Source organism: Physella acuta, unplaced genomic scaffold (assembly GCF_028476545.2).
Source record: "Physella acuta isolate Inbredline_101_S28 unplaced genomic scaffold, ASM2847654v3 ptg000699l, whole genome shotgun sequence".
NCBI classification, from domain to species: Eukaryota; Metazoa; Mollusca; class Gastropoda; family Physidae; genus Physella; species Physella acuta.
The window spans coordinates 679,043-802,058 of record NW_026732218.1 but is presented as its reverse complement, the minus strand read 5'-3'; the positions used below and the strand labels follow the sequence as shown (position 1 = coordinate 802,058).

The 123,016-nt window shown below is 38.2% G+C and overlaps 3 protein-coding genes across 3 annotated transcripts; 2 read left to right on the top strand and 1 right to left on the bottom strand.

The window, feature by feature from the left end:
• Window positions 1-19,358: 19,358 nt before the first annotated feature.
• Window positions 19,359-23,197, bottom strand: LOC131949506 (adhesive plaque matrix protein-like; the record flags this gene model as incomplete). Its single annotated transcript, XM_059311399.1, has 3 exons — window positions 22,861-23,197; window positions 21,971-22,576; window positions 19,359-19,546 (listed from the first exon to the last, which is right to left on the bottom strand). Coding segments are annotated over exons 1-3 (1,131 nt in total), but the record flags the coding sequence as incomplete, so codon positions are not given.
• A 16,345-nt stretch (window positions 23,198-39,542) lies between these two features.
• Window positions 39,543-98,940, top strand: LOC131949505 (nidogen-1). The gene is made up of 27 exons (XM_059311397.1): window positions 39,543-39,727; window positions 40,332-40,715; window positions 63,344-63,483; window positions 64,981-65,122; window positions 67,856-68,064; window positions 68,367-68,461; window positions 73,170-73,319; window positions 73,754-73,993; window positions 75,289-75,510; window positions 77,572-77,790; window positions 78,310-78,432; window positions 80,488-80,604; window positions 81,064-81,192; window positions 82,526-82,657; window positions 83,399-83,518; window positions 84,383-84,601; window positions 87,509-87,652; window positions 88,048-88,176; window positions 89,541-89,669; window positions 90,728-90,853; window positions 91,476-91,586; window positions 92,132-92,254; window positions 94,526-94,697; window positions 95,115-95,272; window positions 96,445-96,568; window positions 96,963-97,081; window positions 97,875-98,940. The coding sequence occupies exons 2-27, from the start codon at window positions 40,524-40,526 to the stop codon at window positions 98,003-98,005; spliced, it is 3,915 nt and encodes a 1,304-aa protein (XP_059167380.1). The 5' UTR covers window positions 39,543-39,727; window positions 40,332-40,523; the 3' UTR covers window positions 98,006-98,940.
• A 1,915-nt stretch (window positions 98,941-100,855) lies between these two features.
• On the top strand, window positions 100,856-107,763 carry LOC131949514 (trypsin alpha-3). The gene is made up of 9 exons (XM_059311406.1): window positions 100,856-101,028; window positions 102,396-102,444; window positions 102,995-103,121; window positions 103,878-103,984; window positions 104,597-104,704; window positions 104,855-105,012; window positions 105,977-106,127; window positions 106,926-106,972; window positions 107,515-107,763. Exons 1-9 carry the CDS (start codon window positions 100,989-100,991, stop codon window positions 107,616-107,618), a joined length of 891 nt encoding a protein of 296 aa, XP_059167389.1. The 5' UTR covers window positions 100,856-100,988; the 3' UTR covers window positions 107,619-107,763.
• The last annotated feature ends 15,253 nt before the right edge of the window (window positions 107,764-123,016 follow it).

Here is a 123,016-nt window from a genome sequence, read left to right as displayed (position 1 = left end):
CGTGCACATCGATTCCTTTAACGTCAGGCAGGTGGTTCAATGATAAAAAAAATAATTTAATAAGAAATATTACGAAATCGCATAGGCTTCATTTTAAAAACCGTGTCTTCACATTTTATAAATGTATTGACGGGTTTTGTATTTTTATCTCTGTAATTGTATTTGTTAAAAACGAAATGCAAGATGCCTTGTTTGTTTGTGTGAGTTTGGTTGCTATTTGCGCTCAAGTGTGAAATCAATTCAACGTGGGTTTTTTTTTTCTCCACAGTAATTTTTCTGAGCAAGGTTTGGTCTAGAAAAATGGTGATCATCAGCATTGGTTTAGATAAACACTAAAACCAAGGCTTGGAGCCAGCCATGAATGCCATTACACATGTATATGAGGGCAGTGTTTCTTTCAGACATTTTTTATCCTGCACCTGAAACTTTCGAAGGAGGGGAGGTGGACTTAAATATTAAGGTTGGGTGGGGTGTGAAGGGGGACAATAGTAAAAGTATATAATTTTTGTATTAATTATACTTTTTCTTTCTATTTCGTAGAAGGGGGGGGGGGGAATGGAGGTGTAGATTTGCTTTGGGGTTGGGGGCTGCGTCGTCCCCCCCCCCCCGAAGAGATGTCTGAAAGAAACGCTGGTTGAGGGTGTGTAGTTGGAGTCGCTCTTGCAATACATGGGTGGGGGTTGTTTCCAGAAATATGACATAAGCTGGTATTTTATTTTTTAAATTAAAAAAAAACAACAACTTTAAAATATTTAAAATATGATTATTTTAGATGAGGGTAAAATTAATGACAATACGATACGGTCTGGGTGGTAGGGGGGGAGAGAGGGGGAGGGGGAGTAAAAAAGGTCTAATGTTGTGTTAAGTTATTTAAGGACGTTCCCAAAGTGACACAAGGGATCGGAAAATTGGCCTTTAGTGGGATCAAAAGTCCAAAAAGTATAGAGCTTAAGAGGTTATTGACAAACGGGGATTTTTTTAAATAATACAATTTATATAGATAATGGAATTTTAAATAAAACAATGTATATAAATAAAACAATTTATATTAAAAAAAAAACAATGTTGCGTGATTTGGGTCCCTCGCTATCTTCGCCAGTCATTATAAAATGACGTAACCTTCTTAAACATGACATCATAAACCTGTCTATGACACCACCCAGACACCCCCTTCCCCCCACCCACCCACTGGTCATATTGTTTATATACGGCCACCTACTCAGAGGAAGTTAAAGGAAAAATATGGTGGTATGCTATGCAAAAAAAAATTCATTAATTGGTTATAAGAACTTTTGTAAAAAAAAAACACCATAAGATTCTTAAATACATTTTTTTATTTTTATTTTTGTTTTGTTTTTGTAAGTATGATATTAACTTAAAAAATTTGGTTCGCTTTAATTAACAAACAAGGTATATAATTTTCGAAATTTTAATTACTTATATTCCACTTAATTAACCTTCCATTTGAGTAGATCGATAACTGTTCTGATTGATTAAATTGACCCGGTGACTGGGTGCTAATTAGAGCCGTGTGGTCACGCTCTGCCGACCGTGTCAAGTGTATAGACTCTAATTCCGCTTTTATTTTTTTTATTTTTTTTTTTTAAAATATAAAACACCAGTCCATTGCTTAACATTAACAGCAATATGACACTTACAATGGCAGTGTTTCCTCCAGACTTTTTTCTCCGGAGGGGGGGGGGGCACTGGATATTTTCGGGGGGGGGGGGGTGGACAACATTTTCCGGGGGGGAGGGGAGTATATGTATGGTAAAAGTATGTTTTCTATTTAAATTCCATTTCGTTCGTTCGAGGGGGGGGGGAGGGCTAAGCTCCCCCCGAAGAGACGCCTGGAAGAAACTCTGTTATTGTAATACCTAGAGAAAAATGTACAAATAGAAAGAGTTACAGGGGAGACAGTATTTCCGAGGGGACACATGCGATTTTCGGTGGGGGGGGGGGGCTAAATTTTAGGTGGGTGGGGGGGGGGACTAAATTTTAGGTGGGTGGGGAGGCGGGGGACGGACACTGGTTAAAGTTTATTTTTTCTACTTGAATTATATTTCGTTGAGGGTATTCCGGGGGGGGGGGTGGGGGGGGGGGGGGGTAGACGTTCTTTGGGGGTGTGGGTGTGGCTTCGCCTGAAAGAAACTCTGGACAATATAACGAAACAGGGGATCGGAGACCATCACAAGACACGTCGTATGGACGTCAAGCTGTAAGCGTAAACGATCTGACCCCATAACCCGTGATGCACACTGACGATGTGTGCAGTAACCTTTGCCCTTTTGTACCGTTCCTGCCCACGACACATGGGATAGATACGACACATGGGATAGATACGACACATGGGATAGATACGACACATGGGATAGATACGACACATGGGATAGATACGACACATGGGATAGATACGACACATGGGATAGATACGACACATGGGATAGATACGACACATGGGATAGATACGACACATGGGATAGATACGACACATGGGATAGATACGACACATGGGATAGATACGACACATGGGATAGATACGACACATGGGATAGATACGACACATGGGATAGATACGACACATGGGATAGATACGACACATGGGATAGATACGACACATGGGATAGATACGACACATGGGATAGATGAAGTGGAGTTTGTCAGTTTTAGCGACCGCGGCATATTAGGGATAGTGTGGTCAGCGCTATGCCCAGCCGCCTTGGTTTCCCAAACGTGAGTCAGGTACCCATCACAGCTGGGTGGGCTCAGTAGCGTCCTTCAGAATCGCGCCTCGGGATCCGATCTCGAGACTTTCGGGTTGGCAGTGGTTCCACTGTTTTCTTTTTATTATAGCTGGTTATCTTTAAAATAACAGAGATGATTTTAATTATCATATTGCAGTTACACGAGTTTTGCGTATCGAACTGTTTAAACTGTCAATGTTTGCACTAAAATAAAGTGGGTTACCACCCCTTAACTACGCGCTATCGATGCAGTACTACATCACTGCTCTTTTTTTTTTAATTCATCAAAGCATTTCAAAAATCACGAAAAACAAAATCGTCTCGAACAACTACACCTCTTCGTCAAAGGAATTTTCCACAGGCTTTTCCAGGTGTATGATTTTGTTTTTAATAAAAGAAAACATTCAAACAAAAAAACATTTTAAAAAAAAATTAAAAATCATCAGCAATAACAGATATCTCTTCTCCATTAAGCAGGCAGTCACCCCTTGCGAAATATTGTTTACAATTTTATCAGTTTCCCTTCCCCCGCCCATAAATCACCCGCTTGAAACCTTATCAATAAAAGTCGAAGGTAATGGAATACATTAGCTCCCGCGGGATCAATGCCCCACCCCACCCCCTTGAGACCCCCGAGCTGGAGTAGGTAAGGAAAACCTGGACAGGAAGTCGGTGAGGGGAGGCACCGGAAGTCGATGAGGGGAGGCAGCGGAAACCATTAATATTTTGAAGTCGTCCATAGCATTAGCCAGGGGTGTAAAGCGGAATGTAAATATGTAAAGGGGAATAACAATTTTGGTGTCTGACAAATATGTAGAAGATTATGGTTTTGTAAAAAGGAATAATTTAAAATCTAACTGCGCCTAGAGTGTTATTAAATAAGCAATTATTAGTATAGAGATAATTTATATAAAAGTATATGTGTATCTTCGTATGAATATATATATATATATATATATATATATATATATATATATATATATATATATATATATATATACATATACATATATATATATATATATATATATATATATATATATTACTGTTTGTGTCAATTTTGTATGTTTCCAAAATCCATTGTTGCACATCATTTTACACTGGCATCTGTATGTGAATATTGAAGACGAATTAGGAAGAAAAACAAAAGAGAAAAACATCCCGCGGTCTAAAAATAATATACTAGTACTCACGTTGTCCGTTGGAGCGCCGGATAATGTTTTCCAGGAACGTGTTCTGTGGGGCGACTAGCCCCCGTCTTGCTCCGGGCATGGCGACGGGCGAGGGCGATCCTTATGTTGGGCGATTACAATCCTTATATGTACAAGTACTATCCTTACATTGGGCGCTGGCGATTCTCACAATCACGAATGGTTAGAACGATTCTTACACGGGCAAGAAATCTTCAGGATGGAAAATGAAATTCTTAGATGGTGCAAGTGAAATCCTCAAATGGACAAGAACGATCCTTTCGGTGTACACGTCCGATTCTTACGGCCCGAGTACACCAGTTAACAAAAACAAAAGGCTGTTATTATCAGCGATACTAGAAATCGATTCCTTCTGTGCGGCTGTCAAGGAGCTCTATCCCTCCCTCCTAAGTACCGGGCACTTTGGTAGAAAAATAAAACAAAATTACCACTGTTCGGACGTAATAGACAACTCTGGAATTCTTGCACGCAATGGTCGATGCCCCATTAGGCCTAGCACTCAAGGCGATCTCTGAAACACAGTACTCGTTTCCTGTGTACTTTAATTAATTAACAAAAATAACCTTGAAACTATCCACATTCAAGGTCATTAAATTGAATAGAAAACGATCCGTTTGGAAAAAAATGATTAACTCGATCGAAAAGATATTTTCTGTGCTTGTTTTTTTTAAGAAAAGGGAAGTTATTCAGTTATCCATTGTCTTCTTTTGCCGGAGGGATTATCAGCAGCGTCAGGAGCCGGTAGGATTTAAAGTTATCCATGTTTTGTGAAGTCGGACTGCTGGATAATATCCACACTTCATGAGAAATGTAATCCAGTAAACAGAAACACGTCCCAGCACTGTAGCGTTATTCGGAAATTTCCCCACCGCACGTGAAAAGTAATCCGGGAATTCCCAGTATTTGAAAGCTGAAAATAGAATTTTTAAAAATATTATTGTAAACATCATGATGTTATTTTAAAAGCGTTTTCTAATTTTATAAAGTCACAGGAAAATCAAAATCAAACGGTGGATACATAAATGAAGATTAAATATAGATATAGATCAGTAGCTGTGAATTAATAAATACAAATTAATCTTGAATCATATGTTTTGGATAATATCAATATCCTTATTCAAGGATAATAATTAAAACAGTTTTGTCTTATCTTGTATAGTAAAGGCTAAGGGTCATGCATACAACTATCGAGTATGAATTATGCAAGTTTCTTCTTCTTCTTCTTCTTCGTTCTTAAATTATTAGTGTTGAAGGGGATTGAGATTTATCTGCCAGTGGGTTTGAACTCGAGACTTTGTTCAAATTTATCAACCATGAGCTTTTTTGCCGACTCGACCACGCCTCCAACACAATTAAGCGTTACATGTCAACTGGTTATGCGCCATATATGGCCGTTGACTCCGATTTCAGCCTGCTTTTCTTTTTGGATTTGCTTCCATAGCCTTTGTCCAACCAAGAACAAACTACAACGCAGCAGTTGTTTAATTTTGGAGTTGTCTCACCTAGAAGAGTGGCTGTCCCCAGCTAACGAGCCTCATCTGCCCGAAGGTTTGAACTCGAGACTTTTCGGTTAGCAACCATGAGCTTTACCGACTCGACCACGCCGAACCCATGCAAGTTTCAAAAGATAGATTATAAAAGTAATTCAATGTTTCAAGCAATATGGTTATTCATAAGATATCCAATGCTTCTTCAAAAGTTCTAAGTTAGAATAAAAATATCTAGCAATATAGGTTACAAAAAAAAGTTCTCTTTTCCATGGGGCAAGTGAAGTAGAATTCACTTGTTTATCTGATCTCATAGTGTGGTCATCATTATGCCCGGCCGCCTTTACTTTCCCTAAGAGCTGGGTACCTATAAAAGCTAGGTGGACTCAGGGAAGTAGGCCTACTACTGATTGAAACCGGATTCGAACTCGAAACTTTCGGGTTTGCATCATAAAAGTCAAAGTAGAAGAATGCAGGACCACATTGTCATTGCATGTTGTATTGAACAGAAATATACAAAATGTTCTCACCAAACGGTAGCATACTAAAATATATCACACTAGAAAATTTCAAAGTTATAAATATCACAACAAAAGATATCACAAGAAAAAAATATCACAACAAAAATTATCACAACAAAAATTATCACAACAAAAGATATCACAATAAAAGATATCTCACAGAAACATTCCACACCTAATGCATCAAAGTTAAAGATATTACACCAAAAGGTATAAAAAAGATTTCGCACCAAAAGATACCTTTGCTAAAGATATCTCTGCTAAAGATATCAGAGTTAAAGATATTATACCAACACATCACGTTAAAAGATATTACCCTACAGCATCAGACTAAAAGATATCACAGAAAATCATCACATTAAAAGATACCACAGCAAAAGATATCTATCACATCTAACCAAGTTCAGCATTTGTTTCTATACCAGACACGGCAAGTTGCCGTGTGAACTCTTCGCCACAACAAACACAACTAACACTGTTCACTCACTAAACTGATGTAGCTATTTATATCAGTATGACGCAATTCTACCAGAGAATAATAAACAAACATGAACTCTCCAACCAATGTACACACTAAATAGGTTACTGCTTGCAAAAACAATATGATACCTTACAAAAACAATATACCTTACAACAACATATACCTTTCAACAACATCATAATTTACAAAAACAAGATCGTACCTTACAAAAACAACATCATACCCTACAAAAACAATATCAATTTTTACAAAATAATATCATACCTTACAAAAACCATATATTTTACTAAAACAATATCATCTTTTACAAAATAGTATCATACTTTACAAAAACAATATTATATTTTACAAAATAATATCATACTTTGCAAAAACAATATCATACCTTACAAAAACAATATACCTTACGAAAAAATATCATCTTTTGCAAAAGAATATCATACTTTACAAAAACAATATCATCTTTTACAAAAGAATATCATACTTTACAAAAACAATATCATATAACCATCCTTCAGGCCATAATTCATTTAGGTATCGCATCACCTAATAGCGGGGTGTGTTTTGTTCAAAGCAATTTCCAAAGCTGTCATTAAGCGCGAGGGTCGTGATTTCTGCGGAGTTTCAGTTTTCTAATTAAAAAACAGGAAGTTATGTGAGGTGGGGCTGTCACTTAAACGAATGCTTAAAGCTGTTGCTGTTGTTTTTTGTTTGTTTTTTTGGACAGCAAGGGGGTGATAAGGGGAGGGGTGGTAATTTGGGGATGGGGGAGGAATGAATAAATGAATTGTGTGTTGGATTACTAAGAGATGGAAGCAATGTTTTTTTTCAGACGTTTCTCAAGGGGTGGGGGAGCACTTAAAACTTTTGGTGGTGGAGGTGGGGATAGGGGGGGGGGGGCAAAACGGACTAAATTTTCTGGGGGCGGGGGGGGGGCGGATATATTTTTTAAAATAAATATATTTTGTTAAGAGAGGGGGGGAGGTAGACATGTCTGAAAGAAACACTGGATGGAAGTGATGATACTTGATGAATGGTGGATGTGGATGCAATAGATGAAGAAATGCTGAACACATGATAGCGAAGATGAAAGGCTGAGAGATGTAAGGGATATCTGGAAAATGGTAGTGGATGGTGTCTGATATGTGGTTGTGGTGTGTGACTGAGTGTAACGACAGAGAAATAAAATCACCGTTTGTGAAATCGGTCGATTTGTGAAACCCTGTTTATCATATACGACGACAGAAAACAAAAGGTTTACAGCAAGATGAAATTTGACTCCACTCTCGACGCTTAATTAGCTCATTAATCAGTTGAAAACCGATACAATTTAGAATATTGTCATTGAGTTAAGGTCAGGATCATAGCTTATGGTTAGTCCCAATATTAGATGTAATATAAACAAACCCGTTGACAATTAACTGTAACGATAATCTATGGCTTACTGTAACATCATAAAGTTAACATTTTATTCAGTGTTTAGGTAACCGATACCGTTTTCAACTTAGCCACATACATTGTTAAATTACAGCCATAATGTAATATTGTAATTGTAACAAAATGAACCTGAAACGCAAAACATGATGATACTGTAATGATATTCAGAACTGTGGCTACAGAGTAAAGCATTGTAAACTATCATCAGGTAAGTGTAATAGAGATGTCTTCAATCACCAACACCCTCAAGAGATAAGTATCTTACCACCTACTTGTACCTACATCACCACATACTGGTAATTATATCATTACATAAGGTAATTACATCATCTCCTACAGGTAACTACATCACCACCTACATCTAACTACATAACCACCTACAGGTAACAACATCACCACCTACATCTAACTTCATCACTACCCACAGGTAACAACATCACCACCTACAGGTAACTACATCACCACATACATCTAACTACATCACCACCTACATCTAACTACATCACCACCTACAGGTAACTACATCACCACCTACATTTAACTACATCACCACCTACATCTTACTACATCACCCCCTACATCTTACTACATCACCACCTACATCTACCTACATCACCACCTACAGGTAACAACATCAACCACCTACATCTAGCTTCATCACCACCTACAGGTAACAACATCACCACCTACAGGTAACTACATCACCACATACATCTAACTACATCACCACCTACATGTAACTACATCACCACCTACATTTAACTACATCACCACCTACATCTTACTACATCACCACCTACATCTTACTACATCACCACCTACATCTACCTACATCACCACCTACAGGGAACTAAATCACCACCTACAGGTAACTCAATCACCACCTACAGGGAACTAAATCACCACCTACAGGTAACTACATCACCACCTATATCTAACTACATCACCACCTACAGGTAACAACATCACCACCTACATCTAACTACATCACCACCTACAGGTAACAACATCACCACCTACAGGTAACCACATCACCACCTACAGGTAACTACATCACCCCCTACAGGTAACTACATCACCACCTAGAGGTAACTACATCACTACTAACAAGTAACTAAATCACCACCTACAGATAAATCACCACCTACATCTACCTACATCACCACCTACATCTAACTTCATCACCACCTACAGATAAATCATCACCTACATCTAACTTCATCACCACACCTACAGGTAACAACAACACCAACTAGAGGTAACTGCATCACCACCTACAGGTAACTACATCACCACCTACATCTAACTTCATCACCACCTACAGATAAATCACCACCTACATCTAACTTCATCACCACCTACAGGTAACAACATCAACCACCTACATCTAGCTTCATCACCACCTACAGGTACCAACACCACCACCTACAGGTAACTACATCACCACCTACATCTAACTACATCACCACCTACAGGTAACAACATCACCACCTACAGGTAACTACATCACCACCTACAGGTAACTACATCACCACATACATCTAACTACATCACCACCTAGAGGTAACTACATCCCCACCTACAGGTAACTACAACAAACACAGACGGCAATCACCGCAGATATCGATCACCTGGCACTGGGGGTATTGATTGACATGGCGACAAACCCGACCTTCTTTATCTTTGTCTTCAAAAACCGCTCCCGACCAGATTTCTTTAGGGAAATCCCCATTGTTTTCCCCACTGTCTGATTTTTAAACATTTGTTTTGATGGGCTTAGTTTACATTGACTCAAGTTGTCCAATTAATTAACGCATAAGAAAGGGCTGAATTTAGCGTTAAAATGGCTGGTGTAGTCCAAATTAATCCTAGGCAATATTATTTGGTACAGGCTTATTTACTGAAGCTTGCGAAAGTAGATCAGAGTAAGTTGTCCTTTCGCCAAGGAGCAGGGCAAGGCGTATAGATTTTTTTTTTTTGCTTGTTAAAAAGGGTAAACAGTTAAATTCAATTGAGTACATATTGTAAAATTACAGACGTAATATGATTATGAAAGTGTAGGCTGGGGTCAGTGTTTCTTCCAGACTTTTTTCTCCGGGGGGGCACTTGAAATCTTCGGGGGGGCGGTAAACTTTCTTCGGGGGGGCGGACACTGTTAAAAGTATATATTTTCTATATAAATTATATAAATTTCATTTCGTTCGGGGGGGCGGTAAAAATTTTTCGGGGGGGCTTCGCCCCCCCGAAGAGATGCCTGGAAGAAACTCTGGCTGGGGTAATTCCACACACGGGGTAATTCCACACACTATATACTAAATACTCTCTATTTTTAATGGGAGTAAAGTTTAATTAAAAGTTACTATTCCCTGTTTCTAAGAGGTCATTTCTTGTACTTTCTGATACTGTTAGAGAAGCGTTCATCTACAATCAGAGCAAGAATTTTAATTTTATCTGCATCTATCTTCAAACATCCTTATGTAAGTACAACCCATGCACTTTTTTAAAAATAGTTTATTTTGTCTTATTTTTAATTGTTGTCAATTATTTATTGATTTTATGAAAGCTTAATCATTTTTGTTAATAGTAACAGTTGATGATGCTAGATTCAGCCTTTAATTTAGAACATGAAAGCATATTTTTTTCAATAGTAGGTGTGGGGCAATTCCACACACATGGTGTGAGGCAATTCCATACACTATAGTTTGGAATGTCCCATGTTGCTTTTTATACTCTTTAGAGGGTTTAGCTATTATTTTAAACCATGTAAACTAGTTGTGGCTAATTCTGTAATTCACAACTCATGATTTAATCTTAAAAAATACTTCAATAGTACTAGATCTAGTACCATTTATTTTTAAAAAGACTCTGCTATTAAAGTTAAGTAAAATTGCCACATACTTCTTTTATTTCTTTATCTATTATTATTTTTACAGTACCTATTTTACTTATTATAATGTATGCAATATTTAGAGCTAAACATCCCCATACACACATTAGTAATTAGACTTTCTAACATTCAATTTTGTTTTTATTTCAGAATGGTACAAAATTATAAACGAATAACTTCGGCCTATGACAGATGAGAGTAGAATTCAGGAGGAAGAAATTGAGGCTTTCTCCTCACCCATTGATGAAGACTGGTTGCCCCCATGAAAAATTGTTTCCAAGGGGAAAAATGTTTTTTACAAATTTTTAAATTCATGAATTTTAAAATTTTCATAATGTGTGTGGAATTGCCCCACTTGTCATGTTTTTTAAATAAAAGTGAAATATTTAAAAATTGTATTTTATTTTGTGAATTATCTCTATATTTGTTTGCCATCATATAAGTAATGCATGTCTAGTTATACCCTCAATATTATATTGCGATAGTGTTAATTTTAGATTTTTTACAAATTTTTTAGAAAAGTAGTGTATGGAATTACCCCGGGTTACCCTACCACCGTGCACCTGAAGCTTGAGCCATGACAATACTTCATTGTCATTAGAAGTATTGTCCCCAGAGTGTTTCGGTGTTAAGTATCATCAGTAGGCTTAAAAAACAACTCTATCTGCAACGATATATATATATATATATATATATATATATATATATATATATATATATATATACTGTGTATCGGATACGTTACATTCTAAAATTCTATGATACAATTTGAGAATCACTGAACTATATTTGAATGCCCTTTATACACTTCTCTACACGAAGAAAAATACTCTGAAATATGCACACGTCACACGCCACGCTCAGACTCTCTAAACAAAATCTTATCATTATTTACAACACTTTCCATTCATTAAAATGACGTCAGAATAACACGGAGCCCGAGTGTATAAAAAAAACCTCCTAATATCACGAGCCGCATTCATTAGCTCGGTCTATAATGAATTATGCTATTAAACTTGAAGCCGTTAATTACTTTCAATATTTGACCCACGGTTCTGCTGTTGAACAGATCGACAAGGGAAATGCCCCAACAATCACGATTATTTTCAGCGTCAATATCAGGTTCTCCGGCTAATTGATTGCCCAGAGAGGGATATGTTTTTTTTTCTTCAGGAAAACTCAAATTTCGCAAAGGTTTTTTTTCGGGTAAATACTTTTACACTTGTTAGTTAAATTCTTCATTATTGAAAGAATATCATCATCAACTGTTTCTTTCGGTACTCAGAAAACGTCAGCGCCACAGGAAATCCCTTTCCACTTTTGAAGTGCTCTGTCAACCGTCTTGTCATTCCCCCAAGATAGTCCGGCTCTTGTCAGCTGTTTTTCTGCTGTGCAACTTCACATACCCTTGGCCCTCCTTGTATCCTTGTTCATCTTGTTTAGGTGGGACGGCGTGACCTAGCGGTAGAGAGCTAGACTGCTAACCCGAAAGTTTTGAGTTCGAGTCCGGGTCCAAGTAAGTAGAATGTCTCTGAGTGGACCCAACTCAGATGGGCACTGGACTCACGTTAGAGGAACGAGGCGGCTGGGTATAGTGCTGACGACACTATCGTTTCATATGCCGAGGACTCTGAAACAGGTGAACTATATTGTATCTGCTCTATGTGTCTTGGGCACGAACGGGAAAAGATGATGATGATCTAGTTCAAGGCACTTAAGTCACAAAATAAAACATTTCAGTGACTAGATTTTTTATAAGTTAACATTGTATGGTATGTGAAGTTGTTATTTAAATAAAGGACTGAAGATGTTTACAGTCCAACTAAGTAGGTACAGTAGAGTCTATTCAAGTCGTAGGTCTAGACAACAAAATAGTCGGTGGTATTTAAAGCGACTCGCGTCTTCAATTCAAATAACAGTTTGATTTAATAATACAATAACTACATAACTCGCCATGTAAAGGGTACAATGTGGGTTGTGTTGGCATTTAATTTTCTAGTACACGGTGTGGGGGGGGGGGAATGGTGAAAAATATGGAAATCGAGATATTGATAAATCTCGACGTTTTTACACTTTCCTGAGTTCGAAAATAAACACCAGTTTTGCAATCTTGTCTGTATGACTTTCTGAGTGTCTGTGCCTATGTGTGTGAGTGCGTGTGTGCCTGCGTGTGTGTGCATGCGTGCACGTGTGTATGTGTGTGTTAACATGATAACATGAGGACCGTTTCAATTGGGAGAATAAAAATTGGGAAAGATTGAGTGGGTATTATTTTTAAAAAGTTGCTGGGACGAGTTCTAATAATACCTTGCATTACAAAACGCGGTTTCAAATATGTTTGAATTGCTCTGAATGGATCAAATTTGCGAAAGGCGTGGCATGTCGACCTGAAGGGAACTCGGTGAGTTGTTTATAAAGTGATTAGTGTGAGTAGATTTCATTTTGTTTCGACGGAATGGGGTAGTGATTTTCTTTTGCGTGTGAGAGTTGTTGAGTTTAAAAGCCAGAAATTAAAAACAATTCAGCGATTCAATACACATACTGGTGTAACAAATGTAGGAATTCAATTAAAAAACAAGAATTTGCCTTGACATTTAAAGAAACGAAAGTAATCTGTTTATTTGATCGCCTGGCTAAACTTGTAATTCCAGCTATTCTTAATCAATACGGAGACAAAATGGGAAATAACTCGCTTTTTCCAAAACAAAAAAGACAACGTTTAACAGAAGATTTAATAGAATGATATTAACTTTCTAAAGAAAAACAACTAACAAGATATTTTAGATATCTAAGGGTTATTTAGAGTTAGTGATTTCGATAAATTTCACGTAAAGGAAATGTTGATGAAGACAAATAACTAAACAAAGCAAAACAGTCCACGCTCTGGTCAATGCCCTAGTGACATATAAAGTCTCTGGATATTGTTGCCTGTCGGGTTAACCCCTGACCCTGGAACTGTCTAACGCTAACCCCGGCCAAAAGGACCAGTCGACACGAGTTAGCCACTCAATGAATCTAATTAGAGTCACACGTCATAATTGGCCTCACACCCTCACGTCCCCGCACATGCATATTTAAACGTCTGTGAGGGACTGGGCTTTTTCAGATGTGAGGGTTCTCAAAGTGAAGCTTTGACACCCCCACACATTCAGAACACTTTGTTTTGTTAGGGGTTGGTTTAGGAAACATTTATAAAATAAAATATCCATTTTATTAAACATTTATACTCAAATCACTGCTGCCTTGTAGTTTGTTCTTGGTTGGACAAAGGCTATGGAACCAAATCCAAAAAGAAAAGCAGGCTGAAATCGGAGACAATGGCCTCAATGGCACATAACCAGTTGGCCCTACACACAAAAAGTAAATAAAAACTAGGGATTCTTAAAACTTGGAAAAAAATTCTTACACCAAAATGAGTTAGTTACATTAATTGAATGATAAGATGTAATATTTTTTTGTGAAAAATATATTTGAATATATATAAATTAAATATTGAAAAAAAACCCCACAAAAGTATTGTTTTTAAATGGACTAAAACAGGTTAGCCATTACAAAACTCAACTAACAGAAGAAAGATTTGAGAACCTTTCAAGTACCGCAGTGAGTACAAACAGACGTTGTGAAATTTGTTCAGTGTCTCATTCTTTCCTTAACACCTAACTGTAAAAGCTAGCAGAAGGAAGACAATGTTTTTTTTTCTAAACATACGTAGAGTTATTGACAAACCTTGCCGTTGCTGAAATAAAATAGGTCTTAGTTTTTTTTTATATTTTCAAGCACGGTTATAAAAAAAATTAGATTCGGATATTGATTTTTAAGTAAAATGGTAGTGCAAGAGATCGAATTGTTTGGGGGCGAATGGTGTGTTTTAAAATAGATGAGTGAGGGGAGATAATTTAAAATTGAATATTCGTTGTGAAAAAAAGGGAAATAATATTAAACAATCAATTTTGGCAGAAACGAAAATTTTTAATATTGACACGATAATGTTTCAAACATTCAAATATTGTCTGTATTTTTTTTTAAATTGCAGATAAGATCTCAGCGTTACGTGTCTTCCAGTTGGGGGGGGGGGGGGGGTAATTCTCGAATTTCCTACTTTTTATCGCATCTATATTTAGAAAACATGATTTGGTGAAACTCTTGAACCAAAATGATTTTAAAAATGGACTCAAAGACGTCGTACGGACTCGAGTCCGGTATCTGAACTCGAGACTTTCAGGTTGGCAGTCGAACGCTCTACTATTCGACCACTAGTATACCACGGTGATCATTCATTCTTTGCAATTCCAATAAAGCACCATTTGGTCACCTTTCTCTCGCTCAACACTGAGCTTACCCAAAGGTGTTCCAGTCCGCTGGGCTATTTTTTTTATTTTGAACCCCCCCCCTCTCCCCACCCCCAACACACACACACACATACAATCTACCAATTATCCCTTCCGACACGACCTCAATTAGACCCCAGGTAGATTGTACTCTATTTTGTGTGGTAAAACTGTCAAGTAATTTTTTAAAAATGTAACTAATTACTTACATTGTAGGAACGTCGTTGAATTCTGAATTTTAAAACAATAATAATATTCGTATTTTTACTTGAAATAAAATTCGCTCATAATATCGTGTGTACAAAAGTGTACGTTGTGTCGGAAGGGTTTGTATTTCAGACAAACTCTGAAACACAACAAACTTTCAATTTAGCGCCCCCCCCCCCCCCCCGGGACAAACTTTCAATTTGGCGCCCTACCCCCCCCCCCCCCCATATTTTGTATATTTATAATTTTATAGAGCAAAACTGCAGCTAAAATGAGCTTTTATTTTTTTCCCACCCATTTTGGCGCCACCTTTATTCGGCGCCTGGGGACATATGTACCCCCCCCCCCTAGCTATGACTCTGTTGTATTTTTAAATTTCCTCCCTTCAATGACATTTACATTCCCAGTATAAGAACGCCGTACTTTCCAGTTTAACTCCTTAAGCTCCCTCTAAACTCAGACAGTATTTTACTTCGCAATTTTCCAAATCTGCGCTAAGACCCAGCGGAGACGTATCGATTTTCCCGAGCGATGAAAAGGTCGCTAACTAGTGCGCATGCTCCGTAGCACCGGATGTTGTCAAACATTTCATTTTTTATTGCCCGGCAATCTTCTGCCATTGCTAGAGCGTTTCTCTGAAATTAGCCTTTTGTTTTGTTAGTTTTGGACTACTTTTAAACATTGAGTTTTAACACTTTATATTTGTTTTTGGACATTTTACTTTAATTTGTATTTTATGTCTGAGTTTTCCAAAAAAAAAAAAATTAAAAAAATTACGTCAATTTTTATATCACAGCGGGACAGGAAAAAGTAAAAACAAAGTAAAAAAAATAAGGAATTATATTTATTAAGCGTGACGGTTCAAGGGACAGATAAAATATAGGGCATTTGTTTCTATAATCTCGTCATATGAACGGAGAACAAGTCGCCCATACTTTCAGTGTTTCTTTTTCCTTTTTTCCTTTTTTCTCCGGAGGGGGGGGGGGGGGGGGGGGGGTACGCTTAAAATTTTTGGGAGGAGGTGGGGACCGACTTAATTTTCCGGAGAGGGGGGGGGGGGGGGGGGGAAGTGTGGACACTTGTAAAAGTATATATGTTCTATTTTAATTCTATGTTTTTCGGGAGGGGGGGGGGGGCGGTAGGCTTTCTTCCACCCCTCCTTCCCCTCCCTCCCCCCTCCCCCCGAAGAGATGCCTGAAAGAAACTCTGCATACTTTCCACTTCTGGAGAAGAGAGGTTCAAAGCTACAGTACCGAGTAGTACCCGAGAATTGAGAGTCGACTTACTTAGCGATCTACTACCTAACCACGCCGCTCCATAAAGGATGTTGACAGTATCAGAACTGGGCAGATAGAAAGTTTCTAAAAATTGATTCGATAAACAGCGAATCAATTAAATCTCCAATTCTCATTTCGATAATGATCAAATTAGTTTCGTATCTAATATCAACGAATTTTATCACCAATCAATATTATGAATAAACATATCGAAAGCTTTTTACGTCAATCATACTTATGGGTAAAAAAAAAAACAAATTTTCTGTCAATTTGATCTATTCTGCCAAAAACTCCAAGTTGAGAATCTGATATCTGTACAAGAATGTCATTCACATGAATCAGAGAAAAGCAAATATTTTCCCATATCCAATTTAACATCGGGGATTCCCAATGGGCAAGTTTTAAACTCAAGAAAAAAAATAAAAGGTTTTGTTTTAGGTCGTGTTTCTATTCTTTGTAAACACAAATTGTAAGAGTTTTGTTACACAATAAAGACGACCATTGAAATTTTTTATTTACTTACATTTTGTGAATTGAGAATCTGTACTTACATCATCAGTGGGGAGGGGGGTGGGGGGACTGGTTGTGGTATCTCAAAAGAGAAATTAATTTTTTTAAAGGAAAATCTCCAAGAACTAACTCATTGTATTTTTTAAATGTTATATCTTCTTCCCAACTGATCAAATAAATTTACCTTCGAACCTGATGGCCCATAGGCCAAGTAGAGTTCACCTGTTGCTGTGACCTAGGCGTATGAAGGGAAAGCGTGGCCAGCACGATGCCCAGCCGCCTTTACTTTCCCAAATGTGAATCAAGATACCTATCAGAGCTGGACTAATGAACGTTGTACGAACTTGAACCCGTTTTCACACTCGAGACTTTCGGGTTAGCAGTCGTATGCTCTACCATTCGACCACACCGTTCAGCAACGAACTTATTATAGAAGTGTAAACAAGCCATTCTACATCAACAAACACACATAAATCGACCAGCGTTACTAAGTGACAAAAGACAGTATTGCTTCTTCTTGCATACCCACAGGGGGGGGGGGGGGGGGGGCAGGAGTTGGGACTACCATCCCATTTAAATTTTGTATGGGGGTTTGGAAGGTCCCATCTTACAGGATATGGTGCTATTTCACCTTGCAAATAAAATTATTTTAAAAACGTGTTAACGTATGTGTGTGTGGGAAAAGGGGGGGGGGGGGCACATCTTAGAGAAGATTGTACAATGTCACCATGTATACAACGTATAAAATTGGTGCGCGTATATGTATGTGTGTGTGTGTGTGTGTGTGTGTGGAGAGAGGGGTCCCATCTTAGAGAATTCGGTATGTCACCATGCATACCAATATATGAAATTAGGTGTTGGTATTATTTGAGTGTGTTGGGAGGGAGGTCACATCTATGAGTAAAAGGTGCTATTTCATCATGTGTACCAACATATTTACATAATGTATGTATGTGTATGTGTGTGTGTGGCGGAGGACGCCCCATCTTAGAGAAGATGGTATGTTGCCATCTTGCATAACAACGCATAAGAAGGCAATATCTCGGAAGCGGAATATGTAGTGGAAAGGGGGTGGAAAGGTGGTTGAACGGGGGGGGGGGGGGGTGGCTGGACAGAGGCAACAGAAGAAAAAAAACGGAATTGACGAGGCTGAGTTGTATTTGTGTTACGTGCTACGGAACCTGGCCAACTCTTGCACAAGGAGTTATAGAACGTCGTCCAAAGGGGGAGAAAAACCATGTCTTGTTGTAAGGGAGACAACTTGATTTTTTTCTTTAAAGAGTTAACACCCTTGGCCAGTGCAGTGGCCAGTGAAGAAAAAAACAACGTGTAAAAAAAAAAATAACGAACTATTTGTAATACCCGCTTTCTATTTTTATCCCGAGATTTCCGAATGCTCTTCCTGACATTCATGATTGTATGAAAATTCCATCAATTCAAATAACACGATGGAGACATTTTTTTTAAAATCATTTTTTAAACAAATATTCATTTAACACGTTTCGATGCCAGATATAGGAAGGAACATCTCAATTACAGACACCCCCTCCACTCCACTAGCTCTTAATAAACTAAAATAGAACCTAGAATTGCTGCCCCTGGAAAATATCGACCGCTGTTAAAAGTCTCTATTTTTTTTTCAATTGTTTTTATAAGAAGATTGTAACAAAATATTCCATTTCTTGTGATTGGACGCGGAAAATGAAACTATTGAAATACAAGCTGAAGATAAATGTCTCGGTGAATAAAATTTAAAAAAATATACGAAATAGGACGCGATCGAATCAACAGAAACTGCAATATTAAAATACAACCACAGAATATTTTATATCTTTAAACTTCATTGTAATATACATTTTCATTTTTATGTATCGATAACTGGTAGTTATTAAATTGCTTGAAAAAAATTTAAAAATCTTTACAGAAGTTCTGATATCGATTATAAAGTAATGACAACACCCTCACGCTTTTCGTTAGATTGTCGGTCCACCAAACTGAACTATCAAACCTGTTTTTGTACACTCTGTCTATCTTCCAGCAACCTCACGATCACTATTCTCCCTCCCCCTCTACTCGTCACCAAGAGTTTTGTCCCTTTCACCAATCTTCCACTCCATTAATCATTTACTACTTCCCCTTCTTTTCAGTCCTCCTCTACTCTCTCTTCTCACCAATCCTCCAATCTCCCCTACTCCCCACTCACCCAATCTTCTCACCAATCCTCCAATCTCCCCTACTCCCCACTCCCCACTCACCCAATCTTCTCACCAATCCTCCGATCTCCCCTACTCCCCACTCCCCATTCACCCAATCTTCCATCAATCCTCCAATTTCCCCTACTCCCCACGCCCCATTCACCCAATCTTCCATCAATCCTCCAATCTCCCCTACTCCACACTCAACACTCACCCAATCTTCCATCAATCCTCCAATCACATTCTTAACCCACCACACCCCTGGGAAAAAAAAATACCGTGATTACACCTTGTGCGCATGCGTGACTGATCTCTGTTTAGACGCGTTGCCATGGAGTTCCTCCATGTTGTTGGTTTTAGTTTTACGACAATGCCGCCTTTAATTCAACGCCGCGGTTAAAAATAGCGCCACTTTATTTTTTTTATTATCTTACTGCTAATTAGGTTTTTTTATAATCTGAAATTATGAGGAAACCATAGTTACAACTTAAACAAAACGTCATGTTTCACTTTGGATAATTAAAAAAAAAACGCCCCCTTTTAGTAAAGCACCCATCATGGTATAGTTTAAAACAAAAAGAAAAAAAAAAAATAACTTGCGTTAAGTGTCAGTGGTAAAATTAATCTGGCAACATACAGCGATTTTTATGTCCCGTAAAGTAATCCCAAAAACCAGTTGCCAAATTGCAATTTTTTTAATTGCAAATTTTATTATTTAGATAAAAACAGTCAATAAATAAGTTGTCTTTCGCGGTCAAATCAGGTTCTAAAATATAAACAAGTTCAATTTTACAAAAACACCGTGTTTTGATAGAGTAGTGTTGACTGTATAATTGTTAATTATGGTGGTTCTGTAGTAATCATTCACGTGGAACTCATTACCACGCTTTTCTGATTTTCTAATTACGAGTGGACTTTAGGCGCTGCCTGCGAAAATAGAGTTTCTTTCAGGTATCTCTTCACCGTGGCACCGTCCCCCCCCCCCCCCACCTCTCAGCACATCTTCTGCCCCCCTCTTCCCTCCATCACTAGATATATAAGTCCGCTCCCAAAAATTTTAAGCGCCCCCCCCCCTTTTCCGGAGGAAAATGTCTGAAAGAAAACACTGTGTTAACACGACCGTGAGATTTTTATACGCTATTTTTTTTGTTTTAAAATACATCAGCTGACTTAATATTACGGTGTAATTATTTTCTATCGCTAATTGGTCCCAAGCTAGATGTTTAAAGTGCGTTGAGGAGTTATTATACTTATCATTATTGATAACTAATACTATTTATATTTTGGAGCAAGAGGTTGCAGAGTTTCTTCCAGGCGAAGCGCCCCCGAACAAATTTTACCCCCCCCCCCCCCCCGAGCGAAATGAAATTTATGTAATTTATATAGAAAATATATACTTTTAACAGTGTCCGCCCCCCCCCGAAGAAAGTCTACCGCCCGCCCCCCCCCCCCCCCCCAAAAAAAAATTTCAAGTGCCCCCCCCCCCCCCCCCCCCCCCCCCCCACCCCGGAGAAAAAAGTCTGGAAGAAACACTGAGAGGTTGTGACTTTTTTGGAGAAACGTAGGTTTGTGAAGTGATAGACGAACTTAAAAAAAAAATCATTATACTTAGATATTGTTTACTTCTATCAACCAATGATATTTTTACCATCACAACATTTAGGCACGACTTTAAATTCTTCCCGGGGTAAAAGCAAAGGAAAAAGAAAAAAAACGTTATTTTGATTACACGACAAAATATTTTTTCTATATATTTACAGATTAAATAAACCGGGAGTGATCTCCGCTAAACTTTCTCGAATATTCTTATATAACACTACGGGGGATGGCTACTCGAAATATAGAGCTGATTTTTAATCAATTTTTAATTACTTAAACATTTTAAAATAGAATAGAATCTCGTAGAAAATATAATCACGCACCAAGTGGACATCAAAATTTTTTTGTGTATAATAGTGCGGAATATTATTAGTGCTTTATAAATTTACATGCCTTTTTTGAGAAATCGGAAATAGCATAAATTACTATTTCCGGTCAACGGAAATTACTCAAATTTCGATCGAAGGCAGAGAATTAGATCTTTTACTAACATGTGAAATTTCATTTATCTATCTGAAACAGTACTCAAGTTATAAGCTTTTGAAAACTTGAAAGTAGAATAAGTGCCACTTACGGTTATCGGAAATCGCTGAAAAGTTGTTACAGAACTACAAATTTAATATAATACTACTATATGAAATTTCATCAACCTAGCCGTAACGGTACTCAAGTTATCGTGTTCGCAGACACACATACACACACATACACACATACACACACAGACATACGGACAAGATTGCAAAATTATGTTTTTTCCGACTCAGGGAGGTGTAAAACGTCTCGATTTTTTTTGCACGATTACAATTCTTTCTCTATACTTCGTATACGAGAAAGTAAAATTAGTTCGCTTCATTTAAGTCATGCCCAGATTTTAAAAGCTGTCTTAGAGAATAAAGTTTGCGATTTGCAAGGAATTGTATAGTTAAAAATAGAACAAATAGGCAGTTTGTCGTTACGCAATCAACGCAAAGACACCAGACGAGGGGTGATCGATAACATCCGTGATATCGGACACAAGGGGAGTACACGGTGAGGTAGATGACATCAGGTGGGTACACGGTGAGGTAGATGACATGAGGGGAGTACAAGGTGAGGTAGATGACAGGAGGGGAATATACGGCGAGGTAGATGACATGAGTACACGGTGAGGTAGATGACATGACAGGAGTACACGGTGAGGTAGATGCCATGAGTACACGAAGAGGTAGATGACATGAGGTGGGTACACGGTGAGGTACATGACATGATGGGGGTACACTGTGAGGTAGATGACATGGGTACACAGTGAGGTAGATGACATGACAGGAGTACACTGTGAGGTAGATGACAGGAGTACACGGTGAGGTAGATGACATGACAGGAGTACACGGTGAGGTAGATGCCATGAGTACACGAAGAGGTAGATGACATGAGGTGGGTACACGGTGAGGTAGATAACAGGAGGGGAGTATACGGTGAGGTAGATTATATAAGGTGGGTACACGGTGAGGTAGATGACATGAGGGGAGTACACAGTGAGGTAGATGACATCAGGTGGGTACACGCTGTGGTATATAAAATGAGGTGGGTACACGGTGAGGTAGATGACAGGAGGTGGGTACAAGGTGAGGTAGATGACAGGAGGTGGGTACAAGGTGAGGTAGATGACAGGAGGTGGGTACAAGGTGAGGTACATGACATGATGGGGGTACACTGTGAGGTAGATGACATGGGTACACAGTGAGGTAGATGACATGACAGGAGTACACTGTGAGGTAGATGACAGGAGTACACGGTGAGGTAGATGACATGACAGGAGTACACGGTGAGGTAGATGCCATGAGTACACGAAGAGGTAGATGACATGAGGTGGGTACACGGTGAGGTAGATGACATGAGGTGGGTACACGGTGAGGAAGATGACAGGAGGTGAGTACACGGTGAAGTAGATGACATCAGGTGGGTACACGGTGAGGTAGATGACATGAGGTGGGTACACGGTGAGGTAGATGAATGAGGTGGGTACACGGTGAGGTAGATGACATGAGGTGGGTACACGGTGAGGTAGATGAATGAGGTGGGTACACGGTGAGGTAGATGACAGGAGTACACTGTGAGGTAGATGACAGGAGGTGGGTACACGGTGAGGTAGATGACATCAGGTGGGTACACGGCGAGGTAGATGACAGGAGGTGGGTACACGGTGAGGAAGATGACAGGAGGTGAGTACACGGTGAGGTAGATGACATGAGGTGGGTACACGGTGAGGTAGATGACATGATGGGAGTACACTGTGAGATAGATGACATGAGTACACTGTGAGGTAGATGACATGAGTACACGGTGAGGTAGATGACATGAGTACACTGTGAGTTAGATGACAGGAGTACACGGTGAGGTAGTTGACATGAGGTGGGTACACGGTGAGGTAGATGGCAGAACACGGTGAGGTAGATGGCAGGAGGAGAGGTAAATGACAGGAGGTGTATATAGGCTGGAGAAGATGACATCAGGTGGGTACACGGTGAGGTAGATGACCGAGATGAGAACACGGTGAGGTAGATGAGAGACGGTGATTATTTAGAACCGCATAGTCTAACCATGGTCAACAACGCTGCACTATAAATTATATCACTACACGGCCAACCACACTACCTTATCCGTGATAAACACAGAGCTTTATATTTTCACTCCACGCCCCATATTGAACTCAACACAAAATACGAGAAACAACACACGTCCCCTATTTATCCTATCACAAAACACGAGAAACAACACACACCCCCTATTGACCTCTACACGAAACACGAGAAACAACACACGCTCATATTGACCTCAACACAAAACACGAGAAACAACACACACCCCTAGTGACCTCTACACGAAACACGAGAAACAACACACGCTGTTAAACTTACCCGAAACAAAAGAACTGAATTATCAAATCCCACTCATAACATTTCTCGCACCAATAGCAATTCTCACACCAATAACATTGCTCACCCGAATAACATTTCTCACTCAAATAACATTTCTACACATCTGAACTGAACGCAACCCTACACGCAATGTTAAACGTTATCTACTATTTTACAAAGGCGTAATATGGATACAAATCTTTCTTTTTTAAACTGAATACTAAGCTAATAAACTACACTTGAATAATCTAGATCTAAACTTAAATATCTAATCTAGAGTTGTAAATGTAGCTAACATACCCAAATTAAGCTTCCAAATATGAAATTAAAAACCAATATTCACATTAAAAGAATAGAAAACAATATATTATATTACCTGGAATACGCGTAATTATCTTTTAATTATAGAAAAAAAAAACCGCACACACATCACTCGTATTGTGTCGATGTAGAGGATGCCATTAGAATCGATGGACGAACTATTATTTTTTTTTTACTCACACACGCACGCACGCACGCGACCAGCGCCACTCTGCTCTCGACGATATCCTTTTAGTGTGTCACTTCTGCTGGTGCCACTGGTCCTGGCACCGAGCGTGTGGTAACACCCCCCCCCCCCCCCGCTTTTCCACCCACCCCCTCCCCTTCACCATGTGACATCCGTTCTGATTATGAGCATTTTATGCAGTAGCGACAAGGGTCATTTTTTTTTTAAACAATTTTACGACCACGAGTCAGTGATTATGGAATTGTCTGTTTAGAATAAAAATCTTTATCTGTGTGTTAAACCTACCTCTCCGTCATCTCAGTAACCCCCCCCCCCCCCACCCCTCCGTACCCCCTCTTTCAATAGCCACTCCAACTCTGTCCCGTTGGCAATCTGGTCTGAGCCAGGTGACACTCGCTCACTGGCCGCGCATCAAACATCTGGAGCAGAATCTATGGTATACCGTTTTGTTATCTTTCAAAAATCTGGAGCAGAATCTATGGCAAACTGTTGCGGATATACTTGTTCATATTTTTTTTTTCAAAAGAAATTCGAGCAGAATCTGATACTTTGTTTTGGCCATTTTTGTTCATTTTTATTGATTTTACAGCATTACTTTTTAGAATACGTGTGTTTGTCCTACGATTTATTCTTTGCAGAGGCGTAGCTACCCATTCCGGCGCCCGGGGCGAACTATCATTCTTAGTTCTATATTTCTAGTTATTCATGTTGATAAAAAAGCGCCCCCCCCTCCCAGTTAGCTAGGTTGGTGACGTTTTTTACCAGTCACCATCACGTAAAGGTTTTCATTGTGGTACAACACAATTGATGAATTAAACATTTAAATATGTGTGTAAAGTCGTGCAGCCGTTTACTTTCTTTGACTTTGACTGTGTATCATTCACTATCTAAGCTTAAAATTTGCTTTTTAATTGTTTTTCTTCAACTTTTTGCGTCCCTTAATGGTTAGCGCCCGGGGGTGGCCGCCCCACCCGCCCTCCACTGGCTACGCCACTGATTTTTTTTGTGTTCATATATAGTTAGAGATACTAAAAGAAATACAAAAATTAGAAAACAGCAGATTTTATTATGGATGGTGGCAAAAATTAGGTGTATGTTTTTTTTTAATCTGTTAGATTTATAGATTGTTATATGAGTTTATGTATAGATTTATATACATATTGATGTATATAATAATGTATAAATTATAGATAATGTATGGATAACTTTTATATAAAGCTTTATGTATGTATGTTATTATGTATTGGTGTTTTTGTAGATTTATATATTACATTAATTTAACTATGTAACTATAATGTAACTATATTACTTGTGGCATTTGTAAAGATTTAAGTTGATAGCAAATGAAAAAATTATTGAAGATAAGCCCCCGCCAAAAAAGATAACCTCCGCCACACCATTAGTGATTATGTACTAGGCTCAACGTACTTTGAGATTTTATAAAAGTGGGTGAAATTAATAATTCCCGCATGAAATGGTCTGTATTTCAGAAACTTAAACCCTAACCCTCTAGGTTGCATGCGTGCATTAGATCGGAGATGGCAAACAATGGCAAGGTTAACTCTTCGAGCGTGCATTTTGTATTAGTGGCGGGGCTTATCTGGTCAAGACCCAAAAATAAATACGTATTTGGACAGGTCGATATACGACGTACATTGTTTCAGACGAAAGACCCGGCAATTTTAAAAATGTATGGTATACAGATTTATTTCTTATAACTATTAATATTACAGGCCTCCTTTGATACAAATATGCGCCTCCCCGGGGGATGCGCGCCTCCCAGTTTTGGGGAACCTCTGCTTGGTATGGTATATTTATTCGCTTTTCAAAGTGCAAAGGTCAGGCAATTACGTGATCTGTTTACATGCGGTCTCCCCCGGCAGGTCCCTGTTTGCGTCGCATTACCAATCTCACTCGCATCTGGTAATACGACGTATCCGCCCTCTTTCATCACCCCCCATCCACACATACACACACACACACCACACCCCCCCACACACATCCCCACACACACCATCCCATCTAATCGCCCACTGTGCCATTAGCAGAGTTACTTCCCTTCCTGGGTTGACACCCCCCCCCCCCCACCAATGAGTTCGTCAACAAACCGACCGTGGCTGTGTTTACTATCATGCACCCTGCACACCCCTCTCGTCCTCAGATGGTGGTACGACCCTCCACGCGACTCGAGCGTACTCTCAAACATTAGCTAATTAAATACGTTGACATTCATTTGTCTATTTTTAGCTCGCTCGATCGATAAAGGATTAAAAAAAAACGGAAAATAAGACATGAAATTACTTAGAGTAGTCCAGAAAATATTTAAAACTAAAAACTTAGAAGTAGCGTTAATTTGGTGAAAGAAGCAAAAAAGTATTAAGTAAAATTTTAAAACGTACTGAAAGGAAAAATCAAATACTTTAAGAATTTAAAAAAAATGTATTTTTAAAAAAATCTAAAAAAAGAAAAAAAAATGTTTAATTATTAAACACTTTTAATGATACCCCCTAGTGATTTTACATGTATGCCGAGATCACCAAAACAAATGAACTCTACTTCACTTGCCCCATGAACCCGCAGGTTCGAAAAGGGAACTTTACTATTTTTTTTTTTCAAAAATTATTTTAAACATCTTTTACTAGCCAATTACTCATTTACAGTTTCATGAAGAATGTGCCTCGCACTTCCACAGCTTAGCTCATCTTTTAAGGATTATCATATCATAATTATCTCACGTAAAAAACAAACAGTATTATCACACCCGCTAAAATTAATAAATTACTTGTTCAAGCTTTCGCTCACATTTTCGTAAAATCAGTCAATCAGTGGGATTGAGCTTGTTTATAAATCATACCAAAGCAAAGTTTTGTTCTTAACTCCAATCACATTTCGTAAATCGAGCCACCATGATTTACCAATAAGGGAGGCTATAATGTGTATGTACTTTTTATCGTAATTCATGAGTTATTTCCCTTTGTAGTTATATTTCCATTTTAACCATTTAGTGGGCGAGTTATGCAGGGTATAGGCCTACGTCACACGTTTCTTAATAAGCGAATGCTGTACCTACTCACATTTTGTGAAATTATCTTTTTAACATCATGCATAAAAACCTTTCAACCTGAATGATCATGGCAAGCTACTGTTACCCCGATCGTTAAAGTATCAAATCAATCAATCAATCAATCATTCAGTCAATCATTCAGTCAATCATTCAATCATTCAATCATTCATTCAATCAATAAATCAGTCAATCATTCAAACATTCAATCAATCCATCTATCAATCCATCATTCATGCAATCAATCCATCAATCAATCAATCATCATTCAACCCTTATTTGGGTCGCTGAGGCTGACTCGGTCCTCTCCTGATCTGAGTAGTTCTGCAACAGGCAGCCCAGTCAAATGGTTGATGTCCTCCATCCATTGACGTCTGTCCTTCCCTTTCTCCCCCCCCCCCCCCCCATGGCACATTGTCCTGTATTAAAATGTCAAATATACCAACTTTATATGTGTATGTACAAAATATATTTTATCAATGTGTTTTTAGATATTCCAAATTAAAAATTGTGTCATCTTCCCTTTGCTGATAACAAGCACATTTTCACCAGAATACATAGCTTGTTAGCAGAGGAATCATTTTTTTAAAGAATTAAAATACCAGGTTGCAGTATGACAGGCGATACTGTAGTTAGATTTACGGTCTGGCTTACTCTAGGAGTAGTCAGGTTTAACCTGCACCCCCCCCCCCCTCCAAATTCACTCTATTTCCAAGGAGGGGTCATTAGTAACGACACGTTTAGCAACTCTGCCCATGATAATGTGTGGGATAAATCGTCGTCTATTAGCTTCAGTCAGACTCACATCTTGCATTTTAAACAAACGATCCCCAATAAGACAAAAGACTTATCGGGGAGTATCACTGATCATTTCGTGTTAACGATAACTGTTCCGGGGACCTTTTAATAGGGCTATTTGCCTGGGTCGTTTTGTCGGGGGTCGATTTGACGGGGTCATATTGACGGGGCTGTTTGGTCCCAGGGCGTTTTGTCGGTGCACCGTTAAAAAGTAAATTAGAACTCTTTTGCTATTGGACAATATGGTTAACCATTCTCTATTATTAGCTATCTAGTCCTGGGTTTTTCATTTTCGTTGTTTTTTTTTTGTGTGAGATTAGGGGGGGGGGGGGGGGTTCGTTTCGTTGCCAAGATGGTGATTTGCTGATGTCGATTGTATTGGGAGCAGATCGATCAAGTCCGGCTGATGTTGTCTGTACGTGTCCGGTCGGATGTTGCCAAATCACGTGTGGGAGCCGGATGGCCGGTTGGTGCTTAGAGTGCAGGTGCCCTGGCTAGACGCCGGCAGTGTGGGTTTGTGTTTGTGTGTGTGTGGGTGGTAGTTATGTAGGTGTGTTATGGGATGGTATGAATGACGCTTGTGTGATGGTATGTGCGTGTGTAGGTGTAATGTGTGTGTATGTGTGTGCGTGTGTACGTGTGTAAGTTAATGGCGTGTACTTATGAATATCTTTTTTGTAAGTGTGCTAGTGTGTAGGTGTGTATGTGTGAATGTGTATTTTTGTAAGTGTATAAGTGTATTGTCTACATGTGTGTGTGTGTACATAAGGTGGTGTAAGTACGTGTGCGTGTAAGAGTGAACATGTGTACGTGTGTTGAATATAGATACTGAGTGTATATGTATTTAAGTGAGAGTGTGTTTTTATGTCGTTGTCTACTATGTGTGCATGTGTGTGACATTGGATGTGCATATGTGTTGGGCATAGGATGTGTATATGTGTGTGATATTAGATGTGCATGTGTGTGACATTGGGTATATGTGTGTGGCATAAGATGTGTATATGTGTGTGTAACATTGAATGTGTATGTATGTATATGTGTGTGATATTGGATGTGTATGTGTGTGTGAGTTCCTACATGTGTGTACAAGGTTGTGATCAGCCTGCCTCTACACATCATCACAACACAGCTATATCTCCCATAGCGATGTCGTCCAACTAAATTACACGTCCCCCCACACGTCCCAAACACGTCCCACTAACGTCCCAATCGCTAATCTGATTTCAGCGGATCACATTACACTATTGTCTAACTCTTGAAACATCTGCACACTAACCACATATCTAACTGCAAGTTAAACTAGAAGAAAAAAAAAACTAATTTTCTTTGTCTTTTGTCAGAGGCGTCGCGAGGCGGCGGCGGGGGGGTACAGTCCCGTACCGGGTGACGCCATTTATTTTGTTTCCTATTTAAAAAAAAACGTTTGCTTGTGTTTAATTTAAGACACAGTCCCTAGAATTACAGCTTTAGAATCCCAATAAGTTAATTACAGAATAGAGCAGTAGATGTGTATCTTTTTTAAAAAAAAAAACGATTTTGTCTGGGTCTGGGGTGGAGGCCCGCCGGTCTACCAGGAAATGTGCCGGTGCCCCCCCCCCCCCCCCCAGGAAAAAATCCCGGTGGGCCCCTGTTGTGAACTTACGGACACACCTTTCGTGTGATCCGATGCGTAGCGCAACTCATAAGACAAACAACCAGAAACGCGTTACAAAACAAGACTGAATGAAACAAAGGCTAGTTGAAACTAAAAGAATTTAATACTATCTGCGCCTAACAGTCTATTGTAAACACAAAATACACAAGCTAGTAAAACTATGATACAGTGGCTAAAAAATAGTATAAACCTAACCTCTACTAACTTTGGAGATCTGGACGAATCTGAGGCCTTCACACACGTTTTCATACACGTTATATATACCCTTTCATAAAATGGTACAAACCGGACTATTACAACTCACAGCACGAGAACTGAACAAGGACGAACGGGACAGGGTACCAAGTACAAACAACAACCACCCCCATTCATCCCCCTTCACTCGTTCACTTCAGCCCCCAGTAACGGTGCTGTAATATGTATTTCGACGGGGAGTTGTAGACTGAGACATGAATCTATTTTAGGGGGAGTCACCTTTATGTAATGGCGTGTGACTTGTAAAAATTGTCAAACCATTATTACATTTACTAACAACTCTATTGACAATATCATATAGTACAAGGATATTGATTGGGGTTTATTTGTAAGGGAGGTAACAAGTATAAATACCCCAGAAGTTATACATCGCTAGTTATCTCCGCTAGGATAAATTGTTGATTTACTCCCTTTTTCCGCTCACAAAGAGTTTCTTCTCTAACTTCGATCTTTTAAAACAAAACCCTAAGCAGAGATTAAATGGCAATTAATTAGCACGTGAGTCAATGAATCTAGCACTCTCCTACGAGTGTGATGTCATTTATGGACCACCCCTTAAACATGCAAGAAATATAATCTGTCCAACAATTAGTAGATCGTTGGAGAAGTTCGATAAGATGTGTAATGAGTTAATTGGTAATTACAAACCAACTCAAAGACTGCCTGCTTCATTCTACACCGTTCTGATAAATAAGTATAAACTGAGTTGAGGTTGCATGAGTCATCGTATTTGTTTTATTTACCTTATGCATGAACAGACATGCCTGTATTAGTGTGTATGTATACACACTGATGTTTGTGCATGGCTGTGTGTGTGTGAGAAAGAGTGTGTGTTTGTGTATGTATGTGTGTGTGTGTTATTTATACACACCTTTCACAAACGTATTAATATTTTTTTTTCAACAAAAAAAACACACAATTAGGATGTTAATTAATTATTCTAGATTATGAAATCTCACGCGCCCTCAAGTCCAGACCGCCTGGATACACTCTAATTTAACTAATTTAATTAACGGCCCCTCCCCCCTTTTTCCTTAGTTGACACATGCCACACATCTTTTCTTGGGCGTCCGCTTATGTGTCCGTTTGTCACGGTCATCGACACGCGTGGGTGGACATTTAACAGTAGAGTCGGCTGGGCATGAAATTGAATTTTATCAGGGATGTCGTGAAACAGAGCCTGGCCACTTCCTGTTTCGTTATTGTCTAGTGTAAGGTACAACATCCTGTCAGTATTTTTTTTTTTTTACCTAATGACTGAATTGATCACCAATAAATCATTTATACATTGAGTGACCCCATTGCTGTGCCCCCCCCCCCTCATTGTATATGCAAGCTACTTGTCTGATATATCATATGCAACCTACTGCAGAGGCGTAATGACCCCACCCGGCGCCAGGGGACAAACTTTCAATTTGCCCCCCCCCCCCCCCCATATATTTTTTAAAATTTATAATTCAAAATAGCAGCTAAAATGAGCTTATTTTGGCGCCCATAGGGTCGGCGCCCAGGGACATATGTAACCCCCGCCCACCCGTCGCTACGCCTCTGACCTACTGTATAGCATACGTGCCTATGTAATATGCATCCTTCATTTGTTTGCAACAGACGAAGAAATCCTCTACAAGCCCATGACGTAATTAAACACCTGACAAAAAAAAGTTTTTCCCCTCATTTTACGTTCGGTTTACCTGAAGCATTTCTTCTTTATAAACAATTAATTATCATTAAAGTCATCCTCTAATGATGTTTAGATCGTTCCCGAAATGTCAAACTGTTTTACCCTATATTCTGTCACTGTGACATTTGTGTGGAGTAAACAGAATTGTAATGAAATAAGTTAGGAAGTGGTGGATTGATTTTATTTCTTTTTAGATGTGTGAGATTGTGGGTTTTTTTTTGGGGTTGGTGGGGGTAGAGAGGGGTATGGGATGGGTTGAAGCCGTTAATGTTACTTTTAATGTAACTCGCTACATTCAATAAATATTGTAAGGGGAATTAGTGCTAGTTTAATTTCTGGTGAGTAGGTTTTGTATAAAGTTCATTTTCAAACCTGAAGGTCCATCGAAGTAGTTTGCCTGTTTTTGTGACCTTTTCATATGAAGGGACAGTGTGGTCAGCACTACGCCCAGCCGTCCTTACCTTCCCTTAAGTGAGTTAGGTACCCATCAGAGCTAGGTGGACTCAGGGACGTTCTACGTACTTGAAACCTGATTCGAACTCGTGACTTTCATGTTAGCAGTAGTATGCTTTATCATTCGATCACGCCGTTATCCTTTTTTTTTTTGCGTAGATGCTATTTTAATTTGCAGGGAGCAGTTGTTTAGGTGCTAGTTTAATTTGTGGGGGAGGGGTGGTGAGAAAGTGTTTGTTTATTTATCTGGAAGAATGAAGGAAATATACACAGAGAGAGAATTGGGGAAATTGCGATATAGAGGTTCGGAAGGTAGGTGTCATTCTATTTTTTATCTTGCTGTGTAAAGGGGAGGGGTGGATGAAATATGTTAATCTAATTTGTTTGATGGGTGACAGAGACGCTGGTCTGGTTTTGCTTTTTGAAAGACTAAAGGGGGGGGGGGGGGAGGGTGCTAGATTAATGAGGATGGGGGAGGAGAGGAGAGTCTGAACGTGTCATGGCTGACTACAGACGTAAACAGTTATGCCCCCTTGTGAGTGTTTATCTCCGCTAGAATGCAAGCATCGAATTTTGTTTTTAATTACTTAAGATTGTTGTTTTTTTTTGTCACAAGATTTGTGAACAGGTTTGTTTGTGAATTTTTGTAAAAACGTATTTTAATTTGTTTTCATTTTTAACCAGGCAATATATTTCTAATTTTACCAATGTATGCATCTCCGATGACAATGCACGAATATGTGTTTATTTTTTTACAAAAGTAATTTAATGTTTACTTATTCTTTATTTGGTTAAAAATAGTAAGATAAATACGTGGTCGAGAAAACTCGATCTGGCAGCCAGACTTAGCTGGTGATCACAACTTTTAATGTTGAGACGGCCGTTAAACCGGGACGGCTAATTGAAATATCTGCGTCGTTTACAAGGAAACGTTCGCGTGTAGTTTTTTTTTTAATTTTAGGATATGTCGAATTAACAACGGTTGCACATGAAAGAATAAAAATTGTACAAAAAAGTAGTTTCATTTCAAACCTGACGGTCCATGGTGCAAGTGAAGTAGAGCTCACCTGTTTCTGTGACCTCGGCATATGAAAGGATAGTGTGGTCAGCATTATGCCCAGCCGCCTTTACTTTCCCTAACGTGAGTTAAGAACCCAGCAGAGTTGGGTTGAGTTAGGAATGTTATAGGCCTACGGCCTCAAGCACGACCTTTGAACTATAGACTTACAGGTTAGCAGTCCTACCGTCCGACCCTCTGTCCCTCAATTCTTTCACAACCCAACATTAGAAAATTTGGATTACTTGATTTTGTACTAATTTGCTAAAGCGGCTGACTGGTCCAACATGTGTTTGCTAACCAACTTTCTTGTATGTATATATATATATATATATATATATATATATATATATATATATATATATATATATATATATATATATATATATATATATATATATATATATATATATATATATATATATATATATATATATATATATATATATATATATATATGTGTGTGTGTGTGTGTGTGTGTGTGTGTGTTTGTGTGTGTGTGTTTGTGTGTGTTTGTGTGTGTGTGTGTGTGTGTGTGTGTGTGTGTGTGTGTGTGTGTGTGTGTGTGTGTGTGTGTGTGTGTGTGTGTGTGTAAACAAATTGTGTTTAGACTCATCGAAACGTAAAATTCTAGCGTATGAACGTGCAGGCAAAAGCCAATATTTTGGGATAAGGGAAACAAGAATGTGTGAAGGACGAGTGTGGTTTTTGTTATCTCTTCATCCAGCGTGGCTCCCACGATCTAAGGAGGGGAGTGAAGTGGAGGTGGGGGGAAAGAGAGAAAATAAAGAAATAGACTTATCACAAAAGTTCGCGCCTATTTTTTTTTAAGACGTAAGGGAGGGGGTGTGGGGTTGGTGGGAGTGAGATAATAAGATTGTGGGTGTGTCGCAATAAAATGCAGATGGAGACGAGCGCCCCCCCCCCCCCCCCCCAAGCTCGCTCATCCCCACCCCTAACATACTGCCTGCAGCGCATCCAACGTATTCTATTAGAAAACTGCAGGGGTGTCGCCATGTGACATCCTGTGTTAGTGGTGTACGTGTCGTCTGGTACGGGGGGGGGGAGCAGACGTCGCGGCATTTTGGTTCAAATAACTTCTAAGTCCATGACAGCTTTGATGGGATGAGGGGGGGGGGAAGAGAGAGGAGGGGGGATTGGGAATGGCGTCATCGTTTTTTATTGTATGCACTCACATGATAAATAAGAACACCTCTTCCTCTCATATTCTTATCTTCCCTTCAAGGCCAGTAACTGCTGTTTTGTTGTTGTTATGTAATACAATAAAATCACAGTTTAAACATATTTTGTTAACTTTACTCTTTTGAAAAAAAAAAGAAAAAATTCGAGGGGATGGGTGGGGGAAGCTTATGTTTGAGAAAAAGATTATGTCTAAGGGGGGATTTGAAAAACATGATCTGTTTTGATAATTGATTGATCCTGCCAGCGGTGTGCTTTGGACAAGGCTGGATGATGTGTTTGTTAATTAACATAATCATTTACTTTCAAGCTGATCAAAGATTATATTTATAAACCCACATGATTAGATTGAATGCTAGCCCGAAACTCTCGAGTTCGAATCCAGGTTCAAGTTAGTGGAAAGTCCCTGAGTCCACCCAACTCTGATGGGTACCTAACTCATGTTTCGGAAAGTAAAGGCGGCTGGGCATAATGCTGACCACATTATCCCTTTCTATGCCGAGGTCAAGAAACATATGAACTCCACTTCATCTGCACAATGGATCGTTAGGTCTAAATAGGAATCTATATGATGAGATTATGAACCATGTTCAGTGGTCTGCATTTTCATCGACATCAGGAAGGCACCTACAGTGTTTTTTTTTCAGGCCTCTTACCGGGGGGGGGGGGTGGCGGAAGAGGCACTTATCACCGCTCCACCCCCCCCCCACCCCTAAACGAAATAGTGAATATGTAATTGAAGTAGAAAGTATCATACATTAACCAGACTCCACCCCTGGTAGTTTTAGATACCCACCACATGGAAAATAAATATCTGAAAGAAACCCTAGTCACCCATCAAAGAAACCGTGAAAGACTCAATGAAAAAAACTGAACTCGAGGCTTGCAGTACATTCGTGGGTCGTCTTACTACTGCGCCGCGCCATAACCATTTTTTATGGCAGGTGGGGTTGGGGAGGGGGTGGGCTGAATAATAATTGAATCTGTCCACAAAATATGCTTCTCCCGTGCATGTAGGGCGAGGAATCTGGATCGTGTCAGGGGATGCTTTGGTTGTTGGTTCGTCTTTTTGCAGATGTAAAAAACTGTAGCCCTTTTTTTGGTGCATTGATAGAAATGTAATCAAAATTTATATTTAATCAAGCAGGCCTGGTAATTTAAATAAACCGGGAGTGATCTCCCCTAAACTTTCTCGAATATTCTTATATAAAACAACAGGGGATGGGAACTCGGGATATAGATCTAGTTATGATTTTTAATCCATTTTAAATACTTAAACTTTTTAAAATAGAATAGAATCTCATAGAAAAAAAGTATTGCGCACCAAGCGAACGCCGAATAAAGATGTTCATCAATGGTGCGCAATATTATTAGTAGTTTATAAATTTAGATGCGTTTTTGAGAAATCGGAAATAGCGTAAATTAGTACTTCCCGTCAATGGAAATTACTCAAAATTTAACAGAAGGTAGAGAATTAGATCTTTTACTTACAGGTGAAATTTCATTAGCTATCTGAAATAGTAATCAAGTAATAGGCTTTTGAAAAATTCAAAGTAGAAAAAGTACCACTTCCGGTTATCGGAAATCGCTCAAAAGTTGATACGAATCTACGATTTTGATAAAATACTTATATATGAAATTTCATCAACCTAGCTGTAACGGTACTCAAGTTATCGTGTTTACACACACACAGACACACACACACACACACAGACACACAGACATACGGACAAGATTGCAAAATTATGTTTTTCCGTATCAGTGAGGTGTAAAACGTCGAGATTTGTAAAAATCTAGATTTTTTTTTTGCACGATTACAATACTTTCTCTATACTACGTATATACGAGAAAGTAAAAACAGGTATTGAAAAGTTTTTTGTTTTCTATTTTTAGAAGATGGAATTTCCGCTAAGGATTAAGTCTAAATTTAGCTGAAATTTGATACGTTGTCTGCTTGTAGTTATATTGCTGCGCGGCTTCTATATTTAGACGCTTTTATTTTGCTATGAGGGGAAATTTATTTGTTTAAAACTCACAATTTCTTTGTTGTGAGTGAAACGTAAACGGTCGCATCTCACGTGGCGAGGAAGATTTCGTCTGCTGAATTTATGACGTCACCTAAGCGCCACGGAGCGACAGCCAATCGGCGATCTTCCCCACTTCTGCTGCGGGGGTTTGGGCGGGAGTTCAGCTTAGAAACTCTCTCTCTCTCTTTTTCTTTTTTTTTTCAAGAATATTTTCTTTTCAAGTGTAAATGTGCATAGAAAGGAAAGAGGTGCAGGAGGAGGGGGTGAAGGATGAAAGGAATGTTTATTAGATTTGAGGACCTAGAATTTCAAATTTTGAAGAATTTCCAAAGACTCCGGCAGTAACGATGCATTGGCCTACCCATTTAGCTAAGGTGGTAATTTATTTTTAGTAGCTGCGCTGAGTGTCTGTAGCGCATTGGTGAGCAGTGTCGGCTAGGAAACTCTTTAAATTTTTAAAATTAAATAAAAAAGTTAATTGTTTATTACGGCTGCGCGTAATTGCGTTTTAAAAGAGGGGAATGTTAATCTAATTATACGTGTAATTTGTATGGGTTTTCCGATATTTAGATTTTCTTTTTTTTTAAAGATTTTTTTTTATTGAAGACTGTGATCAGTTTGTTTTTTTAAATTTTGTTATATTTGTTACATCAGCAAAAGTGAATATTATGTTGTTACTTTTAGGTTTAGATAGAATATTTTGATATATTATATCTATATACCTATGCAACTCTCTCTCTAGTTCTATCTCTCTCGCACTCCTTATATATATAAATATATAGGCCTAATATATATATATATATATATATATATATATATATATATATATATATATATATTTTCGCGTAGGTATAAATACTTCTAGTACAAAAAACAAATATAAATCCTGAATGGCACAGCCTATATTTATCTTTCCACGCGCTGTAGAGAGATACAGCTAATTACCATGTAGTTAATTAGTCCTTTAATCAAAGAAAGAAATGCCTGTTTTATCTATTGCCGGGACAATAAACCGACCCCTCCCCTTACCTTACCGACACATGTCGTCAGGGAGACCCTACATGACATGGTGGGTGTGTTGTGTACTGTACATTAGTGGCTCATTGATGGCCTGAGGAGGGACCCGGCATATTTAGGTTTTGAATCTATTAACACCATACACGGGGACGGCGGTAGAGCACTAGACTGTTAAGCCGAAATTCTCGAGTTTGATTCCTGGTTCAAGTCAGTTAAGCGTCTAGAGTTTGCCCAGCTCTGGTGGGTGCCTAACTCACGTTAGGGAAAAGGTGGCTGGGAATAGTGATTACCACATATATATATTCCGAGGTAACTGATACAGATAAACTCTACTTCATCTGCACCATGTGTCTTTGGGCCATGAACGGGGAAAAAATTATGAACACCAATATGAGAGTCTATAGGAGTGTACACTTCGTACACCCACCTACACAAAGTATGTTAGACAACATATATATATATATATATATATATATATATATATATATATATATATATATATATATATATATATATATCAAACAAACATTATTTTAAAAATCAGAAATTTTTTGTCTTTAAAATATGTCTACAAGACGTAAAGACAGGTTTTTAGAGTTAAGACATCTGCTATAATCAGTTTATTTGCATTATTACAAAATTACAAAATTCGTTAAATCGTAAATATATAGGCCATTTATTTTTAAATGTGCAGTTTTTTATTAGGGGGTGGGGGGGGGGGGCATTTTATGAGTTATAGGTAACAAAATATTTGTTAATGAAAACATGTAAAAAAATTAGCTCTTAACTATATCGTGACTGGAGTTCGGCGTGGTCGGGTCGATAGAGAGCTTGCTTGCTGACCAGAAATGTCCCGAGTTCGAACCCCCCTGGCTGATGAGTCTCGATGTACTTTACCGAAATCTCAATCGAGAATATCACGGTCAACAAACACAATCAATCACTTTCTAGTATGGATTGTCCTTCTTATCAGGCTTATTTTATTTTTGTATTTTTTTTTCTTTCTAGAATAACATACCGATAAAAAGGAGGACTGTGTGGTCTGATGTTTGAGCCCGCGACTGCTAACCCGAAAGTCTCGAGTTCGGATCCTGTGCTTAAGTCATGTATGACGTGTCTAGGTCTACCCAGCTCTGGAGTGTACCTCACTACCGTTAGGGAAACTTAGTTACCCTCGCATAGTGCTGAATACATAATTCCCCTGTATGCAGAAGTTATTGAAACTGGTAAACTCTACTTCACCCGCCCCGTGTGTCTTGGACTATAACGGGAAAAGATGATGATGTTTATATTAAAAAAATATCAACGAGTCTTTCCAAGAAAACAAAATACTAACAGAAATGTATCATACTCTTAAGTTTTAAGCAATGTTTATTTAAGGAGTTCCAAGATAAATTCTTTAATAAGAATAAAAACTGCTCTCTTTATTAAGAAAAAAAAAATTCTTGAATGCTTCTTCACAAAATCACACTTTAAAGCTACTTAAGTTGCCAGCTATTAAAGGCTACTTTAAAATATATTTTTTAAGTTAATTTAAATCACCAAAATTTTCAAGGCTTTTTCAAATTATGACATTTTTATGACGACTTTAAAGTTAGTTCAAATTATTTTATTTATTATCAAAATTTGAAAAAAAAAAACCACCAGTAGGCCGTAATTAACACCATGTCTGCGTAATGTTGAACCAAATTCCTTCCCCCCCCCCCCCCCATTCTATTGCCGCTAGCCCATACCTGTTCTCGTGAAAGAGCCCAGGTTTCTGAGCCAGACTTCCATAGGTCAAACCCATTCAATCACGGAATTTTAACTTCCCCCCCCCCCCCCCCCACTTCTTCTTCAATCACACGTGCGGCATAGCCAAGTGCCGGTTGGGCTTAGAATCAACATAATTTTAAAACTCATCTTCACCGTCTACCCTCCCCCTCCCCCAGGTCCCCTCCAACGCTCCCCGGCAGGCCCTTCCCCTCCCTGCCCCCCCCCCCCCCCCCCCCCCCCCACTTCCACTCGGCACTTCCTAGACCAGAGTTAAGAGTAAGCGCGCGGTGAGAGATTCTCGCACGGACAATTAAACCTCTCTCTCTCTCTCTCTCAAAGAACTTCATACGTCCGTTAGTGGAATATAGAAAAAAAGAATTCTGGATTTTCTGTCTTTCTTTAAGTATTTCAAACTTGGATGTAATGAAATGTGATATTTGTTTTCTTGTGTAGGAAAATAGGAGTGCATAGGTCATTTTAGTAGGTCATTATTTTATCGCTTTAGGTCAGTGAAAGTAGGTCTTACATCTGGAAGTGTCAAATTTGCGTTTTAAGCATGTAACAACGATATCTGATTTTCTTAATTAATTACTTAAAATGAACATGTTGTTTCCGTGTAATTTTCTATTTAATGTTCTCAATATAAAAAAAAATAATATGGAATAAAATAAACATTGTTTTCTTTCTTGAAAGGTTTTTTAAAACGATAATCCTCTTTCTAAATTGTGATAAAATATATCTAAATATCTTAATAAAAGTGATTATACTGAATGAACTTTAAATTAAATTAGCTTTGCTTAAATCAGCCGCCTTGCTTACTCAGCATATTTAAAAACTGAACTTTGTTAATTTTCACAGACTTAAGAGAGTGTTAACGAATGTGGGTTCGGGCGTAGTTTTTTTTTCTAAAGTCATAAGTCATGAATGAAGTCAGTGATTTAGTCATGGTCGTAGAGAGAATACGTTTTTTTTTCTTAGCGTAAAAACGTGCAGGCCTGATTAAAATCAGCGTTGGCTTGTTTAGTTTAGGTATTCAGGTTAAACGACTTAAAGATACAGTTAATTATTTCTATTTCGTCTTTAGGTATTTAACATATAAGCCACTATAGGCCTTCTTTCTAAGTATTAAAAAACTTTCACTACTAAATTAAAGAACATTTATTTAGGGTATAAATCCATAATGTTCTAAGATTAAGTTGCTTATTTTTCTGACTGGAATTTAATAAATTTCTGGATTTTGTAAACGTTGAGTGAGTACAAAAAAAAAAATTACACCATGTCTTGGCTGGTTTCGATCCTGGCATGTTGTTTCCTGGCGCGCCTTGAAGCCGTGAGCGAAGAAAATTTTTACCCCTACGGTATAAATCGTGAGGATCCCTATTTGGAAGCTGGAGATGACATCAGTTCGGGCGAGATTCGTCTGGACGAGCCCATTATCTTTTACAATAGGTCATTCAAGTCGATTTACGTAAGTAGAAAAAATATTACTTCATAATCGAAAAAAGGTTATCTCACATTATTCAAGAGTATACAATACTTTCAGTACATTTGTTACACTAATGCCAATATAATGACATAAAATGGATGTTTGGATGCTATTACTAGTAAAATTTTAACTAATATCATGTCCTAATATCAATACTTCTGTTATTTTAAACCCAAACCAAAGCCTATCAATAGAATCCTAATTGAAATTATAATACTGCTCTCAATTAAAATATCTCCATTAATATGACTGATGAGATAAATGATCCGTACTTTCATACTTTAGACATGGAGGTCCAACTTTTAAAAATATATTTTACCATACAGTCAATGTTGTATTTCCTCCTGAAAAGTTAAACTAAATGGCTTATAGATCTAGGGGTGTCAAAAGGTATATCTGTTACCTTGATTCATAAGAGGTAGATCGTCCTTCTAGTATTTTACACTACCACCGCCTCCCCCCCCCCCCTCCAGTCCGGTCTCACTATCCTTACCCCATCTCCACAATGTCTACAGTTCTACAATAGCGCGTGCTATGTTTTTACAAGGATTGAAATATGGTACAACCAGAGGCGTAGCGAGGGGGGGGGGGAGGGGTAAGGACTGCACCGGGTGACACCATTTAGGGGGGTGATACCTAGGCAAAAAATAGCAAAATATATAGAGAAAAATTTGAGTGTGGGGGGGGTGTTCAAATCGAAAATTGAAAGTTTGTCCCCGGGAAGGGTCGCTACGCCTCTGGGGGGGGGGGGGGTGACACCATTAAGTGCCGCACCGGGTGACACCCGACCTCGCTACGCCACTGGGTACAACTAGTTGTTTGCAGGCCAGAGCCGGACCGCGAGTACCTTGCATACGGTTTTTTTTTCTATACCAAAGTTTCCACTGCCGTTCTATAACTTGCACTGATAAGTTTGAATAAAGTTTGCACCATAAGAATGAGAATACACACTTATTTTTAAAAGAATGAATTCTTCTCTGATGAAAATAGATTAAACTATAACGGTTGTTGAATATTTTTTATAATTAAGAATCCAACTCTGTCTAGCCATCTTATGTGCACATATATAATAAATATATATATGTGTTTTAGTCCACTCGATGAAATAATGTGTGTTGAGTTATCTTTCTTATACTCAAGATTTTGATTTCATTCACATTTAATGTTATTAATCTGAGTAATCTCAACTTATACATTAATTCATTATACATTTATACTAAAATTGTTCATTAACTATAGAAAATGTGTTTCATTTCTCCTATTAAATTAGCATTTTTTGTAAACAATGTATTTTTGGAAGACATTTTTTTGGATACTTTAAAATAGCTGAAACAGCAAAATTGATTATTTTTCTTCTTCTTCTAAAAACAGACATAAGCATGGTAGAGGTTTGTTGATATACAAGCTCGAGTGTTGAGAGATTAAATATGCTAATAGTGTCAACACAGGAGAGCTCTTCGCCTTGTTTTCTTATGGTCGTCACCTTTGACCTTCGCTATACTCTCTCTCCAAGATTTATTGCGTCCACGATCACTACGGAGTGGCCACTTACATTGGGGAGATAACAAGCCCCACCTGAAACACCCATGTTTGTTTTTATGTTCTAACGTGACAGCACTGAATGAAAGGGAGAAAACGTAAGGGGGGGGGGGGTCAAAGAGAGCCCCCCCCGCTCTATCTACTATTGGTGGGTGGGGGTATGACCACAGGGTAACTTGTATCTAACGAGGTTGGACAAATCACTTTCACAGGTGTGGGAGTAAGGAGCTCTTTACAGTCCTACTATTCGCCCCTTATCTGTGTTTGGCATGTTAATGGTAGTGGATAAGGACATGCGGGGAAGAGGGGGGGGGGGGGGTTAGGGCACCACTACTTGGCCTTGGTCGTTGTTTATGTCCACTTGTTAGAGGAAAGAATCCTCTTTACACCTAACGATCCATTGGGCAGATGAAGTAGAGTTCATATGTTTCTTGACCTCGGCATATGAAGGGAAGGTGTGGTCTTTACTTTCCCATATTTACTTTCCCTAACATGAGTTAGGTAGGGTAGGCCTACCCATCAGAGTTAGGTGGACTCAGGGACGTTCTACTGACTTGGACCCGAATTTGAACTAGAGAATCTCGGGTTAGCAACCTAACTCTCTACTGGTTAGACCACACCGTCCCATCTGTCAACATGTTCAGTCCCTTTAAAATGCAATATGCAAAATTATATAGGGCCTACATATATATATATATATATATATATATATATATATATATATATATATATATATATATATATATATATATATATATATATATATAACAAGTTCTAACAAGATCTAACATACGATTTATTACCATTCAAGTCGCTGTTCAATAAGTACATCGTGTCCAAACCGCGAATCCTGCTAAGTTATAACCCGCACCGTATAAGTACGAAAGAATGCTTGGAGGTCACCCCTTGACCTAATTATCTACCCACCATAAAGGCAAACAAGCCCGGGGTGAGTACCTCCATGTGGTATTTATCGCCATACGTCTCAGGGGGGGGGGGGTGGGAGCGCAGACTTACAAGTTCAAACAAACCGACGCCTTGTTTTCACGTAGGCTTCAAACAGCTTATAAAAAATCCAGCTGCCCCGTACGTTTTCGGTACGTGTACGGGTCGGGCTGCTAGTTCACACGCCGCGTTATTGTTTTGCCATAGAGGAAGCCCCGTCTATGGAGGTAGATCGAGTAGGTAAAGCTCAAAAAAAAAAAATTCGTGCGTTTAAGGCACGGTTGTATGCGTGAGCGATGATGGATAGATTGGGATGGTAAATTTGAAGCTTGAACGGCCCTTGTTGAGATTCACAGATGAACTTTGCTTGTGCATAGAATAAAATAGGTGGAATCAAAGAATTGTCTGTCCGTCCCTACGCCCTTCTGTCTGTCTGTCTGTCTGTCTGTCTGTCTGTCTGTCTGTCTGTCTGTCTGTCTGTCTGTCTGTCTGTTTGTCTGTCTGTCTGTCTGTCTGTCTGTTTGTCTGTCTGTCTGTCTGTCTGTCTGTCTGTCTGCCTGCCTACCTGTCAGTCTGTCTGTCTGTCTCTGTTTCTGTTTCTGTCTCTGTCTGCGTCTGTCAGTCTGTCCGTCCGTCCTTCCTCCCGTCCGTCTGTCTCTCTGTTCCTAATCAAGTTCACAGTAGCCATTCAGCTTAGGCTATCAGAATCCCCATACGATCCATGTCTTGCGGCCTAAGCAACTGTAACCTGTGGACTCAGCATTACCCTAAGCGACCAAACTATCTACTCAGTAAATAGACCAGCAGTATACTTTTGTGCCCCATGTTTTACATCCTAATCGACCAAATTATCGACTCAGCAAATATCAGAACAGTATACTTATATGCCCCACGTCTTACTAAATGACCAAACACTCTACTCTACAAAAAAAAACGAACAGTATACTTGTATTCCCCATGCTTTACATTCTAACCGACCAAACTACTCAACAATTAGACCAGCATGTATTACCCATACCTTACCGTCTAAACGACTAAACTACTCAACAATTAGACCAGCAGTATGCCTATACTTGTATTCCCTATACTTTACCGTCTAAACGACCAAAATACTCAACAAATAGATCAACAGTATACTTGTATGCCCCATACTTTACCGTCTAAACGACCAAATTACTCAGCAACTAAACCAGCAGTATACTTGTATGCCCCATGCCTTACATTCTAAACGGCCAAACTACTTAACAAGCAGGTATACTTGTATCCCTTATACTTTACCGTCTAAACTATCAAACTACTCAACAAATAGACCAGCAGTATAGGCCTACTTGTATGCCCCATACTTTACCGTCTAAACGACCAAACTACTCAACAATTAGACCAGCAGTATACTTGTATGCCCCATACCTTACCGTCTAAACGACCTAGCTCTCGACAGCAACTAGACCAGCAGTCTACTTGTACGCCCCAGTTGAACCAACCGAAGACGTTCCACCTAGAAGAAGCCTTGGCGTGTAGCGTACACAAGGCGTCCAGCTGATACACTTGTAAGGGATCTTAAATTAGTAGCAAGTGGCGACTGGAGATCCTGGGGTTTTTGATCGTAGTTTACTTGAAACGTGCAGTATCGTGTTGAAAGTGTGGGAGTTGGGGGTTAAGGTGGGGTGGGGTGAGGGAATGATGTGAGTGAGTGTGTGAGGGGAGGGGAGGGGGGTTGTAATAAACGGTAATAAGTTTTTTTTTCAATGCATATGAATTCCAGAGGCGTAGCGACCCTTCTCGGCACCCGGGGACAAACTTTCAATTTGGTCCGTCCCCCGTCCCCCCATATATTTTTATATTTATAATGCAAAAGTGCAGCTAAAATGAGCTTGTAATTTTTTTCTAACCCATTTTGGCGCCCCCTATGGTCGGCGCACGGGGATAACTGTACCCCCCCCCCCCCGTCGCTACACCTCTGACGAATTCTGATCATTTTATGGAATTATGGAAAACGTAGATGATATATTCGTGTTGATATATGGCAGTGTCAATGATATTGATTTTTAAATGTTAATTCCGTGCATAATTCGTGTTGGTTACGTCGATGTATGATGCAATAACATGCACATGTTTTGATCAATCTACGTGTGAAGGTGTCATCTTTCAGAAATCTGACGCTGATTGCGTACATGTGGTCGCTCTTTCTCTCTCCCCCCCCCCCCCCATTCTGCCTTCCGCTGTATAAGTATTCCAATGTGTCGTGTCTGGGAAATTCTACTGACGATGTTTTGCAATACTTCCTTTCTAAATATTGTCTATGCATTTTTTATATGCCATGTCGATTTATTATGTCGATATTTAGAACTGAAAGTGAAAAAAATTAAATAAAAAATGAAATAGAATTCGCCTTATGTTGAGATTCGACAGCTAATAGACTTACAACTAAACCGTTTTCTATATGCCATGTCGATATTTAGAGCTGAAAGTGACAAAATAAAAAAAAAATGAAGTAGAATTCGCCGTATGCTGAGACTCGACATCTAAGTAGACTTACAACGATAGCGTGTTGTTCAGTACGAGTACCGCAGTACAAACGTCATGTTGTTATGAGTGGCTTGTTTATTGTGATCTGATGTCGACAGATGATGTTAAAACATGCCACCAGTGTCATGTTCAAACGGAGAGATGTTTTTATTTACATTGTTGGTACTTGTTGATACTATGACTGGGCGTATTCGAATATGTCGTAACAATTTACATTGTTGGTACTTGTTAATAAGTCAACTGGGCGTATTCGAGTATGTACTAAAAATTTACATTGTTGGTACTTGTTGATACGTTGAATGGGCGTATTCGAGTATGTCCTAAAAATGTACATTGTTGGTACATTGCTGATACTTACTAATTCGTCGACAGCACGTATTCGAGTATGTCATAACAATTTTACATTGTTGGTACTTGTTAAATACGTCGGCTGGGCGTATTCGAGGATGTACTAAAAACCTACTTGTCCTAACTCTAGCTCAAACCTAAACACAAGGCCAGACCCTATCCCTGACCATATCCTACCCTGTCTATAGCTGATCCTAATCCTACCCATGACTTAACTCTAACCATGAGCCTAATCCTAACCATGACCATAACAGCAATACCGGAAGAAGAAAAAATCTTCTACACGGTACTCTCTTGTCTCGGTACTTTCATGTCTCGGTACTTTCTTGTCTCGATACTTTTTTGTCTCGGTACTTTCTTGTCTCGGTACTTTCTTGTCTCGGCGTCAATTTTCTACGAATCCATTTCTTCCCAACTAATAAACAAAATACACACACTTTGTAAAATGAAATATATCTTTGCTATATGTGGTTTCGATATAGGTGAAATGTTATTTTTACTGCTGTTGTACGTTATAAAAAATATACATGAAGGCCAAGACCTACACGTTTTAACGGGGCGATATACATTTGAAATAAATTACAAATCTCTTTATATAAAGAACCTTTAACATACCCATGCACGTCTGTGAAAATAATTCGCGAGTGGGATGAGGAAGGAAGGGGGGGGGTGGAATTTTCTTTCGACGCCCCTAGCTATATGTAACGACCCAGAGGCCTGCACGCACCTGCCCTGAATGAAAGTTCAGACAATTTAATTTTCTTACCAGCTGATAATGTTTTATCAGGCGCTCGCTGCGTTCGACCAAGGGGGAGAGAACCCCGATGAGATTTATCGGTGCGCGTTTTGTGTGCTTTCGGGATTTCCCGTAGAACGTTGTTGAACCCGTTGAGATTTATCGGTGCGCGTTTTGTGTGCTTTCGGGATTTCCCGTAGAACGTTGTTGAACCCGATGAGATTTATCGGTGCGCGTTTTGTGTGCTTTCGGGATTTCCCGTAGAACGTTGTTGAACCCGATGAGATTTATCGGTGCGTGTTTTGTGTGCTTTCGGGATTTCCCGTAGAACGTTGTTGAACCCGATGAGATTTATCGGTGCGCGTTTTGTGTGCTTTCGGGATTTCCCGTAGAACGTTGTTGAACCCGATGAGATTTATCGGTGCGTGTTTTGTGTGCTTTCGGGATTTCCCGTAGAACGTTGTTGAACCCGATGAGATTTAATGGTGTGCGTTGCGGGAGTTTTCGGGATTTCCCGGAGAACGTTGTTGAACCCGATGAGATTTAATGGTGTGCGTTGCGGGAGTTTTCGGGATTTCCCGGAGAACGAAGCCACTCAGATGGTGGCGGTTTGTACATTGAGATTTTAATAATTGGATACAACAAGCTAATGCATTTAAGAGTTAGGATTGTAAAATAATCTTGCGATGGTTGTAAGGTTAAGATTAGCGAAATTATTTTGAAAAAAGGGTCATCGTTTTTTTTTTTTTATCTTTTATTTGTATCCACCCCCCCCCCCCCCCCCCTCTTTAATCTTTCCCCAAATCATCACAACTAATAAGACAAAAGCCTCGATCTTTGAACAATGTAAACATAGTTCCAAAATGCACATTTGTCCACGATTTCTTACGAAAATTAAAATGTTTCGCGTCGTTTTGTTTTGTGGTGTCCTCACATAAGTTTGAACGTCCATCCACTCCCTTGGAAGGAAGCTTCTTGTGTAGACGAACACTCATGCGGTGGATGGTGTTAGGGCGGTGTATGTGTATGCGGAGTGTAATGTATTGTATATGCGTATGTCTAGTCTATGTATGTGTATAAGCTCGCTCGTTATGTACAGTGTGGTTTGTTGTGGGTGTATATACTAAATCTGCGTTTTGTTGTATTTTCTACCATAAAGTGGAAGTTCATTAAATTTCGTGTGAACTACGTTTTTCGATGGATATCCCGCTGATGAGGTTTCGCTCTGTGGTGATGTAACGTGGCCTGCTTTAGAAACCTGTGGATCGTTTGTTTACTTTTGGACATGAATATTTTGGCTGCTGGAGCTGGATGAACAGCCATTCCAGAGTTTTTTTTCATCTCTTAGGGGGAGGGGGACGAAGAATGTCTACCACTCCCGCCCCCTCCCCAACAAAATTAAATTTATATAGTTAATATAGAAAATATTTACTTTTAGCAGTGTCCGCCCCCCCCCCCCCGACAATTTCAAGTGCCCCCCCCCCTCCGCCCGGAGAAAAAATGTCTGAAGGAAACACTGAGCCCTACTAGTAATGAACTTAAGCGTTGGCACAAATCAAGGGACGTGCTTATATCGGTCAACGATAGATGAAATAAGCAACGTGCTTATTTCGGTCAACGGCGATGTATATTTAGTTTCTATTTATAGGCAAACATATTTTTTCGTTAGACTGGTTTTTAAGGAAGAGTGTCGGCATGGTAGAATGTAAGTATAGTTCTGGGATTTTTTTTAAAGTGCTAATTGCATAAAGTATAACTGCTTAAAGTATAATTTAACGCATTATTTCTAAGTGAGAGTTAGGGGTTAGGGAAGGGGCTAGGACTATGGTTGATGTACGAAAATAATAAAAATAATTTTTGTCAGAGTAAACGTTAAGAATTTTCACCGAATTAATGAAATGTAGCATCTCCCGTAATGGGGTAGGCCTACAAGGACGGTGTTTATTTCCCGGACGGTCCATTGGCGGAAATAAACGCGTTGCTTAATTCTTCTTCCGTTGACTACCCGAATCAAGCCCATCACTGACTTTTGTCCACACTGATACAGGAGATTTACATTAAGTCCATCCGGTCATTCGATCAAGGGACAACTGTAACCCTCCCCCCTTCCCCCCCCCCCCACACACACACTGTTTTCATTACAGTTTAGCATTGCTTTTAATATTATGTAAAAATCAAATACTAAATCAATTTATAACGTTCATTTTTGTTCAAGCGCGCAGTTTAAAGCAAAACAACATCCAAGTTTAACAATCATTGAAAGTTAGATAACTCTTCCACGTAAATCCATTACCTCTACCTTCCACCGTGGGTAACCTCCCTTTTCACGATAGACTGACGGGGACAGATGAGCGCCGTTAAAGTGACTAATACTCACTTCCGGTGAACTTGACATGCTCCGTTTGTTTTTTTAATGCCACTGTCATTTATAATAAATGGAACCATTTTTCGTTCCTGGAATCTCGGTTCATGATTCAATGGGCGTTCATTTCTTGGCGTTTGGTGGAGTAAATAATAAATAAAGGGGGGGGGGGGGGGGAGGGGTGGCGTGTGTATTTGTGTGTGTGTGTGTAATTATTGATAGTCCCAGGTATGTCTAATCAGAGGTGTAGCGACCCTTCCCGGCGCCCGGGGACAAACTTTTCGATTTGCACCCCCCCCCCCCCTCAAACTTATAATTTGCACCCCCTCAACCTTTCAATCTATTTTTCCAACCCATTTTAGCGCCCCCTAAGCTCGGCGCCAGGGGACATATGTCCCCCCCCCCCCCGCCCCCCCCCCCCCCTCGCTACGCTACTGTGTCTAATCCATAGGAGCTAGCAATTTTCGGTGGGGGGGGGGGACACTGTCAAAAGTATATATTTTCTATATAAATTCCATTTCGATCGGGGGGGGGGGGCGGTAGACCTTCTTCGGGGGGGGGGAGGTGCCCCCCCCCCCCAAAGAGATGCCTGAAAGAAACTCTGCATAGCTCCTATAGACATAGGAGTTACGGATAAGGCATTTGTTATATTGATAGGTCCTATGTATCTGAACCAAATAAAGTATGTCCTATGTCTTATTAACATTTCCTATGTAACTGTCCAAATAGATCACACAGATAAACAACAATCTGCTTGCCAGGGTAGATGTATAAGAAAAGGAGAAAAAAAAACACTTTAGACCTAGCGCTCCAATGGCAGGTGAAGTAGAGTTCATATGTTTCTCGACCTCGACATGTGAAGGGATAATGTGGTCAGCACGTAGACATATGAAAGCATTATGTCCAGATGCCTTTACTTTCCCCTAACGTGAGTTAGGTACCCATCAGAGCTGGGTGGACTAAAGGACGATCTATTGACTTGATCCCGGATTCAAACTCGAGACTTTCAGGTTAGCAATCTAGCGCGCTACCGCCAGACCACGCCGACCCATACGTAGATGTATCAAACAAATAAATAAAATTGCCCTCTCAAAATAACCAACTGCACCTTAAAACTCAGCCTATCCTTTAGGATGCCTTGACAACCGGGAGAAGTATTTTATTTACAACCTAAACTGATTAGTTCTACTATCAACATTTGACGTTACAGCCTGCTTAATAAAATAGCTATAATTGGTGTTTTGTTTTATTGCATTTGGATAATATACCTATTAAAACTTCTTATTAAAAAAAACTGTTTATGTTTGCTAAAGTAATTACTGCCAAGTTTTTATGTTATCCTAAAATTAGAAACTTTAAAAATGCGTATTTAAAGACACGTTAGCCCCAAGAAATATAACCGGTGTCTCGCACGTTTAAGTTTTACTGTGATATTTGATGCCAGTTGTTTCGTTTTACACATTTTTTTTTTTTTTTTTTTTTGCATAGAATTATTTTTAACAGACTCATTTTTTAACACAAACATATTTTACAGTTTATAGCCATAACTTCACGAACGACTGCTAACCGGAAAGTCTCGAGTTCGGATCCCGGGTTCATTTCCCTGAGTCCACCCAATCGGATGGGTACCTAGCTCACGTTAGGGAACCAAAGCCGACTGAGCATAGTGCTGACAAAACTATAATAATATGATAAAAAGATCAACTCTACTTCATTTACCCCATGTTTTTTAAGAGAGAAAGTGGAAGAAAAATTATGATGGTGATAAATTCTAACTATGAAAAATGTTAACTGACATGTTACAAAATATTACTAATTTGTTTTTACATTCTTTGTTTTTTTTCTCAATCTAGCGTAACGAAATGTAACTTTTCAGTCCAGCCTGTTAATAAATATTCCTTAGCAGTGACATTGTTGTTGCTGTCTGACAGAAATGGCATCACAGACCGTGATGACGTCATACATGACCGTTAAATTAAGGGGAATTAACCCCAAACCGCAAACCATGTTTTCTGGCTATGCAAATATCGCGTGCTAAATGCGCTGAGTATTTTTTTTTTGGGACAGGGGGTGGGGTGGATGGGTTCTAATTTTGGGTGAATCAACTCACGGACGCTACTAATTAGTCTGAAATTTAAAGGCCAGAGGAAGAGTAATCAGTGTCATTAATTAATGCGATGGAGTCGTCGGCCCTTAGAATCACTGTTGAACACGCGATGACTATTTTTATTTTTTGCCTACCGTACATTCGGTAATGGGTAGAGTTTTGTAAACACATTTTATTTTTTAGATGCATTTTTCAAGTTTCAAAATAAGTTTAGTTTAATAACTTTTTTTCATTCGGCTTAATACAATTAGGGGATGTAGTGGCCTAGGGTTAGAAAGCTAGACTTCTCCCCGAAAGTATCGAAATCGAATCCGGGTTCAAGGCAGTAGAAAATCCCTGAGTCCATCCATCTTTGATGGTACCTATACCTTCATATGCTGAGTTCACAGAAACAGGTTAACTCTACTTCACTTGCACCACGGACCGTCAGTTTCGGAAAGGAAACGTAATTTTACTTTACAATAATAGTCACCGATCCAGTAAAAACTCTAGTTGTCTAACTAAACACGGGTAGATATGATTCACTTTGGGATTATTATTTTTTTTTACATTTTTTTTATAGTATTCTGTGACCAAAGAAATGAAATCGGAAAACTCAATCAGAAGTAGTTCATACACTACTGTTACATTTGTAAAACGTAATTACATGTTATTTTTCATCAAGTTCAATTTCGTTACATAGGCAGAGAAACTAGAACCTACCCCACCCCACTCCTGAACCCCCAAAATGAGAGATATCTTAGGTAACAGCTATTGGCGTCGGTGTGTTGTTTTCTTTTTAAATGCTTATAGTTTCGAAATGTCATAAAGTTATAGCTTTACTTATTGAAAATTGTTTTCGAATTATTTTTACCCCCCCCCCCCCTTATTTTTTGACAAAGTCCTACCTGCGCCACTGAACAACCTATAAAAACAGGAACACTGTCCACACCAGACCCTTAACACTACCTTTCTTTAACCTCTCCTCTCTTGAATGTAATAACACTACCTTTCTTTGACCTTCCTTGAATGTAATAACACTACCTTTCTTTAACCTCTCCTCTCTTGAATGTAATAACACTACCTTTCTTTAACCTCTCATCTCTTGAATGTAATAACACTACCTTTCTTTAACCTCTCCTCCCTTGAATGTAATAACACTACCTTTCTTTAACCTCTCATCTCTTGAATGTAATAACACTACCTTTCTTTAACCTCTCCTCTCTTGAATGTAATAACACTACCTTTCTTTGACCTCCCTTGAATGTAATAACACTACCTTTCTTTAACCTCTCCTCTCTTGAATGTAATAACACTACCTTTCTTTAACCTCTCCTCCCTTGAATGTAATAACACTACCTTTCTTTAACCTCTCATCTCTTGAATGTAATAACACTACCTTTCTTTAACCTCTCCTCCCTTGAATGTAATAACACTACCTTTCTTTAACCTCTCCTCCCTTGAATGTAATAACACTACCTTTCTTTAACCTCTCCTCCCTTGAATGTAATAACACTACCTTTCTTTAACCTCTCCTCTCTTGAATGTAATAACACTACCTTTCTTTAACCTCTCATCTCTTGAATGTAATAACACTACCTTTCTTTAACCTCTCATCTCTTGAATGTAATAACACTACCTTTCTTTAACCTCTCCTCCCTTGAATGTAATAACACTACCTTTCTTTAACCTCTCCTCTCTTGAATGTAATAACACTACCTTTCTTTAACCTCTCATCTCTTGAATGTAATAACACTACCTTTCTTTGACCTCCCTTGAATGTAATAACACTACCTTTCTTTAACCTCTCATCTCTTGAATGTAATAACACTACCTTTCTTTAACCTCTCCTCCCTTGAATGTAATAACACTACCTTTCTTTAACCTCTCCTCCCTTGAATGTAATAACACTACCTTTCTTTAACCTCTCCTCCCTTGAATGTAATAACACTACCTTTCTTTAACCTCTCCTCCCTTGAATGTAATAACACTACCTTTCTTTAACCTCTCCTCCCTTGAATGTAATAACACTACCTTTCTTTAACCTCTCCTCCCTTGAATGTAATAACACTACCTTTCTTTAACCTCTCATCTCTTGAATGTAATAACACTACCTTTCTTTAACCTCTCCTCTCTTGAATGTAATAACACTACCTTTCTTTGACCTCCCAATTCTTGAATGTAATAACACTACCTTTCTTTAACCTCTCATCTCTTGAATGTAATAACACTACCTTTCTTTAACCTCTCCTCCCTTGAATGTAATAACACTACCTTTCTTTAACCTCTCCTCCCTTGAATGTAATAACACTACCTTTCTTTAACCTCTCATCTCTTGAATGTAATAACACTACCTTTCTTTAACCTCTCATCTCTTGAATGTAATAACACTACCTTTCTTTGACCTCTCTTGAATGTAATAACACTACCTTTCTTTAACCTCTCATCTCTTGAATGTAATAACACTACCTTTCTTTAACCTCTCATCTCTTGAATGTAATAACACTACCTTTCTTTAACCTCTCATCTCTTGAATGTAATAACACTACCTTTCTTTAACCTCTCCTCCCTTGAATGTAATAACACTACCTTTCTTTAACCTCTCCTCCCTTGAATGTAATAACACTACCTTTCTTTAACCTCTCATCTCTTGAATGTAATAACACTACCTTTCTTTAACCTCTCCTCTCTTGAATGTAATAACACTACCTTTCTTTGACCTCCCAATTCTTGAATGTAATAACACTACCTTTCTTTGACCTCCCTTGAATGTAATAACACTACCTTTCTTTGACCTCCCAATTCTTGAATGTAATAACACTACCTTTCTTTAACCTCTCCTCCCTTGAATGTAATAACACTACCTTTCTTTAACCTCTCCTCTCTTGAATGTAATAACACTACCTTTCTTTGACCTCCCTTGAATGTAATAACACTACCTTTCTTTAACCTCTCATCTCTTGAATGTAATAACACTACCTTTCTTTAACCTCTCCTCCCTTGAATGTAATAACACTACCTTTCTTTAACCTCTCATCTCTTGAATGTAATAACACTACCTTTCTTTAACCTCTCCTCTCTTGAATGTAATAACACTACCTTTCTTTAACCTCTCATCTCTTGAATGTAATAACACTACCTTTCTTTAACCTCTCATCTCTTGAATGTAATAACACTACCTTTCTTTGACCTCTCATCTCTTGAATGTAATAACACTACCTTTCTTTAACCTCTCCTCTCTTGAATGTAATAACACTACCTTTCTTTGACCTACCCTCTCTTGAATGTAATAACACTACCTTTCTTTGACCTCTCATCTCTTGAATGTAATAACACTACCTTTCTTTAACCTCTCCTCTCTTGAATGTAATAACACTACCTTTCTTTGACCTACCCTCTCTTGAATGTAATAACACTACCTTTCTTTAACCTCTCATCTCTTGAATGTAATAACACTACCTTTCTTTAACCTCTCATCTCTTGAATGTAATAACACTACCTTTCTTTGACCTCTCATCTCTTGAATGTAATAACACTACCTTTCTTTAACCTCTCCTCTCTTGAATGTAATAACACTACCTTTCTTTGACCTACCCTCTCTTGAATGTAATAACACTACCTTTCTTTAACCTCTCCTCCCTTGAATGTAATAACACTACCTTTCTTTGACCTCCCTTGAATGTAATAACACTACCTTTCTTTAACCTCTCATCTCTTGAATGTAATAACACTACCTTTCTTTAACCTCTCATCTCTTGAATGTAATAACACTACCTTTCTTTAACCTCTCATCTCTTGAATGTAATAACACTACCTTTCTTTGACCTTCCTTGAATGTAATAACACTACCTTTCTTTAACCTCTCCTCCCTTGAATGTAATAACACTACCTTTCTTTGACCTTCCTTGAATGTAATAACACTACCTTTCTTTAACCTCTCCTCTCTTGAATGTAATAACACTACCTTTCTTTGACCTTCCTTGAATGTAATAACACTACCTTTCTTTAACCTCTCCTCTCTTGAATGTAACAACACTTCCCAAAGTTCAAATAGAACCGGAAGCATCTGCGATTTTTACGGTTGTTTATGAAAACGCCACAGTCTGGCCAAAACTCGGGATTTCGTTCAAAGTCTTAGCCGGTATGTGCTAGACTTTTTAGAGGCTTAGAAAAACTATAAGCTGGGATTTACAACCACACAAAAAAGTGTATAAACAACCTGGAGGTTATGATCCGGCATACTGCAAGTCACGAGCCGGCAAGCTGCCGTTATGAGCCGGCACGTTGCCGGTTATGATGATCCTGTAATTTACAGGTTATATAAGCCGGCAAACTGTAGATCACGAGCCGGCAAGTTGCCGGTTAAGAGCCGGCAAGTTGCAGGTCGTAAGTCGGCAGATGTTTTACTTCTCTTAGACATTTCAGGTATATGCTAGAGATTAAGGTAAAGCTCTGCTCAGAATACCAATATTTGGGGTTCCTTGGCTAGGTTAAATCACAACTAAGGATTAGAAGAAGGATTAAGGTGAGAGTACGGCTACCATTTTGTTAGCTAGCTAAAAACGTTTGACCTAATTTTTGTTAAAATTCAGTAGTTTAAGCAAGCAATTTTAAACACAGTTTAAAAAAAAATTGTATAGAAATATAGTTGAAAATAGCGGGAACTTAAATATGGCGATATTTATAAGTTCAACACTTCCATGAATTGGCGGATTGAGGTACATTCTACTATATCTCTAGCCCCATGAACAGACTGACAATGTAGTCAGTAGAGTGACTACAATACCTTTATTTTCTCGACTTACCTAAGGCGCCCATTACATGTGGGTTGACTCATGGACGAACAGCAAACAAAATGACACGGAATAACCGTGATTTGACCCCAAGTCTTTCAGACCTGAGTGGTAGGTACTGTAATGTTTGGCTAGGCTGTAGGGTCCTCATTAAAATTGGAGAATGACCTTGGGCCCTTGACTGAAATTAATCAGGGGATATAAGACCTGTTATAGAGCCGACCACTCTTTGTATGGACATAGATTAGACCACTCTTTTAGTGATATGTAGAACTGGCCATTCTTTTCATAGAATGGAGTTGGGCGTAGAGTTGACCACTCTTGTAGGGATATGTAAAACTGGTCATCTAAAGCGAGAGGGCTATGTTCAGAGTTTCTTCCAGGCATCTCTTCGGGGGGGGCTAAGCCCCCCCGAAAAATTTTTACCGCCCCCCCCCCCCCCCGAACGAAATAAAATTTATATAATTTATATAGAAAATATATACTTTTAACAGTGTCCGCCCCCCCGAAGAAAGTTTACCGCCCCCCCCCGAAGATTTCAAGTGCCCCCCCCCCCCCCCCGGAGAAAAAAGTCTGGAAGAAACACTGGCTATGTTCGGGGTTTAAGCATTGTTACCTTGTGGAATCAGAATTTTTCCCAGGCACCACGTCGGCACAAACGCAAAGGCTCTCACCCCCCCCCCCCCCCGAGGCGTAGCGACGGGGTGGGAGGGCAGGGGGGTACATATGTCTCCGGGTGCCGACCCTAGGGGCGCCAAAAAGCTCATTTTAGCTGCTATTTTAGCTGCTATAAATATTAAAAATATATGGGGAGTGGGGGGGCGCCAAATTGTTGAAAGTTTGTCCCCGGGCGCCGGGAGGGGTCGCTACGCCTCTGCATCCCCCCTCCCAAAAAAAACAAAATATAATGTATATAGAAAATATATACTTTATTAACCCGAGTGCCCCCCCCCCCCCGCGAGATCATACTGTCTGTAATAAATCCTGTTTGTAATACCTCATGCTAAACATACAAGACTACCTGAATGAGAGCGCCGATGAGACAGATTAACAAGTGCCCAAAAGACGTAAACTAAACAAACAGTAGTCAAGTTCCCAACCAGCCCAGTTCATGACCTCTGTGGATAAACACTCGCTACCAACACTCACTCCCTGAGGCTCGCGGTGTAATCTAAATCACTGCTCGCACCATACGACTCGCACTACGCACCGGACAACCAAGGAAACACGACGGAAAAACTCAATAGATTTTAAAATTATCAAGCAAAACTAACGTATAGTCACGCTATAACTAAGAGGATGTACAACACGTGCTTTTTTATTTTATTTGTTTACACAAACGACCACTTTCCGGTCTTCGGTAAAGGAGAGCTCAGCTCTTTCCGGTGGTTTCATTTCCTGAACTAAATACCAAAATATTTAAAAATTACTAAAGAGCGCTGAAATTGTGTTTATAGTATGTGGAATCATATTTTGAAGACCTAGATTCTTCGGGGTTTTTTTTGACTTTTTAAATAAAATGCAAATATTTAATGCACATTTATATTTTTTAAAGGTTATAATTAATTATTCAAAAAAATAGTTTGGTACTCAATATAAACTAAATTTTAACAGTTTTATTTTGAAAGATTGTATTCATTTCAATAAAACGTACAACACATGCACTATACAATTTTGACTAAGACTTTTGTCTTTGATAAAAAAAAAACGATATCTTTAAAACAATTTTTATTCTATTAGAAAGTATTAGTTTTAACATCACTTCGGATACACTAAGACTAAAACCTACAGTCAGGCTATTAATTGTTTCGTTATAAAAGAAATCCGTCGTATTCTACATAAACACACCAATCAGAAAGACAAGCAGACATTGTTTAGAATACCCGCAGCCAATGTTTATAATCCACCGCACTCACCTAAGGGTATTCATTTCAATATTTGTTGATACAGCGCCACCAGTACGAGTTGCGGGCCGTTATCCCACAGGAAGTTAACCAGGAAATAAAACGCAGCGCAGAGTTCTATCCCCTTGTCGTTGGGTTGAAGAACGAGAACAGGAAACGGGTGTATTTTTTTTGTGTACACAAAATGGAAGCAGGTTGGGGATCTCTGCCATCAGGCTCGATGTATTTTATTTATTTTACACACGGAACAGCAGCATCGCCCAACTCGATATTTTGTAAACAAACATTAGATATTTTTAGATCGGCATTTTAACAAAGCACATTTCAGATATAATGGAATCAAATATATATATATATATATATATATATATATATATATATATATATATATATATATACATTTTAATTAAAACGGTACAAACACCATACATAGGTTAGGTTACCATGTCGCCCTCCTCCTGGTATATAGGCCGCTGACAAGAGCTTTCCAGGCATCTCTGTCCTTTGGTAAAGAAAGTGTCTTGCTTTGGTTTCGTGTCATACTAGGCATTAGTAAAAGTAATTAAAAATTCCTCTTTACACCTAACGATCTATTGTGCAGAGGAAGTAGAGTTCGTATGTTTCTTGGCCTCGGCATATGAACTGATAATGTGGTCAGCACTATGCCCAGCCACCTTTACCTTCCCCAACTTGAGTTGGATACCCATCAGAGCTGGGTGGACTCAGGGAAGCTCCACTGACTAAAACCCAAATTTGAATTCGAGATTTCGCTCTACCGCTCGGCCACGCCGTCGCACTGGGGATTAGTTCAAACAATTAACTCTGGATAAAGAGAATCGATGTATTTGTTTATTTATATTTTATTGGGTGGGGGGGGGGTATGGATAAGGAGGGGTAGTTTGAGTTGAAGGAGTCAACGGCTAGTTTAGATCACAGAGATTATCCCAACTACGCTACGGTCTAACAGCACCCCCTAGCTTTAAGTGTGTTTATATTCTTCTGAAAATATTTCACGCATGTCGATTCCCTAACGCTGATGTTATTACACATTCTAACTCGAACACTAAGCAATTATCTCAAGACAAGAATTAAACAAAGCCTTAATCCCTTGTCCTAATACTCTGATTAAGACCAAACATCAGAATGTAATGTTTGAATTAATGGATTTTGTCTTCGTGTTATATTTACCGTCTTGTATCGTATCCACAGTTATAAGACGAGATTTACATTGGCCTAAAAGTTGATTTATTTACATGTTTTATTTAATTTAAACTAAAACCTAAATCCTCACTACATTACATACCTTCAGAAAAAAATTTGACCCAAATGTCAGACATTCCCCCCCCCCCCCCACACAACTCACCATTCCTCCTTTCAATCCCTGTCCTTGTTTACATATTTGTTTATATTACCCCTAGCTGTGCTCAGATTAACACGCTTACCGCAGCACACAATTTTTTTTAGTGTCTTCTAATTACTGGGTTATCGCCCGTAGCTTAAAGATTTATTTTTGTTTGGTCAACACAGCTGTCTCGCAAGCGAGGTTACCGTGACCTCATTAGGTTACGTCTAATACAACACTGGTTCATTTCTGCCACGGTGTTGATGGCCCGGGGTATTAGGTATCACACGAGATAGGACTAGCTCTGATGAGATAACCCTAGCACTATTTCGTAGTCGTAACTCTATTACCGCTGAACTGAATGTGTGCGAACGTCAAAGAGACTGGTAGTACTGAAAATAAAATTAAAAAAAACACTGACTGACATGTTTCTTCTAAGGTTGTAGGGTGGAGTTGGGGAGAGGGGTGGGGGTCGTCCCAGAGGCTTAGCTAGGAAGGGGGGGGGGAGGCGCCGTCCCCGGCGCCGACCCCAAGGGGAACGCCCAATGAGGTAAATATTTAAAAAGAATATAAAGTAAATTATGAGCTGGTTTTATTTTTCTGAGAAATATACACAGTCGATGTTAAAAAAAAAGTAGAGTGCTACTTGGTGTTACAGAATTATTTAACTGTTTGGTACATCAGCTATGCGAAACCAAATTGAAAATTGTTTCGAACCTGTGACTGGTAAACGTCCGGAACTTTCTAAATGCTGAGAGAGGGGGAGAGGGGCGCTTTTCCACCAACGTAAATATGTATATATAAATGGAAGAGGGGGGCTCAAAATTGATAGTTTCCTCCGGGATGGTTCGCAACGCCTCTGGGTCGTCCGTTGATAATGTTACACATTTTAGACAATTTTTACACCCCCCCTCCCCCACGCCCTTATCATAAAAACATTCATATTTCTCCTCTGCAACCCCACCCACTGGGTAAAATAGAAAACGCCAACGAAAATTAAAAGATCGTTCATATCTTATGACCTTAAAAGAACCTAATGAAAAATATTCCGCCACTTTGTCCCGTAGCTAAGTCCCCACCAGAGGCGTAGCGAGGGGGGGGGGGCGGGGGGGGGGGGGGGGGCGGGGGACATATGTCCCCGGGCGCCGACCCTAGGGGGGCGCCAAATTGAGAGTTTGAGGAGGGGGTGCAAATGAAAAGTTCGAAGGGGAGTGCAAATCGAAAGTTTGAGGGGAGGGGGGTGTAAATGAAAAGTTCGAGGGGGGCTGCAAATCGAAAGTTTGTCCCCGGGCGCCGGGAAGGGTCGCTACGCCTCTGGTCCCCACTACCTTTTCCTAATAGAAACTTCTAAATTTGTGTGAGGATAAGTTTAATAAAAATAAATTAAAATTGTATGTTTACAAAAAACAGGCATGCAGGTGCTACGGATTATATAATTTTCTCTAAATAATCTTAAACAACATAAGTTAGGGAAATCTAAGATAACTTCAAAGGTGAAAGTTTTCGGGAAGCGTGGTCTTAAGAAGCAGATGGCTTAACTTCTCAGTGGTTCTTAAACTTTTTGGTGGAACCGAACCCTATCAGTTTCATAAGCGCATTTACCGAATATTTCTATCTAATAATTCTATCGTCAGCACTGACAAAGATCCGATCGTGCATCATATGAATCGGTTGTGTCTACCGAACCCATGAGATTGACTCACCGAACCCCTAGGGTTCGATCGAACTCAGGTTAAGAATCACTGCTCTTACGTGATTTTCCCTTACAATTCTGTCTGTACAATAACATGTCTGAGTTGTCTGTTTTTATTCATAATTTAAAAAAAAATAATTTACTGAAATTTATATTGTTCCTTTATTGTAACGTCTTCTTTTGGTTCAACAATCTATTAATTTTCCTTTTTTCTCTACTTTTTTTCTGTTTGGCGTGCCAAGCTGATTTTTAAAATGTAAAATATTCGATCTTTACGTATTAATATGCTACATTGGCATTTAAAAAAACAATAGCGTACAGAATTTTTAAAAAAAATCCTTTCTATGTTTGATTGTCGTAATTTTATTTATTTAATAGCTTGATTACTCACCTTTTTTTATGTTTACCTTTTCAATTTTCTTTTTTCAAGTTGTCTCTAGTTTTTTTTTTTTCCCAGCTATTAACGTGTATTTATTTCTATTGTACAATAATTTTCTGACTTTCTCAGGCTTGTTTTATATGGCAGCCTATAAGTGAACTATTTGTTATATTTACAACGAGCCGACCCGCGGCATATCATACGCCTCTATTTAGTTGTTGTTTTTTCTACTTTTCAGTAATTCAGAATTTGTGAATTCGACAGTACCAATGCTGCCACTGAAAATATTTGCTTTAAAACACTAATTCCCCCCCCCCCCCCCCCGTGAAAGCAGCCTCCTCTTAGATACCTCCTCTAAGTTTAAAATAGTTTCAAACTAAATTATCTACCCCTAATAGCCGTCACCAAACCCGGCTCTACGATTTTTAAACATTTTTAGCGTGAACCACAGCTCACCAGACCATGTGAGATGGGGGTGAGGGGGTGGGGTGAGGGAGGGTGAGGGGGGGGGGGGTGGTAGCTTGTTTTCTAACGTCTCCCAGTAGAGAATTATATATATAGATTTAAAAACAAAACGCATAACGTATGTGGATATATCTCTGGCTATTGTAAAATTTCGGTTGAAAAATACGACACGGCCTATTGAAAGGGAATCTGAACATAAGCAGCATCGATGCCAGTATTTATACAGGGTACGGTGTACCAGTGGCGTAGCGAGGGGGGGGGGGGGGTGCGGACCGCACCGGGTGACACCATTTAGGGGGGGGGGAGGTGACACCAAGGCAAAAAATAGCAAAATATATAGAGAAAAATGATAATTCCACTTAATTAAGTGATTAATTCGAGTGTTAAATAGTCCTTAAGAGCAAATTTGACAAATCCCGACAATGGTGGAAAGGGGGGGGGGGGGGGGTGCAAATCGGAAATTGAAAGTTTGTCCCCGGGCAAATGATAATAATTTGCTCTGTAATTATGGAGCGATAACAGGTGGTATGTAACCGTCGTAACATGGTATATAACCATAAAATTAGTTATCGAGAAATTAGTTTCATTACTAACTCTCTGTATCCCATCACAGCTAAGCAAATAGGCCAACACTAGATGTAATGAGAAGTCTTCATTTTCAAAAAAAAAATATTTTTTTTACGTTTCCTTAATTACCCTAATTATTTTATTTTCCTCACTAATTACCGTGAAACACGTTCTCGGCCATTGAACCAGAATCTCACGTGATCATCACACCAAGCCTACAGCGAAGCGGGAGTTGGGCTAAAGAAGAATAATTAGCCCAAGCACTCTCAAACCGTTGGCTAATTACGGCAAGGATATTTTGCCGGCGCCGGCAAAGTTCTCCCCTTTGAAAGATTAATTTACTCCTTTCATAACGACGGAACGATTTTTCTTTGCCAAGCATTGAATTACGTGCTGTGTTTTGTTTGCTATTGTCATAAAAAATGGTTTAGCTCTTTTGAAATGGATCATTCGTTTCAAAGACACTCTGTAAACATGCATATAGTGGGAATATATATATATATATATATATATATATATATATATATATATATATATATATATATATATATATATATGTAACGCACATTTAGACGCGCACAAATGATGGAGAAATAAAATATCCCTAATCCCTGACCATCTTTTGTATAATCTACTAGTGTTAATATCTATACTATACCTACCTTTTATCTTCAGGAAACCTCTAAACTATACCTTTTTATCTTCAGGTAATCTCTAAACTAAACCTTTTATCTTCAGGTAATCTCTAAACTATAGCTTTTATCTTCATGTAATCTCTAAACCCTAGCTTTTATCTTCACGTAATCTCTAAACTATACCTTTTATCTTCATGTAATCTCTAAACTATACCTTTTTATCTTTAGGTAATCTCTAAACTATACCTTTTATAGTGAGGTACTCTCTAAACTATACCTTTTACCTTCAGGTAAATGTCAACGGACTTGTCACGTTCAAATCCGACTTCCCGACCTACCGGCCCGACGTGGCCATACCCCTGGGGGCCCACGCCATCGCCGTCTTCTTGGCCGACGTGGACACTACTACGGGCGGTCGAATTTATTATAGGTGAGTAGAGTCATCAGGTAGACCTTGACAATATATCGTGAACTTGGTTTATTTTTAAATGAGGTTTTTGATATGGCGATAGTTTTCCTGTGAGTTTGAGAGTAAACCCCGTACTGATGCAAAAAAAAAAAGCTCTCTTGACTGTTGTCAGTAAGTATCCGATTTAATTCATATGTAATAAACAATAAACCGGGAGTGATCTCCCCTAAACTTTCTCGAATATTCTTATATAAAAGAACAGGGGAAGGGAACTCGGGCTATAGACATGATTTTTAATCCATTTTAAATACTTAAAGTTTTAAAAATAGAATAAAATCTCGTAGACAAATTAATTGCACACCAAGTGAACGCCAAATCAAAAAAGCGCATAATAGTGCGCAATATTATTAGTACTTTTAAAATTTACATTAGTTTTTTGAGAAATCGGAAGTAGCGTAAATTACTACTTCCTGTCAACGGAAATTACTCAAAATTTAACAGAAGGTAGAGAATTAGATCTTTTACTTACACGTGAAATTTCATTTATCTATCTGAAATAGTACTCAAGTTATAGGCTTTTGAAAAATTCAAAGTAGGAAAAGTACCACTTCCGATTATCATAAATCGCTCAAAAGTTGATACGGATCTACGATTTTGATAAAATACTTATATATGAAATTTGATCAACCTAGCTGTAACGGTACTCAAGTTATCGTGTTTACACACGGACAGACAGACAGACAGACAGACAGACACACAGACACACAGACATACGGACAAGATTGCAAAATTATGTTTTTCCGTATCAGTGAGGTGTAAAACGTCGAGATTTGTAAAAATCTCGATTTTTTTTTTTTGCACGATTACAAGACTTTCTCTATACTTCGTATATACGAGAAAGTAAAAATTTTGCACTTTACTTGTGTATATTAGTAAGTAAGTAAAGTTCCATTTGAAACCTGACCAGTGTTTCTTCCAGAGTTTTTTTCTCCGGGGGTGGGGGGTCGGGGGGTGGTGTAAACTTGACATTTTCGGAGGCGACCTAAAATTTTCGGGGGAGGGGGGGGGGGGGCGGACACAGTTAAAAGTATACATTTTCGATACAAATTCCATTTCGCTCGGAGGGGGGGGGGGGGGGGGATGCCTGGAAGAAGCTCTAAACCTGACGGTCTACGGGGCAAGTTAAGTAGAGATCACTTGTTTCTGTGGCATCGGCATATGAAGAGATAGTTTGGTCAGCACTATGTCCAGCCGCCTTTACTTTCCCTAACGTGAGTTTGGTACCCATCAGAGTTGGGTGGACTCAGGGACGTCCCACCGACTTGAACGGTGATTAGAACTCGAGACTTACAGGTGAGCAGTCCAGCTCTCAACCGCTAGGCCCCTCCGTCCCTTTTTTTTTACCCGTATAAAACAAAAGACAATCAAATACTAGACAACACATAAAATATTGACAAATAAATAAATAAAATAAATAAATAAATGAAATTCGTTTAATTACCCCCCCCCCCCCCCCAGGAAAAGCGATGAACCAGCAATCCTCGATAGGTTGGCAAGCGACATCCGCAGTCACTTCCCAGGATTCAACACCTACAGGCCGACATTGGTCTTAGTAGTCACGTGGGACCGAGTGGGATACTACAATCAACGCGCGGACAAGGTAAGGTCGACTTGTTGTTGAGAAAAAAAATGTTACGGTTTGTTAGTTGTTGAGTTAAACATGTTTAGTTATAACTGTTTAGAATTTTTAAAAATTGTCATCATTCAAAAGAAAAAAAAAACAGAAAAAAGTATTCCGAACATCAAATTATCAGGTGATCTTTTCAAGACTTTCAGGCGGGCAGTCGTGCCCTTCACATTTGACCACACCTTCCAATATTCTCAACGTAGCGTATCGTCAAAAAATTCACCCCCCCCCCCTTCCATTCTGACACGTGCCTTACTTCATTCATAGACACAGTCAAATAGGCAAACATACTATTATAATTTTCAGTATTCAATGATAAAATAAATTGTGTATTTGTATCCTATGTTTCTGTTCTCACCTGTCTCTCTCCCAGGTGTGTATTTGTATCCATGTCTCTGTTCTCACCTGTCTCTCTACCACGTGTGTATTTGTATCCGTGTCTCGGTTCTCACCTGTCCCTCTCCCAGTTGTGTATTTGTATCCATGTCTCTGTTCTCACCTGTCCCTCTCCCAGGTGTGTATTTGTATCCATGTCTCTGTTCTCACCTGTCTCTCTACCTCTCCCATCTGTGTATTTGTATCCATGTCTCTGTTCTCACCTGTCTCTCTACATGTCCCAGGTGTGTATTTGTATCCATGTCTCTGTTCTCACCTGTCTCTCTACCATGTGTGTATTTGTATCCATGTCTCTGTTCTCACCTGTCTCTCTACCTGTCCAGGTGTGTATTTGTATCCATGTCTCTGTTCTCACCTGTCCCTCTCCCAGGTGTGTATTTGTATCCTTGTCTCTGTTCTCACCTGTCTCTCTACATGTCCCAGGTGTGTATTTGTATCCATGTCTCTGTTCTCACCTGTCTCTCTACCATGTGTGTATTTGTATCCATGTCTCTGTTCTCACCTGTCTCTCTACCTGTCCAGGTGTGTATTTGTATCCATGTCTCTGTTCTCACCTGTCCCTCTCCCAGGTGTGTATTTGTATCCATGTCTCTGTTCTCACCTGTCTCTCTACCTGTCCAGGTGTGTTTTTGTATCCATGTCTCTGTTCTCACCTGTCTCTCTCTCTCCCAGGTGTGTATTTGTATCCATGTCTCTGTTCTCACCTGTCTCTCTACCTCTCCCAGGTGTGTTTTTGTATCCATGTCTCTGTTCTCACCTGTCTCTCTCTCCCAGGTGTGTATTTGTATCCATGTCTCTGTTAACACCTGTCTCTCTCCCATGTGTATTTGTTTGTATCCATGTCTCTGTTCTCACCTGTCTCTCTCCCATGTGTGTATTTGTATCCATGTCTCTGTTCTCACCTGTCTCTCTCCCATGTGTGTATTTGTATCCATGTCTCTGTTCTCACCTGTCTCTCTCCCAGGTGTGTATTTGTATCCATGTCTCTGTTCTCACCTGTCTCTCTACCACGTTTGTATTTGTATCCATGTCTCTGTTCTCACCTGTCTCTCTACATGTCCCAGGTGTTTATTTGTATCCTTGTCTCTGTTCTCACCTGTCTCTCTCCCATGTGTGTATTTGTATCCATGTCTCTGTTCTCACCTGTCTCTCTACCATGTGTGTATTTGTATCCATGTCTCTGTTCTCACCTGTCTCTCTCCCAGGTGTGTATTTGTATCCATGTCTCTGTTCTCACCTGTCTCTCTACCACGTTTGTATTTGTATCCATGTCTCTGTTCTCACCTGTCTCTCTACATGTCCCAGTGGTTTATTTGTATCCTTGTCTCTGTTCTCACCTGTCTCTCTCCCATGTGTGTATTTGTATCCATGTCTCTGTTCTCACCTGTCTCTCTACCTGTCCCAGGTGTGTATTTGTATCCATGTCTCTGTTCTCACCTGTCTCTCTACCACGTGTGTTTTTGTATCCATGTCTCTGTTCTCACCTGTCTCTCTACCTCTCCCATCTGTGTATTTGTATCCATGTCTCTGTTCTCACCTGTCTCTCTCCCAGGTGTGTATTTGTATCCATGTCTCTGTTCTCACCTGTCTCTCTACCACGTGTGTATTTGTATCCATGTCTCTGTTCTCACCTGTCTCTCTACATGTCCCAGGTGTGTATTTGTATCCATGTCTCTGTTCTCACCTGTCTCTCTCCCAGGTGTGTATTTGTATCCATGTCTCTGTTCTCACCTGTCTCTCTACATGTCCCAGGTGTGTATTTGTATCCATGTCTCTGTTCTCACCTGTCTCTCTACCTGTTAAGGTGTGTATTTGTATCCATGTCTCTGTTCTCACCTGTCTCTCTACATGTCCCAGGTGTGTATTTGTATCCATGTCTCTGTTCTCACCTGTCTCTCTACCACGTGTGTATTTGTATCCATGTCTCTGTTCTCACCTGTCTCTCTACCTGTTAAGGTGTGTATTTGTATCCATGTCTCTGTTCTCACCTGTCTCTCTCCCATGTGTATTTGTTTGTATCCATGTCTCTGTTCTCACCTGTCTCTCTACATGTCCCAGGTGTGTATTTGTATCCATGTCTCTGTTCTCACCTGTCTCTCTCCCAGGTGTGTATTTGTATCCATGTCTCTGTTCTCACCTGTCTCTCTACCTGTCCCAGGTGTGTATTTGTATCCATGTCTCTGTTCTCACCTGTCTCTCTCCCAGGTGTGTATTTGTATCCATGTCTCTGTTCTCACCTGTCTCTCTACCTGTCAAGGTGTGTAATTTGTATCCATGTCTCTGTTCTCACCTGTCTCTCTACCTGTCCAGGTGAACACGTTCCAGCTCGTTCTTGCCACAGATGGCACCGACTCCTTCTCCTTGTTCCACTACCTGGATTCTGGAATCCAGTGGACCAAGTCGGACGGCAAGTTCAGCAGCGAAATGGAAGATATTCCACCTCAAGCTGGCTTCGAGGGCGGGGTCGGGGGTCACCATCACAAGTTACCCGGATCGGGTGACACTGCGTTATTCATCACGTGGGTAGTATTTAATTTCTTTTTTTGTGTGTATATTTTATAATCTCTAACTGCTAGTCACTAGTATTTTACTAAACGCATTTCATGTTATTTTACGATTTCTTTGAGGTTTCTACAATATGGCTGGTAAGTAGGTCACCAACCAGTTCTACGGCTCAATAAAACCTGCATGAGCTATTAAACTGGTTGGTGACCTACTTACCAGCCCTATTCTAACTGTTTAATAATAAAACAGATTATTTTATATATGTATCTATGTTGGCCTACTTTCTTATGCACATGCTTCTAAATAATTTTTTCAGTGGGTCTAATGTAAATACTCGAGGCGTCTGGATGTATCATATAGGGAACACAGGCAGTGGAAACGTGAGACCCGCTGATAGGGGCACACAAGAAGGTACACACTGGATTCGATTTGGTTACATTTTTTTCAAAAGGAACTAACTCAATAAAATCACACACACACTCACAACACACACACATACAAACAAAAAGCTTTTGAATAATGAAATTGAATATATATATATATATATATATATATATATATATATATATATATATATATATATATATATATATATATATATATGGTATGTGTGTATGTCGGCCTATAAGCCTATAATTTAAATATATGCCGCATACGCTTACAAGTATGTGTATAAGCTTTAATCACTACAGACTTAATAGTAAGGATGTTTTATCTTTAATGTGAATAACACAGATGGATATAGCATTGTTTTCTCTATAGTTAGCGAATTCATGGTGTCACGCCTCTGTATATGATACACAATATAGTATAGTCATATACTATTACTAATATACGCCTATTCCCAGAGTTTCTTCCAGACATCTCTTCGGAGGGGGGTGGAGGCCCCCCGAACGAAATGGAATTTATATAGAAAACATATACTTTTACCAGTGTCCGCCCCCCCCCCCCCCCCCAAGGAAAATGTTGTCCGCCCCCCGAAAATATCAAGTGCCCCCGCCCCCCCCCCCCCCCCCCCCGGAGAAAAAAGTCTGGAAGAAACAGGTTTAGGGGATAATTGAACAGATCGATGGTTGATAAAAGCTTTTGAGTAATGAAATTTCATAAATTATTTAATCTTACCTAAACATTATTAAATTAAATATTATCGATTTCCCTGCCTAATCTACTAACGCTTCCCGAAAAGGTCAGTGTGTTACCATGAATTTTGTATATTGTAATTTGTATATTAAAAAAAATATTTAGATCTCAAACCAAACGTTATTCGAAAGCATTTACAACTTAGATCTAGACCAATTTGGTAATATATTAAATTTCCGTTTCTGTCGTTTTTGTTTTTAATTCGCTTCGATACCTGCTTACAGGGGGAAAATTAATAACTTAGGCCTACTCAGCGAATTTACGTTTAGATGCACTTAGTGCTCTTGTCTGATGGAGTTATCTCAGGTGGATTTAAGTAAGCTGCTGAACAGCTGTTTGCCGCCGACATTATTTAGACTTCAAGAGAGGCTTAAGAATTTAGAAATGGGTTATTTTGTAACCTGTTAAAAAAATATGAAAGCGCAGGCGGTAAAACCTTAGTTTAGCGTCGGAAATTATCGGGTAATGTTTGTTGAGTTTCGGTAACTAGAGTTACGGTAAACCTTGGTTTATTTGACCGTTGAAATATAAATAAATTGAAAGTCGATTGTAGTAAATTCAAATTGTTTTAATTTTTTAAAGTTTAATCAACAAAAGGAAACAAGAATAAATATAATAGTAGATTTAAATTAGTAGATCTAAAAAACAACAAAAAAAAACAACATAGATCTATATTAATATAAATAGGCTAATGAAGTCAAATGTTATAATTAGGCATTCCGACTTCCGCTGTTTCGATTCGGTATTCAACATCCGGACTTTTCGATGCAGTCTTTATAAAAACTCGCCCTTTTCCGAAGAATGCCGAATCTCAATGTTGGAATCGAGTTTTTAGAAATATTCGATATAGATATTCTAGTGTAGTCGTATTATATGTTTCAATTAGAAAATTACCGCCATTATGACAATCTTTAAGCCGAAATCGATCGCACGATTCTAATGAGTTTATCTCGCGAACATGTCCCGTACGGTGCTGTCACATTTTAAATAAGTTTACGTATTAAACCCTTTATAAGTGTCTTGCCATTAGTTGTAAGTATCCATTAAATAAACAAATATTATTATAATAGCGGTTTTATGGCACTTACTACTTCTGCTTACGAGTTATCATACATGTCAAATCCCCGAGCTAGCGCTTCGGCCTTGACAACGCCATGGCGTCGGTTTAGCACCGCATTACCTATTATCGATAAAATACGCGCACTAATGCCAATGACGTAGTTTTCGAAGTTGGAAAGAATTTAAATTGTGGGTGGCACTGTTAAAACTAGATAAAATACGTTGATCAAGTTATCTATTAAAACCGACAGGCAAGAAGCTTAGGCTTACATTAAATAGTGTTAAGCATTTCACACATACCTACTTACTTAATTACTTAGATTTAAGGCTAATACTAATAGCCTTTAATATACTATTATACTTTATACTATAAATAAGTTATAGGCCTATTTCTTAGTATAACTAATGCTATATAGTATATGTATCGATTGATAAAGTAAGTCTGGGCCTATTATTGGTTATGATAAGTAAAGAAGCTTGGTGATAAACTTATTTAATTATTTGTAATAATTATGTTTATGACATTAGTAAATAATTAACAAAAGGTGCAGCAATTGACATGGGGGGGGGTACTAATTAATAAGGCAGTGAATTTAGAATGACATGAAAAAGGCATGATAATTATTATTCATAATAATTTAGGATACAATTTTTACATTTAATAATAAAAGTAACAAAAAACAAATAACAACAAACAATACGGATTTAAATCACTGCATGTTGCCAATATATATATTCATATAAGCAGATAGACAGGGAAGCTGTAACTTCTGATTTGGTACAAATTAACACTTAGCTTAATAAACTTTTACAAGAATTTAAGGTTTTTCTATTGATTAGTAATTTAGTTGTACCAAAATATCAATAGGGTCGTATAAAGGCCCTAGTATATTAAAGTAGTTTCCCTTTTGGACCTGTCAATCCATCATCCATAAAACAGCTGAAGTAGAGTTTATCTGTTTCTTGACCCATGCACATGAAGTGATGGTGTGGTTAGCTCTCTGCCAAGCTATCTTTACTTTCCCTTGGGTCAGGTACTCATCTGAGCTTGGTGGATGCTGCACGCTGCACAGACAGACTCGTCTGAGATCTGAGCTTAAGACTTGCATGTTAGTAGTTGAGTGCTTTAGCACACCATCCCTAGTTTTATTTTTCAGCATTCTTCTTATTACATGCTTCAGTATCAATAACCAAAATGTATCCTATTATAGTAACATTCTGGACATACGTCCGTTGCAGTCACTATAATTACTATAAAAGGGTGCAACACCCTTTCATGGACTTTTTAATTATATGCAGTCATACTTAATATAATTTTTTTCTATATTTCTATTGCCCCCACCCTCTAGCAAAGTTTCAATTTTAATATTAAAAAAAAACATAGACTTTCAGTCTGCATATTGACCTATATAGAACAGCACCCCTCACTTTAATTTGACTTGATTAGTTCTAATTATCCTTCATCAAATTTTGATTTTACTTTCATATTTCTATTGCCCACACTCTCTAGCACTAATGTGCAAAGTTTTATAATTATATCTCGAATAGCAGCAGTGGTATGCAAGCCTAAAGCCAATCACACAATTAAATCCGATGTTACAGTGATATATAACAGGTTTAATACATAACTTTAAAAATTCATATAAAAAAAACTATTAGGCCTAGAATGATAAATTTGGTATTTTTATCAATGGGATGTATTATAGGATTAATCTGTGTACATTTTATCATTCTATGGTAATTAGGAAAAATATCCCAACATTCCTAGTTATAATTTAATGTTTTTGGCTTGCAGCGGATTTGCGACCATTAGATCTAGATCTATATCTAGCTAGATATCTAGCTGCTAGGCCAAGTAAAAAAATCTAGATTACGAAAATAGTAAAAATGATTGCAAAATGTAAAAATGATTACAAAAATAAATCTATCCAAATTTTAAACATTCTGTATAAAAATAAAAGATGACGCCAAATAAAGTATGGTTTACAGTACTTCCGGTGAATTCCGGAAGTGTGTGACAGACTTTGGCATTGTTTTACTGTTTTTTACTGCTATACGCTTCCGGAATAATAACCGACGCTAAACTAAGGTTTTACCGCGCAGGCCACATTACAACGAATAATTTACAGAGTACCTTGAATTTGATAATCGTTCGCCTCGCCATTTCGCTTTTCACGTCTCACAATTTCCCAACATCCAATACTCTGTAATTAACTAAATTATAAACTAATTAATAATTATTACAGACTGTAGGCCTAATATCTATTATTTATAAATAATATAAATATAGGCCTAGATCTACATCACTATAGAATAGAGTTTACAGAGTATTTTTTAGTCTAAGTATAGATAGAGTACTAGATCTATACATAATACTATATATAGATCTAGTGTAGATATAAATCTAGACCCTATAGGCCTATATAATAATATATATAAAAAAATAATATATATAATAGGCCTATATATTTATATAAATATTTAATAGGCCTTCAGAGTTTCTTCTAGGCATCTCTTCCCAAAATTTTTTTACCGCCCCCCCCCCCCCCCCCCGAAAGAAATGAAATTTATATAATTTATATAGAAAATATATACTTTTAACAGTGTGTGTCCCCCCCCCCCAAAGAAAGTTTATGCCCCCCCCCCCCCCCGAAAATTTCAAGAGCCCCCCCCCCCCCCTCAGAGAAAAAAGTCTGGAAGAAGAAACACTGCTATATTTTTTAGGCCTATAAATTTATGAAAAAAATTAGGCCTAACATTATTTTGCTATTAGATCTAGAATCTAGGTCTTATGATCCAACTGTCAGATTAAAAATATTCTTTTTATTTTGTATTCAGCACAAAACCAGAGTTTAAGTCATGGTTTCTTGCAATGTTTATGAAAATTATTTTTTAAACTAGTACATGTTTGTTGTTACAGTTATTATCTTTGAAGAAGTTGAAACAGAAACAGACGGCTGTTTCCTCAACCCTTGTGATAAAAACGCCCAGTGTATTGAACACAATGGGGGATCCTGTTGCGCCTGTGTTCCGCCCTTTTATGGAAATGGCATCAACTGTCTGGAACCAGGTAAACAAGTGCTCAATTGTTGATTTGTTTTAGCACTATTAGGATACGGACCAATTATTTCGGACATGAGTGGGTGGCAGTTCATAATAATTCCAAGTTAGTGAGCTAGAAACTCATGCATTTATGTTTTCTAGAAACTCATGCATTTATAATGTTTTTTAGAAACTCATGCATTTATAATGTTTTCTAGAAACTCATGCATTTATAATGTATTAGAAACTCATGCATTTATAATGTTTTCTAGAAACTCATGCATTTATAATGTTTACTAGTAAACAATCAGTGTGGGAAAATATTTTGTTTATTTATAATATATTTTAAAAATCTTCAATTCTTAGGAGCTTGGTACATCCTGTAACATTGTACCATTACTTACCCTTCCCAGCAATTCCAGTGTATTACCTAAAAAATTTTTTTTTTTTTTAATATCACAGATATCCCACAGAAGTTGGATGGTAGAGTGTACGGTACCCTGAACGGCATCCCCATGAGCAACCGTTCAATCCTGCACACGTACGTTGTCACAACAGACGGTCGATCCTACAGCGCCATCTCTAATGTGCCATCAAGTCTAGGGCCGGCCATGCAGGCTCTGAATTCTATTGGTGGGATTATCAGTTGGCTTTTTGCTGTGCCGATTAGCCCAAATGCTAAAAATGGATTTTCTTACACGGGTAAGAAGGATCAGATTATGCAAAGTTTTTTTTTAAAGGGTTGGATTTACTATACATTTTGATCTAAACCCCCTAAGAGATCTAAAAGAACACATCTTGTTTTGTTTACAAAAACATCAGTCCAGCATACCCAGGGTGTGTAATCACACAGAGCTAGTCTGGTTAGGCGTAAAAGTGATGAGTGAGAAAAACTGACCTTTTTTGGACCTTCTGGTCAGTAAGGCATGTGAAGTAGAGTCCATCTTGTTTCCATGATCTCTGCATATGAAGGGATAATGACACGCTGTCCAGGATCCAAACTCAAGACTAGCTGGTTAGCAGTCATGCACTCTGCTACCCAGCCACATCTGATAAAAACTACTGGTAGTTTACATGTATAGGAGTCTTGTGTGAGGGTTATCCCTGACGGTGTAATATTTATGTCAACACCTCTAACTATGGTTATTGAACTAGCTATTTACTTTGCATAATATAAACCATGTAGTGTAGGCTTACTGAGTTGTTTATTTTATTTACATTGAATTTGTGGAGTATGCAAACTAATGAGCTTACTTTCTCATATATATTATACTATTGTACTATAAAAGTATAATTGTATTTTGAAAACATAGCGTTGTGTTTTAAAAATATTGGATTAGCTAAGGTTTTCCAATCAAATCATAAATATAAGTTTCTGTAAAAACTATAAGGTTCTGAAAAAATATAAGTTCCTGTAAAAAATATAAGATTCTGTAAAAATATAAGTTTCTGTAAAAAAATAAAATACTTTCAGGTGGTGTTTTCAATAGAACAGCTGGGGTGTCCTAAGGTTCGAATCAAATCATTAATATAAGTTTCTGTAAAAATATAAAAATACTTTCAGGTGTTGTTAATAGAACAGCTCGTGTGTCCTAAGGTTCGAATCAAATCATAAATATAAGTTTCTTTAAATAAAAATACTTTCAGGTGGTGTTTTCAATAGAACAGCTCTGGTGTCCTAAGGTTCAAATCAAATCATTAATATAAGTTTCTTTAAAAAAATACTTTCAGGTGGTGTTTTCAATAGAACAGCTCTGGTGTCCTAAGGTTCGAATCAAATCATTAATATAAGTTTCTGTAATAAAAATAACAATACTTTCAGGTGGTGTTTTCAATAGAACAGCTCTGGTGTCCTAAGGTTCAAATCAAATCATTAATATAAGTTTCTTTAAAAAAATACTTTCAGGTGGTGTTTTCAATAGAACAGCTCTGGTGTCCTAAGGTTCGAATCAAATCATTAATATAAGTTTCTGTAATAAAAATAACAATACTTTCAGGTGGTGTTTTCAATAGAACAGCTCGGGTGTCCTTCCATTCCCTGTCTGCTAACAGGGCTGAACACACTGTGCGCATCTCTCAGGCTTTCTATGGGTTCAATGACCAGTCGCACAAGTCCCTTCGTATGACCACGACACTAGATGGCAGCTTGCCCGACGTTCCACTTGGTGCCCTCGTTACTATAGATGACTACACGGAGAACTACAAGAAAACGGCTAGAGGTAATGTAGTGCAGATGAATTTTAGTGGGTTGTTGCTGACCGACATATAGGTAGTTGACTTGCTACCCTTTTCCCCTATTTGTGTGTTCATCCCAGATGTTTGCTTGCTCTATTGGTCAACTATACTGTGTGGTGGTCCATCCTGCTATATTGGTCACCTATATTGAGTGGTCAATTCAGGTAGTTTGCCTGCTATATTGGTCACCTATATTGAGTGGTCAAACCATTGTAGTTTGCCTGCTATATTGGTCACCTATATTGTGTGGTCAAACCATTGTAGTTTGTCTGCTATATTGGTCACCTATATTGTGTGGTCAAACCATTGTAGTTTGCCTGCTATATTGGTCACCTATATTGAGTGGTCAAACCATTGTAGTTTGTCTGCTATATTGGTCACATATATTGTGTGGTCGAACCATTGTAGTTTGCCTGCTATGTTGGTCACCTATATTGTGTGGTCAAACCATTGTAGTTTGCCTGCTATATTGGTCACCTATATTGAGTGGTCAAACCATTGTAGTTTGCCTGCTATATTGGTCACCTATATTGAGTGGTCAAACAATTGTAGTTTGCCTGCTATATTGGTCACCTATATTGAGTGGTCAAACCATTGTAGTTTGCCTGCTATACTGGTCACCTATATTGTGTGGTCAAACCATGAAGTTTGCCTGCTATATTGGTCACCTATATTGTGTGGTCAAACCATTGTAGTTTGCCTGCTATATTGGTCACCAATATAGTGTGGTCAAACCATTGTAGTTTGCCTGCTATATTGGTCACCAATATAGTGTGGTCAAACCATTGTAGTTTGCCTGCTCTATTGTTCACCTATATTGTGTGGTCAAACCATTGTAGTTTGCCTGCTATATTGGTCACCTATATTGAGTGGTCGAACCATTGTAGTTTGCCTGCTATGTTGGTCACCTATATTGTGTGGTCAAACCATTGTAGTTTGCCTGCTATATTGGTCACCTATATTGAGTGGTCAAACAATTGTAGTTTGCCTGCTATATTGGTCACCTATATTGAGTGGTCAAACCATTGTAGTTTGCCTGCTATACTGGTCACCTATATTGTGTGGTCAAACCATGAAGTTTGCCTGCTATATTGGTCACCTATATTGTGTGGTCAAACCATTGTAGTTTGCCTGCTATATTGGTCACCAATATAGTGTGGTCAAACCATTGTAGTTTGCCTGCTATATTGGTCACCTATATTGTGTGGTCAAACCATTGTAGTTTGCCTGCTATATTGGTCACCAATATAGTGTGGTCAAACCATTGTAGTTTGCCTGCTATATTGGTCACCTATATTGTGTGGTCAAACCATTGTAGTTTGCCTGCTATATTGGTCACCTATATTGAGTGGTCAAACCATTGTAGTTTGCCTGCTATATTGGTCACCTATATTGTGTGGTCAAACCATTGTAGTTTGCCTGCTATATTGGTCACCAATATAGTGTGGTCAAACCATTGTAGTTTGCCTGCTATATTGGTCACCTATATTGTGTGGTCAAACCATTGTAGTTTTCCTACTCTATTGGTCACCTACAGTGAGTAATCAGTACAGCTTCAAGATAGTGTGTGGCTAATATGGGATATAAACTTCTTCTTTGCCTTTTCTACTGCCTGTTCAGATAGGTCATACACAACATTTTTCCATCCTTTTATGTCCTTTTTTTTTCTATTTCTTCCCAACTCCATCTGATAATTTTGATGTTCCCCACGCCAGGTGTTTTTAGGACTCTATCTTTTTTTTGGTTGTTGTGGATTCCAGGACATGCCTTGTCTGGCAATATTTGCTGCCAGATTCCTCAACATATGGTCTATCCATCTCTAACTTCTTTTTTTTATAATTTCTTGCTTCACTTTGACTGCCCTGTATTTTCCCATGCTGTTGTGTTGTAATCTACTGCCAATTGTATTTTGTTAATGTATTGATCTTAAGGACATTTAGTGAACATTATATTTAGCTACTCATTAAAATTTACCTTCCTGATTTTTATTCAATTAATCTGCAACATATTCTGTATAATGAACAGCACTAAACTTTTCAATATAGGCACCATAAAATCCTTTGCTGCTAGAACTTTCCGCATCAACGACATTGCCTATCGTTACTCTTGGGATAACACCATCACATTTGACGAGTGTGAATCAGATGATTCTAGCAACGGAAATGATGTCATGAAAGTCATCGTCTCCAGGCATTACGTCAAGCACAACGAGAATGACAATGTTGTACGGTATGCTATGTCGTCAAAAGTTGGAATATTTTTAGGTAAGTGGATACATACTTTGTTACTGAAGTAATACTGCAAATGGTTGTGTGGCAAGGCTACTTGGTGAATTTACTAGCTGTTTTTTTTTTTGTGTAAACAACATATAGGAAACACATCAATGTCAAATAACACTCTTTCTAAATGTTTCATATATTAGGGAAAACTTCTAAAAAGTGCAGTGCTTTATAATAAAACACAACTCAGATTTTCAAGGTCAACCTCTTTATAATTTATACTCAAAATTTTAATTGAGTATTATACTTGTTTAATTTGCTGCAGTTATTTTTTTTTTATTCTGCATTTTATCTATCTATATTATACTGAAATTGTATAAGAAGAGTGATTCATTTTGGGGATAAAAGGGTTTTATAGGGTAGGCTGGAATTAATGGGTCATTGGTTTGTGTTGTGCAGTACAGCCTGCAGCAGACCGACCGTTTTCCAAAGGTAAACTGGGTTGTCTAGTATGTTAATAAAACTAAGTGTAACATGAGTAAGAGAAATCTTGTTTTTTTGCAGGGGCCGACCCTTGTGTCACTGCGAGAACAAACTGTGCCAGCAACACTGATTGCATCCCAGATGGGGATTCCTACAGCTGTGTTTGCCGCACTGGGTTCTCAGGGGATGGCCAGTCATGCTCAGGTAAAACAAACACAAATGTTGGATCAGATAGATCTTGGTTTGCTGTTAGTTGTTTCCCCTGGTGAGCTTGTTTGATGGAAAGCATCTTCTTCTATGTATGAGGTGTATGCAGGTCCTATTTAGTATGTATAAGGTGTATTCAGTATGTATGTTGTGTATTCAGTATGTACGAGGTGTATTCAGTATGTATGAGGTGTATTTAGTATGTATGAGGTGTATTCAGTATGTATGGGGTTTATTTAAACAATGTAGTACGTATGAGGTGTATTCAGTATGTATGTATGACGTGTATTCAGTATGTATGACGTGTATTCAGTATGTATGAGGTGTATTCAGTATGTATGAGGTGTATTCAGTATGTATGAGGTGTATTCAGTACGTATGAGGTGTATTCAGTATGTATGAGGTGTATTCAGTATGTATGACGTGTATTCAGTATGTATGACGTGTATTCAGTATGTATGAGGTGTATTCAGTATGTATGAGGTGTATTCAGTATGTATGAGGTGTATTCAGTATGTATGACGTGTATTCAGTATGTATGAGGTGTATTCAGTATGTATGAGGTGTATTCAGTATGTATGAGGTGTATTCAGTACGTATGAGGTGTATTCAGTATGTATGAGGTGTATTCAGTATGTATGACGTGTATTCAGTATGTATGAGGTGTATTCAGTATGTATGACGTGTATTCAGTATGTATGACGTGTATTCAGTATGTATGAGGTGTATTCAGTATGTATGAGGTGTATTCAGTATGTATGACGTGTATTCAGTATGTATGAGGTGTATTCAGTATGTATGAGGTGTATTCAGTATGTATGAGGTGTATTCAGTATGTATGAGGTGTATTCAGTATGTATGACGTGTATTCAGTATGTATGAGGTGTATTCAGTATGTATGAGGTGTATTCAGTATGTATGAGGTGTATTCAGTATGTATGAGGTGTATTCAGTATGTATGAGGTGTATTCAGTATGTATGAGGTGTATTCAGTATGTATGACGTGTATTCAGTATGTATGACGTGTATTCAGTATGTATGAGGTGTATTCAGTATGTATGAGGTGTATTTAGTATGTATGAGGTGTATTCAGTACATATCAGGTGTATTCAGTACATATCAGGTGTATTCAGTATATATGTAGCCAGTATGTATGAGGTGTATTCAGTATGTATGAGGTGTATTCAGTATGTATGAGGTGTGTTCAGTATTTGTTCAGATGTTGATGAAAGCCAAATTTGAAAATGTTCATTGTTTTCTTGTATTTGTTTAGATGTTGATGAATGCCAAATTTGAAAATGTTCATTGTTTCCTTGTATTTGTTCAGATGTTGATGAATGCTTGAGAAGACCTTGTCATGAAAATGTTCATTGTTTCCTTGTATTTGTTCAGATGTTGATGAATGCCAAATTTGAAAATGTTCATTGTTTCCTTGTATTTGTTCAGATGTTGATGAATGCTTGAGAAGGCCTTGTATTGAAAATGTTCATTGTTTTCTTGTATTTGTTCAGATGTTGATGAATGCTTGAGAAGGCCTTGTATTGAAAATGTTCATTGTTTTCTTGTATTTACTCAGATGTTGATGAATGCCAAATTTGAAAATGTTCATTGTTTCCTTGTATTTGTTCAGATGTTGATGAATGCTTGAGAAGACCTTGTCATGAAAATGTTCATTGTTTCCTTGTATTTGTTCAGATGTTGATGAATGCCAAATTTGAAAATGTTCATTGTTTCCTTGTATTTGTTCAGATGTTGATGAATGCCAAATTTGAAAATGTTCATTGTTTCCTTGTATTTGTTCAGATGTTGATGAATGCTTGAGAAGACCTTGTCATGAAAATGTTCATTGTTTCCTTGTATTTGTTCAGATGTTGATGAATGCTTGAAAAGACCTTGTCATGAAAATGTTCATTGTTTCCTTGTATTTGTTCAGATGTTGATGAATGCTTGAAAAGACCTTGTCATGAAAATGTTCATTGTTTCCTTGTATTTGTTCAGATGTTGATGAATGCTCAATTTGAAAATGTTCATTGTTTTCTTGTATTTGTTCAGATGTTGATGAATGCTTGAGAAGACCATGTCATGAAAATGCCCGCTGTAGGAACACAATAGGTAGCTTCCAATGTATGTGTCAGTCTGGCTTTATTGGAGATGGTCGCACCTGCAAAGGTATTCTTTGATTAGTTTGGTAAAATTATTTTTTTCTAATCAGATAATTTTTCTATAAAATATTTCAATCCATACAACTTTAGATACACATGCAAAGCTATTCTTTGATTATTTTAGTAGTTTTCTTTTTCTAATCAGATAATTTTTCTCTAAAATATTTCAATTCATACATCTTTAGATGCACATGCAGTTATTTTTTAAAATTATTTTAGTAGTTTTCTTTTTCTAATCAGATAATGTTTTTCTAAAATATTTCATACAATGTTAGTTGTCGCTGATGATATTAGTAGTGTTTATTTTCTCTAATCAGATGATTTTTCTAAAATATTCCATTCAGCGTAAGCACACCTATAAAGATATTTCTTAATTAGATAGGTAGAACTTATTTTCACATATCACATCTGTTTTCAAAACTATCCCATATAACTTGTGATACTAAAAACTGAAACCTTCATTCAGCTAATGTTTCCTACTGTGGAACAAGTGTATGCGACCCCAACGCGAGATGTATTGTTGACGAACATGAGGACAAACATTGTCAGTGTCTTATTGGCTATGTTGGGGATGGAATCACATGCTCTTATATCTGTAAGTTGTATTTTTGCTAATTCTCCTGTAAGTTGCAGGATGTTTGCTAAAACTCCTGTAAGTTTCAAGATTTTTACTAAAACACCTGTAAGATGCTGGATTTTTTCTAAAATTTGCTAACACCTGTATGATGCAAGATTTTTGCTAAAACTACTGTATGATGCAAGATTTTTGCTAAAACTCCTGTAAGATGCAGGATTTTTGCTAAAATTTGAAAATTTGCTAAAACCTGTATGATGCGAGATTTTTGCTAAAACTCCTGTATGATGCAAGATTTTTACTAAAACTTGTGTAAGATGCAAGATTTTTGCTAAAACCTGTACTTTGCAGGATTTTTGCTAAAAATGACAAATTATCTTAGATAATATTTAAGGTTGGGTTAGGTTAAGGTTAGCCTTTAGAACTAGGGATGAGGCTGGTTTGGTATTGATAATAGCATAATGAGACCAAGACTATTTCCTGCCCATGTTTTAATGTCCCAGTATAGACCATTGACCACTTAAACCCTGTAAAAACTAGCACTACTAGATTCTACTAACTTTCTTTTAAATAAAACACTATTGCTTCTTTATATATTGAACAGGTTTTACATCCTGTGCCCAAGTAATATGCCTTATATGCCAGTTTCCACAGATTTGTTGAAAGCAACTCAATAAATCCCAATATTTATCTAAATTAATAAATCCATAAAAAACTACATACTAAAGTATATTATTTTACAGTTGTAAAGTATTTAAGCGAAAAACTGCTTCCATCACTATCTTAAATTGAAACGTGTAACTCATTATACATTTGAGGAGTCCTTTAGCAAAATCTGTGATTTCAGAGTTTTAAAAAAAAATGAGTTATCCTTAGAGACTACTTAATTAATTAAGTGGCAGTTATATATTTTATATTATTTTTTTCTAAAAAAGTATACTTTAAAATTAATTTTAAATAGTAAAATAGTGAAAACTCTAAGATTAGTTTAGACATAAATTTTAAAGTAATTTTCCTGAAAATCAATCCGCTTGGGCAGATGAGGTTCGTTAGCTGGGGACAGCTACTCTTCTAGGAGAGACAACTCCAAAATCAAACAACTGCTGCCTTGTAGTTTGTTCTTGGTTGATATGAAAGCAAATCCAAAAAGAAAAGCAGGCTGAAATCAGAGTCAATGGTCTCAATGGCGCATGACCAGTTGACACGTATACTTAATTGTGTTGGAGGGGATCCCTTCCAATACTAAAATTAAGAACGAAGAAGAAGAATCTGAAGTGACTTAGCAGATTTAGCAAGTGGACCACGCATTCGTCTAACATAACTCACCTTTTTTTCCACTGTTCACCTGTTGCAGCTGGCAACTGTAACGAGGTCCAGCTCTGTCCACCCAACTCCAGGTGTGTCTATGACGAGGAACTGCGCTCCTTCAGCTGTGAGTGTCTGGATGAGTTCAGTGGAGATGGAACCTCCTGCGAACCCATGAGTGGTGAGTTTCTCCCATCATTCAGTGTTGGTATTAAAACTAAAACCTCTTTGTTTCATTTTTAGAGATATGTAACTGTGTATAAAAGAAATACTCAAGGACTTGATTGTAATGTGTTTGTGAATAAAACGTTTAGTTTTATATTTATAGAAGTATTTCAATAACTTTTATTTGATAAGAAACTGTTGTGTGAAAGTAAACAAACAAAAGTAAAAATTCACACCAGTGGAAGATTTAGAGCAAGGTTTTTATGTTCAGTTCTTGTATGATGATATTGTTTGAACTCTTCAGTTCTGTGTGAACAAATACAATGCTTATGCACTCATGTTGTAAATTTTATTGTTCCCTTCAATGTTCCCCCAGCTACCCAGCTGTGACTCAAATTATGGCCGACTGTATTAGCTGTAAATTTTATTGTTCCCTTCAATGTTCCCCCAGATCCCTGCTGTGACTCATGTTATGGCTGACTGTGTTAGTTGTAAATTTTATTGTTCCCTCCAATGTTCCCGAGATCCCTGCTGTGACTCATGTCATTGCATGGCCGACTGTGTTAGTTGTAAATTTTATTGTTTCCTCAAATGTTTTCAGATCTTGGCTGTGACTCATGTTATCGCATGGCCGACTGTGTTAGTTGTAAATTTTATTGTTTCCTCAAATGTTTTAAAATCTTGGCTGTGACTCATGTTATCGCATGGCCGACTGTGTTAGTTGTAAATTTTATTGTTCCCTCCAATGTTCCCCCAGATCCCGGCTGTGACTCATGTCATCGGATGGCTGACTGTATATATGACGCAGCAGGCCGCCCCAGTAGGTGCCAGTGTAAGCCTGGTTTTACAGGTGATGGCAGGAGTTGTACACAAATTGGTGAGTACCTGTTTCATGTACAGGTAGGTGGTTTATTGTAGGTTAGGAGTTATACAGGTGATGGCAGGAGTTGTACACAAATTGGTGAGTACCTGGTTCATGTACAGGTAGGGGGTTTATTGTAGGTTAGGAGTTATACAGGTGATGGCAGGAGTTGTACACAAATTGGTGAGTACCTGGTTCATGTACAGGTAGGGGGTTTATTGTAGGTTAGGAGTTATACAGGTGATGGCAGGAGTTGTACACAAATTGGTGAGTACCTGGTTCATGTACAGGTAGGGGGTTTATTGTAGGTTAGGAGTTATACAGGTGATGGCAGGAGTTGTACACAAATTGGTGAGTACCTGGTTCATGTACAGGTAGGGGGTTTATTGTAGGTTAGGAGTTATACAGGTGATGGCAGGAGTTGTACACAAATTGGTGAGTACCTGTCTTATTTACAGGTAGGTGGTTTATTGTAGGCAAAGAGCACCAATTCTGAAAGGGAAACAACTAATACAAATTTATATTAATAGACTATTCAGCCTGAATATTTAGTTAATAAATTTATGCCAGTTGTTATTCTTCAAATTAAAATAGAGATTTTATTGCCACAAATTAAAAAAAAAATAAATGAAAATTTAATTTTTCTATTGTTCTGTATAAATTATTTATAGATTTTATCTAAAGTTAGTATAGCTTTGATCTGACTCATGGTAATGAAAGTAAAAATGGCTGGGCTTTGAACTGACCCCACTTTCCCTGAAACATAAGAACTCTACTCCATTAGTTCTAAACACTAAAAAAAAAAAAAAACAGATGGTATTTATGACCAGCGTCCACATAATATTGACATCAGTTCTGATTTTTTAAATTTTGCTTCAGATTCCTGTGCTGAATGTGATCAGAACGCCAGATGTGTATTTAACGATGACACCAGTGACTTTGAGTGCGTCTGTGACCGTGCGTACAGTGGGGATGGCAAGACGTGCGTGAGGAGGGACTGCAGGGAGGACGTGAGCATGTGCCACCCTGAGGGCGGGCTGTGCTGGCACGACAAAGCCAAGAACTTCAGCTTCTGCAGGTGTAACTATGGTTACAGAGGTGAGCTGTTTGGTGGTTGTTGTAATATAGGTTCAAGAAAATGTTGTTGTTGAAATCTGGTTAAAACAGGTACCACATGTGGAGAATGTATCTGGTCTTCTTTTTATTTTTTTATTTTTTAGGATTAATCTAAGAGTAAATCAGTGTATGACAGTATGTGTAGTTCAACATTAGATGATTAATGTGGTAGGGTGGTAAAGCCTGTGATTACATACTTTATGAATTTTGGTTCAAGTTTAATGAGTACCTGTTGAAGGTTAAAGGTCATTACTAAACCTTAAAGTGAGAAAAAATACTCAATGTATTTAATTTTTACTTGATTATCCCTATTTTAAAAAGTAAATACTATTTACTTCTATCCTAAATAAAAAAAAAATATTGGGTTACTGATCTTATAAAGCTGATGTGTTAGTTATGTTAGTTATATTTATTTTGTTTACCAGTTATATTATCTAGTTATGTCAGGGGTCGGCAACCTGCGGCTCTCGAGCCGCATGCGGCTCTTTTGATATCAAGATGCGGCTCTCCAGCTCCTTGCACAAATACTAATAATCTTAATTTTAAAAAATATATTTAAAATAAAAAAAAATTTTAGTGGCTCTTTAAAACCAGGAAATTTCGAAAATTGTAACTTTTGGCTCTTCCGCTTCAAAAGGTTGCCGACCCCTGACCTAGCTGTAACGGTACTTAAGTTATCGTGTTTACACACAGACAGACAGACAGACAGACACACACACACACACACACACACACACACACACACACAGACATACGGACAAGATTTCAAAATTATGTTTTTCCGTATCAGTGAGGTGTAAAACGTCGAGATTTGTAAAAATCTCGATTTTTTTTTTTTGCACGATTACAAGACTTTCTCTATACTTCGTATATACGAGAAAGTAAAAATCAAAACACTAATAGAACTATTACAGCACCACTTAGATAATTTCTGTGGGCCCACACGGTATACTGGCCCGCCGAGTCCACCCCTGGTCTTTAAAGTAGGTCTACATACAATCATGAAATGTGTTTTCTTTAAACAAAATAAAAGGGCTATAAAAATAGCTTAAGGACGATTCACTAAAGCAGGGGTCTCCAAACTGCAGCCTGCGGGCCAGATGTGGCCCGCGATGTCCTCTCATCCGGCCCGCGGAGATATTTTTGTCCAAGGAAAAAGCGTTTGTTGGTGGTGGCTGAGGAACTTTGACCAGAAAAATCAAAGACATTTCTGGAAGAAATTGGCCCCCGAACTGAAAATTGATAGTTAATGCGGCCCTCGGACTGAAAAATTTGGAGACCCCTGCACTAAAGGATTCACATTATAATTTTAACATTACTATTCAATGTTTGTTGTCTAGTCACCTAAAATAATGGGTTTACTATTACCTTTAGCACTAAGAGTGCCCAATGATTTTTTTAGAGACTTTCCTATGGCGGGTGGGGGGGGGGGGGGGGCTTGAGACCTGAGGAAATGGGGGGGAGAGACTTAATTTTCATGAGGCGGGGGTAAAAGCTTATATTTTTTATATAGCTTAAATTATATTTGTTGCGTGGGGGGGGGGGGGGCAGATGAAGAGATGCCTGAAAGATCTGAAAGAAACCCTGCCTATACCGGTTATGAAATATTTGGAGTGGGTAAGCCTATGGTTAAAACAGAACAAACATTTCTTCTGCTAGTCGACTTGGAAATATATTTAGTTCACAAGGGAGACAAGTCTGTTGCCATATTTTGTTCGTCAGAAGAGAGACAACCCAGTCTAACTTAGCACAGAGTAAGCTACGTGTGTTTAGTTCCCAAACTTTGGAAATCTGAATTTTAAAATGTTGATATAGTTTTAAGTAAATTTAATAATTAATTATAAGTAGTACATTGATATACAGAATATGATAATTTATATTTTGTTTTTATTATTCATTGTACTCTGCCTTTGCATTTTATGAATGTGTAATTCTACATATTTTGTTTAATTAGTACAAATAATAATGATTTCTCTTTGCAAAATAGCAGTCACAATTTTCATATTATTCTTTTAGTTCTCTATCTTCCCATACCGTCCATCACCCCATTCAAGCTTATATAGCAGTCTTTTGATGTCAAGAGGCTCTATTGATGTCAAGATGCCATCACCCCATTCAAGCTTATATAGCAGTCTTTTCATGTCAAGAGGCTCTATTGATGTCAAGATGCGGCTCTCCAGCTCCTTGAACAAATACTAATAATCTTAAAAAAAAAAAAAAATTTGAAATTAAAAAAATGTTAGTGGCTCTTTAAAACCAGGGAAATTTTGAAAATTGTAACCTTGTGGCTTTTCGGCTTCAAAAGGTTGCCGACCCCTGAATTATGTGGTTGTAGCTAGTGTAATATATATTGGAAATGTTTTATACATGGGGTTGTCTTCTCATTAATTATTAATTGGATAAATATTGTCATACAATGTCATTTTGCTTACTGACTTACTGTGACTTTTTTTTTGTTCAATTAATTAAAAATTGAAATCCCATATTTTAAACTAATTGAAGATATAAACATATTGCAATACTTATATACTTGCAATTTCCTTGTCTGTAAAAAATTAACAACAAAAATACGTTATTCTGTAACAGTGGTTCTTAACATTTTTGGAGGTACCAAACCAGTTTCATATGCATAATCACCAAACACTTCTTGGTAGTTCTATGGTCCGCACATACAAAACCCAATCACGAATCATAGGAGTGTGTGTCTTGACCTCCACCAAACCCCTAAGACTGACTCACCGCCACCCTGAGATTCTTAAAACCCAGGTTAAGAACCACTGTTCAGTCTAAAGCTAAATATTCTACAAGCTATCAGGGTTAGACCAAGCATCATTTACTATCAGTGACTTGTTGCTTGAACAGAGCCTGTTTATGTTTTTATTTTACCAGGTGATGGATTTAACTGTCAACCAGTTGGATGCGATGTCTACAAGGACTGCGATGAAAATGCCCAGTGTGTGTTCAATGGCACCAGACATGTATGCCTGTGTAATGAAGGATTCACTGGGGATGGCAGACGGTGCAGGCCTAAGGGTAAACATTTTCTGGAGTAGACTTGATTTAGTTATAATTCCTGGGTGTCCAACAGCTCAATGTGTTTATTCAAATTATTTTTTGCTGATTTTGTTTGTAAACTAAGAAGGCCTGTTTGTATTGTTTTTATATTTTTACTTATATTTACCTATTTCACATCAATTTTTTCCTGTATCACAAATTATTACAAATTTTTTCCACACCAACTGTTTTATATATTACACACTATTGCACACACTTTTCACACCTATCATTTTTATAATACAAATTATTATGCATGTTTTTACATAATTTTCCATATTACACATTATTGAACTTTTTTTTCATATATACTTTTCTATATTACACTACATTATACTTATTTCCAACCCATTTGTTTTATTTCCATCTTACAGAAGGATGTGAGGATTACAACGACTGCTCCAGCAATGCCAGGTGTATCCAGAACCCATTAGACACGACCAAGTTTAGCTGCAGGTGTAATCCAGGATATATTGGCGACGGGAGGACCTGCACACTACAGAGTGAGTTTGAGCATTTATTCTAGGGAACTGTGTGCGATCCATTCTTGGCTCAAGTAGACTAGGTTGTACAAGTTTAGGGTAAATGAAATGACAAGCAAAAATGTGAATTTAGTCTAAAAATAAAATCGAGCATACTTAAAAATAATTTTTATGGAGATTTTTTTAAGCTACTAATGTTATTATTATGCCACATATTATTGCTAGAAAGAATATTGTACACAAGAACATGTTAACTAATTCAAGCCATCCCATTCCTCAATAGTCCTACCATGTAACCAGGTCAATAACTGTAACAAAATTTAACCTATGCTACCTATTACTACTAGATACACTAAGAAAACATTGTACACTAGAACATGTTGACTAACTCAAGTCATCCCATTCCTCAACAGTCGTACCATGTAACCAGGTCAACAACTGTAACAAAATTTAACCTATGCTACCTATTACTACTAGATACACTAAGAAAACATTGTACACTAGAACATGTTGACTAACTCAAGTCATCCCATTCCTCAACAGTCGTACCATGTAACCAGGTCAACAACTGTAACAAAATTTAACCTATGCTACCTATTACTACTAGATACACTAAGAAAACATTGTACACTAGAACATGTTGACTAACTCAAGTCATCCCATTCCTCAACAGCCGTACCATGTAACCAGGTCAACAACTGTAACAAAATTTAATGTATTACTGCTAGATACACTAAGAAAACATTGTACACAAGAACATGTTGACTAACTCATGTCATCCCATCAACAGCCGTACCATGTAACCAGGTCAACAACTGTAACAAAATTTAAAGTATTACTGCTAGATACACTAAGAACATTGTACACTAGAACATGTTGACTAACACAAGTCATCCCATTCCTCAACAGCCGTACCATGTAACCAGGTCAACAACTGTAACAAAATTTAATGTATTACTGCTAGATACACTAAGAAAACATTGTACCCTAGAACATGTTGACTAACACAAGTCATCCCATCCCTTAACAGCCGTACCATGTAACCAGGTCAACATCTGTAACAAAATTTAACATATTACTGCTAGATACACTAAGAAAACACTGTACACTAGAACATGTTGACTAACACAAGTCATCCCATTCCTCAACAACCGTACCATGTAACCAGGTCAACAACTGTAACAAAATTTAACATATTACTGCTAGATACACTAAGAAAACACTGTACACAAGAACATGTTGACTAACTCATGTCATCCCCTCAACAGCCGTACCATGTAACCAGGTCAACAACTGTAACAAAATTTAACATATTACTGGTAGATACACTAACAAAACATTGTACCCTAGAACATGTTGACTAACTCATGTCATCCCATCAACAGCCGTACCATGTAACCAGGTCAACAACTGTGATCGCAATGCTGAGTGTGTCTATGACCCTGACCTTATGTCCTACACATGCAGGTGTTCCAGAGGGTTTGAAGGTGATGGCATCACATGCAGGGAGAAAGGTGAGTTCTCTATACCCTTGTGTTTGTTTATTTACTCTTGTTCTCGTTATAAAGCATGTTACCCTTTTTTTAACATTTCCTCATGTTATTTGTAATGAATTCATTACAAATCTTTGTTGTCCTTAGCAAACTGGGCAAATTATGTATACTTTTTATCCCAGCTGAAGGGAGTTTTGCAAAACTTTTTCTCATCCTAATTATAATAGTGACAGATTATGAACAAAATTTATCTTAAACTTAAATAAGTTAAACAGTGAGAATATTCTGAGATTAAACGTGGGGGATTGTTTATACTGGGTTGTTAGGTACCTGACCACACAAGTTCTTGTAATGCTTGAGCTTACCCCTTACAGACCTGGGTTTATACTTTTACTATTCCCCTTCCCATCACTATAGTGCAACAATTCAACTTTTTTATTCTGTGCCCTCATTCCCACCCAGTGGCATGGACTCCCATCAAAGTGGGGTTTTGTTTACAAGCACTAAACAGGTTTTTCAACTTTTTAATGCAGTACTGGGCTAACCTACATTCTCTTTATAAGTTACAAATATTAACAGATCTTTAAGTTTGTATAAACTGAATATCACTGCTTTAAATCTGGGAGTAAAAATGTATCACCTTAGTTGGATGGAGTGCTTTACATGACCTAGTAGTACCCTATATCAAGATTTGGATTTTAAATTCTATTTTGTGTTAAAGTCTCATAAGGCTTAGAGCAGGGGTCTCCAAACTTTTCAGTCCGAGGGCCGCATTTACTATCAAATTTCAGTTCGGGGGCCAGTTTCTTCCAGGCATGTCTTCGATTTTTCTGGGCAAAGCTCCTCAACCATCACCAACAAATGTTTTTTCCGTGGACAAAAAAAAAACTCCGCGGGCCGGATGAGAGGACCTCGCGGGCCGCATCCGGCCCGCGGGCCGTAGTTTGGAGACCCCTGGCTTAGAGTATTACCTAGTGCTGGCACATACATTTTACTGATAACTAAACCACACATATTAGATTAACAAGTCCGAATTCAATAAAATAAGGTTTAATAAAACAATTTTTTTGTTTCTGCAGATATCTTTGACTGTCGCAGGAACCCACGATTGTGCAGCACAAGCGCTTCCTGTGTTCAAGGCGCCCATGAGGCTTATGTGTGTGTCTGTCTGCCAGGGTTCAGGGGAGATGGAGCGGTATGCGGACGTAAGATGTCTTCCCTTCTTGTGGTGTCTTTTTAATGCTAGCTTCATTTAGTCATAAACTTTCTCATTTTTTTGTAATTTATTACACTTTTTGTGTCTGGTCGAATTTTATATGTAAGTTATCTCCCTTTTTGTATGTTATCTAGGGTAAATTATCTCCCATCTTGTGTTAGTTATCTTCTGTTATTTCCCGCTTTTGGAAATTAACTCCCTTTTTAAATATTTTCTCCTGGTTTGTGTAAGTCTTCTCACTTTTTTATGTCCCTTTTTTAATGGAATTTTTAATTGTGTATGTTTTCTTCATTCATATATAAGTTATCTGACTTGTTTATTATGTCTGGTCTAATTGATATCTTTTCCCATCTTATGTTTGTTATCGCCCTTCTTGTGTAAGTTATCTCCCCTTTCTCCCCTTCTTGTGTAGGTTTTTGTTCATCTACTTGTTATTACTTGAAAAGATCATTCTGTAATTGCACCCTAATGTTTAGTATGGGAAAGGCCAAATCTACTTCATTGGTATTGCACACAATGGCCAATAAATAAAATATTCTAATAGCTGTTAGATTAGGCAACTATAACACCTTAACATGAACATCAAAAGAAACAAAACATGTATTCTACAGCTGTTGTGAGAGAAGGATACTATCTAGTCTATGCCCAAGGAGCCAAAGTGATGAGAATTTCAGCTGACAACAAGCCAGGAGAGTATGGCAGGCAAATTGTCCACATCCCTGGTAAGTTGGGCTGCCCACATTTATTTTATTACTTGAATTTGTTTTTTGTAAATTGTAAGAGTATGTTGATACGTTGGTGTGTCTGCAAAAGTTTGAAAAAAAAATTACTTTCTTTTTACTTTAAGCTGTTTCTGAATTGATTTCTGTTAGAATACTTGTGTGTACTCTGTTTTTGCTAGTTTTGTAGACTGTGAGTATAGAGTTGTGTGACTTTTCAAATTAAATGTAGGTGTAATGATATATAGTACAATTGCAGTTGTACTGAAAAAATACAAACACCCATGTAATGATATTATACATGTGTATGTGTTATGATTTATAAGTTTAGGCTTAATGATATAACATGTGTAGTCTCAGTACCATATTACCAGTGTAATTTTAATCATATAATACAAGTGTAAATAATGATATATAAGTATTGGTATAGTGATGTAACATAAATGTAATGATGTAAACCAATGCTAATGAATCTTGTAATGATGTAAACCAATGCTAATTAGTCTTGTAATGATGTAAACCAATGCTAACGAATCTTGTAATGGCAGGTATGTTGGCTGTGGGAGTGGACACAGACTGTCGAGACGGTCACCTGTACTGGACAGATGCCAGCATGGGGGTCATCAGGCGCGCCAATCTTAATGGTTCACAAGTGGAGACAGTGGTCACAGGTCAGTTAGATGGTCATCTTTATATGTGAGTCACAGGTCAGTTAGCTGGTCATCTTTATATGTGAGTCACAGGTCAGTTAGATGGTCATCTTTATATGTGAGTCACAGGTCAGTTAGATGGTCATCTTTATATGTGAGTCACAGGTCAGTGAGATGGTCATCTTTATATGTGAGTCACAGGTCAGTTAGCTGGTCATCTTTATATGTGAGTCACAGGTCAGTTAGATGGTCATCTTTATATGTGAGTCACAGGTCAGTTAGCTGCTCATCTTTATATGTGAGTCACAGGTCAGTTAGATGGTCATCTTTATATGTGAGTCACAGGTCAGTTAGATGGTCATCTTTATATGTGAGTCACAGGTCAGTTAGATGGTCATCTTTATATGTGAGTCACAGGTCAGTTAGATGGTCATCTTTATATGTGAGTCACAGGTCAGTTAGCTCATAATCTTTATATGTGAGTCAGTGAGTTACAGGTCAGTTAGCTGGTCATTTTTATACGTGAGTCACAGGTCAGTTAGCTGCTCATCTTTATATGTGAGTCACAGGTCAGTTAGATGGTCATCTTTATATGTGAGTCACAGGTCAGTTAGATGGTCATCTTTATATGTGAGTCACAGGTCAGTTAGATGGTCATCTTTATATGTGAGTCACAGGTCAGTTAGATGGTCATCTTTATATGTGAGCCACAGGTCAGTTAGATGGTCATTTTTATATGTGAGTCACAGGTCAGTTAGATGGTCATCTTTATATGTGAGTCACAGGTCAGTTAGATGGTCATCTTTATATGTGAGTCACAGGTCAGTTAGATGGTCATCTTTATATGTGAGTCACAGGTCAGTTAGATGGTCATCTTTATATGTGAGCCACAGGTCAGTTAGATGGTCATCTTTATATGTGAGTCACATGTCAGTTAGATGGTCATCATTATATGTGAGTCACAGGTCAGTTAGCTGGTCATCTTTATATGTGAGTGAGTGAGTCACAGGTCAGTTAGATGGTCATCTTTATATGTGAGTGAGTGAGTCACAGGTCTGTTAGATGGTCATCTTTATATGTGAGTCACAGGTCAGTTAGATGGTCATCTTTATATGTGAGTCACAGGTCAGTTAGCTGGTCATCTTTATATGTGAGTCAGTGAGTCACAAGTCAGTTAGCTGGTCATCTTTATATGTGAGTCACAGGTCAGTTAGCTGGTCATCTTTATATGTGAGTCACAGATTAGTTAGCTGTTCATCTTTATATGTGAGTCACAGGTCAGTTAGATGGTCATCTTTATATGTGAGTCACATGTCAGTTAGCCTGTCATCGTTATATGTGTCACAGGTCAGTTAGATGGTCATCTTTATATGTGAGTCACAGGTCAGTTAGCTGGTCATCTTTATATGTGAGTCAGTGAGTCACAGATCAGTTAGCTGGTCATCTTTATATGTGAGTCAGTGAGTCACAGGTCAGTTAGCTGGTCATCTTTATATGTGAGTCACAGGTCAGTTAGCTGGTCATCTTTATATGCGAGTCAGTGAGTCACAGGTCAGTTAGATGGTCATCTTTATATGTGAGTCACAGGTCAGTTAGATGGTCATCTTTATATGTGAGTCAGTGAGTCACAGGTCAGTTAGCTGGTTATCTTTATACGTGAGTCAGTGAGTCACAGGTCAGTTAGCTGGTCATCTTTATATGTGAGTCAGTGAGTCACAGGTCAGTTAGCTGGTCATCTTTATATGTGAGTCACAGGTCAGTTAGCTGGTCATCTTTATATGTGAGTCACAGGTCAGTAAGATGGTCATCTTTATATGCGAGTCAGTGAGTCACAGGTCAGTTAGCTGGTCATCTTTATACGTGAGTCAGTGAGTCACAGGTCAGTTAGCTGGTCATCTTTATATGTGAGTCACAGGTCAGTTAGATGGTCATATTTATATGTGAGTCAGAGGTCAGTTAGCTGGTCATCTTTATATGTGAGTCAGAGGTCAGTTAGCTGGTCATCTTTATATGTGAGTCACAGGTCAGTTAGCTGGTCATCTTCCAATGTTAGTCACAGGTCATTTAGTATAAGTCAGTGAGTTGCTAGTCAGTTACAAATCTGAATTAGTAAGTTACAGTTTAGGTGGGTTCATCATGTATCAAATCAATATGAGTTACAGGTTTTATATGAATTAGTGAGTACTTGTTTCTCATTAAAAATAGTCACAGACGACTTTGCCATTTGAAGTAATATATGACTGTACATCCATTATGTATAATATCTCCCCCCACCTTTCCTGCCCCCCCCAGGTCTGAAGTCTGTGGAAGGAGTGGCCATAGACCACGTAGCCAGAAACATGTTCTTCACAGACTCTGAGTTAGATGTTCTTCAGGTGTCCAAGCTGGATGGCTCCAATGTTAAAACACTGGTCAGCACTGATATGGTCAACCCCAGAGCTATAGTCTTAGACATCAACAGAGGGTGAGCTTGCTTTACTTTGTTTTCCTCTGCATTTGAAACCAGTTTTCATCAGTTACTAATGCTTTTAGTAAAGTAACTCAATTATTTGTGAATGTTTATTGAAATTATTATTTTTTAAAGTTTTTTCTCTACATTAGGGTATATTTTTTAATTCTTCCCCTAGTTTTATTGGTATTTTTTTTTATTTCAGTTTTATTAAATAAAAATTCAATTATTTTATCCTCCCCTTTAATTTTTGTTGTTTGTTACTTTCCTTATGTTTATTATTGGCTATTCCCCTTGTTTTAATACTTTTTAAAAATAGATTTAAGTAAATTTTCCCCCATATGTTGCAGTGTTTGTTACTCCCCTTTGTATTGACTAGTTATTTCCCTTTTTAAAAAAAAATCTTTTCACCACTCCCCCTTTTGTGTACAGAGTTGTGTACTGGACAGACTGGAACAGGAACAAACCCCAGATAGAGAAGATGTACATGGACGGCACAAACAGACAAGTACTGGTCTCTGAAGGTCTCCAGCTGCCCAATGGCCTGTCATTTGATACCTTCTCTCAGACACTGTGTTGGGGGGATGCAGGTAAGCTCAGCTTCAACACACTCATTTTTTTACTTTCTCGTATATACGAAGTATAGAGAAAGTCTTGTAATCGTGCAAAAAAAAATAAATCGAGATTATTACTATTATAAGGCACTTCCTGGCGCCGCAGGCTCTTCAAATTTGGCAGGATCTTGTCTTGGGGCGACAGAACACGGGGGCCGGTTGGCCGAAAAGTCTAAGATGATGGGGTCAAAACTGACCTCGACTGACCGGCGCCTTATATGAACTATCAATCGAAAAAAAATGTCCACAGAGGAACCTCTTCATAACTCCTGAGGTCGTAGACCGACCCTCGGGCGAATTAATTAAGCATTCAAATTCTCAATGTTTTCGAAAGCCTAAGCGAAGCTGGGCAGCATGCCTAGTAGAAATATAATTTGCCTTATTAAGTTACAACAATTTAGTGATGGTGTGCTTGTGCCTCTTAATAGTCACAGTTGTCAAAATTTTGAAAGGCATATAAACAAGGGTTTTGCATTTTTAATGTTATGGAAAATATATAAACAAAGCATATCGCCTCCCCAGAACCAGACTGTTCTAACTGCATTTTTAAAATGTTTGCAACAAAGCTTTAAAGTTTTAATTTTCTCAACATTCCTATATTAAGCACTTGGTTAAATGTATTATGGTGACACATGATTTCAAATGTTACTGCCATGATGCCTTGGTTGATTAAGAACATAATGATGTATTAATCTTGAAAAAAATAATGTAATTAGAACAATCTGGTTCTAGGGAAGAGATGTGTATACCAATTCTTGCCTATGCCACATTTGACTGTTAAACATTATCTTCACTATTCAATTAATTCTGTTGATCATCTATTTTCTTCTCTATTTAATTGATTCTGTTGATAATTTATTTTATCTTCTCTATTTATTAATTCTATTGATAATTTTGTGTCTTCTCTATTGTAATTGATTATATTGATCATATTTTATTCTCTGTATAATTGAATCTGTTAATAATTTCTTTTCTATTTAATTGATTATATTGATAATATATTTTCTTCTCTATGTAATTGACTATGTTGATAATTTATTTTCTCTTCTCAATTAATTCTATTATTAATTTATTGTCTTCTCTATTTAATTGATTATATTGATAATATTTTATTCTCTATATAATTGAATCTATTGCTAATTTCCCAGGCACCAAAACAATTGAGTGCATCAGATCAGATGGGACAAACCGTCGTATAGTGTATGCCGACGCTACTTATCCATTTGACATTACAATGCTCAATAATGTTATTTACTGGACTGACTGGTCAAGGTAAGCTTGTCTTCTTGCTGATGGTGATAACATTATTTCGGCTGTAGATAGTAGGCCTATATTGAATGTATAGAGGAAAAACACAGTATGTCCGGAAAACTAAATATCAAGAAAATTTAGTTTAATTCTCATTCCATTATTAAAAAAGTTTTTTAGAGTGTACTTGCTTTCTGGTTTTCTCACATTTTACAAGTGTGTTCAGGTATTTTGTGTTATTGTTAGTGTACATATAAATGTACATTGCTTTCATAATTAAGTGGACATGCAATATTGGTTTTCTACACAGATGATCAACACACATCCAAAAAATTTCAGGTGAAGTGAAGGTGAAAAATGTGTTTTTTTACCAGGTGTGCTTGTGATTTTTACCTATGTGAAAAATGTTTGTTTTCAGGAAAGACATACCTAACATCAACCAAAATGGTGGAGAAGTGAACCAGGCCTTGAGGCAAGCTTATGGAGGAAATGGTAAAGCATATGGGATTACCTCTGTCAAGGACCACTGCCCTAGAGGTAATCTTTTGGAATTTTGTAATTGTAAATATTTTAATTTTATTGTGGAAGATTCAGTGGTTTTAATTATGTACTTAATATTTCTTATTAAAATATTAAGGGAGTTGGGCAAAAAGGTGAACTTGTCAGCTTTTTTTTTTTAAATTTGTGAAGTTCACACAAAAAAATGTGATTATTCAAATTCTTGCCAGCTTTTGTGAAATCTAAAGTTGGTATAAATTGTGTTGATTTTAGCTTAAACTCTCATTTTTTTTTTTTTTTTAAATGGTAGCCAAAAATGGAGATTTTTAATATGGTTAGTTGTGTTAAAATGTAGTAGAAATGTAACACAAAAGTATTATTTCATCTCAGTGTGGTGTTTGATGTTGCATCCATTATAAAGATTTATACTCATGTATATTTTAAAACTTCTTTTTTAAAGATTTTTCTTACAATCTAAGAAAGACTTTCTGGTCGATTTTAATATCCATGTTCATAAGAAACATTAATTTATAGTTACAATTTAGTTCATTGCATGTACTTTATTTAAAAGTTTAAAAAAATAAATGAAAATAATTTATATACTAATAATTGGCACACTAATTTACAATTAAACATATTTCATGCCTTGAAATGAATTTAAAATTTAAGAAGAAATTTAATGAAATTAGTTGAACACACATTGAATTTATATAGAAAAGGTTTTTTAAATAATTATTTTTTAAATTTTATTAAGAATTAAGGATTTTTTGTACATAGTAAAGATGTATTGTTTTTGTTGGTTAAGACGACGTAAATTTCTTTCTTTCAACAGTAAGAAACGCATGTGGCTACAACAATGGTGGTTGCAGTCACCTGTGTCTGGCCACACCAAATGGAGGAAGAACTTGTGCTTGCCCTGATGGTGTGGATCCAAGAGTGTGCCAGGGAAATAACTCCGGCTAAAGGAATCAAAGTGCCTAAATTCTGTTTTTATGGTTGAGTACATTTTTTGTACAGATGTTGTACCTGGTGGAAAGTGGTTTGTGTGTGTGGTTAACCGATGCATGCTGGGTAAAAGTGGAATATACATTTGCTTTTTTTTTTTTAAATAGGGCTTAACAGTTTATTTTATTCATATTCAGCTTCAGTTTATTTCATGTTGACGAATGGCTATGCTATCCTGTATTCTAATGTATCTTATCATTTGGTTGTATATTTTTGATAATTTCTTCAAAATTTCTTCACTTCAAAAAAGGTAGTTAGAGAAAATCATTTTGTTAAGAATGTGATGCTAAACATAGTTAACATAAATCATGTATGGGGCTAAAGATTACATGGGATCTTATATGCTAAACGTAGAAGCTAATAGCTGACAATCCTAAATATAACGTGCATATATTCATACACCTGTATAACATGTGCATGTAAATACAAATGCATAGGTAGGTGTATGTAACAAAATTCTTATTAAATGTAATAGTTCTAAGTGTACAATTAAGCTGAACATAGTTCAAACAATCAGTTTTACTTCTGTTGGTTATATTATGTTTGGAAAAATGTTAATTAAGTGTCGTTACAAAATTATTAGTAAAAACTTATGTTTTACTGTTAATACCCTGTATAGCTATAACACATTTGTAAATGTATGTTGCTTCAAAGAATCCTCACTCCTTATTGTATGGCGTCATCCCATAATTTCAACATATGTACCATCTTTCTAGTCTTGTGCTGTGTTGGTTCTATAGAGTTGCTTAGGATCATGATTAACTAATTAGATGCTAATTCAGTCGTATGTACCATATGCCTGATGTAATGCTAGTCAATGAATGTAAGCAGTATTACTTTTAGCTACTGAAAATGTAATTAAATATTTTATGTGTAATGTACATTAAAGTTTTTGAAAAAAAGTTTTTTGTTTGGTCTTTTCTTACTGTATATGCTTGTGTTTTTGTGTAGGTATAATGTATGTTGTGTTGCGTTTATTTATTCCAGCCATTTGAAGTGTTGCTTGTCAAAATACAGTGATAAGTACCAGTGGCGTCGCTAGGTCGGGTGTCACCCAGTGTGGCATCTCATGTTGTCACCTCCCCCCCCACCAACAATAAAAAAATAAAAGTTATAGGCTATGTGTATATAAATATGTATATATATATATCTATTATATAAAGCTCAGTTCTGTATGTAACGCATATGTTTGTCGTTGGTCTTGGATGGATTTAAGTGTTAGACAATTATCGTGCGCATTTGTCTAAATTTATGAGTTAAAAAATTACTATTGAAAGTGTTGGGAAATAATTTTCATTTTTCAAATTATAGTAATAATTGTCGGCATGTTCATTAAACACAAGTTTTTAAAAAATATCATCTTTTACAAAAATTCTAATTATGTCTTTATTTAGTCCTATAGCACTTACTTCCCTTTGATAAATTAGGAAAACACAATTACTTCCCTTTATAAAACCATTGCATTAGTGGAAAATAATTTACTTTTTATTAGTTTGTTTTGGTGTTGGGAAAAAAAATAATTACATAATTAGCGGGGATTGATCAAGTGCAAATGTTGTAGGTATTTTACGGATAAGCTTGGAGTATTATAATTGTTCATTACATTGAAACAGGCGCGTTCGTTTAAGTGAGTGCAAAAGACTATGAATAAGTTGGGGTACTATAGTCGTTCATTAAGCTAAAACAGGTGATTCCGCCCCGGGCGTTGATGTTCGCGTTAGTGTTTTCTTTGTGTTTAGGTGGGTTTGCGTTAGTGGTTGCGTTTTGATTTGGTTCGTTTTTGTTCTTTCTTTTTTCGTTTTTGTTTGTGTTTTTTTGTTTGGGTTTGTATTTGTGTTTTTGGTTGGTTTTGCGTTTGGATTTGGTTTGTTTTCGTTTGCTTTTTCGTTGTTTTTTTTTTTTTTTGTTGGTATTGGTGTTTGTGGTTGGGTTTGTTGTTAGATTTTTGTTTTCTTTTGTATTTGTAATTGTGTTAGCGTTATGTTTGCGTTTTGTTGTTTTGGTTGGTTGTGGTTTGGGTGGGCAATGTCGGGTTTATGATGATTACTAAACACACAGGTAATGGTCTTTAACAGAAAGGTTTTTCACAGAAGCCAGAGCAGGGCCTGGCCGGGACGGCTAGTATATATATATATATATATATATATATATATATATATATATATAATATAAACCGACACTTGGTGTTTCCCCCCCCCCCCCTTCCATTTTGCCAAATCGCGTAAAACTGTGATCACATTATTTTAATTCAAAAGGAACAAAGCAACATTTCATGATTTTCTCGACAGTTAGCTTTGGGGTTTTGTACCTCCAAAAAGGTTAAGAACCACTGTTCTATAGTGTGTTCTTAATCAGGTCTTCAAGATTTGTTTGTTGTGCGAATCCATGGTCGTAATACGAATCAATTAGGGCCTATTGATTAGCTTAGCTGATTCACTAATAATGTTGCTTCCAGTTGGTCTGTTCTTTGTGGAGTTCATGTGAACTGGTTTAGTAGTTTGGCGTACAATAAGGTTAGAGAATCCGATCAAAATATGAGGAGTCATCAAGTTCAATAAGTTTACACAGAGAGACTTGCACATTAAATAGTCTCAATACATAACTTTATGTTGCATGCTTGCGTTTAAAAATATGTCCGATAACCTCTATACCTACTTTTATGATGTGTTAAACAGCGCTTTCAAATCGAGAGACAAATGCCTTCTTCTCACACTTAAAATACTTATCTTTTAGATTAGAAAAATAATGCAGTTCACGTTTTCAACAGGTTTAATGCTAATTGGTTCGTTTCTTATCTCAGCTATGATGTGTTGAGTTTGAAAAAAAAAACTTCATTACGTTCAATTAATACTCTAAGTTCGAACACCGAGGGTTAAGATAAAGTAGAAGTAGTTTGAAAGAACTCGCAGAACTGAAGGGAACTTGGAGTGATCCAGTAACTATGGGTCCTTTGGTGGTTTCTTTGTTGCTTCTTGCTACAGGTAAGTACACGATATTGTAGTGGGTTCGTGTCGTTATTGTCACGTGATTTGGTGAGTACCAGATATTGTGGTGGGTTCGTGTCGATATTGTCACGTGAATTGGTGAGTAACAGATATTGTGATGGGTTCGTGTCGTTATTATCACGTGAATTGGTGAGTACCATATATTGTGGTGGGTTCGTGTCGTTATTGTCATGCGAATTGGTGAGTAACAGATAGTGTGGTGTGTTCTTGTCGTTATTGTCACGTAACTTGGTGAGTACCAGATATTGTGGTGGGTTCGTGTCGATATTGTCACGTGTATGAATGTGTACCAGATATTGTGGTGGGTTCGTGTCGTTATTGTCAAGTGAATTGGTGAATACCAGAGATAGTGAGGTGGGTTCGTGTCCTTATTGTTACGTGAATTGGTGAGTACCAGACTTTGTGGTGTGTTCGTGTCGTTATTGTCACGTGACTGTGTGGGTTCAGGGTTGTCGTCGTCTGGTTATCAGATAAAGGGTGGGTAGGGGCGTTAGTGGCTAGACCCCAGGGGGTGGAGACTTATTGAGTCACGTGATCTTCACTGACAACATAGCTTAGATCTACGCAACCGTTAGTCAGGCTTCAGTATACTATACTTCGTGCCTACTGTTGTTACCGTTATTGAATAGATTGAAATAAATAAATTGAATACAAGTTTTACAATCAGTGGAGTGAACATCACAATTTATAATCACCAGTGGCGTAGGCAGGAGGTTTTAGTTAGCTTGGACCCCCCCCCCCCTCCACCCTTATGGAAAGTGTAATAAAATCACAAATATACCTTCTTAAAATCATAATTAACCACCAATCCTATAAGACAAACAACCGAAGATAGGTTAAAATGTATTGAAAGAGACATGTCCGTTTTCAGATAATCAGAGGCGTAGCGAGGGGGGGGGGGGCGCGGGGTGCGGACCGCACCGGGTGACACCATTTAGGGGGGTGACACCAACGCAAAAAATAACAAAATATATAGAGAAAAACTTGAGGGGGGGGGGGGGTGCAAAACGAAAATTTTTCCACGGGAAGGGTCGCTGCGCCTCTGGGGGGTGACACCAATAAGTGCCGCACCCGGTGACACCCGACCTCGCTACGCCACTGCAGATAATACCTACTCAAACGCAGAAACATAAAAAGATACTTTATGAATCAACTTCCAAAAGCAAAATCAACCTGTAATGTAGGTTTTTCTTTTTCTTTTTTTAACAACGGATTTTACAGTAATACTGTAAAGGACTTAAAGTTTGAAGGATCTACATGTAATGTATACTTCACAGTCCCTTACATCTATATCCTCACATTTTCCACGTGATTTATCTTTGTTTATCCCCCCTGTATTTCAGTCAGTGCTCTGCCGCCACGTATTAATGACCTGTTGAGAGAGACGAGAAGGTAAGATATGGGGGGGGGGGGGGGGGCGGGTAACTGTTGTGTACTGGCTGTAGTGTTTCTTTCAGATATTTTTCTCCGTAGGGGGGGGTGCACTTGAAACTTTTGGGAGGTGGAGAGGGGGGGGGGGGCGGACTTTAATTCAGTGCGGACACTCAAGTATACATTTTGTGTATAAATTGTATATATTTTATTTTGTTAAAGGGGGAGGGGGGGGGGTGCCCCTCCAAAGAAATACTTGAAAGAAACTCTGATTGTCTGTATCATACAGTTGATCCAAGCATTCAGCTGATTTCCTGTTGGTCTTCGTTGGTAATTTATAAATAAATATATATATATATATAAATATATATATATATATATATATATATATATATATATATATATATATATATATATATATATATATATATATATATATATATATATATATATATGCCCCGCGTATTCAAATAAGCAAGTAATTTGGTTTTGTTTTGTTAATTTTTGTTTTTGTTTTTAAAATCTGTTTCTATTACCACGGGTGTACCTTGCCTGTTAAAATCTGTTTCAGCCGTTACGATAAAATCGACGCCCCAGGATGTGGCCAGCGACCTTTGATCGTAGGGAATGGAGCCTCGGAGCTTACGACGAGGATTGTGGGAGGTCGTGAGTCCGTGCCCTACTCGTGGCCGTCCATTGTAAGCTCTGCTGTGTTTCTTTATACAGACATTGTCATTCAAACTCCGATAAAAAATTGTATTTACGTAGGCGTGACTATTCATTTATTTATTTATACAGGAATTACCATTCAAACTCTGATAAAATTTTTATCTACTTGGGCGTGACTATATTTTTATTTATTTATACAGGCATTACCATTCAAACTCTGATAATTTTTAAAAATCTATGTAGGCTTGGCTATCCATTAAAATCTCGGTTATTTTTATTTATGTGGGCGTGGCCTTTCGTTGCCACCCATTCCTCAATCCCACTCCTAAAAATATAAAGCTAATAAGTCTAAAGTTCTCTTTTTGAACCTGATAATCCATGGGGCACGTGAAGTAGAGTTTACATGTTTCTGTGACCTCGGCATATGAAGGGATAGTGTCGTCAGCAATATCCCCAGCCGCCTTTACTTTCCCTAAAGTGAGTTAGGTGCACATCGGAGCTGGATGTTCAATTGATTTGAACCCGAATTCGAACTCGAGACTTTTTGGGTTAGCAATCTAGCGCACTACCTCTAAATAGGCCTACTACTGCTATACTATGTTCTGAAATACTACAAACAAAATTAAAAAAACTCGTCATAACCTCATTGTCAGAGACAGTTGAGGCTATGAAAATCACGATATTGAACGTTGCTTTAGTGTATTTCAACTATGTCAATGTTAGGAATTTAGCTTATATTTTACAGTGCGTATAAATAACTCAACTCCTGAACTTTTGTCTTACAGTGCAGTCTGCGTCTCTCAGCCTCCCCCAACGACCACATCTGCGGGTCCACGCTGGTCAAGAGTCTGGACGAAGAATATTACCTGATCACTGCGGCCTCCTGTATCACGTAAGTCGTCACATGCAGGGGGGTAAAGAAAATTTCAGGTGATCCATAAGCAGGGGCGTTTGCAGAGGAGGAGTTGTGGGGCTAGAACTCCCCTATAGACTTCTAAAACATTGTGCTGTCTTAAGTTACAGATATTGGCCACGGCAAGCTCGTGTCACCCTCAGTTTAAGATCTTCTTACACTCTGCAAAACGTTATGGAATGTATAGGTATTTGTAAAATAAAGCTCCCTTTTCGAACCTGACGGTCTATGGGGCAAGTGAAGTGGAGTCCACCTGTTTCTGTGACCTAGGCATATGAAGGGATATTATAGTTATTTGTATATAAATAAATTCATAAATTATATATATATATATATAATTATATGGGCACATTTTTTTGACTCCCTCCTCCCCCCCCCCCCCTTTTATTCTCCATGTTAAAATCCTATCTACGGCCAGGTTTTTTTCAGACGTTTTTTTTGCGGGTAGAGGTCGCTTAAAGCTTTAGGAGTGTGGGGGGCACACTTGATATGATTTGGTGTGTGGGGAGGGGGGTCTAGATGCCTAAAAGAATCTCTGTCCACGCCACTGTCCAAAGCCGTGTGTGCTTGAGCTGCTGTTTGTGTTTCCAGCGACCAGCGAGCCAGTCGCTACACAGCCCACTGCGGCATCCACGATAGGGCCGCGTCTACCGAGCCACACAGGGTCATCATCACCTTCTTCACCTTAGCTGTTCACAGGTGAGTACACATTTGGGGGGGGGGGGGGGAGGGTGGGGGAGGGTGGGGGGCTAGAGGCATGACGAAATAAGCTTGCTTTCATTGACTACATGTTTGCGTCAGTTACACTCACGTGCATGTTTACGATTTCTGTATTTTGCCACCTTCCAGCCAGTACAACGAATGGACGCTGGATTACGACATCGCCATCTTTAAAGTGGCCACGCCCCTGCCCACCAACAACTACATCTCTGCCGTGTGTATCCCCAATGAGGGCTGGAACGATATGGAGCCGGCTATTGTCGCTGGATGGGGATCTCTAAACGAGGGTAGGTTCAAGGTACTTAAACTAATAGGCAAACCGTCAATAATGTGAGCAACTGGAATGATGGGGAACATGCCATTGTGGCTGACTTGGGTAAGTTCAAGTAACTTAAGTCAGTGTACCAACAGTCCTATTTAGTGGTTTTGATATCCCTAATGATTGCTGGAAGGATGAGGAAAAAATCCTTTTTGGCTGGTTGGGGGATCTCTAAATGTGGGTAAGTTCAAGTTACATTAACCAGGGTAAGTTCAAGTTACTTTAATCGATATACAAACAGTCCTAATCGATTATTTTTATATCGCTGTTGTGGTCTGGAACGATAGAAAAAAAAACGATAGAGTGTGTATAGTAACTACTCAAACTAAGGAAAAAGATTTGGATCTAGACCTAGTAATGTGAAGTCACACGCAAGTAATCATCGGCGGGCAAGACTTTGCTGCTGGTTCTCATGACAACAATGCTTTGTCGATAGTTTTGTTTGAGGGATTAGAATGACTTGAAGGGTTAGGTTGGACACAGGAGCTAAGGCCAGTGTTTTTTTCAGGCATTTCTTTGGGGTGGGGGATGGTAGTGCCCCTCGAAGAACGTATACAGCCCAACTCCCCCGTAAAGATATATAATTTTTATAGAAAATATTTACTTTTACGTGTCCCCTCCCAACACCGGAAAATTAATGTAGTCCCCCCCCCCCTAGATAAAAAAAAGTCTGAAAGAAACACTGGTTAGGGCAAAGGCCGCAACGATCAAAATCGTAGTTAGGATCAAGAGACGGGTTAGGGCCAGGATCAAGGTTACCCGCAGAGTCAACATGTTCTATGTCAGTTGTTGGTCCTGTGTGTTGTGGTCAGGGCTAGGGTTAGGGTCCGTTAGGGTCCGACCTTAAAATAAAGATAACATTCGTACAATACGACCAGTCAGTTTGATTACGTCATTACCCTAAATCGCTTTTAATCTTTTAATCCGTGCAGGTGGGATCTCCCCGTACAAGCTCCACCAGGTCAACAAACCCATCAAGCCCCGCTCTGTCTGTGAGGAGAGGTACGGCGCCGCCTCCATCACCATGAGGATGTTGTGTGCGGGTCTCCCAACTGGTGGGGTGGATGCGTGTGAGGGTAGGCAGCCATATTTTGGTTTTCTAGCACCCCCCCCCCCCCATCTATCTCTCCTCACTCTTTTTATCTTTGAAAGAAAACAGAAAGAATTATTTAAAAAACTGTCAATGTTTCACCACACACCCACACCCTCACTACCGTCACACGTCCAGTTCTATTCAAGCATTTCTCCGAGGTGGGGGATCAGTGACACCCACCCCCACCCTCGGACCCAGAGCACTCCACCACCCTCAACCCCCTACCCTAACAAAATATAATCAATATTAATTCATTTTTTTTTTTTTTTTTTTTTTGAAAATCTTTAGTAAAAGGCGAAAGTTTATTTGTTTTCATATCGACAGGAGCTTGAGTTCTTCATAGTAGTTTTTAAAAAAAAAGACCTACTAGTTTTTTCTAAAAATATACACGGTAACTAGCTAATAAATGATTGCTAATAGATTCTTTACCTGAGGTGTGTGACTTACATTTTACAGAGACACAAATAAAACTTTCTCTTTAGGAAAAGTATCAGATATTTATACTAAAGAGAAACGGTAGAGCGGTAGACTTTCTTCGGGGGGGAGGGGGGGGGGGGCGGACACTGTTAAAAGTAAATATTTTCTATATAAACTATATACATTTCATTTCGTTCGGGGGGGGGGGGGGGGGTTAGAATTTTTCCGAAGAGATGCCTGGAAGAAAATCTGTTTAAAATCTTATATTTAAAAAAAAAATCGTTTAAATTTCTAAAAGAATAGATTGTGTATTGTAATATGAGTGATTGTGTATTGTAACATGAGTGATTGTTCTTGTCTCAGGGTGATAGTGGCGGCCCACTCTACACATACAGAGAGGACAGGTGGACACTCACAGGTAAGACACCCTGTCAGATACACCTATGTACAGAACAGGGATTTATGTTATTTTATACATGCTACACATAGGTGATCGAAGGAGTTTTACAGGGAAGTAACTTTGCTAGTCACTGCTGATATAATTGGGTTGGATATTATTTAATTATTTCCCACACTATTTGCTAAATGAAAGTTTTGTTTTATAGTGTACAATATTTTTTAGCTGTAGGTTATACTCGAACTATTTCTATTACCTCTCCCGCCCCTTCTAAATCAAGTGCAGAGCCTCGTAATGTAAAAAATCCTCTGCCTTACCGTAGAGCTTGAATATATGTTTAAAAATATTCCACATAGTTGTTGATTATCCCAAATAAATACCATAATTTAACTACCCTACCTATTGCTTTTAGACTTTAACTAACCCATCTGTAGTTTTTATTTTTAGACTTTTAGCTTCGCTGTAGCTTTTAAATAGTTTAATTACCTCCCCTGTAGTATATTAACTAGCATTACCTCCCCTCCAGTGTTTTGATTGTGCTGACCAATGTGTTTACATCCCAGGTATTGTGAGCTGGGGTATGGGCTGTGGAGTGGCCGGCAAACCCGGAGTCTATGCTGACGTCATCGAGCTCAAGAACTGGATCCACAGCGTCATCAACTTTTAACCTCTGCGGCTATCTGGCTAATGGGCTAAAAGACTAACAGGCCACCCTTGCTTCGTGTGAGACACAGAGAAGAAGAGAATTAATTGAGATTCATGTGGAAAGTACAATTGCACTTCGTAATAAAAATTGACATGTTCTAAACAATTGTATTGGTGTTCTTAATGTGTTCAGCGACATAAATACATCCACAGCGTGATGACACACAATATTTTTTTAATTGGGTTTTTTCCGGGGGGGGGGGGGGCACTAGTAAAAGTATTTATTTACAATATAAATTCCATCTCAATCGGGCGGGTGGTAGACTTTCTCCGGGGGACGGGGACGGGGGGGGGGGGCTCTGCTCTATCCCGAGGAGAGGCCTGGATGAAACTCTGTTATATTGTTGGTTTGACTTGGTTGGACTAGTCCTCTTCATCTCTGTAGACATATGTTGCTTCGTTGTTTGAGTCTTGTGTACAATAAACTTCGTTGTTTGAGTCTTGTCTACAATAAACTTCGCTGTGTGCTGCTTCGTTCGCTGGGAGCCAGCATTTGAGGTGCGTTTTTAGTTGTTTCTTTGTGGTAAAGTCGGTGTCTGTAGCCTCATAATACGAGCACTTATATCTAAATGTCATGTGGGTGTTTAATTGCAAAATGTTTGAGCATGTTTGTATCTATTGTAAGTTTGCATATGCGACAGATTAAGGCGTCGAAGTGTTCCTTAACCATAAAGTTTGCCCGTGGTACGAAGAACAAACAAAAGCAGAGTAGACAATTGTTGAGTCGGTCTTCAGTCGGTGTTTTGGACGGGGTGGTGGCTGCTGACTCGCTGTCTTACTCGCTGTCTCCTACATTAACTTAAGCTGCTTTTGATATTTGCTCCGGTTCTTTCTTCCTTTTGGTTGTTGATGTCAGCAAGATTGTTTGTTGTTGTGAGATTTGAGGGTCGGATGTTTCTTTCTATGGTGTCGATATCTGTGTGATGACTGCATACATGCTTGTTACTGGCTGTTGTGCTGCGTCGCCATGTTGTGGCTGATTAATTTGTTTTGTTTTGTTTTGTTAGGTGAGAGTTCCCAGTCTGTCTTAGCTTTGCTTAAATTTTCATTTTACCGCGATGTTAGCAGGGGCGGAACTACAGTGCCGCCAGACCCCGCATTGCGGGGGGGCCCACGCCATTTAGGGGCCCATGGCCGACCATAATACATTTTTTATAGTTAAAAAAATTAATTTTCTTGCATTCTTGACTTGAGAATAAAAGCTTTTATAAATAACAAACAGATCTACTACATTAATGATGTTATACAGTAGCTAACACATGCTGTTGTGTAAAAAAAATAACGAGATAATAATCGCAATTGTTAGTATGTAAATTGCGCTAAAAATATATGCCTGATCTGTAGTGTGAAAAATAGGCAAACGTTCAAAACACTTCCAAGACTTATTTCCCTTTTTTTAAATAGTTAAATAGGGGTGCTCATAAGCTCCTTTTGATATATTTGTACTAAACAAATTAAAAAGCAATTACTTCTCTTAATTATTACTTGTAAAAAAAAACATACTAAAGAATGACATAGCATAAAAAGGAAACATATTTAAAACAAATAATATAAACTTTAAAAAAAATGAAAATAAACATAACACGAGAAACCATTACACATACAAAGCTTTCACGCTTTATATTCTTTTGACTGGCTAAACTGTAGACGTAGAGGGTAGGCAAACATATTAAATAAGCTAAAAAAAACTAAAAATAATAATTCAAAACAGACTAATGTACTCACACACATGACGTAAAATTTGTTTAAATTGAAAAAAAAAACATTTTTTTTCTCAAAACCCGATCAGGCCAGAAATGAGTATCCAATGTTTGTATTCTGTGTTTGTATATATATATATATATATATATATATATATATATATATATATATATATATATATATATATATATATATATATATATATATGGGGGCCCAGAAATTGTATTTGCGGGGTGGCCCTCCTTTTCTAGTTCCGCCACTGGATGTTAGTGCATTTTTTAAAATAAAATCTGAATTTATTCATATTTCCCCCACATAGTCGATCTATAAATAGCCGTTTGCTACTAGTCTGTTTTCGTCTTCTGTTCTTTGTCTAGTCGTGTTAATTACAATAATTAAGTTAAGTGTGATTACTTTATTTCTTGTGGCTGTTTGATTGGTGGTTTTTAATATTTTCTCAAGTGTTTGCTTTGCTTGCTGTACTAATGTACAAGCAAATGAATGTGTTTCTCGGTTTCTTGTATATTTTGTTTGACGTTTGACAAGTTATTTTAACATTTTGATTTGACTTTGTATTTCGTAACACTGGTGTTGTATTAAAAATCAGTCTGTACGCTAATTCCCTTTCTTTTGGTGTAAAGAGTTTATTATGTAGGTTTCTAATATATATATATATATATATATATATATATATATATATATATATATATATATATATATATGTTACCGAGTCTATTTGCTTGTAGTGCCAAATGTTACCGATTTCACTGCTGACAGAGCCAAATGTTACCGAGTGTATTTACTCGTGCTACCTTTGACCAGCACACAACATCGACCAAAATATAGATACTCGGAAATGCAGGTTTACATTGATCTCTTTATTACATGAATCAATAGAAATGCTCCACATAACAATGCACCAATGTTCCACAAAAATACAATGAACCAACTGACCCCCACTGTCCTCACATAACAGAATGCACGTGTCCATAATTCCTATCCTCACATAACACAATACGTCTACCCCGTTCAGTAACCAACTTGACACTGCCCAAACACTCAACTGTCTCCTTCCTATTTTATCTCCTCGTATTCGTAATCGTATTCGTAATCGTATTCGTAATCGTATTCGTAATCGATTCTAATCGTTGCATCAGAATATTAATTGCGCAGCTCTGTCGTACCATCCGATTATTAGACCACCTGCACTGTTGCGTCAGCCCAGTTTGGCCAAGGTCATGTCAAAGTTGACAGACTGTAATACGTTCTTATCGTCCCTGGTAACTCCACTAGTTACATCCACCCCCGCCTTTTTTTGTGTGTTTTCAACCACAAACAACGCTTGGCAGGTGCACTCCTTCAATGTCAAACGCACTGCCGTAAAAAAAAATTTTATTGTTCCACTCACTGTCAATGTCGTCACATTCGTAAAAGATTGACAGTTATCCCTATTTCACATATCAAATGTGTCTACATCATATTCCTCAGACACAAAGCAGTTCTAGAATTCACATTCACCTTTTTTCGTTTGGTGTCTTCACCAGTTCATTTTGATAGCTTTTGAACAGTCTGTTCTCATCCCAGCGCGACCATGAAAGAATTGATGGTTGCTGACGAAAAATTTCGTATTCTTTCTGTTTCTCACACTTCTCCGCGGACCACTTATCTGCTGTTCTACTGTCTCTCTGCTTCTGGGAGGAACGGGATCCTCTTTGTTGCCGTTATCCTCCACTTGTGTATCGCTGTTGTGCTGTTGATGGTGACATGGTTCCGGGATGGGTATGAGAATTTCCGTTGTAGTTTCCGGTTCCCTAATTGTCTTAGGTTTCTTTGTGTGTAAATGCTCTTCTTGACTATGCCAATATTTCTTTAATTGAGCAATATTCGCCCACCGATCCGGTTTGGTGTGATTGGTGGGTCTTATTTTAAAGGGGCCACCTGCTACTTTAGGCGTCTCCACGACTTGCCATATCTCCTGTCCCCAGAGGTCGTGGATTTTGTTTCTGCCTAATGGGTGGCTACGCAGTAATACTTTGTCGTTTAGTTGGAGTGGCGGGTCTTTTGTCTGTACCCGCGGTTCTCTTCGCCGTGCTTCATGTTCTAGTCTTCCTTGTACTACCTTGTACATTTCTCTTATTCGTCTCATATGTTCATTCACATATTCCAGTGCGGTGTATGAGCCAGTCATACTTTCCTTTTTTCCTAGGAACAAGTCAAGAGGGAGTCGAGCCTCCCGTCCGAACAGTAACATGTGTGGCGAAAAGCCGGTTGTGGCATGGGGGGTGCAGTTGTATAGATATACCAACTCTGGGAGAAAATCAGGCCAACGTTTTTTCTGTTCAGGTTCTAGAGTACGCAGCAAATCATGCATGCTGCGGTTGAACCGCTCGCACTATCCGTTTCCTTTAGGATTATATGTGGTTGTTCTAGATTGGTTGATCCCGTAGTGGCTGCACAGTTGGTTAATTACTTCTGACTCGAAGGCCCTTCCTTGTTCAGAGTGTAATTGTCTTGGTATGCCATATTTGATGAACCAATGTTCTATTAAGACCTTTGCCACTGTTTTAGCCGTCTGATCTCGTGTGGGCACCGCGACAGTCCATTTGGTGAATACGTCAGTCATCACCAACACATGTTCCGTCCCATCCGATGATTGCTCCAACGACGTAAAGTCCATAGCCACAATCTCTAGTGGTTTTGTCGCCAGTAGGTGTCCTGACGGCTGTCTCATTTTGACAACTGGCATTTTCGCATGCTGACACCTAACACAAGCCTCACAATGGCGTTTGACCTCCATCTCCATATTGGGCCAGTAGCACCGCCGTCATAATATTTTGTGCGTCCTGTCCTGACCCTGGTGTCCCGCCCTGTCATGTGCCAACTTTAGCACTTCTTCTCGTAATTGTCCAGGCACCACCACCTGGTGTATTGTCCCGTCTATTTGGTCATGAATTCTCCGCATGAGAACACCATCCTTTATACTGAGACGGTCCCACTGACTCAGTAGTTTCTTTGTTTCCCGACCAAACTGTTCTCTTTCCCTTCTTCTCGGGAATTTTTGTTCCTGGACGTATTTCAACAGCGGCTGTAACCCGCTATCCGTTCTCTGGGCATCTCTTATCTCTTTACGATTAAGGCAATTAAAATCACTGATGTCCATATTTCGGGGCTCTGTGGATGTGTGCTCCACCACAGTCTGCCCGTTTTGCATCACTTGCACCCCGTGAGGGATATCTGTTGACGCTCTGACCTCACATATTCCTGTCAGCGTTTCTTCCTCATCGCCCGGTCTCTCGTAAGGATTCCTTGATAAGGCGTCCGCATTGCCATTGGACCGCCCCGGGCGATATTTTATCTCCAGGTCAAAGAGTGCCAATTCTGCAGCCCATCGCTGTTCGATGGATCCCAACTTTGCTGTCTGTAGGTGACTCAGGGGGTTATTGTCAGTGTATACCACACATTTAGCACCTAATAGATAGTCCCTGAATTTTTCAGTCACAGCCCATTTTAATGTCAAAAGTTCTAGTTTCATGGCGCTGTAATTTGTTATGTTCTTCTCTGATTCCTTCAGAGCTCGACTGGCATACGCAATAACCCTGAAACCTTGCTCCTGTTGTTGTGATAGTACAGCTCCCAGACCTTTAGAGCTGGCGTCAATTTCTAGCCGAAATGGTTTGTCAAAGTCTGCGTATCCTAATATCGGCGCCTCTGTCAAAGCATTTTTCAGTAGCTTAAACAAGTTCAGGCATTCCTCAGTCCATAATTCACCTATCAGTTGTGTTTTGCCTTTCTTTTTCTCCTTACTGTGTTTCTTTGTCATTTTAATTACCAAGTCATGCAACGGTGCGGCAATTTTTGCAAAACCAGGTACAAATTTTCTATAATAGGAAGCAAAGCCCAAGAATGATCTGACCTCTACTGTGGTTGTAGCTGTTTCCATTCTTTAACAGCTGCAATTTTATCTGGGTCAGTGGCGATGCCATCCGACGAAATCACATAACCCAAAAAACGTACCGATTTCAGACCGAAGCCGCATTTGTCTGGGTTCAGCTTTACTCCTATCTCTCTAAGACGGAGAAACACTTGTTCTAATCTTTCTAGATGGTCCTCCCAAGTTTTTGAGTAAACTAGTATATCATCCAAGTACACCAACATTATTTGAAATAGAAAGTCACTCATAGCACTTTGCATTACTCGCTGGAATGTAGCAGGCGCATTAGTTAGACCAAACGGCATACGGGTCCACTCGTACAGTCCCAGTGGAGAAATAAATGCAGTCTTATGTTGATCGTTGGGGTGCATGGCCACTTGGTGTTAGCCACTAGCCAAATCCAAGGTAGAAAAAAATCTTGCTCCCCCCAACGCATCAAGACATTCATCAATACGAGGCAAGGGGAATGCATCCCTTCTTGTGATATTGTTCAATTTCCGGTAATCACAACACAGTCTTATCTCCCCTGACTTCTTTTTTACCACTACTATCGGTGCCGCATACGGGCTTGTGCTGGTTGTAATAATTCCCTTTTTTAGTAGATCGTTCAGGTGTGCTTTCACCGCAGAGTAGTGACTTGGTGGTAATCTTCGATAAGGTTGCGCCACAGGCTTGTCTTGTAGTAAGGGTATCTGGTGTTTTATTACTTCCGTGTACCCCAAATCACCCTCGTACGAGGCAAATATATCCCTGTACTTATTCAGTAATTCATTTAATTTTGGGTCCTCAGTTTCCGGGAATGTATATGATCGGCCATCCTCTTTCTTCACCTCGGCCGTCACATTGACCGACCTAATTGTTACTTCATTACTGCTGGTATTGATCAGTTCGATGCACTGTGCCGACCGTTGTACCTCGACGTTCTGTGGTACTCCTACCAGAGTGTTAGGCGGTATAAAAATTTCCTCATCCAATACATTTGCCACTAACCCTAGAACCAGTCCATTTTCCGCTGATGTGTATGTCCGCAGTAACACGACGCCTGCCCTCAGTGCGGCGCCACATGGTTCTATCATCACATCACCATTCACGCTTCTATCACCAATTTGTAATGTGATTGCCTTGACCGTGTTTGCCGGGACTGATGTCCTTCCTCTGGTCTTGGCAAACCTGGCCAACTTGGATCCCCGACCTGGTGTGGTCGATCCGACAATATTTGTAAGAAATTCTGGCAACTGGCCAATAATATTCATGCCCAACAGGCAAGGTATATTTGACACATTTGTCTCTAGGTTGTGTTTCGTAACGAACACCCCAACCTGCTTCAACCTATGTCCCGCCACCACGACATCCGCCAGAAAATAACCACAGTATGGAATGGTTAGTCCATTAGCTGCCGTCAGGCGCATGCATGTGTCAGACCTTAACCTATGGTCTTTTCCTTTCATCCATTTGGTGTAAAATTGTTCCGTAATTGTCGTCACCTGGGAGCCTGTATCCACAATTGCCTTCACCGCGATGTCCCCGATCGTAATCACCATTTCCGGACAGACTCCCATCATTTTGTTTCTTGGGCCATAACCTCGCCCCTCTGTAGCCTGACCCTGCCTTACAGAGGACGATCGTTTCCCTGGCAGTACCTTGCCATATGTCCGGGTTGTGAGCAGGACAGGCAGATTGGTCGACCGTCAGCTGTCCACTGGAGTGATGGACCAGCAGGTCGCGGCTGTCCAACCCGTCTATGTTTTGTCCCGTTTTTACCCTGATTCTCTGCTGTTGACCTGCTTTCTAACCTCTCCAATCGTTGGTCAACCTTATCCAGGTGGGCCAACAGTTGAGCCATCATGGTTTCCATCGTGCCGGTCCCTGTGGGTGGGGATTGTTTCTGTTCCGGCACAGAGACTTTGTCTACCGAACAGTTCGATTGGTCCTCATCCTCGGACCTGCGGATCGCTGAGTTCCTGACCTGAAGGAAGGTCAACTGTGGGTCTTTGTAGACCTCTTCTCTCAAATATCTCCTTAAAATAGGGGTTGCTAGCCCCTCGATGAAATGGTCCCTCAGCAGGCGCACATCAATGTCGGGTGTTTTGCCCTTTACCGCATCAAAGGCCCTGTTCATTCGGTGTGAATATTCCATCACACTCTCCGCCATTCTCTGCTTTAAGCCTACGAACCCCGATAGCAGTTGCGATCCCGACCGTCTCTCCCCAAAGGTCTCCATAATTAGATCTAGCACCTGATCTGGATCTGTTTGGATGGTTTTATCGTGGCATTTGACCTCTGCCCTAACCGTCTCTCCTATACTGCCCATCAACAATCTTAATCTTTCCTCTGGTGACATGTATCTCGAGGCCCAGGCAGCTTTGACCTCTTCACTGAACCTGTTGGTTAAGGTTGGATCACGGTCCCCGTAAAATTTGTTGATGTGGGACTCTCTGGGCAGGACCACAACATGGGTCTGCTTCTCGTCCAGAGTAGACATTCTAATTTTAATTCTTTGAGTAAAAAAAAAAAAGACCTTTCCTACCGTGTATGTAAGAATACTTTTCCCTGTTCCTGAATGTCCGAATTCACACACACGAAACACAGTTATTAACTAGGTTGACTATGGGTGCCCTAGCGGCTGGTCTAGTTGAATTCTTCTGCTCGACAACGCCAAATGTTACCGAGTCTATTTGCTTGTAGTGCCAAATGTTACCGATTTCACTGCTGACAGAGCCAAATGTTACCGAGTGTATTTACTCGTGCTACCTTTGACCAGCACACAACATCGACCACAATATAGATACTCGGAAATGCAGGTTTACATTGATCTCTTTATTACATGAATCAATAGAAATGCTCCACATAACAATGCACCAATGTTCCACAAAAATACAATGAACCAACTGACCCCCACTGTCCTCACTAGTCCTCACATAACAGAATGCACGTGTCCATAATTCCTATCCTCACATAACACAATACGTCTACCCCGTTCAGTAACCAACTTGACACTGCCCAAACACGTCTCTACAGTTCGGCTTCCACTTCTCAACTGTCTCCTTCCTATTTTATCTCCTCGTATTCGTAATCGTATTCGTAATCGTATTCGTAATCGTATTCGTAATCGATTCTAATCGTTGCATCAGAATATTAATTGCGCAGCTCTGTCGTACCATCCGATTATTAGACCACCTGCACTGTTGCGTCAGCTCAGTTTGGCCTTGGTCATGTCAAAGTTGACAGACTGTAATACGTTCTTATCGTCCCTGGTAACTCCACTAGTTACATATATATATATATATATATATATATATATATATATATATATATATATATATATATATATATATATATATATATATATATATATATATTGTGTTCCCTGGGCCAACTAATCCTGGTGTATAAGGTTGTCGCTTGTTGTTTGATTAGGATGTCGTATATTTTTTGTGTGTCTTCCCCAATAATGCTTTTGTTTCCTTGGAATGTTGCTAGCGTTTCTTTATAAAATGTCATGTAGCCCTATACCTCCATTTAATTTGTTTTGTATTAAAGTTTTGTGGCTAATGTTTCTAATAGTGTTTTTGAAAATGAATTATCTAATGTGCTTGTTTGTTTGTTTATTAAACGAGTTGGGAATTGTAGAGTATGTCGCTGAGAAAATTATTTTTGGAATGATGTATCTGTTTATTAATGCAGTTGTGGCAAAGATGGTTGTTTTGCAGTATTTGTATTTTTCCAGATTGAGAATTACTTTATTGTTAAGTATGGCCCAAGTTTCTTGGTCGTCTTTTGTGGGATCGCTGTTATAGGTTATTCCATGAGTTTGTCTGTTATTGTGTTGTAATTATCTTTACCATTCCATATTTTTCCTTTCCGTTTAATTGAGGATTTTATTTTATTTTATTTTTTATTTTTTTATTATTTAATTGAGGATTTTAAAATAATCAGCAGAACAATCGAAGAAAAATAAGGAGTACAATTAATGGCGTATCGTTTTATTTTTAAAGGATAATAATGTAATAAAACAACAGCTGTTTCGTTTTCGTATATAGTCATCTTGTTTATTAATGTTAAAAATAAAATACTCTAATTACTGAATTAAACAACCATCAGTGTGTTTTGCTAATAAAAAACAAACATTAATAAACTTTGTATAAGCATTGTACTTCCTGAAGTATTAATTAATAAATTAATGAGAATACATTTCTAATTTTCCTTTAACAAAGTTGTCGTTTAATATGGGAGGTAATTAATTGCTCTTAGTAAGGCAATCATTGAAATAATTCGTTGTGTTGTCAGGAAAATATCGACACACTCAAGACAATTTACCCATTTAGATTGTTACATCATAAGGGTTAGATGGGGAGATATCTTATGGTCACGTTCGCAGATATTTTGAGAAATAATTAACGTCTATATCGGAAATTATTATAATTTTATTGTCTATATTTTTATTTTCATTTTGTTACAAACCCCGGCTTATTTACAAGTATATGTTACGAACGGTTTTTTAATAGAATTTGTCGGTTTCCCTATTAAAATATTGTTGATTTAAATTTTAATACTAAGTACAAAAATCTACATTTTTTTTTTTATTTCAGTGCCTTATTTTATTCAAGTCGCATGTTTACTTTTTTAAATGATTGTTATGATAGACCTATTATATTTTAAAAGCTTTAATGTGGTCAGTACTAGTTTCCTTATCGTGAGTCAGGTACCCATTAGAGCTGGTTGGACTCAGGGGCTTTCCAGTGACTTGTGACACCTAGCAGGTCAATCTTCAAATCAATCAACGTCGATTCAACCACTGTCCGATCGGAATTTTAAATAAATCTCAGTTGGTATATGTAGCAGCGTCGGTGGTGTAAAGGTCAGCATGGTTGCCTTCCAAGCAGTCTATCCGGGTTCGATTCCCGGCTGACGCATGCTATTTTTCATACTTTACTTTAAAAAAAAATCTATAATAGTTAATTTGAACTTTTAATTATTCAAAACAATAAACTAATATCCGCATACCTCACTGTCGATTCGGGTTCGATTCCCGGCTGACGCGTGCTATTTTTTATATTTTACTATTTTTAAAAAAAAATCTATAATAGTTAATTTGAACTTTTAATGATCCTAAAATAATAAACTAAAATCCGCATACCTCACTGTTGATACGTAGACCGAATGACCCAAAAAGCCACTTCCAACAATTCACATAAAATTAAGTCACACGTCAGCAAACAACTTCTCTCTTTCTCTTACTCAACCCCTCTCCTACAGACATACACACCCGGCTTTAAAAGTGCTAGTTTTTTTTTTTTTTATTAATTATTTAATCGATTTATTTCTGAAATATTGACGGTCTCAATGAGGTGTAAAACGATTTTAGCCCTTTTTACAAGACGTCTTCTATACTTGAAACTGCGTATACGACAGGGTTAGGAAAGTTCAATCCATTTGAAAATACATCTTTGATCTATGCAATTAAAAAATGTGCGTCAGCCGAGAATCGAACCCGCATCGCCTGCTTATTAGGCAAACATACTGTTTAACATTAGTCTGGACAAATTCCTCAGTAACAGGGTGGGTGTGGGGGAGCGGGGGAGGGGGGGTCAGTGTTTCCAGTGGCACGCTGGAAGACAACTATTGTCATTGGCAGACTAAAAAAAACCCGATGATTTTGACAGACAAGGGGTAAAAAGCTAAATAAAAACAGTCGAATATTTAAATAAATGATGTAAAATTAAAATTATCTGTAGGTGCAACAAAACGTTATTGTTTTCATGTATGTTAACCAACATTTTAAAATTCCCTTTATAGCATTTGGGAATCAACATTTTATCAAAAATCAATGCGTTAGCCGGGAATCTAAACTTGACCGACTGCTTTGAATGCAACCATGCTAACCTTTACACCACCGACATTCAATATGAGAGATAACTTCTAATGCGTAAATTTGGGACTACAACCTTCTGATGATTTGTTTGATCACCAAAGTAAATGCTGTAACGGGAAATGGAAAATGACATATTTTAGCTACCTAAGACAGGGGTCGGCAACCTGCGGCTCGCGAGCCTCATGCGGCTCTTTTGATATCAAGATGCGGCTCTCCAGCCCCTTGAACAAATACTAATAATCTTAATAAAAAAAAATATTTGATATAAAAAAAAAATGTTAGTGGCTCTTTAAAACCAGGGAAATTTTGAAAATTGTAACTTTTGGCTCTTCTGCTTCAAAAGGTTGCCGACCCCTGACCTAAGATTTTATTATTTGTTCGCCCCCCCCCCCCCCCCCTCCCACGGAATTTGCCGCAGTATATTAACGACGTAAATCTTCAAATCAATCACTGTCAACGACTGATTATAATGCATTAGGTCTGTATTTACCGATTGGATTTCAATTAAATTTGACGGGAACAATATATCGACGTCAGTATGGTTGTCTTCCAAGCAGTTCGATTCCCGGCTGACGCATTGTATTATTTTATTTATTTTTCAACCACCCCATCCCCCACTACTATGATGTGGTTTTTGTGTGACACCAAATAGGTCAATAGAAATCATCGTTTTTTACGTCTGAAAGTGTAAATGATTGATTTTCAAGAACTCTATATTTTTAGTGATGTATTGACGACAGTGGCGTAGGCAAGGGGGGGGGGGGGGTTAGGGGGGTCATAGTCATAAGTCGAAATTTGAGGGGGGTGGGGTGCAAATCGAAAGTTTGAGGGGGGGGGGTGCAAATCGAAATTTGAGGGGGTGGGGGTGCAAATCGAAAGTTTGAGGTGGGGGTGCAAATCGAAAGTTTGACGGGGGGGGGGGGGGTGTACAAATCGAATGTGTGTCCCCGGGTAAAAATTGACCCCCCCTCTTGAGACGATCCTGGCTACGCCACTGATTGACGACGTCGTTGTTCAAATAAATCACTTAGTTAACTAAGTGAGGCTCTATTTCAAGTTGTTCAATGGCTCTGGTCTTTAGTCGTACGTACACTTCAGCTAGACTTCAAGGTGTGTGACATCAGTTGAAGGTAAGAATACTCAGTCACCGTCAACAAATGATCAGAAGGTTGTATTCCCAAATTTGCGCATCATAAATTATCTTTTCCCATATCGACTGTCGTGGTGTAAAGGTCAGCATGGGGTCTTCCAAGCAGTCGATCCGGGTTCGATTCCCGCCTGACGAACTGTTTTTTTATAAAATGTTTGATTACCAAAAAAAAATACTGTAATGGGACATGGGAAATTACATATTTTAGCGTCATAAGCTTTTAATAAAAGGAGAAAGTTTGTATTAATTTCTTATTTCATGTTAATAAAATAAACTGATAAGTTTGTTGTCGCCTTTTGCTTGTACATTTTAAGAAAAAAATTTAAGCTGAACACTGAGTCTTGTAGTTTAAGTATAACTAAGATTGATTATCGTTTCTTTTAATTTATAAGAATAATAATGAAATAAAACAACAGTATTTTGTTTTTGTATGTAGTCATTTTTTTAATTAATGTTAAAAATAAAATACTCCAATTACTAAAAAGCAACTAAACAATGTTTTTGTTAATAAAATAGAATTCTTATAAACTCTATATAAGAATTATACTTCCCGAAATATTAATTAAAATAATAACGAGAATTTATATCCCTGTAACAATGTTATCGTTTAATATGGGAAATAACTAATCATTGAAAGTATTCGTTGTGTTTTCAGGAAAATATTGTCTAGAGTCTAGACCAGTGGTTCCCAAACTTTTTCGAGTGGCGACCCCCTTTTATAAAAAGTAAGTGACCCGGGACCCCCATTAAATTAAAAAGCCGAAATTAGTACGGTAATCAATAAGCACTAAAATAAGATTTTCTAGAAGACTTTCAATATGAACTACTATTGATAACTGTTTTAATACGATGAGTAAAATTGCATGCTATTTACTAAACATTCACGGTTAAGTTTTTGTTAACGCCAACCTATGTCATTAGGGGTCATCCATAAATGACGTCACACTCGTAGGGGGGAGGGGGTGTCCGTAATTTTGTGACGATGTCTGATGAGGGGGAGGGGGAGGGGGGGTTCAGATGTTGCGACGTCACATTTTTGCATTATAAAAAAGCAATGTTAGAAAACGAATTTTAGACGTTATTTCGCGTTTTAGATAACTGTTTTAATAAATTGTAATAGTTTAGACAAATTTTTGGAAAAATATCGATTTAAAAAAAAATCCAACTGCAATTTTGAGGGGGGGTTGTAGTTTGAGGTGTGACGTCATTTTAGGGGGGTCTGTCTTTTTGTGCCGACGTGTGACGGAGGGGAGGAGGGGGGAGGTAAAAAATCGTCAAAAAAAGCGTGACGTCATTTATGGATGACCCCTTATCAAAATTCAATGTTTTTTCTTAATTTTGTTTTTAATCGAAGAATAGTGTTGAAAATATATTCTCGAAAAGTCAATCAATTTTACGTCTGGGCATGAATGGTGAATACTACACCAAAATTGTGTGTGCAGTTTTTCATCTTACGCGGAATCATTCTGCAAATCAAAGAATTCATCTTGTAATTCATCGGAAATGCTGGCAACATCAAGGGAAGAGGATAATGGGTAATCCATCAATTCAGATTCTTCTTCTTCCAGCTCAAAGAAATAGCGCCGCAGTTCGTTTTCAAGAGATTCAAGATGCCCAGGAATCGCTTCTTTAAAAATTTTAAATATCTCACTATCAGATTCATCTACTACACTGCAGGGTTTCTCAAATTTACAATATTTCCAAGATTTATTTTCTTCGCCAATTTTGCAGCTTTGATAAAAATGCCTCGAGATTATCATAGAAAGTGATACTATTCGTTCATTTTCTCTGAAGCGTCAGGTTAAGCTTAAGTTGATGTTTGAATATATCTGCTTGGTATGATACTCTCTCGAACAACTCTGTGTCGTTTTAAGTATACCAAAAGGGCTTGTTTCCTTTGCACTTCCAAGAACAATTTGATTTTAAAAAACGCGATTCACAACAAATTCGTTTGACAGCCAGCGTATTGTAATGTAGAAAAGCAGAACCTCGTGATCTATATTAATGTCTTTGCTCAGTTCTTTGAAGTTCTTTGAAGGCTTCAGATTTAATATAATGTACGACTTGTACTAACAACGGAGTATTGATGGCGAGGGCATAGGCCTACTGGTGAATCATCAAGTGGTTAGTGAGCTAAATCTTTTCTGTTTTCTGAAAGCCCGATTTTGACCTAAACATAGATAGCGCACCATCCGTACAGATCACCATCTGAATGAATATAGACAAAGACTAGCAACTGCGAACACGAACTCACGTCTGTTGATTTATCAACTTGAAAGCAAACAATGGTGAAAGCTTGATTTCATTAAAAAATTGTTATTTAACATCTACGGACATGTCTGCTATAAGCCGCTGAATAGTATTATTAGACACTGTTTATTATTAATGCACTGTAATACCCAAAAAATAAATTTCACCATCTTCAACCTGCAGGTTTTGATGAGATTTTCTCCTATATTGTATTTTTCTTTTTGCTTGGCATTTTCTATCGCGACTTCATTTGATGCTTGCAAGAATGCAGTGTTTTTTTGGTGAAAACTTCCTGAAAGCATTGGTGGTGTAAAGGTTAATATTTACAAAACCTTCTAATCAAAAGCGAGTTAACAGCTGAGTAGCAAGTTCCAAAAATTATTTTTTAAATAAAAAGTGGTCTTCACTTCGTGGACCCCACACTACCATTTAGCTCTGATCAATGGCAACACTTCG

Bases quoted from the DNA above. Each gene is read 5' to 3' on its own strand.
- LOC131949505 (XM_059311397.1), top strand. From the start codon at position 40,524: ATGTCTTGGCTGGTTTCGATCCTGGCATGTTGTTTCCTGGCGCGCCTT. The intron at 84,602-87,508 runs GTGAGCTGTTTG...TTATTTTACCAG, and splicing joins GTGTAACTATGGTTACAGAG to GTGATGGATTTAACTGTCAA. The intron at 89,670-90,727 runs GTGAGTTCTCTA...TTGTTTCTGCAG, and splicing joins CATCACATGCAGGGAGAAAG to ATATCTTTGACTGTCGCAGG.
- LOC131949514 (XM_059311406.1), top strand. From the start codon at position 100,989: ATGGGTCCTTTGGTGGTTTCTTTGTTGCTTCTTGCTACAG. The intron at 102,445-102,994 runs GTAAGATATGGG...AATCTGTTTCAG, and splicing joins CTGTTGAGAGAGACGAGAAG to CCGTTACGATAAAATCGACG. The intron at 104,705-104,854 runs GTGAGTACACAT...GCCACCTTCCAG, and splicing joins TTCACCTTAGCTGTTCACAG to CCAGTACAACGAATGGACGC.